Here is a 144,179-nt window from a genome sequence, read left to right as displayed (position 1 = left end):
GTGCGGCCCGATTTTACGCAGAGAAGTTATCGCTGTTGGGTATTGCTGGTATGGTCAGAGCATCTTTCATGGTACTGGCAGGACAGGCCCATCTCAGATGCCGCTGGCAGACTGGCACATCTCAGGCGGTGCAGGCAGGATCGGCGCTGGTAATTTCAGAGTATCTCATGCGGTGCTGGAAAGGTCGTTGCTGGTAAGCGCGGCGTGTCGCAGGTGGCGTAAATAGGATCTGAGCATTCCAGGCAGAGGGGCAGATATCAGGTTCATTGTGATCTTGTCAGTAGTTGTTTTGTTAGCAAATACACACAATGATGAGTCTGACACGATCGTAGGGAGCAACCTTTCTTCCTCCTCTCAGTACCTCCTATTCTATCTGTCCTCCCGTCGTTTGTTCGTCCCTTTCCGCCTTTCTTGTAGGCGTAAATCAACAGGCAAAATATGTCCTTTCAATTCCATAGATGATTATAATCCAGTGTAAGATCAAAAGTGCTGCTTCTGGGGTATGTACATGAACATCAGGGCATCAGGAAAAGCAGTCAAAGGAATGGGAGGAGGATGAGTCAATACAATAGAGAAGAGATCCAGCACTGCGGGAAATATTGGTGAAAGATTGCGCAACACGGTGTGAATATCCTGATCAGGTGGAGTGTGGGGGTGGGTGGGGCAGGGGGGGAATATCTACTTGTTTTTACCAACTTTTTTTAAAAAAGTTTGCCCTTTGTGTACTTTTGTTCGACTTGAATTCAAGCCTTTTTAAAAAAAAAAATGGCGGGTCCCCCATTTACCCTTGGTCCACACCCAAACACTCTCACTCCCCACACTCCCACATACACATTTATATGTAATTTCTCGATTTTGACAAAAAGTGCACAAAGAAACTGGAAGCTGGGATAAGGAAAATTAAGGACTGTGCTCAGGGGCCAGGGGCTGGGGGGGGGAGGGGGTCTAGTGTGGTATAATGGAGAGGAAAGGTGTTCCCATATAGCACAGCAGTGAAGCAGTGGGAGCATGGCGGGAGACTGCACTGTGTGGTGAACTGTGCTAAGTTGCCCTCGATTAAGAAGAGCATGTGAGTTGAAAGAAGCCTGATGGGGGCACCAGGTACAGATACGCTACCTGCTAATTATCTACTGACCATGTTATGTTATTTCTCTTTCACCATGCGCATATCTCCTCTCAAAGTGACTATGCCTGTCCATGTAGAGTCGTATTGTGACCCTGGTCATGATGGCAGCCAGACCGTCATCTGTGGAATCAAAAGGTAACAGCGGCAAGGAGAGTGGGAGAGAGGATGAGTGGAAAAAGCCAGGGAGACAAAAACCTACAGATTTAACTCACAGCATGTTGCAAAAATAAAACATAAAGGTGAGTGATAGTGATTGTTGGGATGAATTAATAAATGTTAGTGCTTTGACCAGGAGGCAATCTAATGAAAAGAAGGGACGAGAGCTGCACATATTGGCTGCCAGAACTTTAATAGAGGAAGTTCAGAGTGTGGTGGGGATATTAGGTTAACTCAAGTCGTGGAGTGTACGATGGCCCTGGGATGTGCTCAATAGTACGTGGGAGTTGTAGGGGCTACTTACCAGATAATAATATTCAATTGCATCCTGTTGACAGACAGACAAGTTTCTGGTAAAGCCAAGCCCACTGATGGGAATTTCAGAGCCAGGAAATAGCTGTGTGTAGAATGAGTGCTGGGGAAAACAAAAGGAGAGTTTGGCAGAGGATCCCCCCACCACGAGCCATACCATATTGGCCTCGATGGGAGAAGAGCGGGTCCACCTTGTATGTAGTGAATTGGTAAATAAGCTACTGGAATGCAATATGAGAACATTTCATTAGAGTTAAGGTTGTAAAATAACTCACTGATGGCTGGCTCAGCCAAAGGAGACATCCGCATTAAGGACAACTGTTTAGAAGGGTCACTGTCCATTTTAAAGCCTGCATGGAGAGGCTTCTTTGCACCTAAGGCACAGGCTTTGAGGCCTTCCTCCACTGCCTTGGTGTGTTCAGGCAATGTCCTTGAGAACATGAGAGCACACACTCCAATCGTATTCCCTTGACCAAGAAGGGACAGGTCTCAGAACGTTTGGGAGGAACTACAGACACTCTTAAATGAGGACAGGTTTTGATCTGAGGTTCCTCTGGGAGAAAGACCCAGGAACATGCTTCCAGGAACCCCTTGTGTCTGCTAGGAATGTTATGGTAATGGCGTTGTAGGGGGTTGGATTCCCCTTGGCCTGAGGCTGGACTCTTCTGGCAGTTAGTCTGCATAATATAACATTGTCTAACCTTCTGAACTTGGGCTGTAGTTACCTCATCCTTTTCATAGAGGGCAGTCTGCTTTTTCCGGTATTTTGTATTCATGTATCATTTCAGTCTGTGTGGAGTGCTACAAGTCACATTCTGGCGGCTTTGCAGCCCTTGTTGGCCTTGTACAAAGCAACATTGCATTGCAAATAATATGTAACAAAACAAGAAATAATGTATCATGACATAATACAAAGTAACTTGTATAACAAAACAGCTGGTATGTCTAAAGAAATTAAGGGGTAGGTATAAGTAAATATAGACATAGATAAAATGGTTAACTAGTAAATATCTCTAAGTAAAATGTGATGCCAATGGGTATAAGAATACCCTCTGCCTGTGAGACTTTATTCAGAAAGCAAAAGATGGAATGGTTTGATTCACATGTCTATCATGGCATTACCTTCTTAAGCATGTTGTCCAAAAAAATTAGATCACGAAAGTATATAGTTCCATGAAAAAACTGAATTCTTCTCTTTTTCGTATCGTCAACAGCACTGGAAGGCTCCATCTGTAATGTATGGTAATGGCCTACCATGCAAAACAGTGCAAAGAGCAGCATTGGAGGAAGGTGTATGGGCAATGGCAATGTGGAATCGTTGAATATAATTGTAAACACATTTCTAAGGAGATTGGGGGTTCACACAGTAGCGCCAACCTTTTCTGCACATGTAGAATGGGTATTGATTTACCCAGAGTCCTCTATGTCCTACAAAACACCTCAGTGAAGGTACCACCATCAATCTTTGATCAAAAAGAGGCTCTGGTGAGAAAAGTGATCTGGGTGGAAGGGACGTCTAGGGTGACGCTAAAGACCCTACATTGAGCGACATGGGAAGTGGGAATAGGACCTCCGGATGTCCGCAAATACTATTGGGCCATCCAGCTCATAACTGCTAATGAGTGGCTATTCAATGGGCATTCCAAGCACACGTGAGGCTGGAAAAGTCTGTGATGCGAGGGTCACTATTGTGGCAGATCCTATGTGGTTCATCTCAAATAACTGACCTACCGCAAGCTACTAACCGGGTACATCAAGCAAGGAAGTAGGTTACAAAGTCCATAGGGTCGAAGGGAAAGGTCATGCTGCAGGCCCCCATTTTGGTGCAACCAGGATATATTGGAGGTTTAAAAGTTGGGTTTTTCTCATGGGTGGCCAAGGAAATACGTAAAGTGGGTAGTGTATTATCCCAAAGTGGGTGATAGCCTTGGAAGAATTGCAGACCAAACATCAACTGAGATAGTGAAGTCTATGAGTACATCAGACTCAAGTGCACAGTGCCCAGGCATCTGCAGGACTTTGCGTTATCAGAATATTCCCCTCTGGAGGCTAATCTACTGAGGAAAGAATGTTGTGCAGACCCATCTCAACAATGTACAAGGCAATCATGAGATTTAATTCTCCCCCTTTGACAAAGTTATGACTCAAATGACAAGAGAACCGAGGTCAATTGGAGGAGGAGGAGCTGACCGAAGCTTTAATATCGGCCCAGGAGGAGGGGGCCAGGCTAACACGCACGGCGTGAAGTCACTCAGAGTGAGCTCCGTTTAGGGACCCGGCTGATCCTTCAATGATCCCGTTCTGAGAGCGGCGCCTCCATGCAGAAAATGAAGGAGATCCGATATGAGGCACTCAGCCTGAACATAAATGCAGGAACGAGGGCAGAAGACGGTATATCCGGATCAATTGGACATAAAGGGAATGCACAAGAAGGCGCCCGCGACGCAGCATTGACCTCAAAACCAGAAAGAGCAGTGAGCTGCGACCGCGGGTGCCGGCCCTGGGAGAGAACTGCAGATCCACAAGCTCTCGGCACCCTGCACCTCTGCTCTACTACAGATGGCCTGTGGAGGCGCCTGGGACAAATCTAAAGGGCGAGATGAGTGGAAGAGAAGCCTGCCTGACGAGATGACAGAAGGCACTGGGACCTGCAGCAAGGACACAGCCTGTGGCACACTGAGCTGATCAGAAGGGAGCCCAGCCTGGCACTGTAACACCACAAAGGAGAGACCACTGAGGTGCAGGTTAGCTGGGGAGGGAGAACAGATGGCTATACCCTGGGACTGGCATTGGAGATTCCCCCCTTATTAAACATAGACACTTGGGGACAGCTGTTCAGGATCGGAGAGGAGAGGGGGAAATTAATCAGCGCAGTAAGCAAAGGGCCCTGCTGCTCCCTCAGTGAACAGACAGAGATCTTTAAAGCCCTCATTTCAAGCCATGGATCTCACCCTCGGGCTAAACAAGCCAAAATCGATGTGTTTACCCATAAGATGCAGGCTTAACCATGGGGAAGCCCAGGTGGGGAAGCTAAGGAAAGGCTTGGAAATACACCGGCCGACCCAACCTCTGGACAACACTCATTCCGGCAAAGACAGCGGCACTCAGGTCTTGGCCTGGGGGCATAATTGGGGAGGTGAGAGTAGATGTCCCTCTGCTGCAACAAGATGTTCGGGCATTGTTGGAACAAGTGAGTGCTATGGTGGGCACTTTGGAAGAAACAGTGGCACAAACGGAGGACCTATAAAAGCAAGTGGTGATCTTGATGCAGAAGACTGTGACGCTAGAGGATAGGGTGGTGGAAGCCGAGGAGAGAGCCAGGAGGAACGATATCCAGATACTTGGCTTGCCGGAGGCAGAGGAGTAGGCAGAACCAACTATCTATGTAAAAAATATACTGCTTCATAAATAGGACCTGATAAGCTATCACAAGGCTTCACAATGGAAAGAGCACATAGGGCACTGACCAAGACAGCACCTCTGGGCGCACCATCAAGACCGATAATAGCCATGATCCTTAACTACAGAGACAAGGAAAGCATAATGCAATTCTCACGACAAGGAGGGAATATTTGCAGGAACAACGTCACTTTGGCAATATACCTGGATACACTATCTTGGTGCAAAGAAAGAGGAAACAGTTCGAGGCAGCTATGCTCAGGCTCCGGCATACTCAGGGGCAATACATACTGCTGTATCTGGCTAATCTTAGGGTAATACAAAATGGGAAATCCTGGCTCTTCAACTCGCCGGAGACTCTAACCCACTGAATGGACCTGCAGGGTCTACAGCTGCACCCTTGCAAAAAGAAAAGTGGGGCAGCTTCAGAAAGCTGACGCTGCTGCTGAAGGCTAGCTTCAGGGAGTGGACGCGCCACTCCCTCTGCTATGATTGAAATCATGAGAGGGTACCACAGAAGCTAAAGGGGAGAAGAAATCGAATGGCCTGAAGGGCATTTTAGGATGTACAGTGGAATGGAAGCACTGCTTGGCCATTGTGGGTAAAGGAGAGTCAGCCGGGGCACACTGGTGCTGAGAGAAAAGACATGGGTACCCACCCCATATGGCAGGAACAAACACCTACACAAGCGTTTGGATCAGAACTGTGATGAGCGGATTGGAGCTTCGACAGGGCATCTCTGCTCTCCAGGGCGGATCCGAGAAGCGCAATAGTCATTTACTGCAACAGCTTAAGCTGTTGAGAACTAATTGGTCAAGTTTGGTAATGTTCTTATTGGGGATGGGATTGTATTTGTCTAGTTTTTCAGTGAAGCTGGGGTGGAAGCCTGAGGGGCCTGAGGGGCCTGTGAGTGAAAGCAGCCACTAGATGACAAACAGGGACCAGTCGAGAGTTTGGGGGAAGATCGTGGGCCATATATGAGGACAAAGCACCTGATGGCAGATCTAAATGTGAAGGTGCTCACAAGGAGCGCCAGAGGGCTACATGGATACATAAAACGTATCTGAATCTATAATTACCTGATGCTGGGCAAGATTACCACACACACTGGAATAAAGACAGAAAGGAGGCGATGCTGAAACGGTGGGCATAGACAGCATATGGGGTGACGTAGTCCACATTCTCTAGAGGGCTGCTCATGTGGACCTCAAGCGAGACCCCTTTCAGGGAGGACAAAACACAGCAGGTGACAGACAATTCTTAGTGCTTAGAGGGACAATGCTTAGGGACTATGCTTAGATGGACTATGGAGGGAAGGGCAATGTGCATAATCCATACCTATGCACCTAACGTAGACGCATCTAGATTATTTGACACTGTACTCCGTATCATGGCAGCCCAAAGGGATGCACTATGGATTTGGGGAGGGGACTTTAATTGCTCCCTGGACCCTACTTTGGACATATCGGATGGTGGGGGAGCCACGGGTGCCAACAGCAATGCTAGCAATGCAGAACATTGTGAAGACACTCGCCCTTGCTGAATGTGGAGGAAGCATAACCTTGACACGAGAGGGTATTCCATCTACTTGTCTCAACACAAGATTCACACAAGAATTGATTTCCTTTTCACAGGTGAGGAACACACACAGGAATTTGCGGATTCTAAATACATGGATCGGACCCTCGTGGACCAAGCCCCACGGACCACAATATTGTTGCGCAGACACCCCACAGCAGTCGTCCCCATGTGGAAACTCAGAGCGGAGCCGCTGACGGATCTAGCATACAGGAAATGTGAGGGGGAGGTAATTGACCAATAGTTTGAGGAAAACGAGTAAAGTGTCTCGGACAGCAGAACAGTTTGGGAGGCATTTAAGGTGGTGATGAGAGCTTGGTTAAACCCATGGGGGTCAAGGCTGCGCTAACGAAACAGCTAGGTTAGGTGGAGAAGAAGCTAAGAAGAAAGGAGACATCAGTGGCAGGTGACAAAAGGAGTGAACTGGAGCTAGCTCCCCTACAATAAGAGTATACTGAACTTTGGGATAGGCTGGGGAAACACGACTGTGCAACATACAATCAAAGGGTGCATGCACAGGAAGATAAGCCTGGCTGACTCCTGGCATGGCTGTTAAAAAGGGAAAACCCTAAAACCAATATCTTCAAAATAACTTATGAGTGCAGTGAACACTGGACGGCTGTAAAGACTGGAGGGGGGTGTCTGTACTCCTGCTCTCTATATGGTAGAGGAGAGGCACAGAGAACCCCAGCCAAGATTCTCTATTGTTGGTAACAATGGACGAGCAATCAAGGCCTAGCTTCTCAGGAGGTGATGCGGGCTGGTTCTTAAGTACAGTGTAGTCCCCAAGCACCCACAAAGGAATGTCCACACACTGTATTAGTGAAAACACAGTCTTTATATAATTAAGGTTCAAGTTATATACACAATCACAATAACTCACTTTGTGCTCAGTTAATCTACAATGGCAAATTTATACAGTTCTAAGTGGTACCACAATTATTATCAGATTTCATTAAAGTGCATCAACTGTACTCTGATCAAATGTCACACACATCAATTAATAAAGGTAACCAACAATATACATAGGAGGAAAGCAGTTGGTTCGAACAATTGGCAGAATACAGGCCCCTACCGCTAGACACAGTTCTATGTGGAGATCCCACCACCTGGTCAACCTGTAAATAAAGATGTACTACAAGCCCAGTCCATATATTGTTCAATTAGTCTTATTTCCTTCTAAAATGTTTCTACCACCCCAATGTACCTGGTATAGCAGAGTTCCTCGAGGAGGTGTCGATGGATCCTTCTTGAGTGACTCCCTTTAAAGCAGGAACCACGGATTGCTGATGGGCCTCGAAGAAGCTGAACTTTACGTCGATGACCCTCAATGAAAAGTCACGATCGCGTTCGGGAATCAAATGTCTTAGGCAAAGGAGCGTTGCGGCTCAAGTCATCGATGACACAGCGTCAATCAGTCCCCGCTTCTGGGCAACTAACTCCGATGGGCCTCCAGCGGTTATAGCAAACCTGCGAACCCTGGTCGACGATGGTGGATGGCTGTCTGGTGCTTCTCTCCGTTTCTCGTCAGTGGTCACCATCTCCGGCTGACAGTCTTTTGTAGGATGACTTCCAGGGTGCTTCGGCAAAGGTTAGCAGTGCACAATGGTCCCTCGTATCTCGGGAAGAGGGAGCCTAACCAGGTCCTCTCTGGATCAGTTCTTGAAGACACAGCAGCTTTCAGATCGACGAGGTAGAGCAGCAGCAATACTTCTCTTCCAGCAGGGCTTTAAGGTTAAGCTTCAGTTTCAATGTCCGTTTCAACTCCAGCTTCTGAACGATTTCTAGCAGTGAGAGGCCCCCAGATATACTGTTGATCTCCCATTCATTCTGCTGGGTCACACTCAGGCAACCAATCACTCAGAAGGGCATTCAGGCAGTCAGTCAGCCAATCAGGCGCACAGTGCATTCAGGCCATTCTTCTCCATCCAGACACTCCCAACACAGAATGTGGATTTGGACAAGTACCACGCCATTCAACACTACACACTGCATTCATACCAGTTTTGGGCAGGGCTGTCTCAGTCATTGTGTCAAACACCAGATACTAGACATCCACAACACAGAATGCGTATTCGTCACACACTCCCTTCACACAGGCCCCACCCGCAGGCGTACCCACAACATACAGTTGTTGGGAAGGCTCCAGTCAGTCTGGTAGGCACTTCCGCACACTACCATATATGAAACTTCCACCCAACAGCCAGTCAGGGAGAAGGGACAGAGTCAGGGCTTCCCGGGACTTCAGGAAAACCAAGGTAACAGGCGATGGAAGGCAAGAGGCCACGGGGGCCATCTTGTTTCCATCAGGAATCTACTGATTCCAATGACAGGGCCTGGGCATCCCAAAATGGAGGAGAGGATACTCAGAGCACCTGTCAAATTCATCATGGAGCTGCCACCCGCCCATACCCTGCTCTGTGGGCCACACATAGGTGCCCAAAAACATACAATAGGGGCACTGGGTTGTACCCCCCACCCATGGGTGCCGTAAGGGTATCCCACGGGTCTGTTCACCAAACCAAAAGAGAGAGCTGCACCGCCAGGAGTCCCACATGAACTCCTGCGTGGAAAACACGACAGAACACACGATAAAAAGCAGTAAAGGACAAGAATACGGAGGCCCTGTCCCTCCGATGCATTTCCAGCATCACAACGGCCAGGTCTGAGATCAATAAAACCTTTGCTGATGTCTATGAAAAACTATATGGGAAGAAAATACAGGTGGAACCGGGTGAAATCGAGTAGATGCTAGACAATATTGAGCTTCCCACATTATTGGTAGACCAGAAAGAGAGGCTAGATGTAGCAATAGATGAGCAGGAAATACTACATGCTAGAACACAGTTCCGAACGAATAAGACCCCAGGAAGTGACAGCTTTCCTGCAGAGTTTTATAAGATGTATAAACTCAAGCTTGCAGGGAGGTTCTTGCATATGTTAAACGCTGCCTACAAGCGCGGGAAACTCCCGGGCCTCGATGAGGGAAGTAATCATAGTCCCAATACTGAAGGTAGACAAAGACCCCACACAATGTGGATCCTATCGACCCCTCTCAGTGCTTAACACAGATATGAAAATCCTTAGTTCTATACTGGCTGGACATCTACAGGCGGTGCTCCCGACAGTGATACATCCTGACCAGATGGGGTTTGGGCCACACATGAACACCACTCACAGTTTGAGGAGGCTACCTTATGTACTCTGTCATACGCAGGGTAGTCAGGAAGAGTATGTGGTGGCCTCCCTTAAAGCAATTAAAGCTTTCAACTCAGTGGACTGGGACTGGATTCTAACTGGAATGCGGAAAATAGGAGTGAGAGACGGCTTCCTACAATGGGTGCGGATCATATACAGGGACCCATCAGCGAGAGTCAAGACTGGACAAATAATTTCTAGAGCTTGGGGAATTGGGTCAGGCACTAGGCAGGAATGCCCGCTCTCCCCCCCATTCACTTTGTACTGACCATGGAACCTCTGGCAATTTACTTTCGGGCTGAATTCCGAGACGCAGAGATCCACATAGGGGAGACTTGTCACCTAATATCGCTATATGCGGACGACGTTCTCCTCTCTGAGCGACCCTGAGGTTAATTTACCGTACATCCTGATGGTAATGGGGACATTTTGGTGAATTATCGAGCCTAAAGATTAATTGGGAAAATCATCCATATTCCCTATAGCAGCCCTGAGAAGTAAAACAGTACTGCACGCAATGAACATGCCACTGAGATGAGCTAAAGACTCTTTTGAATATCTGGGCATAGAGAAAGCAATGACTAGGATGACTCTGATGCTACACCTTTGGAAGAGGCTACCACTCTCCCTTATAGTGTTAACTAATATGGGCCTTCTACCAAGGATTTTATATTTGTATACAAATATTCCCTTCAAGATACATAAGAAACACTTTAAAGTGTTGGATGGACTGCTGTGGGACCTCCTGTGGGCGGGAGCCAGGAATAGGATAGCTTTTAGGACCCTTAGTAGATCCTATGAGAAAGGAGACTTGCAACTCCCTAACTTTGAGCTTTACTACATTGTGGCGTGATTACAATTTGTGGCACTCTGGCTCTCGGACGATGGAAATTTAGAGACAAGACTGCTATCACCTCTGACCCTCATTATACGATGAATGAGATCATTTGGATAAAGCCAGTCAGCTGTGCGGAAACCACGCAATTGCTGACCTTAGGCACGAAACTGTGGAACACATTTGAGAATTGTTGACCGCAGGGATCTGTATTCACCAAACATCCTGATATCTTGTAATTTGTTGGGGCTGCAGCAGAGTGCAGGATCACAGCTGAAGAAATGGCCAGAAAGGGGGTTGTGGTGTGGGGAGATTTATTTGAGAATGAGAAACTATTATCCTTTGCCGAAGCAAGGGATAAATATGACCTACCACTGGGGCAATTCTTGACATACACAGCAGTGGCAAATGGTGCTGCGGAAGAGTTGACCATCTCTCCCAGTGGAATCGAGGTTGGCCCGCTATTGACTAAACTGTATGAGGTGGCTGATGCCGCTGGTATGGTTTCACAGCTATAGAAGAGGCTACTAGCATGTTACATTGGGGGGAGTGAACTCCGGATCAGGGCAGTATGGGAACAATACCTGGGAGCTGACATCGAGGAACAGACATGAACCAGGGCACTGCTGTACCCGCAGAAGGTTTTGTGGAACGCTAGGTACAAGCTGACACAATACAACCTGCTACACAGGCTTTATCTAACTCTGGCATGAATGACTAGGATGTTTACAAACCATCCCTCTGCCTGCTTTAAGTGCACCCAGGACAATGCCAGACTGCTACATGTATTTTGGGGATGCCCTATCATACATGGATGCTGGAGGGTCCTGTATGACAAAGTGGCTGATTTCCATGTGACTGGGTGCCCTTACACCCCAGAGGTTTACCTGCTTGGCATGTATCCCAGAGGAGGGCACAGAACGGTGAAGCATGGACTGAGGCTTGTCAATCTGGCATTTGTGCTAGCGAAACACAGAATTGCAATGTTGTAGAAGGATAGGGACGGTCCCAAATTTGGCAAGTGGATGGAGGACCTTAAGAGATGGGCTCAGGCGGAAACTGAAGTGTGGCTGAAAACCGTAGATAAGGAAGATGAGACGGGAGATGACACGCTCACGCTACTATACCTATCAAACGATAAGCTGTTTTGGAGAGAACTCCTGTTGACCTAATATTCTTAGTAGAGAAGGGCAGGAAGACAGGAAGAACAGTGATTGGCTGAGACAAAACCCACTCAGGATATGGGCATGAAGAAACCAGACCTGTGGGGGAGTTGAGGAGGAATGGGGGGAGTGGTTGGGCATGGGAATTAGCTTGTAGGAAGATAGTGGGTGGGAGGGTTAGACAGGAGGGAAGGGTGGGGGGGAGTTGAATTTATAGGGCCAGTATAATAACACATGTGAAAGAATTGTATTGTACTGGATGTTTGACCACAGATATTGCTTTGAAACAATAAAATATGATTGAATAAATAAATACACATTTTGGCCCAGGAGGTCGGTCATTAGTAGATTCCAAATGATCCAAATCAAGATATTGCACAGAGCTTATTACTTTAGATTCTGCATTAGATTGCCCATAACCCGATCCATTATGACTCCAAGGTTCAGTTAAAAATTGATCATTCTTCCATTCATTATAGAGCTGTCCCAGAATTGAAGAATATTGGGAAGGGATATTTGCATATATCACAATAGTTCTGCCAATTTAATAGTAGACAAATGTCAAAAATTGGTGCTGCTGGACATGTGGAGTGACACAGAGGTAAGCAAATGCGAAAATATATTTGTGAATTGCAGAGTTTGAGAGGGCAGTCATGCAATCATGGTAGCCAAGAGAAATATCATAATCCATCCAAGTGCAACACATTTCCCATCCCCTACAATCCATCTAATTGCATCACAATTCCAGATGTCAAAAATCCATCTAAGTTCAACACGTTTCCTACCCCCAAAATCCATCTAAGTGCATCCCATTTCCTACCCCCAAAATCCATCTAAGAGCAACACATTTTCTACCCCCAAGAATCCATCTAAGTGCATCAGATTTCCGACCCCCAAAATACAGCTAAGTGTGTCACATTTCCTACCCCAATATACAGCTGATTGAGTCATATTTCCTACCCCCAAAGTCCATCCAAGTGAAATACATTTCCTACCCCCAAAATCCATCTAAGTGCATCACATTTCCTACCCCCAAAATCCATCTTAGTGCATCCCATTTCCTACCCCCAAAATCCATCTAAGAGCAACACATTTCCTATCCCCCAACAATCCATCTAAGTACATCAGATTTCCTACCCTCAAAATCCATCTAAGTATGTCACATTTCCTACCCTCAAAATACAACTATGTGCAGTACAGAGATAATTCCCAATACATCTAACTGACTATCTGGGGGGTACAGCAGGTAATCTACACAGTGGTATAATATAATGGATGTAATGTAGAACTGGCACGGTTTTAATTGAGCACAGTAATGGATGTGTTCACTGTCAGCACCACCTTACCTTAGTGGTAGCTGCAGGCTGCATCATTGGTTGTCATGGGTGAACAGGGGCAAACAAGGATTGTAGCTGCCCTATGAGGATCTGCCGTTTGCCGAGGGCCCTTCGCCTCAGGTCACGTGGGGTGGCAGACCATCCAATTCACTTTGGGTGGATGTTAGGAGGGCTGTTTTAGGATGGAGAGAGCCATGGAGTCCTAGCCAGGCACGGGCGAGGTGAGAGGGCAAAAGTATTTAACATAACTCCAAACTGGAGTGTTTAACCCACAGAGTGTCAACACGCTCAGGAGAGCCGTGTGTAAAGTGGAAGACTGATATCCGTGCATGGAAAAACCAGAAAGCTACCACGAGACCTTCCCGTTATATGAGGTGGCAGGCTGTCCAATACGCTTCGGGTGTGTGTGAGAAGGGCTGTCTTAGGGTGGAGGGAGCATTTGGGCCTAGCCAAGCACAGTGAGAGTGCAAAAGTATTTAAAACGACTCCAAAGTTGAGCGTTTAGCCTTGGAGCGTCTAGACGCCTAGGAGAGCCGTGCGCAAGGTGGAAGACTGATCCCCATTCATTCAGGGAAACCCCAGAAAGCTACCAGAGACCTTTCGGTCATGTGCAGTGGCAGGCCATCCAATTCGCTTCCGGTGGGTATGAGGAGGGCTGTTTTAGGATTGAAGGAGCAGTGAGGCCTAGCAAGACGCAGTGAGAGCGCAAAAGTATTTAAAATAACTCCAAGGTGGAGCGCTTACCCACTGAGAGTTTACATGCTCAGGAGAGGTGGGCGCATGGTATTAGTGGATGGCTTTATGGGGACCTTGGCTCCATGAAATGGTTAAAAGGGAGGTGAGCGGATGGAGCCTTGGGGAACTCAACAGGAGACTGGGTGTCAGTTAAAACGGAAGGTGTTCATCTCAACCGCCTAGTGTCTGCCTGAGAGGTAGGAGGTAAAGCAATTCAGGACAGTTCCAGAGAAACCCATCCTGTCAATGAGGAGGGAGAGAAGGATGTGGTGGTCAACTTTGTCCAATGCAGCCGAGAGGTCAAGGAGGATTAGGAGACATGAGTCACCCTTATTAATGATTTGGAGAGCATCATCCACCACCCGGATGGTGGCTGTCTCAATGCTGCACCTAAGACAGAACCCTGACTGGTAGTCATTTATGAGGTTTAGTTGTTCGATTCTGGTGAGTAGTTGTGTAGGTCAGTTTTTTCAAATGATGTCCTATGAGACCAGTCTTCAGGGTGTCCAGGAATGACACTTTGGTGAGAGAGGCATTAATGGTGCTGAAGAACGCATTGAGTGCCTGGCTTGTCAATTGTTTAATGATGGGATGATATCATTAGATTAGGAAGTAGGTTCAAGGGAAGAATTTGTTTATACTACGTCTGAGGGATAGAGAGTAGAGAATTCCGTAAAGAGGGGCAGTGTGCATGCTGGGTTTGGTGGGGATGCTAATGCTGCGGGAGGTTTATTCGATGATCTGTTGAATTTTGTCTATTTTTTCAATCAAAAAAGTTGTTGAGTCTGTCTCATTTTTCCTGAATTGCTGGAACCTCAGGGTCGGGTGAGGGTTTGGGACAATGCTTTATTACTTCAAAGCTGGCTTTGCTCTGTTAGAGGCTGCTGCAATGGTGGGAGAGAAGTAAGCCAGTTTGCCCTCTCTAATCACCACCCTTGCCCTCCTCCACTGGAATGCCCTCAGGCCACTCATCAAAGCCTGCCCATCAGTGGACCTGTAAAGACCAGACACATGGTCCACTTATTAGCCAAGGCAAGGGTGTCTTCCATCACGTCACCACCATTTGCTAATTGACTCCAGCCTTTCCCCCCTGAAATAAGACACACATATGTACGTAATGTAACTATATATACATTGTTCACATGTTCTGGCACTAATCCCTTATTGTCCTTTTTATTTATGTCGGTCCTTAGTATCTGTGACATGTTGATATTTCAATATACCACCCCGACATCGAGTGGTTCACTCTCATTTAGACCTCCATCCTCTATTTTAAAAGTACCCTACAGAGGGATTGTTTCTTTCATCTGCATTACTTCCTATGTGCACCATTGTTCTTTGAAATGTCATCCCTGATGTTCAATAAATACAAATAATACAATATTGAGACTGTGGTCCGGGATTTCAATGATAAATTGCTGCATATGAGTGCTCCTTGCTGACGGCCGAAGAGGCGGCGTTGAAGGAACAGAGAGGCCCCGTCTCTCAATGTTGGGCATCACGTGCAAGCGTTGCATTATAGATGGCTCTTGTCACACCTGCACATGACGCAGTTGGAATGGAGGCACTCTTATCTTATCTTGTATTGTGATTTGTGGTGTGCTCCCTTGAGTAATGAAAGAGGGCAGGGAACTGACAGGTAAGGGAGGGGCGTGTAAGTGCAGAAGGAGGGACTAGCAGAACGGTCCTGTGAGGGAGAAGGCCTTCAGACTGCAGATGGTGGTTGTGGTAGTGGTCCTTTCTGTCAGTGGAACGCTTGCCTAAAGAGTGATGGTTAGGTGGCTTCTGGCAACTGAAGAGACTTTGCAGGTGCCTGGATCTGTTGGAGGTTCTTCTACTAGATAGCATGTTGGTTGGAGAGAAGTCCCATTCAATTCGTTTTATTGACAGGTGTACGATGGAGACTCTAGGGTGTTGGAGACCTTAGTATGCTTGGTGGTTGGCAGAAAGTCACATGATTTGATAAACACCTTGGGGCTATTTTTCAGAATTCTCTGTTGGTCAGGCATTATGCTTTGGACTTCAGGGAGTGTAGATGTGACATGGTTGCTGCTGAGAGCGACGACATGACTCTGAAGCGGACTCAGCATTACTCACATCGCATCAGCCTGTTAGTGTGCGACAAGGCCATCATAGAGACCTTCTGCATGGAGGGGCCCCGATGTGGTGTACAGGTGGTTTGGGCATAGAGGCTTTAGAGTTCCAGAAGTGTCCTGGCTCGTCAAGCTTGATGGAAATGTCAGCAGTGCCTTAGAGCTCTCCTTTGACATCGCAGGTAGGTTTCCATTGCCATGATATCAGCTATTTTAATGCCTTCACTCATTTTTTAAGTCTGGGGTGAATTCGAATCAAACATGGCTTAGTATGCATCCTTCCTTTCAGGTGACCTCATTGCAATATGTGAGGGTGCCACTCTCCAAGGAAGTCATATCATAACTCGTCCTGTCACCACTTCTCCATGATTGATGTACTATGATATACCAGCATTCAGCTAGACTGGCACCACTTCTCCATGATTTCTCGGGAGGATAACTCAGGGGCAATGTGCTCACCTTGGAAGCAAGAAGACATGGAGCAACACAGGTTCGATCCCCGGGTCAGCGCTTAGAAACCTCTGGGTATTAAGCATGTTATAAGTAACCAATCATATAAGTATGATTGGTGTACTATGATATACCAGCATTCAGCTAGGCTGGCACCACATCTCCATGATTGATGTACTATGATATACCAGCATTCAGCTAGGCTGGCACCACATCTCCAAGATTGATGTACTAGGATATACCAGCATTCAGCTAGGCTGGCACCACATCTCCAAGATTGATGTACTAGGATATACCAGCATTCAGCTAGGCTGGCACCACATCTCCAAGATTGATGTACTAGGATATACCAGCATTCAGCTAGACTGGCACCACTTCTCCATGATTGATGTACTATGATATACCAGCATTCAGCTAGATTGCTACCCTGATTGTCGATAAAAAGGAGCAAAGGTTTTCTACGCTCTGGACGTTTTTTTCTGCTCAGTTCTTTTTAATCGAAGTATGGATCTCACCCCTGGGTCTTTCAACATTCCTCTGTATGTTATTCAGGTGTAGGGAGGCCGCACTGGAAAAGCATCAATCATTTCTCCATGCCAGGAGGGACCGAGGAGGGTCATGCTCCCTTAATTTGCCTATCGCAAGGGAAAAGGCAGAATCCACTGGAACCTTTCCTACAATCAGTGCAGGTGTACTGCTGCTTACAAAGTGGAGAACAGTAAAGGAGCACAGAGAAGGAGTGTGGGAGACAGCATGAGAAGTAGCATAGGGAGTGTGAGTGGCTCAATAGGGAAATCCCAGGTCGCAAAGCAAATGTTATGCTTTGCCCACCAATATTTTTATTTATTTATTTAACATTTGTAGGAGCGCCCTCAACCCAGGGGCATCTAGGAACTAGTTACAGGCAGCACAAGTTACTGTATATAGTGTTTCCAGTTTCAATCGTTGCTTGATGGGAAGTGTGAGGAATAGTTATAACCCAAAGGGCACTAAGAGCACAGTGAACAGGGTGAAGCCCTAACAGGCTAGTATTGTAACACAGTAAAGGGGGGCATCACACAATTGTATGTCATTAAAAGAGGCAGTGTAGGAATCCCATTTGGAACCAACCCGGGGCGCTGCACAAATGGTGACCAAGGAGGTGCAGGGTCAGTTTTGAAAGACAGCAGGATAGAAGGAAAATAACTGTCTGTCCCTGTCCTAACCCTCAGACTAGGGAAACACTTTCCTTAGGAAGCGCTGGTGTGCCGCTTACAAAAACGGGGACAGTAGAAGAAGTCAAAGAGAATTCATTTTTGAAAAACAATAACAACATCAAGGTTGTTAGACTCCTGCATGTCCTTGGTCACTTTAAGACCTCTAAGAGGAATAAAGGCAAAAATGTGTAAAAGTAAAGTTTACACCTTGGACTGAAAACACATATAAAAAAAGGTATACAAGTCCGGACTGTCTATTATGGGTACATACTATTTTTACTATCCCATAGACAATACAAGACTTCCCAGGGTAACTCTATGAGTTAAAAAAAAAATTGGAAAAGAAAAGGCTCGAAATAGTGATGTTGTACTGCTGTAATGTGGGTTTTTTAATACAGCAAATACCCCCAGATGGGGATGAGCCAGCTTTTCAGAGAAGACACTTGAAAACTAACATGTAGACCACATGGCCCTGTCAAGCAAAATGTTAGATAACAGGACGGGGCGTGAGGCTACAATAAACAACATATAAAAGACATATAAAGGGTTGTTCATGATAAGGTAGAAGGTGTTCTAGTTCTCCATCATGTGACAACCACTGTCTACCGGTTTCAGTGGTGTATTTTGTGTGTAACCACTTTCATCAGGACAGTCTTCTAAAACAAAGGGGGGGGGAGGGTACTATGGTGCTACTCAATGTTCAGTCACCATATTTCTGCCACAGGGTTTATATTTTACCCTGTTTTCTAGATCCAGTGCAGGATGGTTCAAGAGAGGAACCTTTTCCTCTACAATGGGTGTATACCGTTTAAATTGTGCTGGAGGCAGAAAAAAACATAGTAGTCCGAAACGGAGCCACTGTTCAAAGTGATGTGTTGTGCTTCCAGGCTCCGACCGACGGCTATCACCCCCAAAGATCCCTGGGAAGTGTGAGGAACCTGGGGGTGTTCTCACTTCTCCCTCGGTTTGCTCTTCTCAGGTGGCCAGGGAAAGGCCATTGCTTTTGGATCCTGACCCTGTGGCTGGATATGCGAGGGAGGATCGCCTGGATGGAGGAGACTTGGGGAGTGGGGAGAGGATGTCCTTAGGTGAAATATGGTATCCCCCATTTCCCTTTCAACACAAACCCTCCATCCGCAAGCCTTCATAGGCTTTTGTCAGCCCTTTTATGTGACTCCCCTAAAGTATTCCTCAAATTGCATCAGTTTGTTACTGGGACAAAGAAGAGGACAACTAGACCAAAACATCCTCATTTCATGACAACAAACAAACATCAGCTCCAACCAAGTACTGGGACGAGGAGGGGGACAACAAGAGCAACAAAGGACAGCTGCTTTGTTAGTGAGTGGTCTAGACTTTTCTGTAATAGAAATGGAGGCGCTGGAGCTTTCAAAACTGGAAGCCAGACAGTTATGGAGTCAGATGTGGCATGATCAGCTGTGGAAGCATGGACAGCTGCATGCAGGGAGACCTCTCTGGTGTGGCAGTGTGGCATGAGGAGCGCTGGAGGCCCGGTAAGCACTGCAGACTGTATGCAACAGGAAACGGTAGCTGAGGAAGCTCGAGGCCGGTGGCAATTAGGCAGAAGGAGTCTGGCCGGACCGAAAGAAGCGGTCCAAAGTATCCTGCTTCACCGTTTAAGCATTGCTGGGTGTTCGCGAGCCACACGGAAACATCCGGGAGAAGACGTGAGTGACCGCGCAGAGAAACAGGAACCTATGGTGGCAGAAGGACTTGCGAGGACCCGTAAGACCAACTGGTGAGTGAAACCAGCCAGAGGGGGCACACCGGACTGGCAGGCAGTGATGGTGAATGAAGTTAAAGTGCATTTTGAATACCAAACGACTTGAAAGCAAGTTGAAGTGCATTTTGAATACCAAATTAATTGAAAACAAGTTAAGCGCATTTTTGAATATGGAACAAATTGAAAACAAGTTGAAAATACTTGGGCATATTGAAAGAAGTGAAAGAAAGAATTTTGAACTTTACTAAAAGGAAACTTTTGAATCACATGAATATAATGAACTGCATTAACTGAAACAAGTGATAGAAAAGCCAATAAAGCACCAGGAGTTGAATGCAGAGCATGAGAAAACCAAAACTGGTTACAGCAAAGAGAGTGCAAAGAACTGTATAGACAAGCATTGGCAGGAGCCAAGGAAATATCAGGAGGTGTGGCTAGTGCAAGGTGGTTAACCATGACACAAGACAGCATCAGGAGATTGTGACACATGTGGCTGAGGTAAACCTCCCTGCTGAGGAGAAGCATTGAAGGTGTCAAAGAAAAACAGTCAAGGAAGGGTACCATAGAGTGCCTAGAATGGGGGAACATGAATGGAAAAGCCACTGAAAACACCTGTAATGAAGCTTGTGTTGGACAAATACTTTGTGTTATTGAAGTCAAGTGTCATTTTGGAAGCTGGAAGATTTGAACTTTTGTAGAAGGGAATCCTTGCATTTAATGAACTACCTTGAAGTTGGGAAAGGGGAGCTGTTTACAAACCAGAGAGCTAGACGAAGCCCTGAACTTTGCTTTGAACACTATTCCTTTTTGATACTGACATCCCTACACATTGGATACAGTTAGTTGTGAGGGCAACTATAGGTTTTGGACACAGACAGATGTTTTACATTGGACTTCCTGACGTAGTCTATCCTTAGTTTTCTTTCGATAGGGGAATCCCACCTTAGCATAGGGCAAGTTAGGCATTCATCCACCCTGCCTTTATAGTTGAATAAAGGTTTTGATAAGAAAACTTGAACCTGTTGTCTGTGTCTGACTCATGATGCCTTCACAGAAGCCAGCTTACTTCAAAGCAAGGGAACGTGGTCTAGAGATGATATGTGGGTCCTTTTCTTTATAGAGCTTATGCAATGTATTTGATCAGGCAGAGAGTGATGATCAAATTGCCATTGTCTCCGGCTCCTGGGTAATGTTAACAACGTCTCTCTATCTGGGCTTCCTTGGAGATAGGGCTAATCATGATTTAGGATATGCCCCAAAACGTATTCTTCTGTTTTAGGTATATCTAGGGGCAACTAAATGTATCTTGCAGTGTTAAAGATATAGGCGTGCTGCTTCTGTAAAGAATAAGAAATAAACAGTAATGTTTTTCAGTTTTGGTTTTCAGTTGTGCGATGGGATAATAATATGTTGGATTGCTATTAGGGTTTATGTTACGTTTCTGGGATTTATACCCCACTCTGCTGACATCTGCATGTCCTCCAGGTGTGCCGGCAAAGGGAGGAGATGAGTTTACTTAGTGGGGAGAAAGGGAAAATGTTAGAGAGTATTTCTGTTGTGTTGATGCATGCAGACTGGAAGTACCATGAGCACTGTGCGCAGGTCTGTTTCTACATGTTCTAGGTGTTCTGTGTTTTGTGTACTTGTGTTACCTATGTCAATAGGGGAGCCTCATGTGCCCATAGTGCGATGATGTGTTGGCCTTGACTTTGATACAAATACGTTGGTTGTAGAACTATTAGCATTCTGAGGTTTGATTTTTATTAGGAGTGGTGTTTGGTTGTCTCATGTGGGTGGTTTAGTTGGTATATGCATCCAGTGTTGCTGTGCCAATATCCTGTCAGTGGTGCACCTCTGGTAGAGTATTCCTAGCAATAGACAGTGGGCCGGTCTTGGTCCCAATTCACGTCTGGGAAAGGCATACAGGAACAGGCAGCAGTGGGCATCAAGTCAACAGTGCAGATAAACTGTGGAGGGAACATCTCCATAGGGATAGCTAGAGCAGAATTCCAGTGTTGCAGCTGGCAGCAAAATCAAAGTGGGGCAAAATGACAGTGCCCAGTCTCACAGGAGCAAAATGACGGGGGAAACACAGGCACAACGTTATAGTGGAGAGCATGGGAGCAAACCCCAGTGGGCAGAATGACAGTGGGACACTTGGGAGCTGTATAGTATAAGGTAGAAAGTGGAAGGACTGTAGTTATGGGCGCAAAAGGAATAGGAAGACTTAGCCTGGATTCATTAAGGTATAACAAGGCATGAAAGGCATAACAGAGCATCAACCACTATAGCAAAGCATGAAAAGGCCTTAAAAACCTCCCCGCCCAATATTCCTATTATCACTGCGTTCTGCAGATAGCTCCCATATCACTATCTCCCTTTGTCACTGTCAAATGACATATCTCTCTCTCTCCCTCCCTCCACCTCTCTCTCTCTCTCTCAACCTCTCCAATAGATACATTTTACATCATGTGCAGCAGGGTGTGCCTTTGTGGCGGCAAAACAAAAATGTGGCGCCCTTCCCCCCCCATGCGCCGGAGGTCATGCAGCAGTGGCGGGGGGCTTTACATTTGTCAATAGGCAGCAACACTTTCAGCGTCCTATTGTTATTTAAATGTGCACATTGTATTCCAATAGGGCGCCTACCGCCCCTTCTCCCACCACACCAGCTCGGGGGAGACCTTCAAAGACTCCCCCAAGCTGGCATGGCTGGGGGCTAATGGCACCGCGGGCGGTTGCCTGAACGGCCCTGCACGAAGGTCGGCTGGGGTCCGCAGTGAAGAAGTGTAGATTAAGAGAATAGCAGATGAGGGGAGGGTGTAGACTCGGTACTGCACACATTCCCCTATGTACATGCCAGGGGCTTTGGGAGGCATTTGCTTTTTCCTTTAGAGAAAGTGCTGCCTGAGATATGAAATCCTGAGGCACCCATTTCACCTTCCTTGGCATATTGTAGGAAGGCTAAGAGCAGAACCTCACTCTGACTTGCTCCAGTACTATGCTCAGGGGGCCCGACTGGCACTTATGCCCTTAAGGGCAATGAACCATCAGCCAACAAATGATGTCCGTCAGGGACTCCGGTAAAGGGCCAGAATCCCTAATCTTTGTTTTACCAGAGGTCAATCCCAATGTCTCCAGAAAGCCTCAAGCCCCCTACCACACAGCTCATACAGCCACTGGCAAAATATTGAATTTCTGGATTAAGCATCATCAGAGGAGCTCTTTGGTATTCTTTGGTAGTGTTTCTTAGCCTGGTGGACCTGCGTTGTTCTCCAGGCACTTAGTTAAGTATGTCCTCTTTCCATGCATTTTGTCAGCCAGGGTGAGTTCTTTTTGTACAGGACTGGACTAGCAGGCTGGTTGCAGCAATAGCAGTGAGGCTGCTTGCTTGTTGGCCTCTAGGAGGCAGAACTGCTTTGTATCATAAACGCCCCAACAGTGCTTAATTTGTGGGGGTGTTTGCCAGGGCTCAGGCCTGGCACTTATTTTTGAGCCACAGCACTTATTTTCTCAGACTCTGATTATGATGTAGTGTTATTGCTGCTTTATTTTAAATCTCATTCTGTAGTTGCCACACAACAAGCAACAACAATGTGAACTGAGCACAGTCTCTTCATCCTGGGCTGACTCATTGTTATTCATGAATTTTCTGACCCAAGTGGGCATGATATTGCTAGTTATCTATTTCCATGGATAACTATGAGTGGGAAAGTAACATTGCTGGGTGTTTGTGCTGGCCATGCCCACACACTGCTGGGGTCATCCAGCAATTGGTGTAGCTCAGATGCTGTAATTAGCAGTAACACTATCACAGTAGTGTGGGTTGACAACAAGAAGATAGTCACTAGCCAGCAACACCCACAAAAAGAATTTGCTGCAGTGTTTGGCAGGCAAGTGCATCAGTACAGGAATGATTTTTCCTGCATTTTTAATCAATTTTCCAAAGGAGGAAAGCAAGTTTGTTTATTTTATTCTTTTGATAGATGGTCAACATGCTCCACTTGCCACCTATTGAATCCGAGCAAAATGTTAACAATGATGATGTGTAAAATGAAGCACTCAAACATTTGCCTTAAACTAGCGTGAACCTCATTACAAGTGTGGCGGTGTGGAAATAAGGGTGCCGGTCGCACCGTACTGATGAATCAAAAACCGGAATTAAGGCATCCAATCATGTACTAATGACTCACCAGCCACGAAGATTTGAAGTCAAATATATTTATTCAACAAACAGCATTTGATCAAATTGATCTCAGTGCCCCACGGTGTAAAAGGCTGACACCGTGAGGTTAGAGAGAGAGCGAGCACTAGTACGACACACACATATATAGCAAACTTCACAGCATTAGAAGGCATTGCCTGGCCCCCTTTGTTCAGACATCATCAGGCTAGGGTTGAAGGGTTTATTGCGTAATTCATTACAATAAGACCTCATACATTCTTGCCCTCACTGCCAAGACAATTTACTATCTGAGAACCGGGTGCATCTGGTCAGAGAAAAATATGTCATGTTCCCCATAACGAGGTGGCATTCCTTGCTCTACCAGCTAATGTTATTTTACAGTGCTATGGTCAGACAGTTCTGAAGCAGAAATGAATAACAACTCCCATTGAGGAGCACATACAGCCATGTATAATTCTTTCTAGCTGCCTGCTATAATGGCCTCACTAGACAGGACGTCACCTGCTTTTGCTGATTACTCATGCTTATGTACAGCTTCAAGGTTCTCTCATTGTAAGACAAAACAATTCATGTGGCAGCCTGGCATTCCAAGCTATGTAAGGAACTCAAAGTTCAAGCAGCGGTCGGTTACTGTGCTCAAGCTGAAAATCCAGAATATATATGTATGTGATGAGCAAAGAGCAGAATAAAAACTCAAAATGGCCTCCTTACACAAAATGGCTTCTCCAGCAATGGTTTCAGGTTCACATGTTGCAACATTGTTTCATGATGCGAAAGTGATACGAGTGCGCTTAGGCCAATACATAATCAGACGGCATAGTTGCATTTATATTTCTACAAAGCCACCTTTTGGCCTAAGCCAAGAGAATCACCCAAAAACTGCATCTTCCTCAGACCAAGTGTCTGAGGTATTATCGTCAGAACAACCCGAGTCATTCTCTTCAAAAATGTCAATGGACATGAATTCTTTAACTGTGGCATCTTGTGCTATCATTGCATTGTTGGTGATTTTGGACAGTACGTGTTTCAGCTTGACTTTTGTGACAGACTGTGCACAGCTACCCCTTATCATGGTGCAAATGGCAGGTAGACACTGTACACAGCAACAAGAGAATAGTACAATACTGAGTATTATGGCCAGGCATGAGAATCTCTTCCACCCCCCAGGATCTTAGCATGTCCCAGAACCAGCCACCAACGTTCCAATCACCCTTGACAACATGAATTTCTGTACTCAGTAGATGCAACCTTTTTATCGCTTTGAATATTGTGGGGGAGGAGTCAGGTATGAAAACACAACACGCGTATCCCACTAATTTGCATACACCTCCACGTTCTGCCAGGATGACGTCAAGCACCATCCTATTTTGAAGGGCCACCAATCGGATTGCTTTTTGCTCAAATGTCATATTATTCATCATGTCTGTTGGTTCGTTAATTGTTTTCTCCAAGACTGCAGCTAATCTTCTAATGTTGTAAGAGTTGATTACATATCCCCAGAAGGGTACAAAAGATGTTGCCACATCCCCCCAAAAATCTCCCAGGTTGTATCACCATCTACCTGTCGCCTGGGGCATAGTTTGGAAATTTCGGAAGTCTTTGCAAGATATACTCCTGGCAAGAGTATCCCCAAGTAGCAGGTACCTCCCCAATCCCTAGATAACCATGGGTATGCCTCATCCCCGCATACAAAATAAATGGGACCCCCTATGTACAATGGTCTGTCTTCATGCCCTACGATAGCAGTATTTGCGCACCTATCAAATTTACCCATTTGGCGAGTGCCATTTTTTCGCATACAAAACGGAATAGAGTGTTGGCTATGGTTGACTGTGTAGGAGGGTGGTATGGCATCCCTGTTGCCCACGGGAGCCATCTTGAATGTGATCACAGATTGATAGGGTCTGGAAAGCCTATCGACAGGTCTGGTGGATGCAATGTTTGGTTTGCTTTTATCTGCAAATATCGAACAACCCAATAGTGTCAATACAAATCTCTCAAAATCATTAAAGTTGGTACCATCAAAGTTCCCAGTAGCACTATCATTCCATCTTCCAAATAATAGCGCCCTGAGAGAGGCATAACAGGCAGTAGTCAGAGGGAGAGGATGTATGTACCAACCCAGCCCCCTTTCCCCGTGCTGTGGCAGATGGGAACATACCCAGCAGTCGGTTTTGTTCAGGATGGCATGTGTAACGTTCATTATCAGCAAGAGGGTGTTGTTGTCATAACCCCCTCTATGTTTAGTTAACATCACGAGGATGGAGAGTATGACAAAGGACACGTGGGGTAACCATTGTAGTAGTGTTCGTAGTCGGTAGCATAGCATCAAGCGAATGTAAGTGCTCTAAATACCATAACAAGATTATCAAACATATTGCAATACATGTGAATATTGAGATCTGTACACATTTGGCCTTGAAGGACCATTGTTTCATCTGTATATGTCTAACTTCATCAAACTGGTCATCAGCATTGCTGGTACGAGCGGACCCAAACACAGGCATAGTTCTCTAAAAGTTTCTCAGCATCCGTTATAAACCCTTTCAAGCTTTTCAGTTTTATCCGTAGGCAGTACCTGATCGCACAACTATTCTTGTCTGTAAGCAGCTTGTCTGTCCTTTCCAACCCCTGCCCTCTTTCGAGCTCTCTCGAGCTTTTGAGCTTTCGAGCTCTTTCGAGCTTCCTGCAGAGGACTGAGGGGGGGCTGGCATAACACAAATGTCCTCCAATCTGTTGATTCAGAAAGAACGTAGAAAAAGCACAGAGGTGTTGGAACAATGACCTTGCTTGTCCCCACAAGGACCGAAGGCCGTTCCCTCACAAAAACACCAGGAAAGCCCATGTCAGTGCCTCATCTCGGCTTCATATGCTCCCTTTACCTAACACCTCCCCCCGGCCCTTCAAGTGGCAGGGCCGAAGGTAAAGGCTACTGTAAATTTGTAGTGTTCCTCTTGTCACGTGGTCGCAGATTGTACCTGGTTGCACCAGGCAGAGAGTGGTCAGGAAACAAAACGCTGCTGTCTCCGAGAACAGGTGCAGATGCGCAGACAGTGCTGGCAGAAGATGATGCAAGAAATGGAGAGGGCAGCAAAGATGGCACTGCAAGCTCCCCAGGCCCTTCAGGATCAGTAAGTAGATTCAACTCAGGCTTGGCATTCTGCATATCGATTGGTGCTGATGCATTCTGGGAGATGGAGTCATCAATGTCTTTGTCGTCCCGTTTGTCGTAGGAAGGCAAAGTGGGATCGCTTAACACGCGTGGCATGGATCCAGTGCTTTCGGCCTTCAAACCGTACTGTAGTCTGCGTGTCCAGGAGGACCTAGAAAGGGCCATTCCACCGGGGTCCAAGGCAGTTTCTTCGATCAGAGTTTTTCGTGAGGACCCAGTCCCACGGCCGCAGACGATGACCCGGCCCTTTGTATTTGGCTGGAAGAGCCTCTCATACCTGCTGATGAATCAAACGCAAGTTTTGGGTCAACTGGTAACAGTAATCGGCTAACAGAGGATATTCTATCTCGCTCACTTTCCTAGGTCTAGGTACATTCCACACATTCGCTGGCCTCCCCATGACGATCTCATACGGGGAGAGCCCTGTTCTTGACTGTGCGGTTGTCCGCATTGAGAGTAAGGCCAAGGGCAAGGCATCTGGCCATTTGAATTTGCTGTGGGCACACATTTTTGCTAGCTTATTTTTCAGAATTCTGTTGTGATGTTCCACAAGTCCGGCACTTTGAGCATGCCTCGCTGGGTGAAAACACTTGTCAATTTGCAGGCCTGCGCATATTTGCAGTATCACTGCTGCAAAAAAATGCGGGCCATTGTCGGACCATTTACTCTTGGCAACCCAAACCTAGGGAAATACTCTTTCGACGTGGATTTGGCCGTAGACATAGCTGTACAATCTTTCAGTGGGTAGGCCTCAACCCATTTACTAAAAGCACATATTACCACTAGGACATATTTGTAGTTCTGGCAACGGTCCATCTCAATGAAGTCAAAGTGTATTACTTCAAATGGCATGGAGGGTGAGCCAAAACTACCCTTTGGTGTCGGTGTTCCCTTTCCTGTGTTATGTTGCAGACAGACCATACAGTTTTGGACAAGCCGTTCAGCAACATTTGGGATACTCTCATTATACCAGACAGGGTCTAGAAGCTGACAGATCTTTTTTGCACATATATGTGTCGGACCATGTGCCATGGTGACTATGGCGGTAACATATGCATTGGGTAACATCCATCTTTGTTTGCCATGATCAACCCCACAACCCTCATTGTCTAATCCTGCGGGACCCTCTGACCATTGTTTGATTTCTTCGAGAGTAGCCTCTGTCTGAATTTCCTTTACGCTACCAATCCCTTCCTCCTTCACACAAGTGTCAGTGACCCATTTTGCTGAATCTAAAATGGACATTTTGGAGTGTACGCCGTTTGCAGTTTGCTTAGCAATTCTGTCAGCAAAAGCATTTCCTTTTCCCACATCGTCCGTCACTTTTTGCTGTGCAGCGCATTTCATTATTGCTAGTTTAGTTGGGAGTGCAAGTGCCAACAACAACTGCACTATCAAAGTGCCATGCTGGATCTTCGTACCATGTGATGTCAAGAAACCCCTCTAAGCCCACGGACGTCCAAAGTTATGAACTACCCCGAATGCATATTGGCTATCGGTAAATATGTTTACTCTAAGACCTTCAGATATTTTACAGGCTCCAATCAAGACGATTATTTCTGCGGCTTGGGCTGAGTTATGTGGGATTCGTTTACTCTCTGCAATAGTAGTCAAGGTGGTGATTGCATAGGCAGCAGTGGATGTGCCTTCTGGCAATTTGAAACAGGAGCCATCACAAAATAGCTCTCCATCAGGTTCTCTCAAGGGTGTGTCAGTGGGGTCAACCCTTCCCTTAGTATCTTGTTCAATTACAAAAAGGAAATCATGTGATACAATGCCACAGTTTCCTGTCTCCTGTGGAGAAGGTAGCAATTCATCCGGATTCAAAGCACATCTCTTAATTTGGAAATGCGGAGCAAAGAGAATAAGCTCGTACCTTGTTAGCCAAGCCGATGTGAGATGTCATGTCTGCGTTCTATTCAACAGAACATCTACTGAGTGAGGTACCATGATGGTTAGAGTGACCCAGAACCATCCCCTCACTTTGCTTTACTGACACAGCAGCAGCTCTCAGACAACAGGGCAAAGCACATGCAACAGGATCCAGTGTGGAGGAAAAATAACTGCATGGTCTATTCTTCCCCCCATGGTTTTGTGTCAATACAGCCAAAGCGCAACCATCCCTTTCATGCACGTACAGGACAAAACATGTTTCATAATTCGGTGTGCCCAAAACTGGAGCTGAACACAATGCAGCTTTGAGCGAATCGAATGCTCTCTGGCAGTCCATGTTCCATGGTAAGGGTGAAGGAATATCATTCTTCGTCAATGCCAACATAGGCTTAATCATTAAAGAAAAGTTTGGAATCCACTGTCTACAATATGAGGCCATGGCAATTAAAGCTCTGACCTCTTTCTGCGTATTTGGGACAGAAATATCAGATATGCTCTGAATTTGTTCTGGCATCAAGCGTCTGCCCTCTTTCGACAGGAGGTAACCAAAATAGGCCACCTCCTGGCAACAATATTGGAATTTCTTAAGTGATGCTTTATGGCCATGCTCTGCTAAATGTGTCAATAACAATACAGTGCCCTCCTTGCAAGCGTCCTCTGAATCTGCTGCTATCAGTAGGTCATCAATGTATTGTAATAGTGTGCAGGAAGAGGGTAGTTCTAACATGTCCAATTGTTCTTTTAAGGCCCTGCTGTAGATGCTCGGCGTTTCTGTATAGCCTTGTGGTGCTTGTGTAAAGGTGAAGGAGTGCCCACCTAATGTGAAGGCAAACACATTTCTGCTATCAGCATGCACTGGAATGTTAAACAAAGCATTCTTCAAATCAATCACGCTAAAATGAGTGGCGGTAGCCGGGATCATAGTTAGAATCGTAGTAACATCTGGGACAATCAGGATCTGTGGAGCAACTATCTTGTTAATTGCACGCAAATCAACAATAAAACGGAACGGGATCGCATTATCCCCTTTCTTGTACACCGGAAGAATCGGACTATTACACACACTCCCTGCAATTTCTTCAATTACTCCTCTATGAACCAAATCAGAGACAATGCTTTTCAAGTCCTGCTCACCCTCAACCGAGATTCTATATTGCGGAATACGTGGCAAGGCAACACCTGGTTTCAAGGTAATGTGGACTGGCTCTACTTGCAAAACACCAACATCATTATCATTCACGGCCCATAGACATGCTGGGACTGTAATTAATTCAGTTGGCAATGGCATAGATACAAACTGCGAAACTGGATTTTGTTGTGGCGAAATTGTCAAATACACTCCATCCGGAGAACAGTAAATCACAGCATTCAATTTCTTCAACAAATTTAATCCCAACAAATTCTCACCACAATTTTTGGTCAGTAGGAATGGACACTGCTCAGTGATGGACCCAATGTAATGGGTGACCGGCTTTGAAAACGGGCAAATTACTGGTGTACCTGAGAACTCTACAGAGAAATTGATTTGCCCTGACAGTGGTATATCTGGAACCCGCTGATGGTTGATTGACCATTTCTGCGCACCGGTGTCTACTAAGAATACATGCTCCCTAGTCCCAACTCTCATCACTACGTAGGGCCCTTTTTGGTCAATGGGAATAGGTACTGGTTCCAGACCCTGTTTTGGGCTGTCCTATGGGAAAAGTACATCATTAGATGTAAAGTCTTCAATGTAATTTGCATTGGAGGGATTATCAAATATGTTCCTGCCACCTGTATTTTGTTGTTGGTCCCCTTGGCTGTCTTGGGGCTGTGCCTGTAGCTGTGATTGTAAATTATTTGCATAATTATTCCTCCCAGGGCCCCCTAGACCTGGCGTCCCCTCGATCGTCTAGATAGGGTACCATTTGATCTCTGCTGGGGAAGTGGGCATTGTGCACGCCAATGGCCTTCTTGTCTATGGTATGCACATTGGTTAATTGATGGGGGACCCAATTGGGCCTAGCCTTGTGGTGCGTATTGACCCCTAGACTGTGTGTTACCAACTCCAGATCCCCTTGCCACTTGCTGAAGCAAAACCCTCGTTTTCAATTCACCTTTCTTTTTCTCCACCTTATCCTTCTCTGCATTCACTCTATTCTCATAATACTGAGCCATGTGTAGAACCTCAGATTGCGACTTTGCTTGCCATGCGCTTTCAGACATCATAATCAGTGTCTGTATTTCGGGCAACAAACCTTGCACAAACTTGTCGACAAACAATCTTTTGCCTGGTTGCGTACTCAGATCTTGTCCACTAAAATCCGAAAACACTCCTCAAACCTTTTAAAATATTCTGTAGCACCTTCCGACTTGTTTTGCATGCAAGCAGTGAGTTTGTCCCAAACAATCCTTTTCTCTGGGACAATCGTTTTCAATTTAGTGACAATGTTCATAGGCAATGTTGAGATAATCTGCGGGGGTCGCTCACCGGCCTTCCTATCCCTGTCTGCTAGTGCCATGTTAGCCCATGTGTCGCCTAATCCTGGCCCGTCATCCACAGACCTAATCTGTTTCCATATATCAGCAGGCAGAATCACAGGAAATAACAAATCAAAATCACCCAATGTAAACACCGATGAATGTAGGACAGATTCAATTTCCTTATAGAATCCAGAAGGATTCTTTATAATATCTGGAATCGATTGTTTAAGCGTATTTACTTCTTGGTGGGAAAATGGGACATGGACAAACTAGGAAATGTAATGCGCTTCAATTGTGCGTGCAGCACCTCCATCAACGGCTGGGACTTCTACCTTGGGGACAAATGTTGGTGGAAACTCTCTCATCGGTAACTGCATAGTGGGCGGGTCAATCAGGGGAAGATCTAAACGTCTATTCAACAATAGGGCCAAATCAAGAGATAATGTGGTCAATGCAGTTTCTAGTGAAAAGCTCTTTTGTAAATAAACATTAAATCAGCCGGACAACATGCGTTTCGTTTCATACAATCGTCCTGTAAATACTTAACCATCACCTGCAACACCTTTTTCTGCATCGCAGCTGTGTATTGGCAAAACGTATCATGAATTTCAATCGTGGAAATAGTGGCATCTGAAATCCACCTAAGGGCATCTCTTATGCAAATACGCATCTCTTCACTAACCGGTTTCGAAGGAGGGAAATACCGCTTCTGGACATACCATGCTTGCGTCTTATGCTTATCTACAAGTAATTTCTACAAACGGTCAAGTTCTCTCTTGAACACAAATATTCAACTCAGATATTCTCGCATATTTGCACCATTACTACAAGTCCGGGCAAGGACCACCTGCTCACACAAATCTTGCGGCGCAACTTCATCTGTTAAATCACTGCATATCTCAACCAAATATGAAGCCATTCTTTCAATCAGAACCTTTTGGTCGGTGAAATCCCCATGATCGGATAAAGAGGACAAGGTGGCATATTCATCACCCCCTTCAACATATGTTTCAGCCCAGCAGTGCAATTCCATCTTCCTTTCTTTGCTAACTGTACTACGGGTTTCCCTATAATCATTATAAATCTCTGGCAACGAAGCAGAACCACTCGGGCGAGACTCAGCATGCAAATCTGCCTCGCTAGGCGGCCGAGGAAATGATGCCGGCGGCGCAGATGGGAGAGAGGGAGTAGCAATCGCAACAGTTGGCACGGGTGCCAATACAGGAGGGGGTGCAAGTGGAGGAGCAGGCAGAAACGGTACATAGGGAGGCGGTGCAGTGGAATCATCAACTGGGTCAGACCTTCTCTCATTCAATATTTTGTTTATCAACTCATCTGATGCATGCATATTCTGAGAGGGATATATCTTCTCTATCTCTAGCTGGAATGTCCTGCCCAAACCCCTAATTATATCTTCCTGTGTCTGTTGGACATTTTCTAGTGCTTTTTCAGCATTAGCCTTGTGTTTGCGTGCATGTTTCTCTGTACTTCGCAAGCGCTGTGTCGCTTCCTTCCTCCAGTCCCTGATAGTGTCAAATGCAGCGGGCCTGCCCTTTTTGCGTAACAATACAGTTTCTAAGGGCCTCATTCCGAGTTGGACGGTAGGGGATACCGGGCACCGGTAAGGAGATCGGTGCCGGTAATCCCCTACCGCCCAATTCCGAGGTCCCTTAGCGGGAACCGTAAGGGACGTGCAGTCGCACCACATGTCCTTTACGGGTCCCGCTAAGGGACCAGGGCGCAAATAACGGGCTTGCCATTCGCGAGCCCGTTATTTGCGCCCTCTCCATTCACATTGAGCCCTATGGGGGCTCAAATGGTAATGGGGAATGGTTTGTGCAATGGGGTCTTACCGGTCCCACCAGGGTCGGACTAGAAGGGTAAGTCCCCATTGCACAACACCGGGCACGGTATTGGAGGCAGCCATGGATCTAATAGCTCCATGGCTACCTCCAATCTCGTAATGACCCCCTAAGTGTGCTATGCGGGCTAGCTCAAAACTGCCCTAATCTGGCCATTGAAGTTTGGGTTCATGTCTAGTTTGTCTGTGCCAAATCGTATTAAAAACTATTGCTCCCAGTCTGTATTTTACGTACATTTCATATGCCGGCGACCCTTCGGGTGGCTCCGGTTGGCCATTTTCCAAAGATCAACTTCTGTAATGCAAGAATCTGGCAAAGCAGGATGTCAATTTCCCAGGCATAGTAACAACCCGTACTCTCTTTACCTGGGCATTTGCTCTTGCAAGGCAACTCTCAACAACAAATATCAGGGATATCGGGTATCGGGGCACGACTCACCTGATTTCCACAATCGTCCTGAAAGACGCAGTCTTCGTGTCTGGAGAGTCTGGCTTAAAACGGCCTTGTTTCGGGGACCCTCGCTGCCGTGTTCGCAATATGCGGTCTGCCGGCCAGAGAAGGGCTGTGCGCAGATCTGCGGAGGAATCACTTCTCACTTTGCACAGGGGTGCCCCTAAGGCACACGCCAATCTCGTTCTGGTCACCTCGTCCTCGCTCATCTCCATGATGGGGCATCAGTGGGAGGGTCCCTATTCGGGCGCCATCATGATGAATCAAAAACTGGAATTAAGGCATCCAATCATGTACTAATGACTCGCCAGCCATGAAGATTCGAAGTCAAATATATTTATTCAACAAACAGCATTTGATCAAATGGATCTCAGCGCCCCACAATGTATAAGGCGGACACTGTGAGGTGAGAGAGAGAGAGAGAGCATAAGTACAACACACACATATATAGCTAACTTCAGAGCATTAGAAAGTATTGCCCGGCTCCCTTTGTTCAGACATCATCAGGCTAGGGTACAAGGAGGGGTTACTACATAATTCATTACAATAAGACATCATACATTCTTGCCGCAAGTGCCAAAACAGTTTACTATCTGAGAACCGGGTCAGAGAAAAACATATCATTTTCCCCATAACGAGGTGGCACTCCATGCTCTACCAGCTAATGTTATCTTACAGTGCTACGGTCAGACAGTTCTGAAGCAGAAATGAATAACAACTCCCGTGGAAGAGCACATACAGCCATGTATAATTCTTTCTAGCTGCCTGCTATAATGGCCTCACTAGACAGGATGGCACCTGGGTTTGCTGATTACTCATGCTTATGTAGCTTCAAGGTTCTCTCATTATAAGACAAAACAATTCATGTGGCAGCCTTGCATTCCGAGCTATGTAAGCAACTCAAAGTTCAAGCAGCGGTCGGTTACTGTGCTCAAGCTGAAAAACCAGAATATATATATATATATATATATATATATATATATATATATATATATATATATATATATATATATGCGATGAGCAAAGAGCAGAACAAAAACTCAACATGGCCTCCTTACACAAAATGGCTTCTCAAACAATGGTTTCAGGTTCACATGTTGTAATATTGTTTCATGATGCGAAAGTGATACGAGTGCGCTTAGGCCAATACATAATCAGACGGCATAGTTGCATTTATATTTCTACAGAACGGTTACTCTTTCTGGACCGCCACACTACAACTCTGTGGGCAGAGGCCGTTGCGCCTGACAGGTCTGACCTGCTGGGCGTAATGGAACCCACCTACAGAGCTTTCACAGAAGCACTGGCACCGTTAGTAACAGTGCCAGTGCTTCTGTGTCCCCATTCGCATGGAGTTCTATGGGACTCTATGGGAGTGGGGACTTACATTTTCTGCAGCCTGATATCACTGGCCACCGGGACTTGTATGTCCCTGTGGCACCCAGATCTCAGGTGGCGTAAATGGTGTTAAGAGTCCGGAAGCAACACACCGGTAGCACTGTCAGGGTTATCGGCGGACTTGTAATGAGGCCCTATGTGATGGTATTTATGTCAATTGGTATCTGAAAATTTCACATCTGCTGTGGGTAGTGCAACCATCCCCCACAATAGGCAGTGGGAGTTGCAACTTTAACCATAAACATGCTTACTCTGTGGGTCACGGCTGTGGGTGGTGGCAACAGTGGGCTGGTTGTTTCCCACCCCGATATGTCCCAGGTGTGCTAGAAAATATTTGGGCCCTGCCACTTTTTTGCGTGCAAATTAAGCACTGCCCACACCCACTGACAAATGCAGAGAAGAAGAAGGCACAGGAGCTATTAGGAACTGCTGCAATAACCTGTAGCTGAAGAGCCGGACGATGAGAGATCACACCCAGCCTGTGGACTGCTAGCGAGGGATGCTGCAAGTAAGTCAAAGAGGCCTTTACTTTGTGCTGTGCACTGCGGTAGTCACCAGACCCATCGTCAGGCACAGGCTGGGGTCCACAGTGAAGGGATCCAGTGTAGTTCGGTGGGTGCATCACATTACAGCGATTGCAGTTAACACAAGCCCTTCATTATGAACCAAATAGACCATTGTTTCTTCTTGCTGCTGTTGGGAGGCATTGCCTCTGGAATTGTTATAAGAGTGCACCTCATGCTCCAATTCCAGTGCAGCAAAAGCCAAGGCATAGATCCATGGATGCGCCATTATCTGCTATATCAAGAGACGCCACCAGGGATGGCGTCAGGGCCTTCCAATCTTTTGAAATGAAAGGGCCCTCGAGCCGCTGGCAACCATCTTGTTGAAATGGGACCCCACACATCTTCACCTGGGCCTGGACGCCACACGGCAGTATTCTGCTGCTGCCAGGTCCGTTTGTTCTGTAGGTGCTTGTGTTTTGTGGTGGCCCTCTGAGGCTGGGGTGAGTGAGAGGTTAATGTCTTTAAATGTGTTTCAATGGGTAATTGGAGGATAGCTCAGGTACTCAGTGTGCCTCCTTCAGAGACAGACACCTAGCAGGGCGATCAAATGTATTTCCGTATGAACACATTGCACAAACTCTATTTCTTATGTGCCCCCAAATTGCTAGTATATAGCACTGTCTAGAATGATGTAAAAGAAAGCCCTTGGCCCCAGCAGCAAAAAATAGAAGGCTACGTCGTGTGCTGCATGGGAAGAACCTAAAATAAGCCTGCTGCGTCTGTGCATATCGTTCAACCTGCTCAGTCATCAACAAGGATTATGTCATTTGTCTTTTTGTTGTGGTGTTTTCATTAAATTGTGTGTGTGCATGCCTGTCTGTCTATCTATCTGTCTCTCTCTCTCTCTCTCCATCTGTAAGAAGGCTTCACCGAGGCTGCAATGCCCAGAAGGGTGGACATGATATATGCTGCACGGAATGACTCCACATCTGACTGTCTGGATGCAGCTGTTTCAGTAATAACAACTCCTCCTAGCACCTTATGCTTAAATCCTATTTATTAGTTTGGGCTATTGAGTGGTGCTTAGCGCCACCTATAGACCGAAACGATACCATTAGAGTACATATAGGGAAAAATGGCATATGAGGAGGGACACACAGCTTGTAGGGGTTGTTTGATTATTTGCCCAAACATTGGGCCTCATCATGTCTTTGCCGGTGTCCCGATGGTAAATCCGGCAGGATACTGGCAAACGGTAATACCACTAAGGGAGCCTGAACTGCCGGTATTACTGGCAGATAACAGGTGCTGGCAACAGTATCCCTTGATATCAGCAAAAACACATTCAGAGAGGGAATTTTTAACAAAACAAAAACAGCAGAAAAAATACTGACATTTTTGGAAAATATAGATGGGGTGGGGTAAGAGGCTAAAAGGGATAGACAGAGATTGGAGTGGGCTTAAACTCATAGGGAAATGGGGTCTTGGGGAGGGGACCCCCCAAATAGAAAAAGAAATGGGTTTTTTTTCGCTGTTTTTGTTTTCAGTAAATCATCCCTCTCTGAAATGTTTTCGTTAAAATCACATAGAACCACTGGCAAAGGTATGTTAATCCCCATTCCATGGAATCCATAGGACTCCATGGGGAGCTTGCCCGTATTACCGTCACCAGTAATACCGGCGCCGGTAATACCAGTGTGTTTTTCCGGTGGGGTGCCAGACTTATCTCCAACACTTAACTGGAAGAAAATCAGGCCACCCCACCGGCAAACTTGTACTCTGCCGGTCCAGGAGCATGCCAGTAAATAAATTACTGGAACATTAATTCCAGACCGGCAGGATTATGGCCAATCCCACCCAGTTCCTGCCCCTCCCCACCCAAAGCAGCTCCTCATGGCAACTCAAACTTTGCACGCAAAGTGCCTGACACTGTTTTTTTAAAGCAGTCTTCTGACAGTTAATGACTTAATTGGAGTTGTAAACGTACAACTTATGTAATAATGTGTACCCAGGACTGCCTTTAGCCACTTGATTTATAAGCACTTTGCATGTCCTTCATTGAAGTCCTGTTAAAAAGCATTGGCAAACCCAACGGTTTTGGCTTGTGCATAAGTACTAGGCATTTGCCAGTCACTGTAATTAGATGCCCAGGTGCTCAAACCATTTTGCACCTAATATCATCAATGACCACTTAATACCAGTATGCCAGTGCCTGGCAAGTGCCTTTCCCTTGCCTACACACAATCCCAAACTGTTAGCATTGCCAATGCGTGTCTATACTCGGCGCTTAGTTATTTATTTAAATTCCATTCAGGTTTCAGCCAATGTCTAACCTCCCCCATTAATGGGAGAGGCTGTTTAGATTCCTTGAAGACAGAAAGGCAAGTAGTGTGCATCCATCTTCTTTATACTATTCACCAGCAACGAAATTCACTTTTTGAAACAGTAACACATTTCTTAAAAAGAGACATCTTTCTAAACGTAACAGTAAATGAGGGGAGGTCATGACCCTGGCTCCACCAGTTAGCACATGTCCAACAAAATAAAGGTGGATGAGGGTAACAATGAGGGGCTGCCCCAAGTGTCATGCTTTCGTTGATCACACACAATTTGCAAACATGTGCTCAGTTTGATATACTTTTTCTCCAAGTTTTAATTAAATAGTTCAATGTTTTAAAATATATTTTTAAAAAACAAACTATTTTCATAGCATTTTTCTCTAGAGGAAATGAACATGATTTATCTTCTATATCTTTAGGGGATATTCACCTTCATCAGAAGGTAAGTAATCAGCAACAAAGTGAATAATAACATACATTCAAATATTCTTTTCAACAACAATCACCAGTTTATTTGGAAAAACTATAAAACAAATCCACCAAGTCTTCATTAAGCCTCGATTAAAACGTATGCAAATGGTCTGCACCATCTTTATGAATAGACTTCATGTCCATCATTCGTGTCTTTTTATGGGCATGAATCAAGTATTATACAGAACCAAAGCAGCATTTTTGCTACTATCAAAGGGCACACTGGCATACATTAGTAACATGTTGTCTTCTTTCTCAGCTGTTTCTATACCTCTAAAATTAACAACGAACGAGGAAGGTAGCCCATCTTGTGCCCATCTTGTAAGATAACAGATGGACCAGAACCGATGTTCCCCATCAAGGCAGTTGTCTTGTGGACTCATGCACCTCTGATTGTTAGACAACCACTGAAACAGAAAGAAATGATGGTGGAAGGGATACAACGTGCATCCTTGTCTTTAATACAATGCAAACCTGGGGCATGGCCTGGCGAGTCTCAGTGCAAGAAGGCTTGTTAAAAGCCTCTGGCTCCAAGGGAGGAGGGGGGGGGACAAACCAAAAATTATTTTTTATTGGGGGACCTCCAAAGGCAGGTAACGATGGGAAACCAAAGTAATCCAAGAAGGAGCATACACCAAGCACGAGGTAACACAATTTATTTAGGTACTCATCAGTGGTTGGGCGGTATCCCGGCGCTGATTGCGCCGGGATACCACCCAACGCTATTAGCGTTACCTCAACTCGGTCCGGAGCAATTTGCGCCAGATCCTGAGTTGCAGTGTGAAGGCAAATCCCCATTCCCATTGGACCCAATGGGGGTTGCTTGGCGCTATTAGCGCCGGGGCAATTAGCGCCACTCTAACAGCGCTGAAATTGGGTGGAAAGGGGAGGTTTTTACCTCCAACAAAAAAAGAAAAGGTATTTCGGAAATTTAAAATTCAAAAATTAAAAAATCACTGTTTTCAGCCCTGTTAATTTTTATTCGGTATTTCAACGTAGAACCAGATTGGATGTCTCATTTTCTGCCTCACTAATTTTATACCTGGAGTCATCGGGGAGCTCTCGTGACTCTTCAATTTGGTTGTACCGCCGCCTAGGAGGCTTTGTGGCATGCGTCATTCCGCTTTACCAACAATGGATTCTGACACTTCTACTTTAGACTTCTCGCTGGCGCCCTTGATGAAATTGTATGAGTCTCTGAACGCAAAAATAAATGACCAAGTTGCTTTGTTGACACTATTGCATAAAAAGATTTCCTTTGTGGAGTCTTTCTAACAGCACCCCAGTGGAACTCTGCGCACACTTTGGACAAGCAAATGGTGAGCAAGCAAGTGGATACAGAGCCAATTGATGAAATCCATGAGTGTTTGGGGTTATCCTCAGTATTGCATGCTACTTCTCCAGTTCTTTTAGAAACTATTTCACCTACATGTTCTTTTGTTCATGATTCATCAGTGGTGCCAGGGACGTCATTTCACCAAAATGCCAGGGGTAGCGAAAGTGACATCACATGACCCTTGACCCCTGATGACATCACAGGCAGTGATGTAATTTGACCCCACCCCAAAGTGATATCGCGGGAAGCGATGGAACACAACCTTTCACCCATTGACAAAACAGGAAGTGGCATCACATAGCATTGTAGACTAGGAAAAATATGGTTACAATATCACTATAATGTGATGTACATTTCATACAAGAATGGATCGCCATATGTATCGTTAAGATCAGTGGGTATAGGCCCATATTACCAAATTACTGTGAATGCAAGCAGACGTCCATGACCAAATGGTACCGATGTGTTATTATATAGCACTTACGCTTAAGCGCTTTATATACAAAAAATATACACCCAACATCACCCGACCTGTATTGGTATTCATTTATCGACCTCTGAAGGATGAAAGGCTGATGTCAGGCGTTTAAGAACAGACTAAATCAGTGACTCACCCCCTGAAGTGTGCCTGAAATAAACCTTTAATGAGTCTAGCAATTTTTGTATAGAATTCCAGAAAGACACATTATTTGGTATTCCTATTCTTTCTTATTTAGGGTCACTCCGGTTCTTATTTTTCTTATTTTTTTAAGGGGCCTGGACAAGAAAGCCAGTCACTCCAGAAGTAAAGAGCCACATGGTGCTGGCCACAGCCCGGAGCATGCACTAAAAAATAATTTTTTTTTAGAGGTCGCAAGGGAGACAACAGAGGTCGCATGGGAGACCTCAGAGGTCGTAGTTGCGACCTTTGCCGAACCCTAAATGACGTCCCTAAGTGGTGCTACTAGAAAACGTATTGGGTTTCAAATACCTTTTGCCCCCATTGTTGACACCTTTGATCAACGCTGACACACTTCAACATGTTAATTACCTGAAGAAAACGTGACACGTTGTTCAGCCTAAAAAATCCCAAAATCAAAAAGCTATGCCCAAATCATCGACGAGCGGCTTGCGAACATGTGTGCGGTCTCCACCTACATCATTGGTGGATTGTACATGATCGGGGGTGGGGGGGTCAGAAAAAAAAAGCTTACTAAAAAGCAGAGGAAGAATCTTTGGCTGACCCAACTGGCAGCCTCTTAAAGACCTATTCAAGAGTCACCACAGAGAGCCTGTCAGAATAATTTGCCTATTCCGGATTAATAATCCAATATATCCACGTATTCTACAGAGTTGGAGGACTCTTTGGCACCAGTGTCTCGAGTCTTCCAGTCTGCCTCTCAAGAGCTCCCCCCCTCCCCCCCTGCACAGCTGCCCAAATTGAACTTCAAGCCTGTATTTAATGGAGCCCATGACACAAACCAGAGGGTGGGGAATGTTCCCCCACAAGTTTTGATCGTTCTCACAATGGAACAGAAAAGATTGTGTGATTTTGCATGTTCCCTCTAAGATTGTTAGAAACACCATATTAGAAGCAGTCCACTATCTCCGCCCCATGGGCTATGATATTTATGAAGTTACTAGGGGTGACGCCTAACAAGTTGTAAAGGGTGATACAGAGAGTTCGAATGGGAGGGCCTTTTTTACACCTCATACCCCCTTAGGGTCACATGCTCCCTAACAAACCCTGGACACTTTAGAACTACAGAAATACTAGTTCACCCTGGTTCTAGAATAGAGCCAGAAAACTGGGCATGGCTGCTGGCAGCATCAGTGAATGCGAATGGAGGCAACTAACTAGAACAAAAACTTGGTCCCGGGAGTTTCAAGATGGGTTCCTGGCAAACATGGGGATATGGGCATTTACTGCAGTCTGGCGATAATATGCTCATGACCTTGGATGTGTTCCTGCTGCAAGAAACTTGGTACACTTCTGCGCCTGTTATGGATGGTTATTCAATTATTACATCTTTAGCTCTGAAGGGCCCAAAGGACTGGGATTATGCACCCCGTCAGCTCAGGAGCACCAGGGGCTATTAGTGAATTTGGCGAGCTATACCCCGACCCCTCCAGAGGTTAAATTGTTAAACAAGGGCTTGGGGTTCGTACCTACTACAAGCTATGATGGTTTTAGGATGAGAACAGAAATTCACCAACTTTTCCGAAAAATCCATCTTAAACAATTTTTCACAGACAAAAACTACGATGGCGAGATAAACAGCAGTGGATTAAAGAATCCCTCGGATTTCCATCCACCTTTTTCTAGTCTGACACCTGAAGCAATAGTGTCTGAAAAACGAGTTTTATCTGAAATAAAACTGCTTGAAAAAAAAAACGCAAATACCTATTTCTTTCAAAAATGGACACGGGATGAACGCCTAGCCTTGCAACAATTGAAAAACAATGATCAAATTGTAATAAGAAAGGCAGATAAAGGAGGAGCGATAGTGTTACTCAACTGCGACTTCTATATTTCAGAGTGCACTAAACAGCTAGCAGATACGTCATTCTACAAAAAAATACATGAAGATCCTACACCACGCCTGAAAGCTATGATCGAAGAAAAAACTAGGAAAGCTCTGGAAAGAGGATGGATCTGTCATCAAGAATATGAATATTTAAATGCCAAAAAACCATCAATACCTACATTTTATATCTTGCCAAAGATCCACAAGTCATTAACAAACCCTCCAGGCCGCCCAATCGTGTCTGGGTCAGGATCATTGCTAGGACCGCTTTCAAAATTTGCAGACAAGTACTTGAAATCGTTTGTGTTAGAGATGTACTCATATATACAGGACACTACTGAAGTTATTACTCTAATCGAAGACTACCCCTTTGACAATAAACATCAGATCTTGGTCAGTCTCGATATAGTATCTCTGTATACTTGTATTCCTCAGGATACCACTCTCGAAGTTTTAGAAGAGGTACTCCTTACTAAAAGAACGGAGGGAAATTGTCCCAACAGCTTTATACTTTGGTGTGCTACCATGTCCCTCAAAGAAAACTATTTTAGTTTTAATCAGCAACTTTTCCAACAAGTACACGGTGCAATGGGATCATCCGTAGCCCCTTCTGCAGCCAATTTCTTCGTAGAATTCTTTGAAAAAAGTATCATCTATAACCCCTCTAATCCGTTTTTGAGTCATTTACAGATTGGGAGGCGCTTTATAGATGACATCCTAATCATTTGGGATGGCGACACAGCCTCTTTTGATGAATTCAAAGCATGGTTAAACGAACAAAATCAATTTCTCAAATTTACAGCTACTACAAGCACCGTAGAAATCAACTTCCTTGACATCACAATATGGGTTGACAGTACCGACAACTTACTCAAAGTTAAACCCTACCATAAACCAACGGATCGGAATTCCCTGTTACAATTTAACAGTTGCCACCCTAGCCACATTGGAAACAATTTACCAGTGGGCCAATTTCTTCGTCTCAAGAGAAATAGTTCCAGTACAACTATCTTTGAAGAAGAAGCAGCAAATTTAAGTTCCAAGTTATTGTCAAGAGGGTATCCTCACAAGATCGTAAAGAGAGCTCATAAACGAGCAAAGAATAACAATAGAGAATCTCTTCTTGAATACCGGAATAAATCAAAAAACAACGATCAAATAGTATTTGTGAGCACATTTAATACACTTTCAAATAAAGTGAACGCTATCATCAAACGCAATTGGCATATCCTAGACTCGGGGGGGATGTCCTGTGAGCAGACAATTATGTGCTTTCAAGAGAGGCCAGAACATAAAAGAATTTGGTCACTAGAAATGACATTTTGATACGTTCACCTCAGATGACCCTTACTGAGTCCTGGGGGATGCCTAAACCCATTGGACACAAACCTTGTGGACATTGCAGTTGTTGCTCTAACACCAAGCGCACAAAAGAAGTCGATTTGGGTTTAAAGAAACCGTGGCAGCAAAGACAGTTTACTAATTGTAACTCACAGATGGTAGTATATGTGATCTGGTGCCCTTGCCACAAAATATATATTGGCATGACAGAAAGGAAAATAAAAACAAGAATTACGGAACATAAAAGCTGTATTAGTAATAAGAACATCACAGCCCCCCTTGTGGGTCACTTTTTGGCCATGGACCACACACCAGAATCCTTAACTTGGAGCGTCCTGACACAATTGGATAGGAAAGAAAATACAACATCAAACAAGAAAAGACTGTTGGAGAAAGAACAAAGATTAATTTATCTCTGCAACTCAGTTGAGACAGGACTCAACAAACAGATTGACTGGACCAATGTGTGAGAAAGATCTGAGCAGCTAACTGTGTAAAACCCTGCTGTAATGCAGTCATCATTTACTTTAATCCACATAATAGAACATACTGTTTTATAAAACCCAGGAGTCCTAGTTATGTAGAGTTGCATGCCAAAGTACTATCCTTTTATGAGTGATATCCAAATAACAATTCGTCAGGTCAGTACAATGCACAACAGTCAATGAAACATTTAGTTATGAGCATCATTATTCTGTAACTATGTAGTTTTAGTGTAACGAAGCAAAGTTGTTTACACTTTTACTCATAGTGCGATAAGCACAGCAATGCAGAAGCATGTTCTCTTTCAAGATGGCTCCCATTGTTTCCATGTATTCACTGCCTCCTTCACCGTCTTCGATTTCAATGTCCGTCTAGCATGCAGCTACTTTTACTTTCAGTAGCGTTGCAATGCTTAGTGAGGACACGCTATCGGTACAGAAGGACGCTGGAGACGAAACTGCCCAGCGCGAGCACATGCGGATATTAGGCTAAACAAGGTAAGTTCAGAAGGAACTGTTACGAGCGGACCTTGCCGTTCGCCATCACCGTCTATATTTAGATTTCCAACCCGCTCGTAGGGGGCTCCCGCGCGCACTTTTAGTGAAGCTCTCCTTTCCACTTGTTTATAGGCACAGCTCAGTGCTTTAAAAGGTCAATGGCGCGAGAGCATTTGAAGCCGAGGCTTTTCAAGACATTTTCGGCTGCATGACGATTCCAAATTCCTGCTGCCATCTAAATTACAAAGAACCAAGCTCAAGGTCAGTTGCAACCATTATAAAGATATGAGATTGGTGAAGCTCCTTTTGCATGGTACAGTTGTGGTCATACACAGAGAATACCTAGCATATGTAGTTTTTCCATAAAGAACAGTATTTTAAAGCACCCACATATTATGAGCTTGTGTGACATATAAGTGTGCACTTAGTTTATCGTGTGAGACATATGCTAGCATGAGATGAAAGATTTTTACTGCCGCGTGATTAGAGATCAACAGAGTACTTTTATCTCTTTTTGATACCACATGATTGTTATTAGATTTCATGTAGTTGTCTCTGTTCCACCGCTGACGAGATGTTGCCATCCCACTTTCTTGCAGAGAGTAGAGCTTGCGCACACGAAGACTCTTCTGTTACCCCTGCTACTATTAACAAGTTGGCAGTGAGGTAAGCCTTTAAGCTGTTCATAGTCTAAAAGGCCTACAAACTACTATAATTAGTGTTTGTGCTTAGTATATTCAACTGATTTGTCCGGTTGTCTCTCTTTCTCTCCCCTTTTTGTTTAGTGTGGCACTACACAGTGATAAGAGCCTTCCTTAAAGAGCTGCCCCCTCTTCCTTGCATCAAGTCACACTGTTAATACTTGGAATTATCCCAGTAATTGTAATGCCAATTGTTGTTTACAGTACATCCCCCCTGAAGAATTTCCTGCTAACAACCCTCTTGAAGGGTAATGGGAATGAAACATGTCGGGTTTTTTGTCTGTGAGAAAGATGTCACCGTTTTAATAAGGCATTAAGAGCTGCTTTATATCCAGAACTAATAACAGGATCTCATCATTAATTTAAGAGATTCAAAATTAGACATCAGATTTGTGGTTTGACCTAAGATGCTAATGAGTTATATTTTTTACGTTTTATGTTTTGTCTATTACACAATTGGATGCTTTTGGTTTGTAATGTTAATAACAACCACAAAGAGTAACACTTTTTGCATTAACTGTCCTTCCGTTTTCTTGTTTATTAATGGTGTAGGTTTTTTTCTTCACGTTTACACAGAACTTTATTAGTCCTATCGTAAGACCTCTTTTTTCTTATCTGTTCTTTACTAGTTTTTTATTTCATTCATATTTAGTTTCTTTCTGTTGCTCCACACATTAGAATTATTGTGGTTGGTATGCTGTTTTTAAGGTTTTATAATATGAAATGAATTTTGTAATAAAGCATAGCAATATATATATTTTTCAATGATGGTTGTAAGTGTAATTTGTTGCAACTAAGGAGGGCAGGTCGTAAGGTATCCGAACAGTTCAATTTGGATCCCTAAGGGTGAGGTTATGAGAGGAGCTAGGACTCTTTCTTTTTAGACAGTACGAGTTACATTGGGCACTGTCCTAGGCCTCTCCAAACAAAAAAACCCAGTCCTTTGTAAGTTCTATGGGCCCAAAGGGGTGACCTTCTTTTTGTTTACTAATGGCTGCCCACAAAGCGTTTTTTCTCTTATAGAGTGGGCCATGCCCAATCCCTTCTTACAGGCTACTAATATCACAATATATTATGCAGCACCAGCAAGTCAGGGATCTCTTCCCTTGAAAATGAAGGTGGCGCAAAATAAAACACTTTTTATTATTACACAAAATTCTTCTTTAAGGAAGCCTTCAACCCGTCTCGCACCCAACCTCCACCAGCACTCCTTGTCGCAATAGACCAGGAACCAGGCCGGAGTGTTGTCAATGAATAATTTATTAATGTATTATTTTAATATCAAATCAGAACAAATAGATGACAGCAGCCACTAGAGTTGTGGCAACACAAATGCACAGGCTTCTAGAAAGTAACCAGGTTAAGAGATACTATGATTCCACTCCTATTTTGTTTTATGAAAAGCAATACAAAACAATTCCACTCAAATGATTGCAGGAAGGTTAAGCACTCCCCCTGCGACAATGGAAAAATGGGGTTTCAATGATTTAATACTACTGCTATGGGACAGCACACAAGGGTACTTCGGGCTGCTTACACTAGAAGACAAATAGGCTTCAAAACAGACTAGCTAGCACACATAGGAAATTCGATTTTAACACAGGCAACACATGAGAAAGAAAATTCCAAACAATAAAAGGAAATACAATTCAAAATCCATGATCAGGGTACAGTTGGGGAAGAGATATAAAATAGGTTTACGCAGGTGAAATGGAATTTTTAGGAAAATGGAAATCACCCTAATTTTTGCTGAGGCTGGGAATGACAGGCAAGCTCTGAGAAATGGAAAATGAAGGAAATGCAATTCAAAATCCGTGCTCAGAACATGATAGGGGAAGGAGGATAGAGTAGGGAAAACAAGTTTTCAAAGGTCAAAAGACATTTTTTGAAAAACGAAAAGGGAAATCACCCTAATTTTTCTAAGGCTGCAAATGACACACACGCTTTAGGCAAAGGGGAGTTCACATAGGAAAATTGTTTTTTAGTTACAATGACAGGGGCATATAGCAGGGAGACTTTGGGCAAAGGGATTACTCACAATAACAAAGTCGGTTTGGGATCAAAATGACAGAGGCCAATGTGAATTGGTTTTGAAACACCCTTTAACACATGGAAGAATTGGTTTTTAACTGTTAATGAAAGGACATCTTTGGGAATATTTTATACTGATAATGGGCCTCATTACGAGGTGGGCGGTAAGGGATTACCGGTACCAGTAAGGGCACCGGTACCGGTAATCCCTTACTGCTCTATTACGAGTTCCCTTTTTAGGTCCTCCCTTAACGCCTGGTTTTACCAGGCGTTAAGGATCAGACCCGCAAAGGGACTTTGGTGCTATTAATGGTACCGCAATTTGCGGTACCGTTATTAGCGCCTTCCCCATTCCCATTGAGCCGTATGGGGGCTCAAATGGGAATGGGGAAGGACCCTGGTGAATGGGGAATTACCGCCCCCGCCAACCTTGGAATGGGGTGGTAATAACTCCATTCACCAGGGCGGAGTCGGTAAGGATTTGGAGGCAGCCATGGCGCTAATAGCGCCATGGTTACCTCCAAACTCCTAATGAGGCCCAATGACTTGCAAGACACAGGGAAGGGAGAGGTAGTTTTTAATGCTACCTTTCCCTATCCTGTGAAGTAATGTGGAAATTATTTGATTTAATAAGCCAAGTACTAGGGATCTACACAGACACTGGAAATTCTTAAATGGGAAATGGCGAAAATGCACTGACATACAACGGATTCTCACACAGGAAAATGACTTAAATATGCAGGCACACAAAGGGCTTTTCAAGTGGAAAATAACTACAGTCAACAGGCAAATAAGAGATGATTTTATTAAACAGGAAAAATGACTTATATGCACCGGTGAACAAACAATTTGTCAATGGGAGAGTTACCACAATGCACAGACAAATAAAATACTTTTCAATAGGAAAATGACTGACTTTCACAAACAAATAAGATAGGGGATTTTTCCATGAGGAATCTCAATGGTAGTGCTAAAGAAGGTAGGGCTTGTTTAATCTATTGCTGGGAATGTCTATATTTACAAAAGAGAGCTGCATGGGGCACCCAGAAGCATCAGGGTCTCGCTGCTGGGATAGCCAAGGGTCAGTCAAGGATTCTCTCTGTCCGCCAAAGACTCCCAAGTCACCTTACTCCAGCTCCTGGCTTCACTGGAAGATTTAGGCCTCCCTCTGCAAAGGTGGTTACAATTTTCAGCAGCTGCTCATCTCAAGATTTTGAAAGAGAATTCCTCATTTGAGGTGGAGTAACATATTTATAAGGTGATTGACATCACTGATGTGTCTTCCTTCTTGCACAACTGATAGGGCAGTGGTCAAAGGGTTCCCTACCCCTCTGCGAGCCGGTAGGTCCAGAGAATGGGGGATGATTTGAGAATCCTGGGGAGGGTACTCCATCCATCATCTGACTGAGACAGGGGGTTGGATCTGGATTTGGTACATGGAAATCTCACATTTTGGCAAATGCCCTTTGTCAACATATTACGCCACTCATGCCAGCATTTTCAGACACTTTATTTTTTTGTGAATCAGATGATCTGACCTAGATGTTTGTAGGTTATTCTATGACCGAGTTATGGTTTTTACTCATTTCCTCCCCCACTATATTCATGAAAAATCTGCGCTCAGTGTGCAGAATTTTGATCACTTTCTTCATTTCCCTCAATTTTTCATATTTCTCAGTCACACCAAGAATGCGCCATAATATTTTCCTAAATAACTTGGGTTGTGTAGGTGTCATGAAAATCGTTTTGCACTCACCAGAAGCAGCTTGCGTACAGCTTTTCAGAAATTTGCACATGCATATTCTGGGATGGATATTATGGATATTACACAATGAAAAGCATGTCTCCCAATTTTACACGAAGGGAAATCAGCTCCCTCCTTAAACCTGCCCCCACCCTCTGCCATGTGTTGCTGTGACATCAATAGGGGGCCTGTTTGAGATTAGATCACATTCCAAGAGCTTCAGAGGCTAGATGCTAGCTCAAGCATGTTTTTTATTATGGCCTAAGTGCTCTGAGTCATCAACTGCTGGAGAGCACCCATGCTTGAAGGGAAACAGACTTACATTAGCATGACAACGGGCCTTGAAGCCTCAGTTTCCATTTGGGAGAAATGCGACTCGAAACCAGGATTTGCGCCTACCTCTGTTGAAAGCAGTTTTTAACCAACCTTGGCAAATGCACAAAATCTGAACATGGAACTCCTTGCAAAAGTGATTTCCTTCAAACAGTGATCACAGAATTTAAACATAAATATATATATATATATATATATATATATATATATATATATAAAGACTTCAGCTGTGCATTTGGCTACTTAAAGTGTTAATATTAAAACCCCATTGCAATGTTACTGAAGAAAGTTCCAGCTGTGAAAACCTTCCATTATGTTGCAGTTCAAAATCTCCATGTAGATTCTGCCAATTATTCTGTCTTTTAGTGATGGGCTCATGATGAACAAATGCACAGTTCCTTTCTTGTATTCCTTCACACATTTTGAAGAGCATGTCTTTAATACAAAGGGAGGCAAAAACAGATTTTGAAGGCCATGATTTTGGTCAAAGTGAAAGCTCCTATTCTGCTGTGCAAGCTTGCACACATTTTGATCATTTTTATTTGCATGCTGGGTGCTGCCATTTCTGACGACAGTACTTTAGCTATTTGAGACTTTTTGCAACTGTAGTCATGTGTCTTTCCCTTCCGTGAGGCAAAAAACATTTTCAGGCATCTCCCAGCTTTGATGCCTAAATTCGCTCCTTTTTGTTTAGGCATTGCAGGGCCTTATTTCCAGGTGGATTCACAATAGGCCTTTCATTATGGAGAGCCCTCATACTGACTCCGGCCTTTAGCTATGGTATTCAGGGCTATTTCACCCCACACTAAATTAGTAGTGGACAAGCAGACATTTGAGATTTTGCCCTTATTAATGCATATTGGAACCCTGCTGGCATCTTTAATGATGAATTTATTGGATTATTCTGATGCGTTATACGGAGACAGGAATAGGAACGTTGGAGAACCACCACGCCACCTGAAGAGGATCCTTGTTGGATTGGAACATGTGCATGTAGCGACAATAATGCAGTCTACAATTTGAGCCTAAATATGATTTATGGTTCATTGAACATAAGCAAAACATTTTGGATTTGAATGAAGTTGGCGTGGCAGTAATGCGGTGTACAATTGGAGCCTAAATATGATTCATGGTTCATTGAACAAAAGCAAAAAAAATTGGATTTGAGTGACGTTGGCAATACAGAATTTCACTGTGAATATTAAATATAAAAACATACAAGTATTTGGTGAAAAACTATCATGTGGATGACTGATCTATTGAGCAAACCACAGGGGCTGGCCCCAGGAGCATAACAGTGTTCCATTGAGCAGCAGATGGGCCTGCTGTCCATATTTGCATTTTTTATCCCAGACCAGGAGAAACAATTGGGACGCAAAATTAAGATGTTAAATATTGGTGTGCGTTTGTTTTTTCAAGCTGATGAATTTTTTGACACAGTAGCTGATCTACTGGAAGCATGTCTATTGGACCCTGATATAGTGGCTATCATTATAGGAGGTGACTTATCCACACCTGTGTGGATAGGGATAGCCCTCATTTTGTTCAATTTAAGAGATGACCTACGTCAGGAGCCTGTGGTTAGAAATTGCTTGATCTAATGGAGAATAGAGGGCTGGGTATGGTCAATGGTAGTGTTAAAGGCGACATTCCCTAATTTCCCACCTGGCGTAGAAATACTCAGCCTGCTCGTATTTATTTTTGTCACAGGTAATGTATTTCCTCTTATTGTAGAATTTCATTTTTCATTTTTTTCTTTCAGAGGAAAGTGATCATGGGCTATTGCAAGCTATCTGGGATATCGCAACCTGTATACAGCAAAGGAAACCTGTCACTGCTAGATTTAAGATCAATGTAGGGAGGAATCACTTAATTTGGACTCGGGATGCCCTGGTTAAGCTCAATGGAAAGATCAATGGATATCTTTCAGATCCACCAAACTCTACGATCAGTTTGCTCAATATAAATGTGGATGCAAAGAACCTTTTTGTTCAGAAGCAGTCTACTTGTAAAAAACCTCTGTTTATGCATGAACACACTTTTGATCAGATTATTCAGAAAAGGCTGTTGGGGGAAGAGATTAGGAGCTATCGTGCATTTGACGTGGTGGCTAGGTATTTGGAAAAGAAAAAAGTGAGAGCTTACATTTCAAAAGTGGCTTCGCAGTTATAGATGCACATTGTCTCAGAATGATGCTGATTGAATGTTGGCAGCCCTTTGCTACAGGAGTTCGTCTCAGATTTGGATCTTCTGGGGGACGATGGTGCCCTTCAGTCAGCGTTATAGGTGAATGCAATCGCTGAAGAAATTTGGTCTGATTATTTTTCAGTTTTGTTTGCAGCTGCTCATCCTGACGGGCATGTGTCTTTGCCTCTTTTGGACGAAGACTGGCTGCTCTCATTTGACAGGAGAGACATCATCTATCTGATTAAGGGGAGCAGCAAGTCCCGATGGGCTTTCAAATGGTATACTTAAGACCCATCCTGATGCTTGGGCAGAGGTATTATATACACTCTTTGTCCAAGTTATAAGAAACAAAAGAATACCTAAATCCTGGTGCAAATCTATTGTAATTCCAATATTCAAGATGGGCGATCTGACTAATCCTAAAAATTATTGACCGATTGCACTTCTTGACGTGCCGGGAAAACTATTTGCGTCCGTAGTCTTCAAAGTCCTGAAAGATTGAGTGAAGGCCATCTCTTGCTATGATTTCAATCAGTTGTGGTTTGTAGAAGGGATTTGCATCTCCTTAAACTCCTTTATTTTGGGTCTGATTAAAAAAAGGGTATTGTTAAATGGCTCTTCAATTTATCTTCCCTTTATCGACATTCAAATGGCGTTTGACTGTGCATAAAGGTCCCTTCTTCATAAAGAGTTGCATTCTTGGAACTGTCCAAATTACTTGGTAGCTGTCGTAAGGGAACTATACAGTCACATGTCCTTGCAAGTCCAATTGAAAACATCAGTGAAAATTACGGCATCTATTCCCACTTATCAAGACTTGAAGCAGGGGTGCATTTTAGCCCCTGCTTTATTCAATTTATTTATCGCAGATTTGAGCAAGAGCTTGGCGTCTGTCCATGCTTTTTCCCCCCGCCTCAATGGACAGTCAATTCAGTGGTTACTGTACGCTGATGATCTGGTCCTTTTGGACCAGACACTGGTAAAGGCATCTTGCAGCGCTGGATTTATATGCGGCATCTAACGACCTCAAGATCAACGTGGCTAAATCTAACATAATCAGATTAGAGCGCATAAGAAGCTGGCCTATAAATGGTATCTTTACAATACTCCTGTGACTATAGTAGATGAGTATCGCTTCTTGGAGATATGTATAAATTACAACTCTAAAGACGCACCCAACATGCAGCAGTTGCGACGTAAGGCGCAGGCGGCTGGCTGTACAAGGTAAGATACTTCATCGCAGATACGGTTGCTACTCCATTTGTCTTGTGCGGACATTTTACAAACAAAAAGTAGTCCCAATTTTGATCTATAGAGCTAAGAGTAAATTGGTTCTACTTCCTTCAGTCTCGAACATTATTGAGGGGGTATTTTGGAAAAGAGTGTTTTTGCTTCTCCAATATGTTCCCGTTCAAATCGTGCATTTTGAGTTGGGGCTGCTCTCTCTTTTTGCGATGGTCAAGAGGAAGGCCTTAGCTTTCTTGCGGAAATGTCTCCTGGCACTATCAAATTCTTCATGTCCGTTGCTTAAAGAAGGCTTAATGGTGGGATCTGACTGTGCTTTGACCTCCTGGGAAAGCGATTGCCTTAACATCATGGAAGTGTCAGAAATTAGTTTAGAGATGTTGTTTACTAATCCTGGTAAGGCCGAGCAAAAACTATGGTCAAATGGCTGGATGGACACTCAAATGCAGTGCCAGAATTATAGGTCTTTCAATGATTTTAAAAATGAACTAAAGCCACTCAACATTTTGCCATGATACTTTTCTTAGGCTGAGTTTGAATCTGCTGCCCACTAAAGAGGTACAAGCAATTCGCCAGTACGGGAATCAAGTGGCTCTTTGTTGGCTCTTTTGTAAGTGGTAGCTACAGAACCTGAGACTTCAAAGCCTCTCCTGCTACACTGTCCTTTTTTGTTAGATCTCCAAACTCTTTTTGGGGCGGAAATTCTTCAACCAGTTTAAGGTTAGGACTTATGAATTATGGTGGGCCGCCTTGATTAGTGGCCAACATGTAAACCTAACCCTGGCTGTAGTTTGTTTTTTAAAGCATTTCGGACTTGTAACTTTGAAGTAATCTAACTTGAAGCTGGGGAAAAAATGAAAGACCCGCCCCTTTTTATTCTTTTTCTTTTTAACCGTCATTTGAACAAAACAAATTGTTTTAAAATGGATTAACTATTTATCTCAAATGTTTTCTTCATGTCTTTTCGAGTAATAATGACATTTAAATTAATTGACTATAGCGTTGTAATGTATTTTGAAATTTTTCATTTTGCTTAACAATGATATTGATATTGAGAATATGTATTCTATTGTAAAGGTTGAATGAAGTTCAGCAACACACAATAAATAAATAAATAAAAATAAAATGGTGATACTACAGAAGTATTTTAAATCACTGAAGGGGAGGGAAGATGCCTGGGCTAGCACCCAAAAGGAAGAGATGGCCTGCCTAAACAATGAGACTAGGTAAGACTTTGAATCCCCGATATGGGAAGAGGAGGTAGAAAAGGCAATTTCAACCCCTAAAAATAAATCACATGGGCCAGATGGGTTCACCTCTCAGTTTTATTAAACATTAAAAATGCAGATAATCCTACTGATGGCCAGAACGTTTAGCTCCTTTTTACTACTGGTAAAATCACCCTATCTTTGGAGGAGACTACACGATATTCATTGCAAAACCACACAAAGACCCCAATGCGATTCCTATCTGCCCATAACCTTGATGAATAACAATGCCAAAATCTTTGCCAAAATACTGGCCAATAGGCTAATGAGAATACTCCCTTCAATCAATTCCCCAGACCAAACAGACTTTTTAGTGGATTGGAACCCACATGATAACATATGAATAATCCTGCTCCTTTTAGAACTAGGAATAGGAGAGAAATCAGAGCTGGCCATAACATCCCTTGATGCCCACAGGGCATTTTAAAGGGCCGACCAGGGTTCCATCAGGGAAACCCTTTGAGCAATTAACCTTGGACCAGGGTTTTCGAAGTTTACTGATGGCAAACTTCCAAAATCCAACCACAAAATATAAAATATCCTTTTATGCAGATGATGCAATGGTTACACTCACTGGTGTGTGTTAGGACAGTTTTTCTGAAGCTCTACCAAACTTCATCTAAACCATTCAACTGAGACAGTACAAGACTCCACTCTTAGTATAAGGCTGTACCACCTGAGTTCCTGGTAGCGTAGACAGAGCAGCCAGGCTTATCTTAGGAGGGAGAGAGGGCTGTAGACCAGTACAAAGAATCTGTAACACACAAATGAATTAACAGAGATACTGACAACCAGAAGTATTATAAAAAATAAATCAAATTTTTTAATTGAAGTGGTAGAGCTAAAATGAGGCACGGATGATTGATGACCGGGTTGGGGGGAATTGTGAAATGGGGTTGAGGGAAGGGGAGTGGGGAATGATATCCCCATGGAACGGGGTATCAGGAGATGATGTGAGAAGGAACCTACGAACTAAGGTGATAGTCATGATGGTTAACCATACTGTTTTTTTGTTTCTCCTTTTGTTTCTCCTCTTGTATTTTTCTCCCACTTTCTGTCATTTTTAAGGTTTCTTTTTTCTTTTAAGGTTTTTAAAGATTACTTAACGATTGTTGTTCTTCTTTTCTTCGGTGGGAGGAAATGAATCTTGAAAGGTTTCTAATAAACTGTAACATGTTTTATAATAAAAATATATATAAAAAATAAAGGTTGATTTTGATACAATTAGGCTAAGTTAAGTCTTGGGGTAAGTACTGGTCGAAGTCATAAACACATTATAGAAAACACAACACAATGCTTGAAGGTACACACACCAAAGCATATAACCTTATTTGGAACACCTAACAGTAGTTTTAGGCGAGTCAAACCTTTTTAAACACATTCAGTATAGGATACACCTATTCTTGGGGAGTAAAACCAATGGTTACTTTCAGATTACATTCAGTAATACCAGGGTAATAGACCCTAATAGTTGTACCGTGATGCTCAGCAAGAAATCACATAATAAGTCAACTGGACAATATGTGTTTTGGGACTAGTGGAACACTTATTCTAGGTACAGTAAAAACCTATAACTACTTTTGTGGTAGCACACAGTTATAGTAGGTGAGTGAAACCTAAGGATGTAATATTCAATTACAGGTGCTTTTGAGATCAGTGAAACACAGATTGAGATGAGCAGTAACTCTTGTAACTTATTTTAGAATGGCACACAGCTAACTCAAGGTAAGTAAAACCCATATACTTTTTCAAGGAGCTTTCAGCAACTTGGGGCAGATTCAAACCTAAGACTGTTTTTGTTTCTGTCTAATACAGAACAGGGAAAGCAAAACACAGTGTTACGCTTTATAAATGACTCAAGTTTATTCTAGGTAGGTAAAAACGAATGCACACTTATTCTGGACAGGTTAACAGCAAGTCATGGGAAGCAAGACCCAGTTGGGAAACGTACACACTAATTTATTTAAAGATATAGTTAAGTGTAGGCAACAGCATTACTTTTGGGGAAGAGGCACAACCATTTCACAGGTGAATAAAATAACCTTACATCTTCTTTTCAGAATGGCAGAACATTTCCAAGGTAAGTAAGCCAACATTATATATACATTCCAGAAAGGTTAGAACATACTTTCTTATAATGTGAAGACAGTTTGAATCCTCTAATGAAATCTAGGTAAGCCTTCCCCAGCAGTAAAAGTGTTCAACAAATTACAACCTATGAGGGGACAAGCAATGCCAAAGTCAATAGATGCAGAAGGGTTCCTTTAAGGAGCAAAGACAGCCAAAGTCACTTGGACTACATCAATAGTTCTGATGCACTGCTTCTTGGATACATTCTATCACAAAGCCAGATAGTTCAGGAAAATCACTGGAGGAACCCAAGCTGTTAAGCTGGTGCAAAGAGAGTTGAGATAAACTCCAAAAGTTAAGCAAGTGCCCTTTTCAAGTGAGAGAGCATGACTTGTGTCAATAGGCACCCCAAACCCCCACTGTACCTCTGATTTGAAAAAAGTTTTCCAGTTGGATTTCTCATTTCTACAGCCAAGCATACACTTGTTCCTGTGCCTCAGTCGTGGGACAAGAGGGAAGACTTCTGGCACGCTCCTGTGGCAGTACTCAGGAGAGGACTTTGTCAGCTACAGATTTCCTTCGATTCAGTGGCTCTTTGTGTTTCATCGCCTTTTCAAACAGCACTAATGAAGAACGAATAGCGCTGGTCGTGGGGGAAATTGTCTCAGCTGCTTTTCCTTCATCATCCTCTTTGGTTTTGGTTCCAGTGGTCAACTTGTCTTCAGCTTCCAGGTTTGGAGTATTTAACAGGAACTACAACACAACCTCTGCATTCTCTCCCTGCATTCAGGACAGCTAGCCCCCCCACTGGGAGTTGTCCCCATTCATACAACGAGGAAGACAAAGGGCTGTGGAGTTTTGGACTGCCTTTACCGCAGCTGTGCAAACCTTAGTAAAAGTTATCACTGCCACCAGCCATTAAAGGTAAGCTTGTCCCTGTAACAGAATTGATACAGCTTCATTGTGAAAGGGGGATTTTGGTTCTCCCCAGCACTCCAAATAAGGTGGAGGTACTGGTTTCACCTAATGAAATGTAAAAGGGATGAAAAGATCCTTTCTAACCTTGGGAACTGTAGTTCTCACAAGATTAGCCAGAGAAAGTTAAGAGGGGAGCCCAAAGGGCAACCCAGCAAGGATAACATTAAAAAGGCACTATGGGAGAGTCTAAAAAATGACACCCATAAAAAGAGTAAAATACTCTGGGGGTTTGGAAAAATGTTCTCACTCACTGAGGTATAAGGAAAAATAATCCACCAGTAAAGCAAAAGGTTCTGGGGTTGACACAGGTCAGGAAGATGTATCATTAATATGAAAATCTTATCTAACAGTGTAAATGCATCAACCTCAGCCATAATGAACAAACTGCAGTATTTGCAGTATCACTCAGGGTTTGTGATCAATTATCATAAATCCAAGTGGCTAGACATTTCATTTCTACCTAGATCCATGGGGATACTCATCATCTCAAAGTTTATTCGGATATCTCCATTAATACATATAAAACACACAATACATAGTTAAAATCATGTACAATCATTAAATATAAATCCATAAGATATCCATGAACAAATGTTAAGTCAGCACACAATATAGAGTTAAAACATTCCCAATCAGTAAATATAAAAGGAGAAAACTAACCCAATCCCAAACAATTAACATCAGCATAGCATACATTTAAAAGCATACTCAAATTGATCTGTCCCATACAATGGATAAACAAAGCAATTGACTATATAGGGGTACGCATCCCAGTCTCACCTGGAGCCTTACATGAAACCAATTTCCCACCTCTACCAGTGGAATTGGACCCTGACTCAACTAGATGTCGTCTCAGGAAATCTAGATCACTACAATTAAGATTAACCTAATCCCAGGCTCATACATGCCTTTAGGCACTTCCAACTGTAATCCCTAATCACACACTGCTTCCATTGCAACATAAAATTATCAATTACATCTCGTACCCCAAAAGAGCTCACATATCAAAAAAGGTATTACCACAAATGTGATATTGGGCAGTTTGGCGGTGGCAGACATCCTTAGATATCGTTTAGCATCAAAATTAGTTCAATCATTTAATTAGGGTGGTGACCTTACTCATATTAGATGGGGATAGATTGAGCAGGCAGTGATTTATGCCCCTCTGTCTCGCTTGCTTTTCCTAGATATAGCCAAACTCCCCCCAGAAATCTCACTGCTATCAGCGACTAAAGCTTTGCTGACATATTAGAATAAAGCCACCAGGTGATGGGGAAAACCTCTGCGATTGGGTCCAATGTCACCAGTATTGGGGAACCCGTTCTCTCCTGGGATGAACGCAGCTGATTATAAGAACTTGAAGCAATGGGGGCTACACACATTGGATCAACTCTACGCTAATAGTACACTATAACATTGATCGGATGCCAAAGCAACTATGGGGCCAGGGAAGACGACCAATATTGATATGCTCCAATTCAGCATTGGATCACCCATCCTTTGACAAAATGACTAGAAAATAGGCACAAGGGAACTGAACAACTTGGAACTAACGTTCTGTGCTGGTTTGAATAAATACAAATTCTTTATGCTATATACATTATTAGACCACTGGGACCCATTCGAGAAATGACCATGCATGATAGAATGGGAGAAGGATATTGGGTCTGAAATTGGGAAAGATTCTTGGAGAAGAATCTGGTTGCGAATGCACACAGCGTCCAGATGTATCACTAATAAAGAACGCCTATATAAGATATGTTATAGGTGGTACTTACCCCCTTTTAGGCTACTTAAGATACTACCAGTATACCCTGCCCCCAGCTGGAGCTGATGTAGTAAAACAGGAGACCTAATACACATGTGAAGTCGTGTCTCAAATCAAGAATATTCAGGAAGGAAATATTCTCCCAGATTAAATCAATCAGTGGCATAACTGTCCATTTGGATCCCCGGTTAGTGCTGCTTGGGGGATGCGAAAGAAGGGGTATACCCACTACTAGGCTACCCAGCCACACTTATCACCCATCTATTACTTGTAGCTAAAATGATCATGCCAAAAAGCCCAGAGAGCCCTATATTACAGATGTAGTTGGGGAAATATATGACGTCCTGGACTCTGAAACAATTGCTGCACTAATGGAGGAGACATATAACAAATACGTCAGTACATGACTTCCCTTTTTTGAATATGCTACCAATATATATGCCAAACATATATAGTCATTTCCCATTGACCTGATGATCTATGCCCTCCAATGAGGGGACAGTATTCACTGGTAATGAAGAAGAATATAGGGGGAAAGAAGAGGAAGGCGTGTTCTGTATAACACAAGTCTACATATTAGAAATGGTCTGCTTACTGGCGTGAAGTAGTACAGTGGTATATGTACAGAAGTGGATAGGGCCTCAGGCGGCTGGCTTATGTGTGTGGGTTGTGGCCATTGTACATATTTCCGGCTGCATGGCTGTATCATGGTGTTGTGATTGTGGCCAGATACTAGATTGTTGGATGCATGCACCCAAGACTTTGGCCACTGGTTGAAGTAGTGCAATACTATGTGTAGAGAAGTGGACAGGGTGTGTGGCAGCTGGGTTATTGGACTACCCCGAGGATTGTGGCCACTGGGCAGATTCTTGGGTGCATGGCTGTATCATGCTGGTGTAATTGTGGCCAGCTACTAGAGTCTTGGGCCATGCACCCAAGAGTATGGCCACTGGTTGAAGAAGTGCAATAGTATGTATAGAGAAGTGTATAGGGAGCAGGCGGTTTACAGTAGGGGACTGGAATGTGAATGGTTGCAAGTAGTGCAATAGTATGTGTACAGAGGTGGAAAGGGCCTCTGGCGGTTGGCTTATGTGTGTGGGTTGTGCCAGTGTGTAGATTGGTGGGTACATGTCTGTATTATGCTGTGGTGATTGTAGGCAGCTACTAGAATCTTGGGTGCATGGCCGTAGATCATGCACCCAAGAGTCTGACCACTGCATGCAAATACTGTAATAGTATTTGCATATAATTGTACAGGGTGTATGGCAGTTGCCTTATTGGACTGTACTGAGATTTTTGGGTGCATGAGAGTCTGTCCAGTGGGTGCAAGTAATGTAATAGTATGTGAACTGAAGTGGATAGGGCCTGAGGCGGCTTGCTTTTGTGTGTGGGTTGCGGTTAGCCGGCACATTTTTGGGTGCAGGGCTGTATTATGCTGTGGTGGTTGTGGCCAGGACCTAGACTTTTGGGTGCATGGCCAGAGGCCGTAGGCCGCAGGCCATACACCCAAGAGTCTAGGGCCTGGCCACTACCACCGCAGCATAATACAGCCATGCACTCAAGAATGTGAGACTGGCATATGGATTGTAGAAATATGTGTATAGAAATGCATTTAGCTGATTATAAAGAAGCATGACACCAATAATCGTATACTCACTGTGTACATTGTTAAGGCACTGTACACATTTTTTTAAAATTAGTGTAGAATACCGTTGAAGTGCCACTTGCAGATTTCAATATTGTGGCATGCGGAAGTGCAGGAGAAATCTTTGTTTCATTGTCTGTGATAAAAGAAAACAGAACATGCTAGGGTAGGTACTTGATAATGTGGTATTGCATTCCATTTCAGATATATTTCAGTACTTTGTGGACCCTCATAATTAGCACTTTAGAGGTGCTATGCTTTAAACAAGGGTACCGTGCAATGTGCTCAGTTCCTGTGTTTGTTTGCATAACCATTGGGTCTGTGGGGCAAAAAATCCATGCAGGATAAAAAAAAAACTCCTACATTCATTTGTTGTTATGTGGCACACCTACGTACAGGAATGTTTAAGGTGCATATCTGTGTGGTGTTGCTGTTATAAGCACTGTTGCAGTAGGAGGAATTGAAATGGTATATGATATTCCTTTTGGAAGTAGTGGTACTATGGTTGCAGTTAGATACTAGTTGGTGTATTCTAACTGTTTTATCTGTTTCCTTTTTTAGCAGTAAGTCTCTATTGATGTGTTTGATTGATGTTGATGCTTTCTAAGTAGTGTAGTATTGGAAACTAATATTGCAGGATTGTGAGGGCAGTTAGATACCTGTTGGTGTATTCTAACTGTTGGTAGTTTGAAAGTTGTTGAGTGTAGGTTTGTAGGACTGTGATTGCTGAAGGTTGATTTTGGCAGTATGCCTGCTGGAAGTAATATTGTAGTACTGCGGGTGCAGTTAGATACCACTTGGTGTATTCTAGTTGTTTATACTTAATAAGTGTTGAAGGGTTTCCTCAGAAGAACTTTCATTTTTGCTGGTGGATTTGAAATTGTTTAATACTGGAATGTAATATTGCAGTATTATGGTTGCAGTTACATAGCAGTTGGCGTATTGTAACTGTTTTCAGTTTTACAGTTTTGCAGGGTATGTCTTGAAGCACCTTCATTCTTGTTGGCGGAGTTCCATTGTCCGCTATTGTGAAGTGCCTTTGCAGTATTATGGTGTAGTTACATGCAGTTGCGTATTGATTGCAGTGGTTGGACGTTTCACAGGTGATTGAGGACAGTTTGTAGACCCTCATACTTAGTACTTTTCTTTTGAAATAATATGAGTGAAACAATATTACTCTACAGCAGCGCAACTGATGTCCTCATGGGCAATTGGTGTATGCTAAGTTGTTCTAGTTTCACAGCGCAGAAGGTTATTTTTCGTTTGTAGTTACATATCTGTTGGTGAGTATTGGGAAGTAGGCTATGCTACTTTTGTAGATAAGCGAGTACATTTTGGTTTCAACAATATTAAGTAGGCATTTGGAAGATTTGCTGGCAATCTCTGCTTCAGAGTAATGGAAGTATCATTGCATTCAAACCACCAACATTTCTTTTTAATGTATGCAGCATAGTGACCTGCAGTCATTGTGGCACCCGTCTGGTAGATTATGCCTACTGTTGTGAAGGTTTTCTTGCCAAGTGATACTTGTCCGTGTGTGAAGCCAGTAAGCTTTCAGTTGTTTTTGGTGCCATATGCCTTGTATCGTAAGAGCATTACTATTATGTATTGGCTATGTGATTGTATCTGTAAGGTGAAACAAGTGTCTGCAATTAGTACATAATATGCCATGGTTTGCATTTGGTACCAGCTGTTGAAATAGAATGGATTCACAGTTTGGTATAGATATATAAAGAAAGCGCTCGTTAGGGACTTGTTCCTGGTCCACATGGCTACACAGAGTGCATGCATGTTTCCACATGTATGAAATCTGGAGGATTTCATTTATAGGATTGTTTTTGTTTTCCAGTACTTGCAGTAAGTAAATTAGAAATTCTTGTGGATTTTCCTGTGTGTTTATAGAGAATCTGAGCATTCCTGCACAGTAGTCCAATTCCTGCCTTATTCCTGAGACACTGTAAATGGTGTCAGGATTGTTTGTTGCATTCCTATGAAGGAGTAGCATTTGAAAACACAACTGGTCTACGCCGTTTAAGTAAATATTTTCAACAATTGGTTGCAATGGGAATAGAACATGGATTGCTACATTTGCATAGCAATTTACACCAGTTGTGTTGGAAAATCTGAATGGACCAGATAGTTCTGTGGCCACATGATTTGTGGAAGTCCACATGCTTATTCTGAAGAGGTACTTTTCTTTCTCTCTGTAGTTGTGTATGCATTTGCCTTTTCAGTACATACTTCTGTTGTTGTGGGAATTGATGGAGTAGCAGCTGTTTTCAATTTCTTTGGTTGTACGGTTTGGCGATCACCTATAACTTGTGTTTGGACTAGTTTTCTTTGACAAAGTTTGCCTTTTTGAGGAACAGGGTACATTTTGAGATGCAGTTTGTTGAGGGCACGCAGTCTGTTGTACTCTGCGATGCAAGGAATGTCAGTTTTGACTTTGCTTGCATTAATACATTGAGTAGAAATAGTCCTTCAAGTGTACATAGGCATGAAAGTGCTACATAACTCATGCCTTCTTTAAAGACTGTGCTGCTAATATCAATCAATGCTTGATCTAGGGTTAGATCATGCGATTTAAGAATAGTGATGGCGTATGCTAGAGGCATAGAAATCTGTTCTCTGCATACTTGCATGTCTTTGAAAAGAAGGAATCGGGCTGATGAGCGTCATATCCTTTTAACTTCTGAAAGTTTGTCAAAGTGGATTTTGACAACCTGAATGTTGTTGTCACATGGTGTTACGCTCACCTGATCTCAGCGGAGGCTTTGGGGCACAGTTGCAGCCCTCCCAGGAGTTAAATCACCCCCGTCGAATCTTTCCCTTTGCGCATAAGCCGTGAGCGGCGGCAATTGGTGATACTGCTCCTGTGTGGATATGAGAAAACGTGAGTGCGCTGATCGGTGACTATTGTACCTCTCAATCCCTTCTACCCAAGGTGCGATTTCTGTGGGCATGTACCGGCCCATAGGGCTCACCGGTTAATTATTGATGGTAAGCTCTCCGTCCTGCTACTTCTGGCAGGGGCGCTTGTCGATGGGATCTAGTTCCTTCACTGATCCCTCGTAAGTAATAGTCCAGTCCAGCTGCGACTATGCTTCTCTTGTCTCTTTCCCTTTCTGTTTTCTCTTTGCCTCTTCTCTTTTTCTGTCTTGGTATTATTGCTCTCAATGTTGCTGTTAATTCCTGAATAACGTTTTCTCTTCTGCTTTCTTCCCAATAGATGGAAATGCGGCCCAAAAGCAGCTGTGGAAGCGCGGAGCGCTGCCAGGAGGAAGATGGATGAAACTGCAATGTCCGACAACAGGTGAGTGATGATTTAAGGCAAAGCGCGAGGTTTGTTGGTAGCACAACCTTAAACTGAATCTCTTTTAAGTGTCTAACCTTGCCTTTAGTTTTATTTGCAGGTGCTGCTGTCACTGACGAAGCGCGTCGTGCTGCGGTGCCAAGATGAAGATTTCAGCGTCCCAGAAGATTTGAAGATGAGCTGCGGTGCCAGGATGAAGATGTCAGCGTTCCGGAAGATTTGAAGAAGAATGTCAGGATCAACGAAGACGCGCACAGGTGAGAGCAGATTCCTCAGGTGGTAAGTATGAAAGCTGGAAGCAGGATTTCTAAAGGTAAGTTAATCCCAGGCAGCGGTGAGCGCTACGCTGCATGGAAGTGCAGAATAATGCGAAGCGTCTGCCTCGTGGATCGGAGCAGCTTATATAGCTGTGATCGTGGGCACGCCCACTATGCCTGGCTTGCCTGCCACACCCTGCCACTCTTAGAGAGTCAACACGTGAATGCAACCCAGTAGCATCAGCAGCCACACCCAAGAGTACACGTGGGCTGCTTTAGTGATGGAAGTTCCCATGTTAAATGCACCGTGCACCCGAAATGAGGTGGTATGGACCAAATAAAAGCATTCTTGTCCCAAATAAAATGTTCTTGCTTACTTTTATTCATGAGCCTGGCACCAAAGGCACCAGGACTGTGTCCATCCAGGCCCCCTGTGTATGTGGCCCTTTAATGTTTGCGTCCTTGGCCCGATGACCATGACAGCACTTCCCCTCAAGGCCCCTCTCAAGGGTGGTCCTCCTCCCAGTCATGGTTTGGTGGGATTATTGCAATGAAACTGCCTGATTAATCGTGGAGCATGAACGTGTTCACATTGTTCCCATGTTCGGTCTTGAGGGCTGTAACCTTTCCAGTCTATAAGGTAGTACAATTTGGATCGAACCACCTTGGAGTCCAGGATGGATTTAACTTCATACTCTGGTTCCCTATCTAGTAATTTGGGCTCTGGTGGAGGGCTAATCCGTGTTATTGGTTTCATTGGTTTGAGGAGAGAGACATGAAATACTGGGGGAATCTTCATGTGCAAAGGTAACTCCAATTTCATGGCGGCAGGATTGATTATTGGTTTGATAGTGTAGGGGCCCAAATATCTGGGGCGGAAGGCCCTTGGTCCTTTCAACAGTATGTATCTTGATGCTAACCAGACTTTATCCCCAATCTGGTAATCGGTAGCTTTTTTTCGGTGTCGATCAGCAAACAGTTTTTGACTTTCTTTGGCCTTAGTCAAATGCTCAGTCGCTTCCTCAAGAACCTGAGTGATGGTTTTATGCAAGGCTTTTACCGCTGGCATTTCCAAAATATCGACTGGATCAAATACTGATGTCCGCGGATGTCTTCCGTGCACAGTATAGAATGGAGTTTGTCCAGTACTCGTGTGAATAGAGTTGTTTTTTGCATACTCGGCTACCCAGAGTATAATTTTCCAGGAGTGCTCGCAGTGCTGTAACAAACACCTTAAATACTGCTCTAACGTCTGATTAGTTCATTCGGTTTGCCCATCAGTTTGAGGGTGATGGCTTGTGGACAACCGTAGATCAGTTTTGGCAATTATACAACACCTTCTCCAAAAGGCAGAAACAAACTGAGTTCCACAATACGATATCAATATTGATGGGAATCCATGCAACCGGACAATTTGTTCTAAAAACACAATAGCGAGAGTCGAAGCCGTTGAGAGGGATGAAACGGGCCATTTTGGAGAATAAATCCACAATGACTGAGATGGTGTTACACCATTTCACAGGGGAAGATCTGTGATAAAGTCCATTGGCAGAGTATGCCAAGGTGCTGGTGGTACCATCAAGGCACGTAGTAAGCCAGCAGGGTTTTGTTTCTGAGACTTGTGTTGTGCGCAGACACCACAGGTTGCAATAAACTGGGCAATGTCTTTTCTCCAAGTTGGCCACCAGTAGTTTTGCTTTATCTTAGCCCGAGTTTTGGCAATTCCTGGATGTCCCTCCACTAATGAATCATGATAGTTCATGATGATTTGATTTTGCAGTTTCTTGTCCTGGATATATAAGCATCCTTGAAAATATGGCAGATTGTTTTCGATGGTCTACCGGTCTCCCTTTAAAAGCCATTCCTGTTGCGTTGACTGATTCATCTGGGATTGCAAACTAGTTTTTAGGTCATCTGCACACGTGGTGGCGGCGATCTTGGTTTGGATTTGTTCTTCGGGAATGATGGCCACGGGATCGGCTGTTGTAAAAGCTTCTCTTTCTTCACTCATGCGTGATAATGCGTCTGCCTTTCCATTCCTCATTCCAGGTCTATAGGTGATAATAAAGTCAAATCTGTGAAAAAGAGAGCCCAGCGAAGTTGACGCAAGGATTGTGCTTTGGCGGTCTTCACATATTGTAAGTTATCGTGGTCCGTGATGACGGTGACCGTGTGTCTTGCTCCAAGAAGATAATGTCTTCATGCCTTGAATGATGCTTTAATCGCCAGTAATTCCTTATCTGTGATCACGTAGTTCAATTCGGGGGCAGAAAACTTGCGGGACCAGAATGCAATGGGGTGTAACTGTCCAGTTTCCGGATCGCATTGGGACAATACTGCTCCCATGGCTACGTTTGAAGCATCTGTTTCAATCACGTATGACAGGTCTGGTCGAGGATGTTGAAGAACTGGTGCTGTGGTGAATGCTAGTTTCAGCTTCTGAAAGGCTTCTTCAGCTTCTGTGGACCAATGGAATTTCTTGTTCTTTCTCAGCAGGGAAGTAATTGGGTGTACGATTTGTGAGAACCCAGGCATAAATGGACGATAGAAATTAGCGAATCTGAGCATGCTTTGTACTCCTTTCGTGGATGTTGCTGAGGGCCATTGGAGGATAGCGTCCACCTTTCGCGTATCCATATGTACGCCCAGTGGTGTGAGCATGAAACCGAGAAACTCGACCTCGTTCACATGGAAGAAACATTTTTCCACCTTGGCATACAATTGGTGTTGTCGAAGCTTCTCTAGGACTGCCGAGACATGCCCAACATGTTCTTCCTTGGAATTTGAGTAGATGAGAATGTCATCTATGTAGACAAGTGCGCAAACGTCCAATACTTCACAGAGCACGTCATTCATAAAGAATTGGAACGCTGCAGGGGCGTTACATAACCCAAAGGCCATGACCTGGTATTCGAAGAGGCCATACTTCGTGTGAAAGGCCGTCTTCCACTCGTCTCCTTTTTTCACTCTCACAAGATGGTAGGCCCCTTGTAAATCCAGCTTTGTGTAAATCTGAGCGTGTTTCACCTGATCCAGGAGTTGTGGTATAAGTGGTAAGGGGTATCGGTTTTTTACTGTGATCTGATCGATCGCTCTGTAGTCAATACAGGTTCTTAAGTCCCCCTCCTATTTAGGCACGAAGAAGAGGGGCAAGTAAGCAGGGGATTTGAATGGACGGATAAAACCGTTTGCCAGATACTGATCCAGGTAAGTTTTAAGATTTTGGTTTCCTGCTCTGTTAGAGCGTAAATTCGGCTGCATGGAATTTGGGCTCCAGGTACGAGGTCTATTTGGCAATCGTAGGGTCTGTGCAGAGGTAAATCGTTGGCCTGCTCTTTTTGGAAGACATCCTGGTAATCCAAGTATTCAAGTGGTAAAGAGCCAGTGAAGCCGAGCAGGATTCCTTTCTTTGGTTTCAGATTGATGACGTCTTTGTTGTAACAGGTGTCGGCACAGTCTTGAGGAAACGTCAGAACTCGCTTTTGCCAGTCGATCCTAGGATTATAGGTCTCCAGCCAAGGCATTCTCAATATCATCTGGAACTGAGGAGCTCTGATGAGATCGAAGGTAATGTCCTCTTGATGCCTATCCTGCAACAGAAGCTTGACTTTTTCTGTGTATTGTGTCTCTGGGCCGGATGACAGCTGAGAACCATCCACTGCAGTGACGTTTTCCGATTTCTGCTTTTGTTGGAGAGGAAGGCCTATTCACATAGCCAGATCTTGGTCAGTATAGTTTCCCACAGCTCCACTGTCAATGTACGCCTCCAAGGCATGTATCTTTGACGGTTGCTTATGATTCACCAAAAGTACCTGAAGGACTAGATGTGAGGTCTGCACAGATTCCTTTTTCTCGCTCGACAAGTGGACCCCTATGCTTGCCGGGCATTGGAGTTTCCCGAGTCCTGTACTTCTTCTTTGTCGTTTTTATCCGTTGCTCCAACTATTTTCTTGGGTGGTTTTACTGGGCATTCACAAAGGAAGTGACCTGCTTTACCACAATATAAGCAGAGCTGTTGCTGCCTTCTTTTCTCTCTTTCGCCTTGGTAAGAGGACTCCGTAAACCACTGATTTGCATTGGTTCTGACTGTTCGTGTGATTTAGCCTGGTTCCCACAGGGTTGCACATAAACTGACCTTCCCTCTGTTCTGACCCGATCCATTTTCCTATTCTGCAACCTATGATCGAGTTGCGCTGTCAGGTCTATGTAGTCCGCACACCCCTCAGGTGTGTTCACAACTTAAGCCAACAAATCCTTAAGTTCTCCACGTAGCCCTCGATAAAAGAGCATAGTTCTCTTTTCTTCTGGCCAGTTGGTCTGGGCTATGAGACGATTGAAGGTTGCAATGTAGGTTAATAGATCTTGGCCTTGAGTATGGCGGGCAAACAATTTCTCCATCTCATGCTGAAAATCCCCAAAGTTCCGAAGCAAAGGATCATCTTGCGTTACCAATGGTATTGACCAGGCCATTTCCACCTTGGCTGAGCGGGTGGTCGGGCAGCAAAATCCATCCTGGTGAGAGCCTCTATCAGGCATTTATTTTTTAATTGTTATTTGCTTCTTTTGTGTTTCGGCCTGTGGGCCCTGTTCCCTGCTCCCCTTCCCTTCCTCTCTCTCTCTCTCTCTCTCTCTCTTTACCCACCTCCCGCCCGCCTCCAATCACGCCCACCCCCCCGATTGGCTTCTCCACCGTGAGCTCGAGCACTCCACTACTGCCCTGGACACAGACCACGCTCGCCATTTCCACCTTGGCTGAGCGGGTGGTCGGGCAGCAGAATCCATCCTGGTGAGAGCCTCTCTGCAGCTTTTTTAAAATGGTTATTTGCTTCGTTTGTGTTTCGGCCAGTGGGCCCTGTTCCCTGTTCCCCTTCCCTTCCACTCTCTCTCTCTCTCTCTCTCTCTTTCCCGACCTCCCGCCCACCTCCCATCACGCCACCCCGCCCTGATTGGTTTCCTCCTCCCTTATCCCTGCCCTCCCCAGGGCAGCTCCTGCCCGGCAGCCCCACAGGGCTAAGGACCCCTAGGCAAAAGCCGGCTCCCCCTAGGCGGCTCCCAGCTGTGTCTGCAGGTGACACCTTGCCAGCCACCACCCCTCTGACGTCCTTCTCACCCCTGTCCTGCTATCGATCAATTCCTCCCCCATCTTGTTTAATATGCACTGTTTCAGTATTTTAAAAAAATTGCATTGTGAAACCTAGGCCTTTTCTCCCCTTTCTAGGATTCTCAAACTTAGCTGACTTTTTCCCCCATCTTGTTTAATATGCACTGTTTCAGTATTTAAAAAATTGCATTGTGAAACCTAGGCCTTTTCTCCCCTATCTAGGATTCTCAAACTTAGCTGTCTTTTTCCCCCATCTTGTTTAATATGCACTGTTTCAGTATTTAAAAATTGCATTGTGTAACCTAGGCCTTTTCTCCTCTATCTAGGATTCTCAAACTTAGGTGTGCCCTCCTACCTGGCGCAAACCGGCATATTTTTGTAAACTCTCATCCTGAGTGTTGTTCTGTCTTATTGCGCAACCTGCTTGCCTCTCGCTGTCTTGTCTGCCTTCGCCAGTGACCTTCGCTTGTGGCTTCCCCTCTCCCTTCCACCTATTCTATGGTGCTCTCAGTCTCTCCTATCTTTTCTAACTGCTTCTCTATTGACTATCCTGCTCTCCTCACTAAATCTGGTAGGAAGATGTTTAAAAAGGACATCCTGGTCTCCAACCAAGGCCTCCCTATCGCCGATACCTACACTAGTGCCTCCTCCAAGGAAACTCTCACTGACATCCTCTTTGTCGTGCCTTCGCCAGACCTATGGACCCTTCATATGGTCTCTGTGCTCTCTCCTTTCTCCTCCTCTCCCATTAATGGTGGCACCCGCTGGGACGCCCCCCTGTCATCCTTCCATTCCTCTAAAGTCATCATTAATGTCTACTCCAATGGGACCGTCCTGGTCCACGGCCCCCGGGCAAACCTTCACCTCTTTGATAAATGCTTCCCGCGCCTCATCAACTTCCTTCCTTCTCCTGCTGTCCCCTCTTCCCTTTCCTTTAGTACCTCGCCTCCCCGTTCTGCATTCTCCTTGGCTTCCTTGCCTCCCCCTTCCCTCTCTGGCCCCTCTCGGGCTCCTCCTACACCTTCGCAGGGCGCACCTCTATCTGTATCCCACCCCAGAAGTCCTTCAAGGATGGCAACCTTCTCCACATTGCCACTCTATACTCTCGCTCTGCTGTCAAACACTCCTCTGATATCTGCTGCCTTCTGGAAGAACTTGACCTTGATGTCCTCGGTCTCAATGAGACATGGTTCACGGCCAGCTCTGTCACAAGCTTTGATACACTCCTACCTGACGGCTACAAGATCCTCTCTGCTCCTCTCCGCTCCCAGGGCCAACCGCGCTGGGGGTGGTGTAGCCCTGATCTTCCCCAAGTGGATTCCTGCCACTGTGCTTCCTGGATGCCTCCTGTCCTCCCTCTGGCCTCTTTCGTGACCTGTGCGACTCTCTCTCACTCACTATTCTCCCCTCTGGCCCGACTCATTCTGCAGGGCACACTCTTGATGTTCTGATCTCCTCAGACCTTCCCCTCTCTGTCCCTTTCACCACTCCTCTCTCCTGGAGTGATCACTTTCTCCTCTCCTCCCACCTCACCCTCCATACCCCTCAGGCCAAGCCACTTCCATCACTGCCACCCACCTTCTCGGTCATCCGACCCATGAAGGGAGTGTCAGTTGAGGCCTTCGCCGCCACCTTCTCACCCCCCTCTCTCCCTTTGGCTGACTCTCATCCTGACACAGCCCTTTCCACGCTCCACTCTGCTATATCTGATACTCTTGATATCCTTGCCCCTGTCATGAGAATCCGCCTGAAGCCCAAAGCCCAAAGCCAAGTGCAACTCCTGGTACGACTCTGACCTCGTCACCCTAAAACGCAAGTGTAGGGTGGCCAAGAGGAAATGGCGTGCTTCATGTGCATCCTCTGACAAACTGGCCTGCGGCCTGCTGCAAAGGCAAAACCGGCTCTCTGTCCTAACGAAGAAGAGAGCGCATATCCAAGCATGCATCTCTGCGGCGTTTAACGACTTCTTTAAAATCTGCAAAGAACTGGTCAATCCTGCTGCAGTCTCTACCTCTCCTGTCCCCTCTCTGGCCCTCTGTACGGCACTGGCTTCTCACTTCATCTCTAAAACTCAGGACATACTGTCCTCTCTCGCCCCTTTCCCCTCCATCCCCCCACTCCATGGTCTTCCTATAGCCTCTCTGAAGCCACCCTTCCTTCTCTGCCTTTCCCCTGTTTTCCGCAGATGGGGTTGCTAGACAAGTCCGATCTATGAAAGTCTCGTTGAAACAGGTTCACCCCTGTTCCACCAAAACTATCAAAGACCACATAGACTCCCTGGCTCCTGCCCGGGCTGATTTCTGCAATTACTCCTTCGCCACTGGAGTCTTCCCATCCCCCCTGAAGCACTCCCTCGTGCACCCCCTTCTTAAGAAACCCACTGCCGACCCCTCCTGCCCTGCCAACTACCGCCCAATCTCCATCACTCCCTTCTTGGGCAAGCTCCTCAAGAAACTGGCCATCTCCCAGCTTAATCTCCACACTGAATCTGTTGGCTGTCTTCATGACCATCAGTCTGGCTTCAGAGCTGCCAGAAGCACGGAAACTGCTCTCCTGAACATCCGTGAAGACCTGCTCTCCAACCTTGACTCTAACACCCCCTGCGTCCTCATCCTGCTTGATCTCTCTTCTGCCTTTGACACTGTCAACCCTGCCATCCTGCTCAACCATCTCCGTGATAACCTGGGTATCACTGGTCAGGCTCTGGCATGGCTGACTTCTTTCCTCTCCGACCGACACTCCCAGGTCCAACTTGGGTCCTTCCTCTCTGCTATCTTTTTTTCTACCTGTGGTGTCCCCCAGGGGTCTAACCTCTCTCCCCCGCTGTTCAACCAATACCTGGCACTCCTGGCCTATCGCATCGCCGCTCTCTGACCCAACTTTCAGTGCTATGCGGACGACACCCAGCTCATATTCAGGCTACCCTTGCCCTTCTCCTCCACTTCCCTCATCTCCGACTGTCTGACTGCTATCGAGGAGTGGTGTGCCGCCAATGACCTCTGCCTTAATGCCAGTAAGACTGAGAGCCTCCTCATCGGCACACCCGCTCCCTCCTTTCCTGTAGCTCTCTGGCCGGCCTCCCTTGGCCCTCTTCCTGCTTCCACCTGTAAGGCTAAAAACCTCAGGGGCATCTTCAACTCGACACTCTCCTTCTATCCTCACATCTCTGACATCTCTAAGAAGTCACACTACCAGCTGCACTTCCTCTCCTTCCCCCAGAAGCTCACGGTCTCCAGCGCTCTGGTTCTCTCTAGGCTGGACTATTGCAATAGCCTCTTTCTAAATCTGCCTGCTTCTACTCTCCGCCCCCTGCAACTTATCCAGAACCGGACCGCAAGACTTATCCTTGGCCTCAAACCCAGGGATTGTATCTCTCCAGGACTGAAATCTCTGCACTGGCTCCCAGTGGCTGTGAGGATTAAGTTCAAAACCCTCTGCATCGTCCACAAGGCCTTCTGGGGCCTGGGGCCTCAATACCTTCAACTCTCTCTCTCCAAATACCTTCCTTCTCGAGCTCTTCGCTCATCTACCTAAAACTCCCTCAGGGACAGTCGCTTCTCCAAGCAATGAGTTGGTGGCAGATCTCTTTCTTCGGCCGGGGCCTCCCTCTGGAACAGCCTCCCTGCCTCCCTGAAACTTGAGGAGAAACATCTTCGGTTCCGGAAGCACCTCAAAACCTTTCTCTTTGCTTCTGCTTTTTCTCCTCCTCTCCCTTGCTGACTTCCTGGCTGACACTGAATTTGCACTGGTTACCTGGTCACCCTCTGATCTCGGGCCCACATCCCCTCCCCTGCCAGTCGCACTACTGCACTGCCCTCCTGGCAACCCCCGCACTTGGGGACTGTTTCTGTATCCCTACAGTGCCACTACCAGCACTTGACACCTGGTGTCTGCACTTATCGTTGCACTTGCCACCTGCTGGCTGTACTTTTACTTACTGTTTAATTTAGTTTTTTTTCTTACCCCATATACTGCACTGTCCTCTCCCCTTTCTCCCTTGCACTTCTCCTCCTTTCCCTTCCAATGCACTTGTGCGATCTGAATGACACCTGGCCTAGTAGGATCGTTGTCTGTCCTCCCTCTGTTCCCCGTTCCTTGCCTCGTCGCGCCTTGAAACACTTGTGTATAGGCGCGTTATAAATGCCATATCATATCATATCATATCAGTCCGCTGCGTTGCCTCCTAGATATGAGAGTACCAATGCAACTTTGGCTTGATCATAGGAAAGTCTCCTGGTCTGCATAGGAAATGAAGGCGACGTTGGTTCATGAATATGGCAAACTTGTTTGGATCGCCGGCGAAGCGTTCGGGCGGGGCTAGAGGCACTGCTCCTGGAAGGACCACCTGATTGCTGTGGTATGGAAGAATGGGCTATTCCCAGCAAGGGAAACTGCCCTGCTTGTGCCTGTAGCAGCTGTCTTGCCAAGTCGTCGGTTCTTTCTTGAGTTACAATAAGATCCCTCCTTAATGCATTAGTTTCCTGCCTTGAAGCATTTCCCCTAGCAATTGGGCCAATTGGTCTGCCTCTGAAGTTTCCATAACGCCCAGGCAGAGAGTCATAGAGGCTTTGCGTTCTGTTACGCTCACTTGGTCTCTGCGGAGGCGTTGGGGCATGGTTGCAGCCCTCCCAGGAGTTAAATCACCCCTGTCAAGTCTTTCCCTCTGTGCATAAACCTTGAGCAGTGGCAATTGGTGATACTGCGTGGATATGAGAAAACGTGAGTGCGCTGATCAGTGACTATTGTACCTCTCAAACCCTTCTATCCAAGGTGAGATTTCTGTGGGCATGTACCGGCCCATGGGGCTCACCTGTTAATTATTGATGGTAAGCTCTCCGTCCTGCTACTTCTGGCAGGGGCTCTTGTCGATGGGATCTAGTTCCTTCACTGATCCCTGGTAAGTAATAGTCCATTCCAGCTACGACTATGCTTCTCCTCTTGTCTCTTTCCCTTTCTATTTTCTCTTTACCTCTTTTCTTTTTCTGTCTTGGTATTATTGTTCTCAATGTTGCTGTTAATTCCTGAATAATGTTTTCTCTTCTACTTTCTTCCCAATAGATAGAATGCGGCCCAAAAGTAGCCGTGGAGGTGCGGAGCGCGGCCAGGAGGAAGATGGATGAAACCGATATGTCCGACAACAGATGAGTGATGATTTAAGGCAAAGCACGAAGTTCGGTGGTAGCGCAACCTTAAACTGAATGTCTTTTAAGTGTCTACCCTTGCCTTTCATTTTATTTGTAGGTGCTGCTGTCGCTGATGAAGCACGTCGTGCTGCGGTGCCAAGATGAAGATTTCAGCGTCCCAGATGATTTGAAGATGAGCTGCGATGCCAGGATGAAGATGTCAGCGTACCGGAAGATTTGAAGAAGAATGTCCCAATCAACAAAGACGCGCACAGGGAGAGCACGTTCCCCAGGTGGTACGTATGAAAGCTGGAAGCAGGATTTCCAAAGGTAAGTTAATTCCAGGCGGCAGTGAGCATTACACTGCATGGAAGTACAGAATAACACGAAGCGTCTGCCTCGTGGATCGGAGCAGCTTATATAGCTGTGATTGTGGGCACGCCCACTAGGCCTGACTTGCCTGCCACACCCTGCCACTCCTAGAGAGTTAGCACATGCAAGGCAACTCAGTAGCATGAGCAGCCACACCCAAGAGTACACATGGAGCTGCTTTAGTGATGGAAGTTCCCATGTTAAATGCACCGTGCACCCGAAATGAGGTGGTATGGACCAAATAAAAGCATTCTTGTCCCAAATAAAATGTTCTTGCTTACTTTTATTCATGAGCCTGGCACCAAAGGCACCAGGACTGTGTCCATCCAGGCCCCCTGTGTATGTGGCTCTTTAAAGTTTGCGTCCTTGGCCTGATGACCATGACACGTGGGTATGTCTGGAAGCCAACAACTGTACCAAGTTCTCCATTAACTAAACCTTGCTCCATGTCAGGGTTACGCTTCAGCATTACTCTACAGTTTAAACAGAATGTTAAGATTTTCTCCAAACCAGCTGTTTTGGAGATAGTGGAGATAGAATTTTCTAAACTATTTAATCGTGCTGTGGCTTGTTGACTCATAGATACTGTCATACCGTGCACATCTAGTTTGTCTGTGGAGTAAATTTGCACTATTGGTTGCATTTTTTTTTCAACTTTGTTTCATTGAATTGTGCACAGCTTGCTAGGGTTGGCATTAAGAACATACATTTTACATTTCTGTGTGCTAATTGTTCCATGACATCAGTAGCAGATGTGTTATGCCCATATAGCCCATGGATGTGTCTGTTACTTAAGATAGAATGTACTTCCTTAGAAAGCACACCAATCTGAATACTTTTCAAAATGTTGGCATAGGTGAGGTCTGGTGACTGACGTATGTTTTCAGTTAGTTTTCTGTATTGTAAATGTTGCCAGAGATATACATTCCCTATGCTGCCGAGTGTGTTACGGCACAGTTTGTATCCTAAGGTTTTAAAAATAGGTTCACCTTTGCCTGGTGTTAATTGAAGAAGATCTCCGAAAACAATAACGTGTTTTCCTCCAAAGAGTTCTTCGTAGTCCGTTTTGAGGACCTTTTGCAGTCTGAGGTGAATAAAAGGCAACATTAGGTTGGAGACCATGCTCACCTCATATATTAGGAGCATTTTCATTTGTTTCAAAACTCTGCGTAGCTCCATAGCAGCTTCTGCTGAAAGTTTGTAGTAGTCCAATTTATTTTGGTGTTCTACTGGAAGGAGTAGCAATTGGTGTAAAGTAACACCACCTATGTTGTAGGCAGCTAAACCCGTGGGGCAGTAACAACAGCTGAAAACCTGGTGTTTGTCAATTGCTGGAGGAACTTGCTGATGATTTTTATTAGGAATGTTTTGCCTGAACCAGCTTGACCACTTACATACAGGAGTACAGGTTTATAGTTTTGACAGGTACAAGTTTATATTTCGTGCTGCACACAATGTTCATTTACTTTAGTTAAGTCTAGGAAAATGTTATGCTGCTCATTATTGAGTTAAGATTGCAGTACAGATTGTTCATGTACAGATTGTTCATACTAACACATGGTGTTTTCTTCTTCAGTCATGGTGAATTCTGCCTCATTTACTATGAGTGGGTCTCCAAGTGGTTCATGACATCCTGTAAGAGAAGGTTGACAGCTCCCAGGAGTCTGTACATTTAGTTGTGCTTGAAGTTCTTCTTCTTGTTGGCGTTCATTGTCCAACATGTTTTTGTACTGTGCAAAGTTTTTATCTGTAACAGTGCTTTCAGTTGCATTGAAAGCATCTTCATAGGTGGAATGAGTGTCCAATAAATCTTCTTTTCTCCATGGTTTAAAAAGTTTCAGTAGGGACATATAGTAAAGTTCTTTATGTTGAGTAGTTTTTAATGATAGCTTTATATGATTAATGTGGCTGCTTTTGGTAAGTTCAACCACACTGCCCTCACAACTTTCGACTGTGTATTTACGTTTTTTCTCATCTGGTTTAGTAATATTTTTGAATGAGAAGTGTTGGGCTATGTGGTATAGACACATGGTTTCCAAAGTAGTACTTCTGTTTGGGTAGTATGTGTCCAATACATTGTTTTTTAAAATGTCCTGACTGTTGGGATCGTTTTTGGCTATTGTTTCTATATCTTGGTATGATTTCAGAACTCTTTTTCTGGATAAAGCAGGACCCAGGCTTAGCCAGACTATGTTTTCAGATTCCCCATACAAGACTGTGCCGGTTAAAGGGCTGGTGGCTTCATAGCAGCCACATTCTCTATGAGAGAATTTGTATGCCAAAGCTGTATAATTTTTGTGACAGTGTTTTGTCAGATGATCTGTCATCCCAGGGGTCTTTCAGCTCTGTTTTCTTAGCATTGGTTAAGTAGGCTGTGACATATCGTGCAACTGCAGTGGAATTGCCTGCAATGTACTGCACTTCTACGTTTGCATTCCACAGGAGGGTAATGATCGCACTGTAATCATTGATGTACTTTGATGCTTCAGCTCTTTTTATGCAGTATGTGTTCTTAGGTGATTTGCCTTTCACACTGTGTCTAACAGAAGACATGAAGCTGTTTACTTGTCCTTTTGCTGAAACTGGTCTAGTGAAACCAAAGCGTCATTTGGTGTAGTATTTGCCTTTCTTTTTATATTTGCGCTGACAGTACTTGCCACACTTGTGTCTTTGAAACTGCAAAATGTGTGCATGTAGGTCACTATGTGTGCTTTCTGAAGGGATTTTGCAAGTCACATATTTGTGAATGAACTGCAAAACAGTGGCATTACTGTCCTGCCCAAATTTAGGGGCATCTTTAATCCACAAAAGCATGTGAATGTGTGGTGCTCCTCTGGATTGATATTCTTTCCTCCAAAAGAAGTGTTGCTCTTCTCCGTGGAGAGGAATTGTTTTATTACAGATGAAGTGCAGCATGGCAAGAAAGGGGTGATGGAAGTATCTTGAAACATTTACAGGATCAAGAGAGCACAGTTCCCCTGGTATTTTCATGTCTATCCCAGCTTTGTTTTTGTTTGCTATGCATAGGAAATTCGTGCAAGTCTTCCCATGCATACTCTGCACAACTTAAAGTGACAAACCATGTGAGTGGGCCAAGGTTGCGTAGCATACACCGTACAGCTGCGTGACATCAGAACCGGTATTCTTTCATACGACGCATGCTTGCCAAGAGAGTTGTAATACTTGACTGTAAAACTTCATTGTTCTCTTGCACCTTTTGAAGTAGCTGCGTAGCAATCTTTCTCTTGCACCTTTTGAAGTAGCTAAGTAGCAGACATGTTTAAAAAATTGGAACCTGTTTTCAATGTGTGTGCAACGCCGTAACATAGAGTTGCTAGTTCACTTTCAAATAGGAGGTGGGATATGTATTCAACGTTTTGTCTGAATCTGGGGTCTTCAGAATACATTCGTAAAGAGCGGTATTCTGATACTGTTATTTATGTATATCTTTCATCATACCTTCCACCTTTAACAGTAGGAAAGAGTAGAGCAAAGGCTTTTGCTTCCACACTTTTTTCCCATATGCTGATTGGAGATCCTTTGGCTTGCCGCATTTTATATGTTTCTAGTGCATCGTCTATGGTTTCTTTGGAGTGCAGTGGGTGAATTGTATATTGGTCTAAAATATTGGAGGCTGTAGTAGGATCTAGAAGTTCAAATTGGCCAGTTGATGAGGTATCCTGAATTATTTCTGTGGTTTCTCTCAGGTTTTCTTCAATGTTTATTTCGTTGTATTATTCATTGTTCTCTGTAAGATAATGCAGGGCTTCTCTAACTTTGTTTAAGACTACTAGTTGCTGCCAATTTATGTTGTCTTTTGTAGGTACACCATTCACTAGGACAATTAGAGATTGATCGTTTGGCTGTTGCACTCCCAGAGTGTCTACATTTTCTTTAAGATATAATGACAAATAAACTACTTTGCCACTAATGCCTTTCAGTAATTCAGAAGGAGGCAACTTGGCTGTTTTCAGTTGAAGGCATATTATTGCTTGAAATGGGTGCACTGTTTGGATTATAATGCTCTCATACAAATTAAGCTGTTGGAGTGGTTTTGGAAGTGGGAAAAGTTCCAAGTTATTACTGATAGCCGGTGAAGGCATTTGTTTATTATCAATGTTTCCAGTGCAATATGTGCAAAGTATTGAGGGGTTAGTAATGTTGTACTTGTTTTCTGCTATAAGATAGAGAGCTAATTGGAACCATTCAGATTCGTCATTGTCTTCTATTTTGTATGTTATATCTATAGTTTTGGTGCTCTTTGTATAAAAAGTTCTGTGACAACAGACACATACTTGGTTGGTACTTCGGCAGATGTGCTTTTAAACTTCGCTATTTCTTGTTTGTACGTGTGTAACAGAAGGTTGGTATCTGCAAGGTTGTTGCTACTCTGTTCTACAGTTACTGGATTTTGTAAGTGCTGTTCACTTGCAAAATATCTGTTTTGGATGTGGTCTATTTCTTCGAGCAGTTGTTTGGCTGTACCATGTAGGAGAATAGGATTTAAAGGCTCCAGTGCTAAAGCAGGATTTTTTGTATAGTAGAGTCTCTGAACAAGATTTCGTATAGTAGAATGGTGCATGGCTAACATTTTGATGTGGTGGAAGGTGCTTTTGCAAGCAGGCCTGGAAATGCAGGCTAATGAATGTCCTCGCAGTCCTGCGTATTTGCGCACTGGACAGGAGTCCATGGTTTGTAATATTTTAATTTTTCATTTGTCTTTGGCTTTTACATAATGATTAAGGAACTGCTGCAAAGATTTGAAGGATTGTTTTTGTGTGTTACACATTGAGGTGCAAGGCCATTTGTAGACAGGACGGATTGGTTCGGTGGAATGGAGAGTTGATTGTAAGTTTGCTGGGGATATTCTTTCAATTAGCGTTTCTACTGGCATAATAGTATTGTCTACCTTTTCATACCCTCGGCCCCTGCTATGTATGGCAACTGGGTTTGTTTGCTCTCGTTTGTATGCCTCTTCATTGAAATATGGTTCTGTTTTGGTTGAGTGAATCCACTCACCTGCACAGAGGTTTGCAATGGTATCTATGTTGATATTGCGTATGTTGCGAAGTTCTTTTTGTAGTTTACTAATTAATTTTGTTAGTGCTTTAATTCTGTTTAAAATTAATATAAATAATTTCCTTTTGAGGAACATTGCACTGTCCATGCGAGCTTCAGTTTTCTGTGGTAAGTTTGAAGGGCTGAGCGTGATTTTTCTCCTGTTTTTATAAGGTTCTGAAAGATTCTATAGTGGAACATTTTAGGTAAAATAAATGTGTTGGATTGCTTACTTGTGGCTATGTTAATGTTGGTAGATTGAGTGGTAGCACTACTGGTAGTTGCATTCTTCTTAATACATTTAGGGCCTCATTACACGGATGGCGGTGGACCAAGGTGCTATTAGCAAATCCCGGCACCGCCTTGGTGGAAAGGGGAATTACTGCCCTATTCCAAGGTTGGTGGGGCGGTAATTCCTCCTTCCCCCATTGCCCTTCCCCATTCCCATTTTTACCCCATAGGGCTCTATGGGAATGGGGAAGGCGCTAATTACGGTGCTGCAAATTGCGGTACCGTAATTAGCTCCCTGGTCCCTTTGCGGGTTGGTTTTTAACGCCTGCAAAAAGCAGGCGTTAAATTCCCCAACCCGCAAAGGGACCTCGTAGTAAGGCGGTAAGGATTTACTGGTACCTGTAAAATACCGGTACCGGTAAACCCTTACCGCCTACCGTGTAATGAGGGCCTTAGTTTTACTTTTAGATTTTGGAAGAGAGGTCAAACTTTTTTTCCTGCTACATGTTTCCGTGTTGCTCAGTGACTGTATTAGCTGTTTTGTTAGAACTTTTTGTACAAAGTCTGCTAGAGGTGGGTGGCCATTTTGCATGGTTTGAGTTTGTTTTCTCTATTTCTGAGTTGTTTTCTGCTGAGTTACTTTTTTGTAGGCATTGTTTTGTGTCTGTTGGCAAAAAAAGGAAAGTGTTGGTTTGGAAGTTGTGCAATGTATTTGGGTGTACTGTGAATGAGTGTTTGAATATAAAGGTAGGTAAACGCAGAGGAATGTGATTGTGCAAAGGACTGTTACTTTTGTTTGGGAAGGTTGTACTTGTATGTGTGTGTGTTGCTGTGGGAAAGGTTTGCTTCAGTGTGTATGACAGTGTAATGTGGTTGAAGAAATAAGGACATTATAATGTTTTCATAAAACTAGTGGGTAGTAACATACCAGTGTTATGGTGAGAATAGAAACAGTGGACCTGGCAAGGTGCCATGAGTAAGGATGAAGCAAATTCTCTGAGGTTGGATAACATTGTCTAGGCTACACTGGAACAACACTACACTGTCTGAGTAACAGGCAGAGCACTAAAACAGTACTGCCCTTACTTTGTTGGATGTGAAGAGTTGGTTTCTTCTGTGTTTTATCTTCCAGCAGAGATATCACTGCCTTTTGGCAGGCGGTTCTTTACTGCAATTACAAAAGAAGGAAGTTAGTGGGTATGTGTGTCAATGGTACAGTAATAGTAGTAGGAGAACGTAAAGTTTTAGAATCGAGGATGATTTGTTGAAGAGTTAGTGTGTGTGTGTGTGTGTGTGTGTGTGTGTGTGTGCATGCAATTGTACAGTACTGCATATGAGTGGGTACTTGGGAGTGTTAGCATTGTTGGAATGGGGGCAGTGCTGCAGTGATAACTGTGGTGTATGGGGCTGCATTTTTGAAGGGTGTGAGATGTTTTTGCACTATTTGTTTTGGAAATTGATTAGCGGAAGTCATAGTATAGTGAAAAAAAGGGCAGGAAGATGTACAGACTGGGAAGGAGAATGTTACTGTGTGTGGAATTTTGTTAACTTTTTGACACATGGACGTTCGCTATGTGAGTATAGAAGTTGTTTTGTGTTGTTTTATTTATTTATCCAAATTTATAGATAGCACTGTTTCCAATGCAGACATGCATTGCTTTGCTTTCCTCCCAGTGGTGGATATGGTGAATTGTGCAATGCATATGATTGCTGTGCTTTGCTAACATACATGCAGTTTCCATTTTTCTGTGTGCATTGTGGGCATTTTACATAGGATCTTGCATTTGAATGTGCAGTGCAAATGTTCCCAATGTCGTTATTCATTAAAAAAAAATCACAGGCAGAGGTGCTTGAATTGAAATTTGTGATTTGTAGGTGTCATGCAAGTGGGCAGTACAAGAGAACTGTGAAAGCAAACAGCAGTGTAAGTAATTGTCAGTTGATTTGAGGAGATGGTTTCAATGACAGTATAATTATTGAGTAGGTTATGCAGGGCAAGTGGCAGGCACCCTGTTCATATGCATGCAATCTATGTACTTGCAATGCTTTAGTAACATACACAAACATGCCAACCGTCCTTAGGCGGGAGACTCACGATTTTTAGATAAAAAAGATTGCAATTCTTTTTTTTACTCCCATCTGAAATAAGTAAATCCCCAAAGCATTCCTATGGGGAAATTCTTTTCTCCCACTTTCTGGAGTCAAATGTCCCTCCTAGGTAGTCGAGAACGTTGGCATGTATGCATATATGTAGTTTTTATTTTCTTTGTACATTACAAAACATATGCATACCTGTAGTTTGTGTTGATGGATATAGATGTGGATGAATCTGGAAGAAGAAATCGGGGATACTTTCACAGTACTTTTGGATTCAGGTGCTTGGGAATCATGCACGACCTGTGCTCTAAGTGTTGAACAGTAGATCTGCAGTGTTGTAGTGAGTTGATAGAATTAGATGCAGAGATCTTCGGTGTGATTGGTGGATGGCTGTGGGACTGTTTACCAGTAGCCAATGAGGGGAGCTGCAAAGTGTGAAGTGGAAAGGAAAGAATGGCTGCCCCTGTGTTACGGGATCTGCAAGCACCGCGATAGTTCGAGAATCGCATGTGCCACATCCGGGCCTTCTTAGCATGCCTGGTACGGAAAAATGGGACTGTGGGGATTATCCAATCAGGTGTTCAGGGTGTGCTTAACAGGAAGGGAAGGTAATACTTATTATCATTGCTGTGCTGGTTGTGTAGTGAAGATGGCTGGAGTTATTGTATGGATAGTGGTAGATTTATATATATGTGATCTGGAGAGCTATGCAAAGGCAAGAGGGTTTTCTGCAGATCTTGGTTTTCAAGGCCTGGAGGCGCTATGGTGCATTGTGCCTGGCCGCAATTTGCAGGCACTGCTTGCTGTTTGCAGAAACATGGCTACTTTTGGTAGTCCTGATGTTTTGGCGGTGCACTGTGGAGGAAAGCATTTGGGCTACATCAGTCCCCCAAGTTTGGTTCCTGTATTGAAGTTGTTCATGGAAGACCTAATGGTGCTTTTCCCTAATGCAAAGATGTTTTTTTCTGAAATAATACCAAGAACACAATGGAACAATCCCAATTCAATCCCCAGCAAAATGTCAGAAGGTGCTTTGCTAATAGAGGCATGGGTGTATTTTTGCAACTTGCTGAGATGTTTGTTTTCTCCAATGAGAACATTGATTCCCTTAGTGTGCACTACTTTACTGGAGATGGCGTTTTGTTGTCCTTTCTTGGAAATGCTCTTTTATTTGGGAATCTAAGGAATGCTTTTCAGGGGTTGATGTAAGGCAGTAAGGAGGAAAAGTAGAGAAAAATAGAAAACAAAAGGTGTTTCTTCAGTAGCACCTAAAAAAATAATAATAAAGAAATAAAAAAATTCTCTTTTCAGAGCCAACACAATAGGAATAATCTCCTACCCTGGGTTAAATTTCTCTCCCCACCCCCTTGAATTGGCCAATCTATCCGCAAACCCTGCGGTAGGTCACGGATTGCACGTGCCACATCTGAGACTTTTGAGGATGGTAGGTGTGGAAATGGGACTAGGAGGCCAGGCGATTGGTCAATAAGGTTTCCTGGGTGTGGTGTGAAAGGAGGGACTGTGGCAGAAGGTCTGTTTGCTGAGAGAACTGCAGATTTCTATGGCTATGGCTGTGTCTTTCAGGAGACAGTGTGTGGATTTTGGGGGACCTGTGGATACATTGGTTGCAAGTGTATGCAGAGCAGTGTGGAGTGGGTGCACATCTTGGATTTCCTCATGTGGATGTGCACTGGTATGGAGTGCGTGCCATGAAGGGGCTGGATTTGCTTCCACTTTGCTGATGCAGCATCATCCAGCTGTTATTATTGGTCATTGTGGAGGGAACCGTTTAGGTCATGTTACTGGAAGCTCTCTGCAGTTTGCGATGAAGGGGGCACTTGGGAAAGTCATGGATATGTTCCCAAACTCTCGAGTACTTTTTTCACGCATTGCCCTGAGACAGATGTGGCTGCGCTCTTCATCATTTGGTCCACAAATGGAGAAAACCAGGTGCAATGTCAACAAGACTGTTTGCGCATTTCTGCGAGATGTGGGTATGTCTCCCTTCCACAATGAAAACATTACATTTCGTAGCACTAACATTTTCCACAGAGATGGAGTCCATCTAATTGATGGTGGCAATCATCTTTTTTTGTGCAATATCCAAAATGCTTTGCAGCCATTTTTGGAAGCATAGTAAACATGTGTGCAGTAGGTGTTTGCAGTTCAAAACTTCGAAGATCAGAATTTCTGCGAGATGTTTGTTGCGGACTTCGCGGACTGACTGCACAGGGGCTTGCACCATTTAATTGGCACTTTTATTGTCAAACCGTGAAAGGTGGCTCTGATGTTTTAGTTTTGTGAATTCTTTAGATTTTTTAAACATGACACACAAGGGAGAGGAGGGTAGGGAGGGTATGGAAGGGGCATCAACCACAGGGGTATGAAAGGGCAGATAGAGAGAGGAAGATGTTGGGTGTGCCTCATTGAGGTAGGGGGCAGTTTCCTTCATGGTCCCAGACCACAGCCTCAAAACCACTCCGCAACTGCTCACCCCTGCAGAGTACTGTGTCGCAGTAAACACACAAAACAGTGACCTTTGAAAGGTAAGCATCTACTGCATTGCGTATGGCCTGTGAGGCTGTTTGAGGGATCTGCTGGCCCACAGGAGTGTCCCTTCTGGTGACAGGAGCAGATTTTGAGGATGCTGTGGTGGAAGTCAACCTACTATCCTGTTTGAAGGGGACAACCCTCCGAACTGCTGCTTTGTGGCTGGATCTCAGGTGTCACCGCATGGAGGTAGTCTCATACCTGTACAGCCCAGGTTTGCACGACTGAGTACCATGTCGCACTCCTTGCAACAAACCGTGGCTGCACTACCCATGGGTTTATTTCCAATGGTGATAAAAGCTTCCACACCCAAGACCCACGCTGCTAATGGGGACTTCCACTACCTCATTCTCTTCGTCCTCTTTTTCCTCCTCTGCATCGTCATGCCCGTTCCCCTTTCTATGCTCTTGGAGAGGTGGTGTTGGTGGGGGTGGGGTTGGTGCTGAGGCAGACGCAGCAGCAGAGATAGACATGGATGCCATTATCCAAGTAAAAGTAGCCTGGAAGCAGGAACAGAGCAATCTGCAAAACAGCAGGAACACAGCAATATGCCAAACAGCAACCTGCAGGAATACTCCTGCAAATGTATCATCAACACCAATGCCAATTGCAGCCAAGTGCTTTGAGCATCAATCCAGCAGTTGAAATGCAGCAGCAATCCAGAAGTAGTAATGGCAATGACACCAAGTGCTCTGTCATGGAAATCCAAAAATGTTATGCGGAGCAGCACTGCGGTGTGGCCTTTTATAGGGGTGCTGGGGAGCGCTTTGCAGACAGTCGCTAGCTTCAGGGACACTTCGAACCCCAAGCTGGGTTCGAAAAGTTACAGAAAGTGTGCAGATGGCTAGGGGCATAGTCTGGGAAGTCTGCAAGGGTGAAGTTCAACAATAAATCACCTTGGAGTGGCCCAAAAAGCAGTTTTTGGGTGTTCAGGGAGCCGGGACCGTGTTCGTGAATAAGGGCCTATGCTCAGCGTGGGTGCGGTTACATGATGAAGTCATGAACGTTTGCGAATGGGACGGCTTCTCCGTAGGAGATCTATTGCGCGGGCTCCATTGTGCGCATGTGCATAGGTGTCCTACGGACAGGGTTGGGGTCCTCGAACTAATTAAAATTGTGACATACGTGCGACAGACAGTTCCGAACAGGCGTGGTGTTTGTAGGACCTAGGGGATGAGATGCGCATGAGCTCAGGTGTTTACCGGACAAGGGTGGGGTCCCCGAAGTAATTGAAGCACATCACTGCTTTGCGGACATGCCGGACAGGCCCGTTGTTCGTAGGACCCAGGGGAAGAGATAAGCATGCGCCCAGGTGGTCCCGGGCCTGGGTGGGGTCCTCAACATAATTAAAATATGTCACCGCTTTGCGGATATGCCGGAGAGACCTGTTGTTCATAGGACTCGGCCGAAGTGATGCGCATGCCACCAAGTGTCTGCCGGGCAGGGGTCATCAAACTAATTAAAAGTACGCCACAACTTTGCGGACATGATGGACAGGAGCGTTGTGCGTAGGTCACAGGAAATGTGATGCGCGTGCGCCCCGGTGTCCATAGGACAGGGGTAAGGTCTCTGAACTAATTAAAGATACATCGCAGGTTTGCGGTCCTGGGGATAGGCAGGGAGTCCTATGGACACCTCAATTTTGAATGCAGACTTCGTGGACAGGCAATGTGTCCGTAGCACACCTCCATTTTGATTAATTGCGGACATCCCGGGCAGTCGCGCGCTCCGCGGACTGAAAATGGGGCTTTAAAAAAGAAAACACAGACGCACAGCAACAATGTACATATGGAACTTTATTTACACACATAAATACACAGAATTAGAAAAGGGAAGGGGTAGCAGAAATGGAAACATATATAGGGGAATTCAGGTTTTCCACAGGTGGGACTTCAGGGGAGGAAGGGATTAAGGTCTCATCGTAACGTATTTGTTTACAGGGAATTTGTGGGGATGGTTGGCTGGGATAGGGGGAAAGGGTACAGGTGCACGTAGGGGCAGTGGTATTTAATTTTCTCCATGATATGTCCCTGTACAAAATCCTTTAAGTCGGCAAAAGTGTTCAGCAATTTCTCAATTTTTGCCAGGCTCTCTAGTTTATTTTGTATAGTGTTTGTTTCATTTTATATGTGCCCATGTACTTGTTGAGTAGTTGCTGTTTCTGGGCCATTGTCTTCATTTGTCTTATGTACTGTTAAAGAAAAATATATGTTTCAGGTGCATGTGAAGCAATGTGTGTTAATTGTCTTACTTTTCAAACTGCACTGTGTACAATTGGAGTAACTGTCTTCACTCATTTCATCACAAGGAACATTTTCTTCCAGCCACTCCAGGGTGTTTGCCATTTCTGCACATTTATAGGAAAAATATTGTGTACTTACCACTTTGTAGTACAGTTGTGATATCAGTACTTTCCACTTGTCCCACCGACACTTGTTTCTCAGTTTGTATGTAATGCAGCATTGAGGTAATATTGTTGAAAGTACAGGTTATTTTTGTGATGAGTGCATTCCATTATGTTGCACACTTTATGCAATTGCATTGCTGCTTTTGTAAATACAGAGTTTGTAGATCTATTTAATTTTTCGTTAGAATTCACTTATTTGTTGGTCTTTAAAGATGTTCTGTTTCTTTGCTGTATGCTACCATAATGTGGAAGAACCCCTGCGCTATTGGGGAGTGTGGATGCTGCCCGATACCCGCAAACAGGTGCATGGTCCGCAGGCCCTGCGGTTATTAGCGTTGGAGCAGGGGGTTCAGTATGTTGTATGGTACATGTATACACATTGAGGGTATCCTGGTAAAAACCCATGAAATTCAGTGAAAAAACTTTGTTGAAGGTACGTTATAGTTAGTTTGCAGTAATAACAACCTATGCATGTTATGGTTACAAGTAAAACCGAAAAACCCCAGAAATTCACCAGATAAGGTAAGCTAAGCAACCATAACTTGCGCCACCACTGTGCACGGCTAAGACTAAAACCGATGACATCAAAGATGACATCACAAATGTCATTGATGACATCACATGTGCAGTTAGTTTTCATGAAAAGTGCCTACAAGGGATTGCGAGTATCATGTTGACAAAAAAGTATGAGGGGTGGTTGGGAGACTTATGAAGTATGTATGTCAAAAAGGAATGTACTGATATAAACAACATTCCAGTCCAGTGTTCTTTCTAGTACAGCAAGCTACTCATACAGAAACATAGGCATTGGCTGCAGCATGCACCATAGAGGTGCAATATTTATAATGTTACAATTTTGGATAATAAAATGGTGAATGCTTCCCTATCAGGCTTTTGCATACTGTGAAACATGTCATAACAGCGCCTTGGTGTAAAGCGCTCTATAAATCAATAAATCAAATCAAATCAATCAAATAACTTGCTAATAAAGCATCACTTACTACACACTTGTACTGCTACAAACAAAACATAAAGAGACCACAATGCATACAAATCTGCTGCATATAGAGGGAATATAAAGTAACCCAAAGAGAAGCAGTATCATCAGAAAGTGTTCATAACGTAAATGGTTATTTTGATGTACAGAAATAATAGCTGTGTTTCAGGCCTGCTTCTTACCCTCAGAGGCGTAGCCAGGATTGTCTAAAAGTTTGGCCCTGAAGCTAATATAGTTACACCCGACACAGTGACCTTAACATATGCAAATGCCCAGACAGTGCTGTTGATTGGGCATTTATATATTTTGCGTGAGTCTTGCCCGCTCAGTTCCTACCCCGTCTACGTCTCTGGTTCCCCTATGTGTATGCATCACAAGATGCGACTGAAGCCTAAGGAAAGTACTGTAAGAAAATATGAGAAGAGTAACGTCTGCAAATTCTGTACCTTTTGAATTTTCCCTTTCGAACTGTCAGTGAAGAAAACCACCTAGCCTAGATATGTCAGTGAACAAAAACAACTGGCCCATATATGTGATGTCATCAGTAATGTCATCAATGACATTTGTGATGTCATCTTTGATGTCATTGGTGTTAGTCTTAGCACTGCACGGTGGTAGCGCAAGTTATGGTTGCTTAGCTTACCTTATTTGGTGAATTTCTGGGGTTTTTCGGTTTTACTTGTAACCATAATATGCATAGGTTGTTATTACTGCAAACTAACTATAACGTACCTTCAACAAAGTTTTTTCACAGAATTGTATAGGTTTTTATTGGCACAGCTGAGCCATAAAATGAACAAAGTGTTTTCACTGATATATATGTATATGTGCGCGTAGTTTGTATTGTTTTGTGGGTGCTAGGATTAAGGGCAGGTTATTTATTTAAGCTAGTTAGATGGGTACGTATAAAAGGTTTAGGAGGTTGGTGCCCTGACATGTGAGGGTAAAATTAGATGGTGGCCTGCAAGAGGCTGTCTTTAGCGAGGGGCCGCCCACTGGGGCCATACTTCCAATCACCCACCATTCCCACCTCTTAAGAGACATGCCTAGGGCTATAGCCACACACAGCCCGGCCTATAACCTGTACAAACACTGTGTCTTCAGAAATCCATGACTAATTGCAGAAGGCACATATCAGTGCCGAGAACAGGGCTTTAGGACTGCTTGGCACTTAAGTGTTACTACTCGGTCCGGTGGGCTGGATCGGGGGTATAGGCCCAGGACCCGAGTTAAAGGCCCAAGCGTAGTGAGGGCGTTTAATGAGGGTCCCTGTGCCGATACCACTTGATCCGGCATGCTGAAAGGGCTAGTAACACTTTTAGCACCCCGGGTTGCCTATTCGATAACCCAGGGTGCTGAGAGCAAAGTATTTAGTTTGAATGAACAGGACCCCTCATCTCACTAAATATGGCCACCATGGATCTAAAACCCTCTTCCATTTCCATTGCAGCCACAGAGGACACCAGGAGGAAGCAGCTGCGCTAAGCAGGTAAGTGGGGGGAAGGTTTAAAATAAAGAAAGGAAGGGAGGGTGGGGGAAGATGGCAGGCGGGGGAAGCAGCCATCAGGTGGCTCGGAATGCAGGCTCGCATCGGTAGATACAGCCCATGTTCTGAGCCACCTGATCGGTTGTACACCCGTGGTTACACACCCGTTCCCGGGTGTTAATAAGCGTCATGTCCTAGGCAGCCAATACAAATAAACAACAACCCAGCACCTGCACGAAAGCTCAGCATGGTGTGCCACTGCAGTGGTACTCACACCACTAAGGTTCAAATCCCTAGTAAGGACGAAGTTATAAAACATGTCCATCAGTGCCATTCTGGAAGTGTGCACCGTGTTAAATGAGAAATCACTGATTTCCTTAAAAAGTAAGGGAACATCGTACCCTTTAGTTCCGGACCTCTGATTTGAGGCAGTATATGAAAGTTGGGATTGTTTAAGTTCATAAAAAAATGAGGTCCCACCTGGGGCCCAAAAAAGCCCCCCTGGTTTATGTCCTTAGTGAAAGCTAACAATAGTGTATGGTAAGGAACTCAGGGGGTAGTCCATCTCATGTTCACATAGTGTATGGCATTTACATCTTTTAGTTGCAGGTTGCTTAGCGCCCCGTTCTTTGCCATTGGTCTGTGAGGAGAGGGGGTGTACAGAGGTGCCTCCCTTGTCTGGGGGCAGGAGTGGGCACAAGCCCCAGGCCAGGGCAAGAAACACCAGGTCTATAGAAAGGTATCTTTGAGGTCTCCTATTGGACTCCTGGCCTTCAGTATAGAATTTCAAGTGGCTGTGCAGCGCTGCAGCCAGCAGAGGGCTGCAGGACCAGCAGTGAACTCTGCAGTGGTAGTTGAGTGGACATGATGTACCAAGGTAGTAAAGGGAAACAGGACCTTGTCTTTTTTCATTGTGCGTAACTTGGAAATACTCCAAGGCATCCGTTTTCTGACACCAGATTATACTATTTGCTCAGTCTGAACACACAGGCTCATAACGCTACTCGTCTGCACAGGCTGACATCATTGTAAGACTTTCGTAGCCATGAAACAATGTGTTTCTTTAAAAACCTGTTCTTTAACCTGCGTCGCATCGAGATAGGATTGTGAATGTTAGCATGTGCCCAACTTAGATGGAATTATGAAGGCTATCAAGCGCCACACTTAGATAGAACTGTGAACTTCAGGCTGCGTCGCTTCTAGACTGGATTGTGAATGTTAGCAAGTGCCACACTTATATGGAATTATGAAGATTACCAAGTGCAACACTTAAATGGAAATGTGAATGTTGACATGTGCCACACTTGAATGGAATTGTGAACATTGGCCTGCGCGCATCTAGATAGGATTGTGAAGGCTAGCAAGTGCCACACTTAGACAGAATTGTGAATGTTAGCATGCTAAATGCCATATAACCCACTAACCAAAAAGCTCAAAGTTTCTGCATACTTACCTCACTCAAAAAACTCACACAACCATCTCTCACACAACAAGCTGCACGCACTTCACCACACTGCAACAACACATTAGCCGCACCAACAGCACACAAGGACTGACATTGATCTGATACTTGCACCAAAGTTCAGCACCCGGTGTATACCGAGTTGAAGCTACCAACAGAACATCACCTCTCTCATTATCCTACTCCCTCTTCACCTTATTAACCCATCCCACCTTCTCGTTTACAGATCCGCCAGAGCCCCTGGGGACCAACTCCGTTGGTTACGGTGCGCAGTACAAATACCTTTAACATTTAACATTTACGTGTTATCTTTTGTGCAGTAGTCTCGAGAATGACTCAAGCATAGTGATAGCCCTCCCTCGGTCCTGCATACAGGCTGTTGTCCTCCCTTACACTCTCGGCTGCTTTCCCGCCTAGCAGCGTTGCGGAACTGCTGAAGTCAGAAGGTCTACCTTAGGAGTACTACATTGAAATAAAGAAAAGTGAAGAAGAGGGAGAAAAGGAGTCCTGCTTGAAGAAATATTGAGTGTCAATCGCTTGAGGGATGGTGCAGCCACAGCCAATCCCAGCCCTTTTGTTGCACGAAGGTCAGCAGCATGACTGTCTCCTCTCACACCCAAGTGGCATATCTGTTTCATCATTTTCATTGAATAATCTTCATTGATTGTGATGATGTGACTGTGTGTGCCCAGAGCAGGCTCGAACTGGCCTACAGGGCAATGCCCAAAGGACCGGCATAGCAAGCGAGTGCGGGCCATTACTTTTGCCCAAAGTGGACTCGTTTTTTGGCCAAAGCAAGCCAGACTGATGAGTTACTTCAATGCGTAGTTTGTAGTTTTGACCAATGCTACTAAGCAAATGTGTTTTAAAGGCACAATTGGCAACAACACTTTCCAGCAACTCCCCATTGGGTAGTAGTCTGTCATGAAAAGTGATACATTTATATTAGCAATTGTGGGCCACGTTTTTATTGGTGCCCGGGTCAAACTCATGTCTCAGTCTGACCCTGGTCTCTGTGGAGACAAGAACATGGGCACCGGGTTATATTGGCCCTTGGAGCTCAAGCCCTACAAATAATTAATGACCTAGAGAACAATGTGATGGCAAGCCATCCCAAAGCCCCCCTGGGTGGAAATGACTACACTGTGTGTGTCACAAATCAGCTTCCAGTGGTCCAGGGGTGAATATCGGTTGTCAACAGGGAGAATCAAGGGCGGGGGAGTGGCAATTATCTTTAAGAACAATTTGGATCCATGGAACGTAGACGTTCAAGGCCCTAGTGGTTGTGAGACACTGTGTTTTAAAGTCAGAAGAGACGCATTCCACCACGTGGAACATGCTACTGATCTATCGTCCTCCATCTATCATGCCCGAGTTCCTTTCATATCTGAACAGCCTGGATTTGGCTCAATTTAAGGGTGCTGCCAAATGGCTTATAATGGGTGACTTAAATCTTTGGAAGGACGACGCCAAGGACCTAGCAGTGGGGGAACTTGTTAGGTTCATAAATGTATTGGGTTTTCAACAACATATAGATCAGCCCACGCATAGCAAGGGTCACATGTTGGACTGGGTTTTTCACTTAATACTAAGATAAACAAACCAGCCATCTCCTTGTGCCCCTGGTCTGATCACTCTTTTATTGAATTCAGCATAAGCATAGACCTCGCTGGCAAAAAAAGCATAGCTAGACAAAACTGGATGATGTCCAGAAATCTGAAGAGGATCAATCCGGTGTCTATGAGGGAGTGGATCCTCCCCCTGTCCCAGAAGGACCTGTTGTCCCCCGTGAATGTCGGAAGCATGACCGACTCCCTCCTGGACGCACTTGATAAAGCTATTAACCATGAGCTCCTTTAAAAAATAGGAAGGTGATCAGCCACCCTAAAAATATGTGGTTTTCAGACGACTTCAAAATGTTAAGTGTGCCTAAAATGTGTTCCAGTGGAATAAATCCAAAATTGAGGAGGACAAGATATCTTACCAGCAGTCTTCCAGGAAATTTAAACTGGCTGTCATAAAAGTCAAAAAAGACTTGTGAAGCACGTACCATCCTCAAAGAATTAGAGAAACCCGACATTAAATTCCAGGAACCTATTTGTAAATATCAGGAGTGGTGTGTACACATTCAAAAAGCTATGGTGAATAAATCAGAAAAGATTACTATCTGGGACCTCTTCTATAAAACAGCTACCATTTCTCTATTTAGCAGTTTCCATCAGTTTTTACCATATTTACCAGATACTGTTGAATGAGTTGAACATTGTATCAGAAGTCATTACCACATAGGAGTTGCTTACTATGAATATTCAAGTACTGTATTTATACGGATGTGTATATCATGTATCAGATTGTGAATCCATAGATGGAACAGCAACAGAGAGAACATTTTATCATTTGAGGTTAACATTAATTTTGGACAATAACAATAGATCATATTATATGTCCATGACCATCTTTTGTAGGATATAGATCCCACTCCTTCACTTTCTACTACTTCTGAGTTATTCTTCCCATTTGTGTAAGTAACACCAACTATGATTACACTAACAGATTTTGTTGAACCGTATCCCTACATTTCTGTTTGGCTAAATTTATTTGGGCACTCGATCTCGACCGGTTTCGGAGTGCATTTGTATGCGTTCCACTTCTCTTTACAATCGTATATGAGAACTTTAGCTGTCATCATGCTCATGTACTTATGACACATCTAATTCTAACGCGGCCGCGTCTTTTATTTCAATCATGCTAATTACCAGACAATAGCACGACGCATGCGCACGATGACGTCAGCTCCCGTTGATGGGATCACACTATGACGCGTGTGACGTAGGACGCACAATTGTCACCCTAATGAGGCTATATTAAGTGGACAATGATAAAAATCTTAACATCCAGCAGCGGCGGTGCCTGCTCCTGTGATTCTTTGCGTGTTCTGCGGAGCGACTTCTTTTTCCTGTAAATAAGTAAGTCTTTAATTGATTTATATTCTGGGTTACTGTAGACCCGGTCCATTACACCATGAGACTAAGTACTTTTTGTACACTCTTTCTTCCCTCCCATGCAGTTTGCTGATGTGGAGTCTTTTTGATCACTCATAGAAATAGAGTACGGGCTTGATATACAGTCCTTTTGGAAACTACTGAGGTGGCTGGAGTGTCATCATGTGGCATATACACCTAATAAGGTAAGCACCTTCTTCTTTTTTTAACATAGATTTCTTTTTGTTAATTGTGCGTATTCAGCCCTTAATATCCCCGATTACTATGTTTTACAGGTAGTATCCTGTATTCCCTGGGTGATAGCCCCTCCCACATATGACGCCAGATGTTTCTCATCCTTTTTAAGAAAACGTTCTATTCCAGTTTGAAAAATACATCCTAAACACAAGGTCAGCAGAATTCACTTCTCTTTACATCTCTTTATCATACACCTATCTACAGGTTTGGTTCAAATAAATAGTCCTTAGTTTTCTGGACTGATTGGAGTGTTGAATTCACTAATTTTAACTAAAATGTACATCATTAGGTTGACAACAATGTTGATGTCAATATTGAAGCACTACATAGATGTTACCCATATCATGTATTTGTCATGCTTGGTTTGAAGATGTATATTGTTTTGATTGCCACAAACTGCTGTTGCACAGTAGATTTGTTTAAGTTTTATAATATTATTCATTAATACTTTCTTCCGTAATTTGTTTTTGCTTTTGTAGAAACTTTGAAAATTGTGAATTTTGCCCCTGATGAAGAGTGAATACTCGAAACGCGTTGGGCCATCAAATGATGAATTAAATTGAAGCTCTTGTGTTAATCATGAAAGATTTGGTTTATTAATACTTATGAAAGAATTCCATTTCAATTATTTTTGATGAACAGTATATAAATACATTTGAAGAGCATTAACTACATATGGTGTTTTGTATATCAGACACCATATGGTTAAAAATTATTGGTCTGTTCTGACAGATCTTAGACAGTGTGCAGGGGACGGGAGTTCCCCACTTTGGGAACATCCACTTCTTGTTTTGTTATTGTACCAACCCAGATCCCAAGGTTGAGATTATCTCCTCCGCACCTCAAAATATTTGTAAACATTTTTCTCATAACCATTTGAGGATTTATTTCAAACTATTCACAAATATTGTTACTATTAGGTGCGCATAGTGTTGTATTTCTTTTCAGCGCCCTATAAATAACCTAAAGTAAACCATCAATAAGCCCCACACCTCTAGTACACCAGAAAGGATCTGAAAAGATTGGAACAACAAGCAAATTATAAACCTCCTTGTCCAATTTTGGTAATGTGGCTAGAACAGCAGGCTTATCTCCGCAAGGTCATGGATCGTTGCTTAGTTGCAACACAGTGAAAATACTACCCAATGTTATTACCCAATGATAAAAGGGACTGTCCAGTCAGGTTGTATCAACAATATCTACTTTATTTATATGACTACAGACAGTTCTAACAGCACCTCGAAATACAACCCGCTCTGTAAAGGAATGCAGAGGACAGACAGTTTAAAAGACGGAAAATGGATGCACTCTGGATACTGACAGGAGGGTAGTCGGTATGGTAAAAAACCATAACATTTTAAGGTTTCTCGGCTTCAGCACCAAGGGAGCAATGGGTCTTAAAGGGTCTCTATGGGCCTTCTTGGAAGGACCAGGGGGACAGAACCACAATGTACTTTATGCTTTAGGTGTTCTTGGTGCTCAACACGGTTCAGTCGGCTTCAGGGTGCTTTGCAAGCTTCTGTGACAGAATTAAAAACAGGAATCCGCTGCGAGTATCAGGTGGCGAGACGGTTCGGCGAGCAAAGTTGGACGAACGGCTACAGGCTGACCTTCACGTTGGCTCGGGGTCAGAAATTGTTGTCTCAGTGCTCATCAGTGGTTCTGAAGCACTGGTTGAGATGTCTCGGATCTTTAAGTGACTGCAGCTTGACAACGGTCAGCATTGTAGTCGGCTGCAGCTCGAGGAACTCGACTAGCTCAAAAATGTCCTTTAAGGCGGGCGTCGGTAGGTGCATGTCAAGGAACTTCTCCCAGCTTCTTCATGGGCTGAAGTCTTCTTTTAAGGCAGATGGTCTAAAGCTGTGGAGTGTGTTGCACGTAGCTGCCTTGTCCTTGGTTGTAGGCTGAAAGACCTTCTGGCACTCCCTGTCCAGGGAGCTTGCTGCAGAGCCTAGCAGGGCACACTGTGTGCTGTACTGGTTCTGGAGCGGATGGAGAGTTTGCTGGGTTCTTGATCTCCCTCTGTTCTCTGGGAGAAGTTAAGGAGAGGGATCTTGCTTCCCTCTTTGGATTTCCTGGCCTTCCTTCACTGGCAGAAGATGTAAGGCAGAATGTACCTGCAGTCAGGGTCCAAGGATAAGTTCTTCTTTCCTACTTCCTGTGAAGTCATCAGATCTGCCAAAAGAGGGGATCTAGTCCTCTTTTAAAGCCAAATGGGCCACAGTGATTGGTGCAGGCTAAGCCTACCTTAATGAACCAATCCTGGGGTCCCAACCAATAATCCTCTGTATGTGTGAGGTCATAACTAGAGTGGTTTGCAACAGGAAAGGTAAGGGGGTGGAACAGAAACCAGGTGTGCCGCAGAACTAAAATTGCAGAAACCTTCTCTCAGCAGAAAGATCTCTGGCCATACTCTCTTGTGATACTAAGTCCCACCCTTCTTCCTCTCTGTTTTTAATCAAAGAGTCTCTCTCTGGTTAATGGTCCTCTCTATGTGGTCACTATTAAAGCGGCAGGTCTGCCTTGAAACTGCAGCAAGACCAGACGCTCTGGCTCCTGCAAACTACATTCTCGTACCTTATGAATAGGGTCACCCTAGCGGTGTGGTTTACTGTAAACACACAGTCCCGCCCATGACAGCACAATGTCATTGATACTGACCACGCGATCTGGCTTCAGGTTGACACAGTTAAATATGAAAGGTTGTTGGGTTTCCTGTCTCATTTGTTAACCTATGCAGCCAGGCACTATGTGATCCTGTTTGAAGAACCGTCTATTGATATGTTAGTCACTGCCACCAGCTGCTGAGCCTAACAAAGGAGCAGGGCGGATGCAGGGAGCCTTTGTTAATTGATCAGGCTGGCCATGGCAGGGGGAAGGTTGGCCCTGTCACTTCCTGGAGATGACATGGTCCACTCCTGGTTGTCACCTTTCAACTAAATATGACAGAGGGGACTGTGCTTGTAGACTGTGTCCACCCAGAGTACACAGGTCTATGTGTTTGTCATGGTGTGAGCATGTGTGTGGATTAGCCCTACGTATTTTCTGAGGTTGGTCTACCATCATTGCATTTAATTAAACATTTCAAAAAGCCCAGGCAAGCGTGCGCCCACCATGTAGATGGTCGAATTCCTCACAGTTTACTCAACCATGTCTTAAAAACACAGAAAATGTGGTTTTCTAAAGTGAAAGTCATTGAGATCTGCCTGCATGATTATCTGATTATGGGTTGCTTTTTTGTGCTAGGGCTGGGCTTATCAAGGGATCTCACAGTATGTTAAGGCCATGACCCAGCAGGTGCTCACAGGCTGCAGGTAATTCCCCCCTGCCCTAAAAATCTCTTTTCATGTATTTTATTGTAGTCTGCAGCAGACACAAGTGTGAAACTTATGGTGGAAAAAGACATTTTTTTTAGTTTTGTCAGATTTGTGTGGCGCGTGCACCACAAAATTGCTGAAACCATTTTTACTGAAGAGAGAGTGGGGATGGGGGATTCTGAACTGAGAATATCTGGTTGACTAAGCAATGCCACAGCATGAAATTGCCAAATCACTTAACCCTCTTTTACCATCTCTTCCACCATACTACCCAATGAGAAGTTCCCCAACAATTTTTGCTTCAATCAGCAGCTTTGCAAGAAGCTGCATAGTGATTTCACATTGGGCTGTTTTGCGCTATTTCACAGACAATTTAGTAATTTGGGGCTACTTTTGATGACAGATATTTTTGTGTTTTCCTGAGGTTGCCTTTCTACATCCACCTACCCCATGCCCACTCTCTCTACCCCCACCCACCCCACTCTCTCTACCCCCACCAACCCCACTCTCTCTACCCCCACCCACCTCACTCTCTATACACCCACCCACCCCACTCTCTCTACCCCCACCCACCCCACTCTCTCTACCCCACCAACCCCACTCTCTCTACCCCCACCCACCTCACTCTCTCTACACCCACCCACCCCACTCTCTCTACCCCCACCCACCCCACTCTCTCTACCCCCACCCACCCCACTCTCTCTACCCCCACCCCCCCACTCTCTCTACCCCCACCCACCTCACTCTCTCTACACCTACCCACTCCACTCTCTCTACCCCCACCCCCCCACTCTCTCTACCCCCACCCACTCCACTCTCTCTACCCCCACCCACCTCACTCTCTCTACACCTACCCACTCCACTCTCTCTACCCCCACCCCCCCACTCTCTCTACCCCACCCACCTCACTCTCTCTACACCTACCCACCCCACTCTCTCTACCCGACCCACCTCACTCTCTCTACACCCACCCACCTCACTCTCTCTACCCCCACCCCCCCACTCTCTCTACCCCCACCCACACACTGGTTGGGTTTTGTTTGGGCTATTTTGGGATACTTTTGACAAGTCTTCCCGAGGCTACTTTGTTCTTCATGTTTTTTGCCCCAACCAACTACCATCTGCTTCGATGTATTTGAGAAAAAAGGGTGTGACTGAAATAATTACATCAGGTGAGGAAAGTGTGCGGCGGGTTATCTGCATTACTAGAATTACTAGCTGCAGAATCCTTTAAAAGGTTGACAGAAAGGCCCTCTGTGCACTTTTTCTTTCCCTAGTAGTGCCCAGAGCTCTTAGTTCACAGACAGTGAGAGAGCAGGCCATCGAGGCACAGCACAAAGGTTAGTTTCCAATTAAAGGAATAATGGGAAGGAAACGCCTATATTCCTAAGTCAAACTCTTTTGTATGAAAGCAGACGGAATCATGGAGACTGTGTGCCTGATCCTGAGCTCTGTGTGGAAGTGCTGTTCTGGCAGGAGCAGCACTTTTCTAATGCAACTCTGATTCTGACCTTCAAAGAAAGTGTAGTTCTTTCATGTCCTCGTGGTGGGGGCTTTTGGAGGCAGGATAACTGTCCTTCTGGAATTTGAAATGTGCATTCTCCACAGGCATCAATCCTGCATGGGCATCATTTTGGGGGTGGGGGACAAGGGTATTTGCCCCCCCACCCCCAACTTTCATGGCACAGCTTTTTGTCCCCTCCTCATTCGGCCGGTTCCCCTTTCCTTTAGATGCGTGCGCTCCGTCTTTCTTGGTGCAAGAGGCTGGGTCATTTCAACTTTCATACCGGTCGTGCTACTTTGCTGCACTGCACGCGTCTCACACACAGCACGGGCAGCATCGGTTTAGTCTGCAATACCATTTAAACGTTCGCGGACTCAGAAGAGTCGCGAGAGCCTTACACTGGCTCCCTGTTTGCGGCAGGATCACCTTTCGCCTACAATGTATTACTCATAGATGCCTTTATGGAAAAGCGCCCAGGCGTTTGACCAACTGTCTCACGCTTCTGCCAGTGCGCAGGGCTTTGAGGTGGAACAATACCTGCCTTTTGGAGACACCTAGGACTCGACTCTTATGCGGCCCAGGGGTCCTTTCCCCATGCAGCCCCTCGGGTCAGGAATGCTCTTCCACTGGACCTGAGAGCACGTCTTTAAGCGCAGGCTGAAAACCACCCTATTCTTCCAGTTTCCTCTGATACCCCCACACTGTACTGCCCGTCTGTGGTTCTCTGTTGTTATGTCCTGTTTTAGCGACTCCCTGCCTCAGGGCCAGCGTTTCACACTTTACAAAAAAATTAAATAAATAAATGAGAGGCAGTCTATTTTCAGATCTAGGTGTGTGCCCACACCCCCTAGGAATGGATTCTACAATAGCCCAATTGCACGGCAAGTGGAGTGTAAAGTGGTTTGCTGTGGTGTTACTCTGACACTGCAGAGAGGATTTCTACCCTTTCTACTGTTGGAGGCAGCTCTTCTGTACTCCAGACTGCTGGCTGCAGACATATAACCACCAACATTCAATGATGTATTACTTACCGAGTGCTAGTTTACGCGACGACCGGTGTGCCATCGAAATGGATTGTGTTACCGGCCCGAGAAGGGAACGGAGAGTCTAGTACAAACTGTGTGGGACAGGGGTGTTGCTAGGTCTGGAAAAGATCTGGGACTACACTAATGTTGGGATTGTCAGGACTCGGGGCTAGCTGTAGCCTTTTGATTGTAGACCCTGAGATTCTATCTGGGGCTACAGCCAAAAGACCAAGGGCTATAGCCCCCTAAGCCCCCCCTAGCAACACCTCTGATGGGGGACTTTCAACAGTACTTAATTTGTCTACTGCTCCAGTGGTATACCGTGGGCAATTGTCTACTCTTGCGTCTAGCCCCGCTGATCTTGTGAACATGTGCATAAGTCCCCTGCTTCAAAGATTATAGATTATCATCCACCTCAATTAAAAGGAAGATTAGAGACTTTTCTTTTAAAGGTTGAAGAGTTAGCTTAGAAGATGTGTGTACTGCTGACGCACTGCTAACCTGTTTGGTTCACTTTAAGGAAAATCATATATGTACTTTTTACCCAGCCTCTGTGCAGCAGATTCCCTTAATATTAACTAGGGAACTCGTGAGTGACCTCACGATGAGTGCTACACCAGTAATGTGTGAAACCCAAGAATGAAGCACTAAAGAACTAGGTATGGACGTTGGAGAAGTGCATCAACTTGACCAAGCTGAGCAAAGGCAAACAACAGAGGTGTCAAATGAGGCCAGCCTTGTTGCTTTACATTTTGGCCAAAATTCACTCATCAAAGCGTTCGAAATACTAAAAGGGGAGGTACACGTTCATTTTTCCGAAATCTAGGTTGAAATGACAAAAAAAACGTGGAAGTTGCTACTCTTAGTATCATTGAAGGAAGTGGTTCATAACAACGTCCTTGGGGCAATGGAAGGGATCAAAGTGGAGCTGGTCCAACATTCGATTCTTTTTGCTGATTTAGAAGGATCAGGTCAAAGAGCAAGCAGGAAATGTTAATATCCTGTCTTCCGAGGTGGTGGCTGATCAGCAGGATATCGAGGTATTACTCTGGGACTGAGAAAGAGAACTTCACGTGTTTGATAAGCCATTGTCCCAGTCAATTTTAGAAGCACTTGTGCGGCTGGTGCACCTTCCTTGTGAACTTGATGACAACAGAGTTTTATCTGAATTAGGCAATTAATACCATTAAAAAAAGAAAAGGAAGACAAAAGGTGGGAAAACAACCAATGAAAATGTTCAGCAAGTGAAAAAATCGAAAACTATTAAGAGCCGAAGAACAAAGAAGGGCTCTAATTCAAACTTTTTGCGAGTAATAGAATCACCTGGTAACAATTATGGTGAAGTTGCTGGGCAAGATTTTTTAGGAAGATTGCAAAAGATCCACAATTAGGAATGCAGACTGTTGGAAGTAATTGTGAACATGGTTTTGTGGAATTGGAAGGGGCTTGTCAAACTGAGGCTATCTTAAACGGTTTATAGTCATAATGTCGACAGTCAAAATGTCGAAAAATAAAATGTCGACTTTTTTTTTCAATGCATTTTTTTTTTATATGGGGGGGTTCCCCCCCCAGCCCCCCTTTTTTAATTTTTTTTTTAATTTTTCCCCTTTTTTTTTAGCTCCCAAACCCCTAAAATAAATATATAATTAAAAAAAGAGAAAGTCGACATTTTTTTTTTCGACATTTTTTTGTCGACATTTTTGTCTGTCGACATTTCTTTTTCGACATTATGACTGTCCACCATCTTAAACAACCTAAAACATATGCAGGCCAGCTCCCTTTGCATTAATCAATCAGTGAAGTCCCCCATAAAAAGTCAAAGTGTTAGTGTTGAGGACCCTTCGGTCTTAGTTAATACAACCCCAGGATTATTAGGGGAGTGCACTGAGGTTTTGAAAGTAAAAAAGTGTGTGATGGCTCAATGTGGATCAATGTGGAGATTTGCTTGAGGTTCCTGTAAGGAGAAGCGTCCGGCCTAGAGATCATTACGAGGTTGGCAGTACAACACGCAGGTAGCTGGTGGGTTGCCGCCAACCCTGCAACACTGTTTCTGCCGCCTGACATCCCAGTGCTACTGGGATATCGTAGGCGGCGGCGGACCGGTTATTTCCAGTTCCCATGGTGTCCCGTAGGACTCCATAAGAATGGGAAACTTGAAGCACCGGCACCGTCAGTAGCCAGGAGTGCCTTGCCCCTACCGGCAAACTTACACTTTGCCTGTCCAGAAAGGGTGCTGGTACGTTGCTGCCGGTACCGTCATTTTCGGACAGCCAAACTCGTAATGAGGGAGTGTCCCGGTAAAGAATTAATGTTACCATTGGGGAGAAACCCATGGAACAGGATGGTGTGAAGGATGTTTCACGGAGGGGTTGTTCATTTGTCATGGAATGTGTTTTTCCTGGTGAGTATCATTTCATAATGAATGAAAGTACAATCCTGCCCTTGACATTTCGAGGGTGGAAGTTATTTCAGAGAATAGACTGGACATTGCTGTTATTGCTATAGCTTCTTATTTGGTGCAAAACCATCTGTTAGCTGATGTAGATAAGCTGCCCCAAAGAGGAATTGATATAAGCGCTTAAGGAGAATGTCAGGTTTCCTCTTCAAATGTTTTGTCCTGTCCATGTTTAGGGAGAAACATTGATGCACGAAATGAAAAGTCAAATTATAATCCACTGAGCTCTATGGCGACACACAATTTCACTTGGGCATCAGAAGGACTGGCAGTTAAAACACAGACATATATACAAATAGTCAAAAGAGAAGGTCTAGGAGTACCTCTACTGCAAAAACACAGCCCATTGACCTGTTCTTGGATGGATGGCCCCCGAGAGAGTCTCAACCACACTTTAGCTCACTGTGCGTTTGACAGAGGAGAAATTTCCATATGCATATCAGTCTTTGTCCCACCCAAAGGCAGTCCAGCACCGAATTGCTAGGCAAATCTCCTCTGAAGAGAGAGGCACAGCTCCACCTCAATGATGAGGCCCGACTAGACCGAAACACATCTCTGGGGTTGCTGTTGATAGTCTTGTTTAAAGGAGGATTGCCTAGCATTTCGGTGCTGAACTGCTCAAGAGGGCAGGACAAAGACAGATATGCAAATTGATATTCCTCCTTTGTGGACAGTACAGTGAGCTAAAATGCGGCTTTGGACTCTCGACTGGTCACCTTCCCATAGAACAGGTCATTAGGCTGTCTTTGGTCGCGCAGAGGGGCGCCCATAACTCTTTTTGTATGGAAAAAGGAACTTGAGGTTGGTCACCCTAAATTACCTAGTGTTATCCAGAAGTGGATCCCTTGCTCACTGTGCTTAGAGAGGCACAGCTTCACCTCACTGATGAGGCCCGAGTGAGCCAAAACAAGTGTCTGGGGTTGCTGTTGGTACTCTTGTTTAAAGGAGGATTGTCTAGCATTTCGATGCTGGACTGCTCAAGTGGGAGGGAAAAATAATGATATGCAAATGAATATTTCTCCTTTGTAAAAGGTACAGTGAGCTAAAATGTGGCTGCAGACTCTCGAGTGGGCACCTTCCCATAGAACAGGTCATTAGGCTGTGTTCGTTCTTGCAGAGGGTCACCCATATCTCTTTTTCTATATATGCAAATAGGTTAGGTTTTAAGAATTGCTTGTTGGAATTCTCGAGTTTCAAGCATTTAACCTATGAAGAAATTGCCATTTCAAGACTGGGGGAATGTGAATGAATTATAATTCAAGAAGCATTTTTGATCGACAGGGTGACCTTGGACGAGTACTTGGTCTGTCAACAGATGGCATTGGTTAATCAGAAGCGAAGGCCTCGTGGAGGCATGTTGATAGCGCCTAAACTAGTTTGTTTCGTGTCTCGAGCGCGATATAAATAAAATATCATTATCATTATCAGATAAATGTATCCTTTATTTGACAAATCCTCGTGTATTCAAGTTGTTTAAGTCAAGACCAAATGTGATTTGGGATCTATGCTGGTAATAAACCGTTACTGTTATTATCGAGAGATGAGTCATGAAGAGCTGATTGAGTGTTTAGAACCAATCCTTTTGCGACATAAATGCACTAATGAGATTTCAATGCAGATTTTTTAATTACATTTCATATTGAGGAAAACAGCCCTGCATGGAACCACACACACATAGTGATAAAGGTTTGAAATGGGCAATGTTTCTAAGGCAATGGGATCATGCTCCTTTAAATGGTGGTGTGCTGGGTTTTTTTAATAGAAAACAGATGTGAAGACGTGGGGAAAAGTCTTCAAGGATTGACTTTGTTTTTGTATCGGCTAAATTGTTTCAGAGATGTGAGTATTGTTGTATTAGAAATACCTTTAGGGGTCATTGCTTAGAACATAATGATGTGAAAGAAAGTGTGAGTAATTAGCATATAAGGTTCTCTGAAATTCTGCAATATAATATTTCCTGCACTAAATTTGCAGGTCTCAGGGGAATCCCTGTCAGAAGGTGTAATGGTTTGTCTGAGATCCAGGAAATTAAGGCAGAGATGCGGAGGAACATGAGAAGGCTTCAAAAGAATTTCTCCCCAAACATCCTTGATAATGATATCTGAAAAAGGAAGGAAAAAGTAATGTACAAGAATAAAATAAAAGAGTTGCACATTATGGAACATCAAATGGCAGATGAAAGTATGCTGTCTAGCATCCTGCAGAATTCAGATTGGAGTTTCTGGAACTTAATAAACGAGAAGTATAATCCACAATCGAAATTGGAGGAAATTGCAATTGAAGAGGAAGTCTGGATAGCTCACTTTACCGATATATACAAGCCTCAAACCACAACCTGTGTACATGGGAGTGCTGAAGTATGGGATTTTGAATTTCACAGTATAGACATTGAAGTGATAATCCATAGCGTTATCGTAGATTTCTTCGAATACCATTTCACCTAATGAGATTTCACCAAAAATGATAGAGGAAATGGTATATGTGTAATGCATGATAGGTGGGCTGTGGGATAAGGGTATAAGTAAGGGTAGGGAGGGGTGAGAGGAGGGTGCGGGGGTTTCTCCCGCATTAAAAAAAAGTAGAAAAAGTAAAAGGAGATTTCGTTTTTCGGTGAAATGGAAAATGGATTCGGTGAAATCTCCATTAGGTGAAATATTTTCTAATAAATCACATACATTCAATCCATAGTGCCGGCGAGTCTAGGGCGGCGGGGCAAAATGGTCTCTGTAATGGGATTCTTAAATTGGATCCCACTTTTTGGGCTTCCGTATTATACAGGTTATTTAAGTCGGTTCTGAGTCAGCAGAGGTTTCCTCCAACTTGGCATACAGCTATAATAGTACCGTTCTTTAAAAAAGAAGGCAAATGTAATCCGCAGAACTACAGGCCGATAACCTTTCTGGATACAGATCCAGCGATATTTACATTGCTTGTACTGGTCGAGCTCTCTGCCTGGGCGAGCCGCAGACGTGTGCTAAAACCAAATCAATTTTCGGTCAGACAGGGAGTTCGGACTGCTACGGCTGGTCTTGTTATAGACCATCTGCAACAGATTGCCTGCCAAAAGTGCACTGCTGAAATCTATGTTGCATCGATTGATTTAAAAATGTCTTGACAAAATCAATAGGAATCCGCTGTTGACTAAATAAAAAAATGGGGGAATACTGATTAACTTGTTGTCCATCCTGGTTCATTTGCACTCAAACACAGTGCTGAGAGTGAGACTGAGTTGGCGAGGTAACACGACCAGGGCTATACCTACGTGTAATAGATTGCGCCAGGGCTGTGTCCTGCCGCCACTTTTATTCAATCTTTACCTATCAGATATTGGGGAAGAACTTACTGACTCTGTGTTTGCCTCTCCTGCTGTTTTTGGGTGCAGATTATTCTGGCTAACCTATGCAGATGAGGGTTCGCTTTTGGATTATTGTAGAGTGGGTACTGTCCGCCTTTTAGAGGCCTTTCGATAGTATGCACTTATACATGTTTTAGTTATAAACCCTACAAAGTCCAAGATATTGGTTCTTAAGGTGAGCCGTAGAAAAGTTAGTACAAGTTGCAGACTGGGCACCCTGAGTATAGAGGAGGTTTGCACTACAAAATATCTGGGTCTTAACATATCTGCAAATAGAATGAAGATGCAATTGATTGATCAATTTCTTGTTAAGGCAGAACACATGCTATGCCAAATGGAGGCCCCTCACTGTCGCTACAGACGGTTCTCACTTAAACTGCTGGTGAAATTCTATGAATCCAAAGGGATTCCAGTAATTTACTATGGATTGGAAGTGCACCAACAGTTGAAGGAGTATGATTTTGATTTTATTGAAGCCTTTTTGTGGAAGAGTACCTTGGGTCTTGCCAAAGCTATACCAATGGCCATCATAAGATATTAACTGGGCATTGTCTCTTTGAATACAAAGGTATCATGGAAGAAAATCCAATTATGTTTGAAGGTCTATAAACGACCATCATATTCCATGAGCATATGGATAGAGACAAGTGCTGGGTTGAGAATTCTTTCATTCAATCTTGCAGGACACTTCTTAATAACTGTTTGTGGACTATGGAAGAAGCTGTAAACAACATCGCCATTGCTATTTGCACGCTGAATCTCTTAAACATTTATTGCTTGATTGCACAAAGTTAGAAATTCAATTTGTAGACGTTTTACTTTAGGATTAGGTTAAACCCAGGGGAATTTTTATGGGAGCGATTTTACTTGGATCATTGGTCTAGATCCTCATTAATGGCTCCATATCTCTATTTGAAGTTGTCAGGTTTTTGTTAAATCGTGATGAATGTATTTTATAATTGTTGTGATGCCGATGATGTCTGGAGGTGATGCATTATTGTTATGTGTTGTCTGTGTATGGTTTTGTGTTAAGGTCTACTTATTTAGGCAATAGAACACAATACAAAAATAAAATAAAAATAACGATACAGACAGAAGAGGGAGCCAGCACCCCCTTAGTAGCCCTGGGTATTGGCTGGTTGGGTGGTGCAGCTCAGATGAAATGGGATATTGCCAGAGGGCCAGGTGAAATCCCAGGAGCTCAGGGAGGCCCTCAGTTTGATAAGCAGGGCGGGTAGGGATCAGCTGGCAGAGGCAGTGGCAAACATCATGGAAGGAGGAGGGGGAGAGAAAGGGGAGGGAGACCGCAGTGATGGGCACCCTCTGATGGGGCCCTCGCTGCCATTGTAGCATTCAACCCCAAGATGGGTAGAGAGAAGGGGAAGGGGAAGTAGGGGGATATGCCTCAGAGGGCAGTAAAGGGTCAAGGCTGGGGGAGGTTGCTGGGTGCAGTAACAAGAGAGGGCACAGTTAAGAGGAAAAAGAGGGCAGAGAGGAAGTGGAGAAGTGGTGTCAGGGAAAGGATGGGCAATCAAAGAAATTAAGGGATGGGTATAGCTCACGCCAACCGACGGCAGAAAGGAAGTCACAGGGGAAAAAAGGCATTGCAGAAAATCTATAGGGGGAGAGAGGGGATGAGCGGGATGCTAACCCTGTCAACAAGTTGCAGTGCAGGAGGAGCTGGAGCACTCCCCCGAGGGCAGCAGAGGGTCGGCAGATAGGGATATGTACAACCCCGGAACTAGCAGCTGGGGTCGAGGGAAGGACATCCGTACCTGCAAGGAGCTATGGGGAGGTAGCTTGAATGGCTTCCCCCAGCAGAAGACTGAGCAGCGTAGAGATGGACGCCCCACACTGAGATGAAGAGGAGCAACCAAGCACAACCGGTTTGGATGAGCACGGCTGCTATAGGGCAAGGGAGGGGGGAGGAGGAATGGATGGTGTAGGAAGAGAGACCAGGACAGCTGTGGGATGAGGGAGAGAGAATAGAAGAGGAATAATTAGTGGAACAATGGGTAGGTGGGAGTAATGACAGGTGCCGGGTTGAGACCAGGGAGAAAAGGAGATAGGGGGGCTATGGCAAGAGCTAACAAGTAGAGTAGGTTGGCAGATGTGTTTTCTTCCCACAGCAGGAGTCCTATAACAGGAAGAGAATGGAGACAAGGAGGTGGTGGGTTCAGGATGGTGCAGATGGACGGGACGTCCCGCTTACAAAGAGGTGAGCAGGGAAGAGTATGGGAGGCAGCGTGTTAGAGAATGGGAGCGAGGTGGGGAACGCAAGAGAGAATAGGGGAGTTACAGGGGAAGGGCAAGAAGATCTGCAGGGGGAAGAAGCAGCACTGTTGCGGTGGGGAATAGAGGACGGGAGACTGTGGAGATGCAGACTGAACAGGTGGTCCAAGAGTTGGAGGAGCAAAAGAAGAAGGGGGATCTTCTCAAGGAGGGGAGAAGTGGGAGGATACGTATCCCTTAACTAAACCACTAAGCTCACATCCAATGGCATTGACAAAAGAAGAAATATGGATTTTGTGGATGTTTTTAACCTGCAGCATACAGAGGTGAGGGCTAAAGAGGGGTCCAAGAAGGAGGAGTGAGCTGGCATTGAGACACAGGGTACCAGTGACTATGAGACTTGGACATTGGCATTTATTATATATGTGCAAGCGTATTCTGTGAAAAGCACCTGTAGAGAAGTGCAAGCCTCTTTAAATACATAGATGTAATTAGGAAGGCATTTGGGCGCTTTGGGGGCTTTGCTTGGGTGAGATATGACGAGGAGTTTATGGCAAGATTAGTAGAAGACCAGAGCGCTGTTTGGGGGCAGATAGATATGGATTTATGGTTGCAATGGATTGCTCCAACATGCCCAGCCCCAGTGCTGCATACAGCTAGTGGACTGTCCTTGCCTTACCAGCCCTTTCTTTGTCGACCAACCTGGATGGGCTGGGGACAGGAGGCAAGGGTCTGCCATCAACAGCCTGCTGGGCGTTGTTTCAGGGTAGTTTGCAAATTGCTGCATGAGTGTAGCAGGTGCATGGGACGATACTCAGTGTTTTCCATGGAGAGGAAGAGGTGCTGGGAGAGGGGTTAAGGGAAAGTGCCCTGTTAGGCAAGATTGTATGACAGTAACCCTGTGGGAGACTGAACCAGCCTTGTCCTCTTGGCAATAGGTAACCCAACCTTTTGTATAGGCCTGTACTACAAAAGTTGGTAGAGTGACTGAGCAGCCAGGCTTATCTCAAGAGGGGTCAATGTGATCTGTAGGGTTGCAACATAGAGTTTCACAGTGACAAGTATCCAAATAACACTTATACTCAAGGTTTCTTGATTAAACAATTATTTATTAATTTAACAGTCAGTTTTAAAATAAGCCTTTTTTAGAAGGGAGCAAATATTCAACACTTAAATGTACTTCAACATACAAAGGGCCTCATTACGACCCTGGCGCTAAGTGAAAAACGATGGCGGTAAATGGTTACCGCCATCGTTTTCCGCCAGGTCCGATCATGACTCGTGACCGTAAACTACGATGCCAATAGCGGCATCGTAGTTAACGCTGCCGCTAACTGCGCTAAGGGTGCGCGCACGCGACCGCCCACACCGTACTTAGCGCCATGGCGGAAAGGTACGCAAATGCCGACCCAAGCGGACATGCACCTAACGCCATCACCGAGGCCACTAAGTACCTTACCGCCATGGTGCAAATAACGCCATCGCGAACCAACCGTAAAGGGCCATGTCAAGTGAATGCAGCTGCCACAGGTGCACAGAAACAGCACAGGTGAAGGCAATACAGACTCAGGGGAGTACAAAAAGAGCACACCCCACCCCTACCCACACCCAGTCACACTCCACAATGATGCCAATACGACTAGCAATGTTGGGGCTGGAGGACCTGATAGCAATGCATGTGCTACTACAACAGCAACAACAACAACAGGCAGCACAGAGGAGACGCAGGAGGAGAAGGAGGGCAAGGCAGGCCCAGCAAGCCCCACCAGCACAGCCAGTGCCACCACGCAGGCAGCCCCCAATCCCACGCATCAGAGCCAATCCAAACAACCTCACTGCTGAGCAGATCCACACCCTGTACCGTTTGGACCGGGACACCATCAGCGCCATCGTAGACATGACACACAACGACATCGTCAGCATGATAGAAAGTCCAACCGCCATCCCCCCCTTACTGAAGGTAGTGGCTGTACTCCACTTCCTGGCCACAGGCACCTACCAGCACACAGTGGGGCACCTGCATGGCCTTTCACAACCATTATTCTCACAAACACTCATCCAAGTGCTCGATGCCCTCCTCAAGCACACAGACGACCACATCTCATTACCACGGACTGCCCAGGAGATTGCAAACACCAAAGTGGGTTTCCATGCACTAGCCAGCATACCCGGTTGCATTGGTGCCATCGACTGCACCCATGTGGAATTGGTGGTTCCACGTGCCATGGAGGTACCGTACCGCAACCGGAAACAGTTCCACTCTATCAACGTGCAAATGGTCTGTGACTCCAACAAGATCATCACACATTGTTGTGCCCGATTCCCCGGATCAACCCATGATTCACTGGTCCTGAGGAACTCCACAATACCACGCTACATGGAGCGACATGCAGGCCCAAGATCCTGGCTACTCGGTGAGTGCAATGTCATGGAAGTGGGCATGGGAATGACGTACCAGTGCATACTCCACCTGGCAGAAAGGGGGGGGGGGATGATGCATACTCCACCTGGCAGAAAGGGTGGGGGGATGATGCATACTCCACCTGGCTGTGAGTAACACAGAGAACGGAGACAGAGGAAGGGCACTCACAATGCACACAACCCCTCTGCATACATAGGGTGATGGCATGCAAAACAGGCCATGGCAGCAATGAGCATATACTGGTTGCATTGTGTGAATCAATTAGTGCATGTAGAAGTGAGCCAAGGTAACAGTTCCATGCCAGCCATGGTGGAACATCATGTTCCTGATCAGACAACATGACTGACACATACATTCTCGCCTACATACAGGTGATGCAGCCTATCCCCTGAAGAGGTGGCTCCTCACACCAGTCCGGAACCCGCAGAACCAGCACGAGGAGGACTTCAACCGTGCACATACACGTACTCGTGTGGTCATAGAGCAGACATTCGGCCTCCTGAAGGCACGGTTCCGAAGCCTCAGCAGGTCTGGTGGGGCACTCCTGTATGGCCATGAGAAGGTGGCAAAGATCGTCATGGCATGTGTCATGCTGCACAATATGTGCGTCAGACGGAATGTGCCCCTGCCCCCTGACGCAGAACTGCAACCACCTGACGATGAGGATGAGGAGGGTGCAGATGGGGCGCCACCACATGGAGGAGGCGATGCACAGGAGGGGCGTGCCATGCGCCAAAGTATCATCGACCACTGCTTCTAGCACACACGGCTGGTGTTTATCGCATGGAGACTGCACTTGGGGCACTGTGTGTCTCTGGGACATGCACACTGTGGACTGTACACCAATAAAGCACACATACGCAATGAAAATGTCCACACATTTCTTTTTTTGAAAGAAAAAAGTGTATTGGAACTATGAACTGTCGTGTCACACCCCCTCCCACCTCCCCCCTGCACACCCCAAGACACCCCCTCCCACCTCCCACCTCCCCCCTGCACACCCCAACACACCCCCTCCCACCTCCCACCTCCCCCCTGCACACCCCAACACACCCCCTCCCACCTCCCACCTCCCCCCTGCACACCCCAACACACCCCCTCCCACCTCCCACCTCCCCCCTGCACACCCCAACACACCCCCTCCCACCTCCCACCTCCCCCCTGCACACCCCAACACACCCCCTCCCACCTCCCACCTCCCCCCTGCACACCCCAACACACCCCATGTAGGTGTCAACAGATGCCTGTGACAGTGTCCACAGGCCGTCACAAGCCCCCTCTCCCGGCCCCCGGGGCACCCCTGGCTGTGGAGCGCAGGTTGCGTCCGGAACGTCGCACGGGGCTGCTCTGCGCAGAACTGGCAGTGGAGGATGTCCCTGGCTGCCCCTGTGCATGCAGCTCCTGTACTGTGTGGGTGAGGTCAGTGACCGCACGACGCAAGCCCGCAAGTTCGGCACAGATGTCCCTGGACATGGCCTGCATGGCATCCCTCAGGGTGGCAGTGCTCTGCGCCACTTCGGCCCTTAGTGTCTCCGTGGCCTGTTCAATGCTAAACCTAGCCCCCACACATTCCGCGGCATGCTCATCCAGCATTGCGGACAGTTGATGCTGCCGTTGAGTGATGTCCTCGAGGGACTGCTGGCCGTGCTGGCCCATGGCCAGTGCAGGTGGAGTGATGGAGGGGCTGCTCCCCTCCTGTGGAGTGTGGACAGGGCATGGGGTGGAAGGCCACTCCTCTGCCTCAGTGTGCCCCTGTGTGTCACCCTCATGGGGGCTGGCGTCTGAGAAACAGGGGGAATGTAGTTGGTCAGTGGGGCTTCTGACCTCCTGCTCCATGTCCGAGTCAGAACATGCAGCTGTTGCAGCTGTCTCCCCGATGTTGCTGCTGGCCGCTGACCCCCTGCCTTCTGTGGCAGGCAATGTCGGTGGAGGTGGAGCAGCTGCTGCTGGCCTGCTGCCAACAGGGGTGCTTGCCGGTGGGACCTCCGGTATGACTGCAGTGGGACCTGCTTGTCGTGGGGTCTGCCTCACTGCAGCTGAGGTTGAGGGTGCAGGGACGTTGTTGTTGGACTTCGCTCTCTTCGGCGCAGGGGTGTCCTGGTCCTCTGGGTGTGATTCTGTGCCTGTGGTGGAGCAAAGGTGGGAGGGCGTTATTGATGGGTCTACGGACTTTGGAATGACAATGGTTGACATTATTTTGGCCAGTGGATGAGGCAGATTTCAGGCAGTGCCATGCAGGTTGTCTCCTTTTAGTGTGGTATGTGGATGCAGGTATGCCGGTGCCAGCAGTGTATGCAGGGTGGTGCTCGCATGTGGCTATGGGCAGTATTGATTTGTGTTGCATTTACACTCTAGGGCAACCTTGTGCTACACATGATTGGACTGCTGTGACTATGGCATGTCTTGTATGAGGCACCTACCTTCATCGCCTGATGTCGGGGCTCCCCTTTCCATCCCTCCAACGCCTTCGATGGATTCCATGCCGATGGTGGTTGCACAGATCTCCTCCCACGGTTGGAGTTTCAGGGGGGATTCCGACCCTCCACCGGTTCCCTGGGCAAGGTTGCGGTTTGCTGAGATGACGGCTCTGACCCGTATGCGCAGGTCATCCCAGCGCTTCCGGCACTGCTGTGGGGTGCGGGGTACGGTCCCCACCGCGCTGACGCGCTCAGCCACCAGGGCCCAGATGGCCTTCTTCTTCCCGATTGCTGTCCTGGTCATTTCAGGGGAGAAAACAACACCTGCGTTGTCCTGCAGGGTCTCCGCTAGCATGCAGAGTTCCTCCCGGCTGAATCGCTCCTGGCGCTGGCGGTCACATGCCTTTTTCACGGATTTTGGCATTTTCGGGAACTTGGATGGGTGGGTGTTTGGTTGGGACAGGTGTCAGGGTTGGGTCTGGTGTTGTTTGGTAGGATGGCGATGGATTGTGTTTTTAAAGATGGCCGACGGGCTGCTTCCCGTTCCGGCGCGATGACGCTATTTCCGGTTTGGCCTTTTACGGCCGCCGCTAATTACGGTGGCCGTAAATTACGGTGGCCGCTACTTACGCTGGCGGAAGGGCACCTTGCTCGCTTAGCGATGCCGGTAGGGGCCTTTTCCGCCATGGCGTTAATTGCATTACCGCCATGGCGTAATGCTCGTGCGCGATGGGTCGTGATGTGGCGCTCTTTACGCCATCGTCCCACGGCGTAAACGCTCATTACGCCATGGCGGTAATGACGGGCGATTACCGCCAGGGTCGTAATGAGGCCCAAACTCTCTGTTTCAATAAATCAGTAGATACCCTTTGGGGATGGCACACAGACACTTCCTGCACCCTGAGGTGACATCAATAGTTAGGACACTATGGACATTGATATTTCACTGGTACATTTACAGCAATACTGAGTTTGATGTCAAAAGGAAAAGATGTTAGGGAAGAAAACAATGGTTAACAAGTTCCTCAAACTGGTGAGCACTTTTGAAACCCACAATGCAATATAGATTAACCCTTTCCCAGCTATACAAGTAAAGAATGTATGACTTTTTGGAGGGATAGTTCAACACAAAGTCAGAGGTTAGAAGAGTCTTCAGGGTGCCAGGACAGCCAATGTCAATTGAGCAAAGTCTAGGGGAGCTGAGGTAAGTAAAAAATCTTGCACAATGTTATAGAGAGTTTTGTAGAAAAAGAAATCACTGTTGGCCCACAAGCTGGGAGGTTTGTGAAGGGAAAAGCTGCAAGCAACTCTGCAAAAGGCATTAAATGCAAGTCTCCACTTAGAGCGAGCAAGCTACACAACAAGAGGTAAGTACCCCTTAGTTCATAGTACCTTAGATCTGACGAAATTGGTTCCAGCTGGCTTCTGTTCCTGCTGTATTATGGCAAATCCTGTTGTTCCTGTGCCTCAGTCATGGGGACAAGAGGGAGGACGTCTGGGCACTCCTGCACTACGATTCGAAGGTCTGCGGCAGCAATGGGCAAATTTCAGATCAGCGGTACTTCGCGGTTTCAGATTCTCACGAATAGCACCACCGCAGTTCTTGGACACCTTGTGAGCTTTCCTTGCTTCTGGGGTCCAGCACTCTGTTGAGGTGGCTCAGGCTTGGTCAGCCCTGCTTCGAGGGAGTCCGGAGGATCTTCCTGGAGCTCAGGTCTGGCTTAAAAATGATGCACTAGATTCTGGTGTTCCTGTCCCCTGGCACTCGGTTCCTGCAGCAGAAATGGAAGTACAGCCAGCAGAGAGAGGATTTCCAGTCGAGTTCATCTTGGGGTCGATTGGCCCCACCAACCCAAGGGGAGAAGTTACCCTTTTCAGGGCTTCTCTAGTCGAGATGAATTCAAAGCTTCAGCACTGCAGCAGGGCTTCACTGGGCAAACCAACGGTCCAGGAGTTGCAGCAAGCTTCTCTTCCAAGTTCTTCTTTGGATTCCTTGGTCCAGTGGTCGACTGCCCTACTTGCAAAAGTCCTTGCCTTTTATGCAAGTCTCTCCCATTCATTTGCAGCCTAGCTGCCATTCACACAGCAGGGTGGATGTCGTCCAAGGACAGCCAGCCGGCCAATCACCTTTGGGTGCATTCCTGTAACCAAGGAGACGAAGCACAGGGAGTTTCAGGAACCTTCCTCGCTTCCTGCCCTGCCAGGCACGCTGGAACCAGAGGCAGGATTTAGCAGTGAACCCTGCAAAAGACGAAGGGACCAAACCTGGTTTGGCGCGCAGAGTAAATCTCAAGAAGGACCTTTTCAACAAGGCATGCCAAAAAAAGAAGACCGGGCCATTTTGACAAAATGGGCACCCATTGGTGCTATACTGCAGCTGCAAACGCAGCCCGCAGTAAAAACACACAGGTAGGAAAAAGTAAACCACCACCAGCAGCCATTAATTGTAGAAAGGGTAACATAAAAATGTTACACGAGAAAGTAGACAAAGGGGATACTAAGTAACTCCTCCAGCACTCTATGTAAGATAGGGTGTGCTGGGTCTACAAAGTTAGAAAAGGTAAGTAAAGTCAATGTCACTTTACTGTTCTTGGAAACAGCAGTTTATCCAAGAGAAGGTATTTAAACCTTTGGGAAATCTATAGGACTTTCCTGTGCCACTGCACTGAAAGTGCTGCGTGTCACAATGTAAAACGATTATGCCTATGGAGTTTGTCAGACTCCAAAACCAAAAGAAACAAAGTGTTCAAATCAAATCAAAATCATGAGAGAATGGGAAAAAGGTCTCACTCTCTCCAGGATACAAATAAGTCCAGCAAAAGAGCTGGGGGACTCTGAGGTAGAAGGGAATTAGCACTTTTCTGAGAATTCTCCCTAACAGTTAACCTGGAACAGTTAGTTGAATGGCTGAAGTTTTATCCAGATAGAGTAATTTCTTGGGGATGATTGTCGGGAGGGGTTTAGTTTGGGGTATCGTGGTCCAAGGGGGAGAAGGTGGGCAGAGAATTTGAGGTCAGCAAAGGAACAACCTGAGATAGTGGAGAGGAAATTGACTAAGAAAGTTATGGAATGGAGAGTGGCTGGTCCATTTACGCAGTGGGAGGGTGATTAAGTAGTGTCTCCACTGGGGGTAGTACCCAAAACGACAGAAGGGGAGTGTTGGTTTATACATCATCTGTCATGGCCAAAGGGGATGTCGATCAATGACTTCATTGCGGAAGAAGATTGTGCAGTGTCAGACGACAGTGTGGATCAAGCGATTTAGCTAGTTAGGAAGTGTGGCCCCTCTGCCTTCATGGCAAAGAGGGATATTAAATCTGCCTTTAGGCTTTTGCCGGTGCACCCGATGACTTTGGATACTGGGTATGCAGTTTAAATATCAGATACAAGTCATTACCCGTGGGGTGTGCAATATCATGTGCACTGTTTGAGCGACTTACCTCCTTTTGCAATGGTTTTTCTCGTTCTGGTCTGGGTCCCAACAGGTGTTGCATTACTTGGGAGATTTTCTTTTTGTGGGAGGAGCTGGGCAGGAGGAGGAGTACAGGGGGATGCTGGCGGTGTTTGAGGGGTTAATGGAGGAGCTGAGAGTTCCCCTAGCAGAGGAGAAAACGGAGGGGTCAGGCATGGTACAAACATTTTTGAGGACTGAGTTGGATTTGGTGAAAATGTCATCAAGATTTTCAGAGGACAAGGTTAACAACCTGGTAGGGATGCGCCTGGTCGCGGTAGGGCGTTGGACGATGTGTTTGAGGGAAATGCAGAAGTTGCTAGGCCATTTGAATTTTGAATGCCGAGTTGTAGCCCTGGGGTGCACGTTCTGCAGGAATATGGCTCGAACCATGTTAGAAGCTTGGCTGTCACACCGCAGAGCAAGGTTGCCAGGCACCCTGAAGGAGGATTTTAAGATCTGGTTGCAGTTCTTAGAAAGGTACAAAGGTGGGTCTATGTGGCTTTCAGGTGGCCCGGTGTGCTGGGATATTAAAGTATTTTCAGACGCATCAGGTGTGGGACGTTTTAGAGTGTACTCGGGGGAGGGGAATGATGCACGGAAAAATGGTCAGATCATTGGAAGAAAGTGGATAGGACTAAAGCCTTCTTGGAATGTTTCCCGTTGTTGGTAGCACTGTCACTGTAGGGGAGTGAGCTGGCAAACAAGAAGGTTAATTTTAATGTGGACAACAAAGCATTGGTGGAGGTGGTAAACAGGATGTCTGCCAGGGCCAAAAAGGTGTCCAGGCTGTTAAGAGTGTTTGTGCTGCGGTGCCTTGATAATAATATTTTGCTTAAAGCGAGGCATGTCCCAAGGAAGGATAATGGCATTGCTGATGACTTGCCCCATTCACAGGTCAGAGGTTCTGTTGGTTGGCACTGGAAGCTGACCTGGAGGGGCAGCAGATCCCAATGGACTTGTGGAAGTTAGGCGATTTAGAGCCCTGGCACAAGAAGAGAAGTCTTTGGCTGCAGGTTCGAAGGAGGTTTACAGGAGAGCATGGTTGGAATTTGTGGGGGAGGCCTGGAGTTAGGCGGGGGAGGGAAGCTGTGGGGGAGAAAAGGAGAGAGGACGTGGTTAGTTATATTATGAGATTGATCAAAAAGGATTTGTCAAGGGTGACGATAGCATGGAAATGAACAATTATCACATTTTAGGGGTTTTGTGCCAAACTGGAGTGAGATGACATTGAGGATACTAGAGGGGTGGGCAAGAGAAAGGGGGTAGAGGAGTGTCACAAGGAAGGCAGGCTATTTATGAGGCTTTGCAAGGTGCCTGAGGAGGTTTGCTGGTCAGTGTGGGAAGAAGGAATGTTAAGGACATGTTTCACAGAGAATATCACTACTGGTGGGGGGTGCACAGGGGTATGGGTTTGGTTGGGTAGATGGGGCAGATTTATTTCCAGTGAATGTCGGGAAAGCAGTGTGGTCAAAAGTCAGCCAGTTTTTCAGCACAAGGATGGGGAGGGAGCGCTGGCAGGCCAGGTATTGGGGGTGTTGGGTGTTGAAAGCCTTATCAGTGCTGGGCGCGGACAGGGGATCAATTGGGACTCATCCATTTAGAATAGGGGTGGCATCAGAAGGGAAGAGAATGGTGATGGGTGGGCAGGACATTAGGAGGTTGTGGAAATGGAAATATGGGATTTACAAGGGTCTTATGGAAGGGGAGGAGATGAGGAAAGGAAGAGGAAAAAAGGGGTGTGGGAAAATGACACGTCTCATGGTTTCTTTCACAGATGTGCTGCTATTAAAAGGAGCAGTGCCCAAGATATGGATATGTAGTCAACCGTTGGAGAAGTGGGGTAGGAGATCAAGCAGGGAGGAGGGTTCTTGGGACGTAGCTGGGCTGCAGTTATGAGGAGGGTTTGGTGAGATGTCAGGAGTGGGGTGCAAAGGTGGAATTAATTATTGCCAGTGCTGGTGGCGCTGCAGGGGTGAATGGCATTCTGGCAGCAATAGTGTTACACGGGGGGGGGGGGAGAACAACCTCATAAAGGAGCCTGGGGTGGCACTTATAAAGGAAATGAAAAGGGATATCATCGTATTGAGGAAGTTCCGGCTGGAAGTGTAGTTATATCAACAGAGTTGCTTCCAAGAAGGGTATGTAGGGTATCTTATAATTAAGGAAGGAGCCGTGGAGAGAACGAGGAGGAAAGTTAACAAGGAGATGGAGAAATTGTGCGTGATGTGAGGGTGGGGGGTGTATGTTGAGGCACCCTTACATTAGATTTGAGGCTATCAATTTGTTTAGAGAGAATGTAATTCACCTGTCTATGATGTGGAATGAATATTATACTCTGGACATTAGGATGGCAGTAGAGGAGGTAGTGCAAGGATTGAAGTACAGTGATGGGGCAGCAAAATCACACCTGGGGAGGTTTTTTGTGTACTGCAGACACGTGCGTTTGAAGGATGGTTGGTGGAAGCCGTCAGAGTTATTAGCGCGGTAACGGAGGGGATTAGCGTTGTTTGGACGGACAGGCTAGTCCAGGGGTACAAGAATGGAGAAGAGGTAGGGTCGATGGACCGGCCTTGGCTCAGGGGGACGATTGAGGGGAGTAGGAAAGATGTTGGGGAAGTTGAAGGGGGAAGAAAGATGGAAGGGAGGGAATCGGGGGCAAAGGGAGGATTCATTATATATTTATTTATTAAACATTTGAATGGCGCCTATACGGCAAAAGTGTTTCCAGGTGACCAGGTAACTATGGTTTGGTTACTCTGTAAGGCTGAGGAGCCATGTTACCAATGTTTGTAAACTGTGGCCTGTCACATTAAAACGACCTTTTCCACTTATAGCGAATCTGGGTGTTTTTATGCAGTTTAGCAGTTTAGCCCAAATCAGAAAGAAGTGAAGAAGTGTCGCAAGGTCCAGAGGCAGGCCTACTAATGGGGCAGTGGGGGAGGGAGGCATGGTAAAAGTGGGTTTGTATCTGTAATGAAGCCCAGTGTTCATGCGAAGTTGATTAACTCAAGCCAATTCAGTGGGTGCTTATAACACATGAATGCTACCGGCTCCTGCCTCTGCACCACCAATACATGTGCGATGTTGGCACGCATGATACAGATTGGTTCAGTGGAGCAGAGTCCTAAGTCCCTTCCCTCCCCTGCTTCTTCCATACAAGAAAGGAAACTGGCTGCTGCCGCTTTCCCACAACAGGAGGGATACCACTGGCACTGTTTGGAGATGCCGGCAGCGCACCGTTTGGGGATGCCGGCAGCGCACTGTTTGGGGATGCTGGCAGCACTCGCTAAAATTGCGGGGAAATGGTCGCACACGCCCATTTCTCGGTCACCAGAAGTAAAGCTGGATGCTTTCTATAACCCTGTAGGGCTGTCAGCTGCCACCACATGTTACCAGTGATCACTGCAATGTCCCAGAGGGCATTTTGAAATGGATCCAGGGTGGCGGCGGTGGCCAGGGATTTCACTGTCAGGGGATCCTTCTTCAAAACCCTGTTTTGCAGCAAATCTAGAAAAGATGTTTTGAGTATATTTCCCCTGGGGTGACTTGGGTTCAGGAACAATGTTTTCAAGGCCCTCCCATGGGAGTTCATCAGGATATTGGATTTCACATTGCAACACTGCGTGAGGAAATGCAGTGTGCCTGACTATCAACCTCTGGTTGGTCTGTCGTGATTATTATGTACAAATAAATGCCAGTGACTCACCACCATCCACACGTATAGCAGGTGCTGGAAACAAAAACTGCAGGTTGCGATCTGCCCGGAGCCCGTATTTTCATCGGTTCTTGGCATGTTGTGAAACATTAACTGAGTGTAACACGGCAGGGCAAGGCTGCTACAAAGGCTGCTTTTGAGAGGCTAAAATGGACATGGAAATTGGGTTCATGGCGTGTGCTGTCTTTAAACAGCGTAAACTGTGAAATCCCAGAACTGCTTCAAGCGCGAGCCACTCATGTTGGCAGTCGAGCCCCGGCTGTGAGCGCTTTTATTAAAGCTATTCTGGTAAGCCGAAATGAAGGGCAGCCCGGCAAGGTGGAGGCTGCATCTGGTATAGACCCAGTCGCTCCAGATTGACTCGGAATCTGAATGTCTTTTACCTTTAAAATCTGCACAGATTTGCACAATGCTCTGCTAAGCTCTAACAGATGTGGAGTATTATCAGCACCGGTACTACCAGTGCCGGCAATACCGGAACATACCCCATAGAGTCCTATGGGACTCCTTGAATGGAGATTTACACTGTCAACCCGGCACCCGTGATCCTGCGGTAATACCGCCGGACCGAGTGCCGGAAACGGTATTACCATTTGCCAGTATCCTGGCGGAATTACAAGTCGTAATGAGGCCCAAAGTGGCTGTGATGCGATATCAAGGTTTCTTTATATCCCTCATAAGCAGATCACGAAGCATTCATCTTACCGCTTCCAAATGTTCACATGCAAGCAGATACATTTGAGGATAAGAGATATTAGAAGTCAGGAAATGTAGAGAGGTAGTGAGCTTTTAGACAAGTTTGGGAAATGGGGTACGAAGAAGAGGGTACAGACAAGGGACGGGCCTCCCAGAGTTTGGGTGATAAAAGAGAGAGAGCGGAACTGGGAGGAGGAACATGGGGGTTTTGGGACAGTAAGAAGAGAAACTGAGCGGATAGCGAGGGAAGGTGAATGGAATGAAAGTAAAGATGAGAAATAGAGGGGATCCAGACCATGAAGACCTCTGTAGACTATACAGAGGAAATGGAAGGATAGCTGTGAGTCGAAAAGAAGGGTGAATAGAAAGAATGGAGGGTGGAAATGAAGTGTGAGGGGTCGATTGGGAGATAAAGCTAATGGCTGAGCTGTACATACAATGAAGAGGGGTAAAATGGGATTGTGGAAGCCCCACTAGGAGGGAAGAACAATAATGAGACTTGGAGCATATTATAGAAGTTATAGGAAGCTTAGTTGCATGAAAAGAAAGGAATTGGTGAGCTCTACGAAGATTGAATAAGTAGACGCGACAGCTGTGGGCAGTGTTAGAGATAAAGAGAGAGAATGAGAGAGATGAGTCAAAGATAACCCCGAGATTGAGGGCTGAAGCCGAGAAGGGGGAAATAGAAGGCCAGTGGGAGGAGAAGAGAAAGGAGATGTGAAAGGGAAGAAGAGAACCTCTGTTTTGGAGGAATATAGGTGGAGAAAGTGAGAGCTTATCCAGGATTGTATAGCAGCAAAGCAGAGGAGGCAGAGATGTGAAGGGAGTCAGGAAACAACAAGCAAGAGAGGAAGATGTGAGTTATCAGCATGGAACTGATGATGTGAGAGGTTGAAGGAGTTAATTAAGGACAAAAGGGGCATAGTGTAGAGAGAGAAATATAAGGGACCACAAAGCCATCCATAGGTACTCCATAGGGAAGGGGGTGAGAAGAAGAAGTGTGGTCAGCCCATGAAACAGAATAGGAATGGCTGGAGAGGTAAGAATGAAACCATTGAAGCACATCCTTACCTGCAAGGAGCAGTGGTAGAGGGGGGGGGCACTTGCTCCCCTAGAGCCACACTGGTGTTGGTGGCCCCCCCTTGGCTCCCACTAGGCCTGGCGCTGTGCAATACATTAATTTGATGGCCACACAGCACACACAGTGCACGCACACACCCACACACCATCCATCGACATGTGCCACCTGCGGCAAGCCCACATGGCTCAGTCTCATCTCAGCCTGCCCTGCCTGGGATGATGGATGATGCCGCGTCCATTTGGCAAACGGGACGGTATAATCATCCAATGCAGGCAGGCTCTCTAGCATTTGGTGGTAGGTTCCGGCGGCGACCTGAGTCAGGAGGACAGTGCTGAAATCGAATGAATCAAAATCGCACTATGGTGTAAACATGACACTCTGCAATGCTGCAGTTTGGATTTCCCCAATGAATCCCCGGGCCCACCCCGCCCAGATTATCTGGAGCTGTGACACATACAGGCAGAGCAGGCACCAGACATCCAGACTCATTTGCTATAACAGGCCAACCCCACCAGGAACTAATCGTGTGTGCAGTGATCTATCTAGTCAGAGTCAAGTCATTGGGCCTCATTAGGACCCTGGCATGCGGCACCATTCATACCGCCCCGCCGCATTACGAGTTCTGCTCACAGGTTCCTAACAGCCCGCCAGGTAAAAATAGAACTCGTAATGCCGCCGGCACCGTTATCAACGGTGCCGGCGCATCGATGCTCCCAACCCCCATTCTGCCCTCTGGGGCAGAATGGGGATCGGGAGCCCGGCAATACTGCCTCCCGCAAATGGGCAATTACCGGACCATTCATCGCGTAAATGGCCGGTCATTGCCCAATCTCTGGAGGCAGTGTCGGCAGCGAGAATGGCGGGAGCCGTGCCTGCCATACAGGCACCGCTATCGCCATGCTCTTAATGAGGCCCACTGTCTTTCTCAGAAAGCCTGAGTGAGTGAGAGAGCCGGCCCATACCACACCTGTCCTGACCTCCAGTCCACTCCATGCCGGCCACAGAGTGAGTGACAGCGGAAGCAGGCCCTGCTGCTCTGGCCCACAACGTAAACACAGCGCCTTTCTGGCTCAACACTGCACGACAGGTAAAAGAGTGAGCATGGCCTGGAATTCAGTGAGCTGAAGACTCAGCCTGCTAAAAGCTGGGCGACACCCTCTGTGGCCAGACAAACATGAATGGACAATTGAGAGGCTCGCGTGCACAATCAGTGAAACAATTGCGATGCAATTCAACCCCCACCTCATTTCCTAAAGAAAGGAACCGGATGCCAGACTGGGGGAGGGAGCACAGGGTCCAGGAGCTGGATTACTCAGCGCTGCACTGAGTACTTTCCATGTGCACCAATGTCCTTCTTGGTCAACTCGCCACTTGACACAGCTGGCTGGTCCCCAGGGCTGGAGTGGCCTGTTTTCTGCATCCTTATTACTATTTCCAGGTCGGCTGCGTTAGAGGGCAAAAGGTCTGCTGACGCTGCATCCTTTTCTGTACCCCCTCAGTGTACTTTGTAGCGCCCTTTTGCCAAGTCTATTGTTGTGAGGTCTTAACTATTGGAAACTAGTGGCAGGTGATTTCACGGTACTAGTGCATCATTATCAGGGGTTATTAAAGTGTGTCCCTGGGCTGGGGCTGTTAAATTGTAACCCGTCTAACCCCCCCTTCTCCAAAGACGTTTTTTGGGGCTGGGGGGTCGGGGTAAAGGATCCTCCCACCGCTGTGGGATGAAGGAGAGAAAATAGAATAGGAAGAAATAATGGAACGATGGGTTCGTGGGAGTAATGACAGGAACTGGGTTGAGACCAGGGAGAAAAGGAGATAGGGGGGCTATGGCAAGAGCTAACAAGTAGAGTAGGTCGGCAATGTGTTTTCTTCCCACAGCAGGAGTCCTATAACAGAAGAGAAAGGAGGCAAGAAGGTGGTGGGTTCAGGAGGGTGCGGATGGATGGGACTTCCCGCTTACAACAAGGTGATCAGGGAAGAATACGAGCAGCAGCGTGGCAGAGGATGGGAGCGAGGTGTGGGTTGCAAGAGAGAATCGGGGAGATACAGGGGAGGGGTAAACATATCTGCAGGGGGAAGAAGCAGGACTGTCACAGGTGGGAAATAGAGGATGGAATACTGTAGAGGTGCAGACTGAACCAGTGGTCCAAGAGTTGTAGGAGCAAAAGATGAAGCGGGAGCTTCTCAAGGAGGGGAGAAGTGGGAGGATAAGTATCCCTTAAAAGGGCTAAACTAAACCACTAAGCTCACATCCAATGGCATTGACAAAAGAAGAAATATGGAAGGAGGAGTTTGCGGATGTTTTCAAGCTGATGCATACAGAGGTTAGGGCTAAAGAGGGGTCCAAGAAAGAGGAGAGTGCGCTGGCGTCGACACTCTGGGTACCGGTGACTATAGAAAATTGGACATTGGCATTTATTATATATGCAAGCGTATACTGTGAAAAGCACCTGTAGAGGAGCGTAGCACTCTTTAATACACATGGATGTAATTTGGAAGGCATTTGTGAGCTTTGTGGGTTTTGCTTGGGTGGGATATGACGAGGAGTTTGGGGCAAGGGTAGGAGAAGACCAGAGTGCTGTTTGGGGGCAGTTAGATATGGACATATGGTTGCCAGGGAAGGCTCCAATGTGCCCAGCTCCGGTGCTGCATACAGCTAGCAGACTGTCCTTGCCTTACCAACCCTTTCTTGGTCGCCCCTCCCCAGATAAGATGGTGGCAGGGGGCAGCCATCAACAGTCTGCTGGGCTTTCAATAAAGAGGCTTGTTTCAGGGCAGTTTGCAAATTGCTGCGTGACTGTAGCAGGTACATAGGATGATGCCCAATGTTTTGCAGCCGGTGACAGAGGGAGGGGAAGAGGTGCTGGGAGAGAGGTTATGGGAAAGAGACCGTATGCCAGTTAAGCTGGAACTGTTAGTTGAATGTACTGAAGTCTTATTCCGATAAGAGTAAGTGCGCAAGTTCTTGGGGATGATTTTCGGGAGGGAATTAGTTTGGGGTATCGAGGTCCAAGAGTGAGAAGTTGGAAAGAGAATTGAAGGTCAGCAAAGGAACAACCTGAGATAGGGGAGAGGAAATGTTCCTGTTGTTGGTAGCACTGTCACTGTGGGGGAGTGAGCTGGCAAACAAGAAAGTGAATTTTAAAGTGGACAACATAGCAGTGGTGGGTGTGGTAAACAGGCAGTCAGCGAGGGACAAGAGAGTGTCCAGGCTGCTAAGAGTGTTTGTGCTGTGGTGCCTTGATAATAATATTTTGTTTAGAGCGAGGCATGTCCCAGGGAAGGATAATGGCATTTCTGATGCATTGCCCATTCAGAGGCCAGAGGTTCCGTGGGTTGGCACTGGAAGCAGACCTAGATGGGCAGCAGAACCCAATGGACTTGTGGAAGTTAGGAGATTGAGAGCCCTGGCACAAGAAGAAAAGTCTTTGGCTGCAGGTTCGAGGGAGGCTTGCAGGAGAGCAGGGAGGGAAGATGCAGGGGAAAAAGGAGGGAGGACATGGTTCGCTATATTATGAGATTGATCAAAAAGGATTTGTCAAGGGTGACCATAGCAGGGAAATTAGCAGGCATTGCGTTTTACAGGTTTTTATCCAAGCTGGAGTGAGATGGCTGTGAGAATACCAGAGAGGATGGATGAGAGAGAGGGTGCAGAAGGGTGTCGCGGGGAAGATGGGGTTATTGGTGAGGCTATACAAGGTGCTGGAAGAGGTGTGCTGGTGTATTGCTCTTCCCCAAAAAGTGCACGGAACAACCATAAATCACCAATGCAATTATAGAGCAAATACTTCAACCCATAAACAGACAGACACAATACCTCACAGCCACGCACTCTTTAGAAGATAATCAGCTCTTTACGGCTATTTATTCAAAGGTTACAAGTACATAGAAATAACTCATAAAAATACTAAGGACATAGATCACAGAAAAAGCAAAGAAGTCAAAAAGAAATACATCACCGTGAGCGTAACAGAATTCCTCATCACGTCCAGAAGCGGCTGGAAGACCCCGGGAACAGCCAGGCCGAGAGTACCACAGCTCACAGGAAGGCCAGATGTAAGTGTCCTTTTCTGGCTGAAGTTTCACCTGACCCCCTCCGGGCTTCCGCATATATACACACTCCACAAAGGGGAGTTCATTCTCGAACATTCTGGAAATTGCACTTGCGCAGTTGAGGAACAGCCGTCGGTTGCCAGCTGGGTCAATCAAGAGCTCCCCCCAAGAAGCGCAGTGCCTCCCTTCTCTAAAAACACGCTCCACGGAGAACAGTAGCAAGCCATAACAACGTTAGCTTTCCCAGCAGAAACGGCCTTGACCGCATACCAGGTTTGGAAAAGCATGTTTGTCTCAGCACTGTGAATCTAACACTCAGCAAAAGGTGTGCAGCGTTTCACTGCGGTATGAAGTAAATATCCATTTTGGATCAAGCATAAAGCAAGCATAACAATTCCACCCTTCGGATATTTATCTTCCATATTCCGGTGGCACAGGAACCGGTCTCTGAAACCTACGAAATGCTAAGACTAAATTGGGAATACATTGAATGCAACAGGTATCCATGAAAATAACCAATCCCACCAGTTTCTGTTACGATCTTGAGACACTTGAGAAATGAGATCCCTCAAACCTCGAATGTGACTTTCAATAGATCGTGAGTGGTCACTTAAATTGAAACAACACATACCTTCAAAGGCATTACACCCTAAATTATGTTTTAGCAATAGGTAATCAACAGCAGCTCTGTTCTGCAAAGTTGCTTTTCTGATAACTTGACTAACAAGGAGTAATTCTTCTAAAGCCTGCGAAGTATGATTAAGACTTTTAACTACTAAACACGCTAATTTCATCAAAGATTTGTAACCTCCAGCAGCTAAACCCCAAACACCTACTAATGAAAGGGTTAATGCTAGAACCTCAGCTTCTGATAACAAATGCACATGTGAATCACAGTCAGGAGATAGCCCTACAGATTCGAAAGTTTACCTTTTACCTCGAGGTATCGCTGAGTGTAAAGGAAACATCATTAGTCCTAATCGAGTTAAAGCACATGGACCTCCAGAAATGTTAGCTGGAATATAAGTATATGTAATGTTACCACATGAAAAGAGCCATCCTGTTGGAAGTTTCACATGATTCAAATGACTAGCAGTTATCACTGTATGATTGCAAGACATAGTGTTATTTAGACTGGTGCATTTGCATGACATTCGCGAACATAGTCGCCTTCGAACATGGTGTTATTGTACTGATTGGTCAACTCTATTTGTCGGCATTTGCCAATTTCTTGTGCTTTGCATGTCATAATATAACACACATCACCCTGAGTTATATTGTACGTGATAACACTTGTCAAATTTCTCCATTTTATGTCAGTCTCTTGGCAGAACCGACAATATTCGTAAACTGAAAAAGATTGTCTAATGTCTGAGTCTTGAACTAAAGAATCGTTGTGTGTAACGCCGAAGATATGCTTTAAAACTGGAACAGGCGTCGGCACCGCTACTAAACACGTAGTCAATAAAGCTTCAGCATTGGGCACATCAGTAAGACAAAAGTGTGATATGTTCAGTACTTGCTGTGCCAGATAAATCCACATATTCTCCTCTTGGGTAATCATAGGAGAGTGTTTCCGTCTTCCTACAATCGCGTCTGGCACGACTGGCATCAAGGTTGTTTTCACTTGCTCCTGATGTGTTTGTCGCATTTCACGAATCCATGTCTTCGGTCTGGCGGGCTTTTCGGCACTGGCATAGGGCTGCTTGGGGACAACATTATTCATCACTATCAGTAGTATCCCCTTGATCACTGGCACAGATGTGACATTTTTCTGTTGTAACAGTAGATCGTTTAATTCACCCAAATGGAGACCATTTAGTGCCACATTTACAACAACCAGACCCAGAATCTACAAAGCAAACCCAGAAAAGAGATATCAGTGGTACACATCACTCTCTCAGGTAACATTTGTCTGCGGGTACATATTGCCATTTCTTTCTACCAGGCTCCATAACTAAAACAACTTGATCTTTGCCTGATGCAATGACATCTGCGGGCACTGGTGGGCCACTTGGCTTTTCCACACACACCTTTGCACCCGGTACCATACTATCTGAAGAGCCAAAACCGCAATCCCCACGGGTAGATAACACTGTAGGAGGCTCCCCTTTCTTAATCATGGACAATTTAATGGGAATGACTATCAATTGGGCCACTCGATCACCCTTGTGTGTTGATAACAATTGATCCCCACTATTCATTAGGATGACTTTAATCTCGCCTTGGTAATCAGCATCAATTACCCCTCCCAACTCTTGAACTCCCTTCAATGCTAGGCCAGATCTAGGGGAAATCCATCCCATATGCTCTGGGGTAATCTGTACTCCAATCCCTGTTTCAATTACAACTATTCCTCTTCGATCTAATCTGATTTCTTCATTGGAATGCAAGTCTACCCCTGCTGACTCTGGAGTTGCTTGATAGGGAGCTAAAGAACCTGGAGTGATTTCCCAGTATAATAGTGTTTCTCTGACTGAATTGGGTTGAACCTGCAAAGTAGGAGTCATTAATCGCATCAAAGGAGTTTCATGTTCATACACAAGCCTATTGTTTAACACTTGCACCACATCAAACACACGATCACGCCAGCCTGCCAAACTGCCGTCTCCAGATTTGCGCAACTGTTCTTTCAGTAATCCATTCATTCGTTCAATTAGCCCTGCCGCAGCTGAATGGTAGGGCACGTGGTAGATCCACTCAATGCTCTTTTCCTGACAAAATTCTTGAATTAATTTGCCTTTGAAATGTGACCCATTGTCACTTTGAATCTGCAAAGGCACTCCATAATGTAATATGATCTGATCTACAACCTCATGGTGTTCAATTGGGTTGCACGTTTGCACGGCAAAACCATCAAATATCCCGTGTAGGTATCCACAATAGTGCATGCATACTGACAACCTCTGCTGATTGGCATAGGACTGATATAATCAATCTGCCAAATTTGACCTGGTAATTTTCCTCTTCTCAATGTGCCTCAAACAATTTGAGGTATCGGTCTATGTAATTGGTGTTGGCACACGGAACATTGCAAAATAATGGTTTTCACTACTTCTAAAGGAAGACTGATGCCTCGAGCTTGTGCCCACCTAATAGTAGCCTTATCTCCAAGGTGCCCACATTTCTGATGGGCCCATTTGGCCAAACCCTCCATATCGTCTTCCCGAGCCTCTGCATCCACTGATGAAATCTTGGTGTGTTCATCTGCAACAGAATTAAACCAACGTTCTAATGAATCTGTGGCACAATGCGCGTCCACATGATATACAGTGACTTCACTTTGTAACAACATTTCTGCAATATCTTGCCACAGTTCTTTTCCCCACAACTCTTTTGAATAAATCTTCCATCCATTCTTTTGCCAAGTTGGCAACCACACTGCCAATCCATTCGCCACTGACCATGAACCTGTGTACACATAACATTGACCAGGGGTCTCTTGTTTTAACGCTTGGTAAACTGCGTAAAGTTCTGCGAACTGACTACTCTTCCCTTTCCCTGTCGTTGTCAACATCTTTTTTGTTTTGGGATTGTACGACACTGCTTTCCAGTACCGCTCAGTTCCCACGTATCGCGCGGAACCCTCCGTGAACCAAGCAAGCTCTGTTTGCTCCACGGTCAGATCGCTGTAAGGGACTTCCCATTTCACGGGAGACTCACGTTTTTCAGGCACCTCCGGTGGTATGTAATCTGAGGGCAATATGTTGGCTACTTGCTCATGTAATTTTGCCACTCCACTCTTTCCTGATTTGGCTCTGTCTTGAATATACCATTTCCACTTAATTATTTTGGCTTCTTGAGCATGTCCTATCCTATGCATTTTAGGAGAACTCAGTACCCACTGCATGATTGGTATTTCAGGTCTCATAAATACATCATGACCCACCGTCATCTGCTTGGTATCAATTAGAGCCCAATAACATGCCAGAAATTGCTTCTCAAACGGAGTATATGAGTTACCAGCATCGGGCAACTTACGACTCCAAAACCCTAATAGCACACGTTTCCTGTCTTGTTTCTGCCACATGCTCCAGTTAGCATAATTGTCTTGCACAGACACATTTAATTCCACTTCGCCTTCCTTCAAGGGCCATAAATCAAGCACCTGCTGCTCTGTGTCTTTCGCATCTCAAAGGCTCTCTGCTGCTCTTCCCCCCACTGAAACTCATATTTCTTTCGTGTCACTTTATAGAGGGGGGCCAATATATGCCCTAAATGCGGAATGTGCTGTCTCCAAAAGCCAAACAGTCCTATAAACTGCTGAGCTTGCTTTTTGTTCGTTCGAGTGGTGAATTCAAGTATTTTCTGGCAAGCTTTTGGCACCATTTCTCGATGCCCATGATGCCACTGAATCCCTAGAAATATCACTGTTTCAGCTGGACCTTGAATTTTACTAGGATTAATCTCCCACCCTTCCTTTTTTAATCCTTCCATAAGGACATCTAGCGGACTTTGCACACTGTGCTCATCCTTGCCTTGGATCAAAATATCATCAATGTAATGAGAGATTTGTATGTCAGGTTTGCACGGTATCTTGTCTAAGTGCTCTGCCAACAGCCGGTGACAGATAGTCAGGCTGTGCATGTACCCCTTGGGTAGTCTTGTGAAAGTGTACTGGCGTCCACCCCACGTAAATGCAAACTGTTCTTGACACTGATCAGCAATTGGCATGGAGAAAAATGCATTAGCTAAATCGATCACTACATACCAAGTCCCCTCAAACTTTTGGACATTTTCGATCAATGTAATAGCATCTGGGACTGCGGGTACTAAGGGAGGAGTATGTTTATTCAACTCCCTGTAATCCACTGTCATCCTCCACGACCCATCTCCCTTTTTAATAGGCCAGAGCGGATTGTTCCATGAGGTGGTAATAGGGCGTAATACGCCCGCCTCCACGTACTCTTTAATGGTGTCTGAGATTTCCTTTTGCCCCCCAGGAATGCGGTATTGTTTCATTGCTACCCGCTTGGTTGCCACTGGCACTTGCATGGGGGCATCTTCAATTTGCCTACGGTAATGGGTGTACAAATTAATGCACTCACTCCAAACTGGCCCGTTTTACCGCCAAGTCCCAAGGTTAGCCCTTCCAAAATATCAAAGCCAATTATATATTCAGGTATTGGGACAATCAACACTTGGTATTTCTGCCTCTTTAAACTGCCTATTTTCATCTCCACTCGCGTTTGCACTGCCGGGGTCTCCTTTCCCCCTAAACCTGTAATCGTAAACTGTTTGCCTTTAAATCATGTCGGATTATCATGAATCAAAGAGGCCTCCGCCCCAGTGTCTATCAATGCTCGCACCCCTTGTGTATTTCCTGGCCCCCAAAAAATCTTAACATCAACATGTGGCCGCCTATCCACTTTTATGCGGGCAGACGCTGCCGGAGCTTGGCCGAAGCCCTAGTCAAACTTCGAATGAGTGTGACTCGACTCCGCCTCTAACATCGCACTCACCACCTTTCTCAAATCAGCGTATGTCGGCTGGTACGGGGAAGGTGTCCCCATAGACCCTTCGTCTTGTTCTTCCGCAGGGGGAGCAGAAGGTAAGGTGTCCCCCTGTGGCGTGGTGACTACTTGTTTCTTAACCTGTTTATAGCGCTCCTTGGCTGCAAGTCCTCGTTTTTTGTATAATTCATACATTACTCTGGTTTCAATGCCATCAATTTCTTCGTGTGGCACGCCATCTTTTAGCAACGCCAAAAACATGTCTTTTTGGGACACTCAGGAGTCTCTGCTGTCCTGCCGCCTGCCTTCAGTTCTTCTCTCACTACGCCCCTCTCTCTCCCGCGGCTTGTTATCGCTCTTATCCCATTCTCCCAAATCTGCAAGTTGCCGAATGGCATCTGCTACCTCATCAGTAGCATTGCCCGTCATACCTACGAGCAAAGTCATAATGACACTTTTGTATGCGGGTGGCGCAGTTCTAATCAAGATGTTTCGAGTTGAAACCGAGAGCGGCACGGCTCCCATGTGATCATGCACATCTATGTGAATCGCCTCTTTCATAGCATGCTCTCTGACCTTTTGAATTGCTTCTCTCAACATATACCACTTTGTTTCTTCACTGGGCCAATCTGTGGTAATAGGGTATTTACGGTTACATGCTTGGGCTACCAGGTGCAACAAAGACACATGCGTATCTTGGCCATTTGCATCAGGGGGCGGTCCTGCTCTTAAGACCTCCTGTACATTGGTTTCAATTGACAGGGGGAAAAAACGCGGTGAATCAGTAGAATCTACCAACAACCCTGCAGCACCCCCATCTAGCAATCTCACCATCCATGTCAATAAAGCTTCCCCTGATTTTTGCCTCAAACGGGTAATAATTTCCCCAACCTCCTGTTGTGTGTAATCCTCCAGCGTGGTTAAATCCACAATTCCGCCAGCAGGATTCTGCGGGTGTGGTCCGGCTCGCCGTCTTCTAACAGGCTTCGCCGCCACTGTTTTCTGTTTCGCCTCTGGTTTGGGGTCAGACTCATCTACAGAACTACTTTCTAGACTGGTCGAATCATAAATATCACCATCCCACTTGTCCGGATCCCAGTCTACTCCAGCGGTAGCGAATACAGTTGCCACCTTTCTTTTGTTGACCCCTCCCCATCGTTTCCTATACTTATACTGGGCTACTCATACTGCTGCCCTCTCGGCCACCGCCTGATATGTGTCGGCCTTATCTTTAAACAGTCTCATTTGCATCTGCTGCATCAACGCAGTCTGCCGTTCTGCAGCTAGCTCTCTCTCTAACCGCAAAACCTCATTTTTCATTTCCACATTCATTTGATGTATTTTCCTATAAGCATGCAAAAGAACCCAACCTCGCCTACCTAATGACGCACATTCTTTGCCACGTTCTACTGTAACTTGTTGCAAGCATGCAATTACATCAGTCGGATCGGCATCTCCCAATCCTTGATCCCAAGTTTCACTTAAACCGGCACCACATGCCCATGACTGAGCCAATTTATCATATGGACTCTTAGTCCAACCTGGGATAACAACATCAGAACAGTCACCGCCAGCGGTAACGTTCTTCTTCTTGAACAAACTACTCATTATCGCAAACAAAGCAAAACCTTGTTGAATCTATATATTTTCTTCTTCACACTGCAATCACTCCCACAGGCACTCAAACACTTACAAAAGAGAAAAAAAACTTCACTATTCAAAAACTTCACTTACACGACAACCAAATCCTATCTACGTTTCAACAGATTCTTGGACACTCGGAACAATTCATCACAAGCAATCCTGTTAGTGATGCCAAAAATGTATTGCTCTTCCCCAAAAAGTGCACGGAACAACCATAAATCACCAATGCAATTATAGAGCAAATACTTCAACCCATAAACAGACAGACACAATGGGCCTCATTACAAGCCTGGCGTTAAGGGGTTAACGGCGCCGTAAAAGGCTGCGGCGCCGTTAAACCCTTAACGCCCGATTCACACTTTAACGCCTGCTTTTTGCAGGCGTTAAAGTCCAACCCGCTAAGGGACCTTGGTGCTAATTACGGCACCGTAATTTACGGTGGCGTAATTAGCGCCTTCCCCATTCCCATTGAGCCCTATGGGCCAAAAATGGGAATGGGGAAGGGGCCATGGTGAATGGGGATTTACCGCCCCGCCAACCTTGGAATGGGGCGGTAAATCCGCCATCCACCATGGCGGAATCCGGCATGGACCATGGTGCTAATAGCAACATGGTCCAACGCCAGGGTTGTAATGAGGTCTAATAACTCACATCCACCCACTCTTTAGAAGATAATTAGCTCTTTAAGGCTATTTATTCAAAGGTTACAAGTACTTAGAAATAACTCATAAAAATACTAAGGACATAGATCACAGAAAAAGCAAAGAAGTCAAAAAGAAATACATCACCGTGAGCGTAACAGAATTCCTCATCTCGTCCAGAAGCGGCTAGAAGACCCCGGGAACAGCAAGTCCGAGAGTACCACAGCTCACAGGAAGGCCAGACGTAAGTGTCCTTTTCTGGCTGAAGTCTCACCTGACCCCCTCCGGGCTTCCGCATATATACACACTCCACAAAGGGGAGTTAATTCTCGAACATTCTGGAAATTGCACTTGCGCAGTTGAGGAACAGCCGTCGGTTGCCAGCTGGGTCGATCAAGAGCTCCCCCCAAGAAGCGCAGTGCCTCCCTTCTCTAAAAACACGCTCCACGGAGAACAGTAGCAAGCCATAACAACATTAGCTTTCCCAGCAGAAATGGCCTTGACCGCATACCAGGTTTGGAAAAGCATGTTTGTCTCAGCACTGTGAATCTAACACTCAGCAAAAGGTGTGCAGAGTTTCACTGCGGTATGAAGTAAATATCCATTTTGGATCAAGCATAAAGCAAGCATAACAATTCCACCCTTTGGATATTTATCTTCCATATTCCGGTGGCACAGGAACCGGTCTCTGAAACCTACGAAATGTTAAGACTAAATTGGGAATACATTGAATGCAACAACAAGCAATTATAATAGACAATATAATAAAAATGCAAGCAAAAATGTAACGTAGTGTACCCCCAATATCAGGTATCCATGAAAATAACCAATCCCACCAATTTCTATTACGATCTTGAGACACTTGAGAAATGAGATCCCTCAAACCTCGAATATGACTTTCAACAGATCGTGAGTGGTCACTTAAATTGAAACAACACATACCTTCAAAGGCATTACACCCTAAATCATGTTTTAGCAATAGGTAATCAACAGCAGCTCTGTTCTGCAAAGTTGCTTTTCTAATAACTTGACTATCAAGGAGTAATTCTTCTAAAGCCTGCGAAGTATGATTAAGACTTTTAACTACTAAACACGCTAATTTCATCAAAGATTTGTAACGTCCAGCAGCTAAACCCCAAACACCTACTAATGAAAGGGTTAATGCTAGAACCTCAGCTTCTGATAACAAATGTACATGTGAATCACAGTCAGGAGATAGCCCTACAGATTTGAAAGTTGATCTTTTACCTCGAGTTATCGCTGAGTGTAAAGGAAACATCATTAGTCCTAATCGAGTTAAAGCACATGGAGCTCCAGAAATGTTAGCTGGAATATAAATATATGTAATGTTACCACATGAAAAGAGCCATCCTGTTGGAAGTTTCACATGATTCAAATGACTAGCAGTTATCACTGTATGATTGCAGGACATAGTGTTATTAACACTGGTGCATTTGCATGACATTTGCGAACATAGTCGCCTTCGAACATGGTGTTATTGTACTGATTGGTCAACTCTATTTGTCGGCATATGCCAATTTCTTGTGCTTTGCACGTCATAATATAACACACATCACCTTGAGTTATATTGTACGTGATAACACTTGTCAAATTTCTCCATTTTCTGTCAGTCTCTTGGCAGAACCGACAATATTCGTAAACTGAAAAAGATTGTCTAATGTCTGAGTCTTGAACTAAAGAATCGTTGTGTGTGACGCCGAAGATATGCTTTAAAACTGGAACAGGCGTCGGCACCGCTACTAAACACTTAGGCAATAAAGCTTCAGCATTGGGCACATCAGTAAGACAAAAGTGTGATATGTTCAGTACTTGCGGTGCCAGATAAATCCACATATTCTCCTCTTGGGTAATAATAGCAGAGTGTTTCCGTCTTCCTACGATCGCGTCTGGCACGACTGGCATCAAGGTTTTTTTCACTTGCTCCTGATGTGTTTGTCGCATTTCACGAATCCATGTCTTCGGTCTGACGGGCTTTTCGGCATTGGCATAGGGCTGCTTGGGGACAACATTATTCATCACTATCAGTAGTATCCCCTTGATCACTGGCACAGATGTGACATTTTTCGGTTGTAACAGTAGATCGTTTAATTCACCCAAATGGAGTCCATTTAGTGCCACAGTTACACCAACAAGACCCAGAATCTACAAAGCAAACCCAGAAAAGAGATATCAGTGTTGCACATCACTCTCTCAGGTAACATTTGTCTGCGGGTACATATTGCCATTTCTTTCTACCAGGCTCCATAACTAAAACAACTTGATCTTTGCATGATGAAATGACATCTGCGGGCACTGGTGGGCCACTTGGCTTTTCCACCCGCACCCGGTACCATATTGTCTGAAGAGCCAAAACCGCGATCCCCATGGGTAGTTAACACTGTAGGAGGCGCCCCTTTCTTAATCATGGACAATTTAATGGGAATGACTATCAATTGGGCCACTCGATCACCCTTGTGTGTTGATAACAATTGATCCCCACTATTCATTAGGGTGACTTTAATCTCGCCTTGGTAATCAGCATCAATTACCCCTCCCAACACTTGAACTCCCTTCAATGCTAGGCCAGATCTAGGGGAAATACATCCCATATGCTCTGGGGGAATCTGTACTCCAATCCCTGTTTCAATTACAACTATTCCTCTTGGATCTAATCTGATTTCTTCATTGGAATGCAAGTCTACCCCTGCTGACTCTGGAGTTGCTTGATAGGGAGCTAAATAACCTGGAGTGATTTCCCAGTATAATAGTGTTTCTCTGACTGAATTCGGTTGAACCTGCAAAATAGGAGTCATTAATCGCATCAAAGGAGTTTCATGTTCATACACAGGCCTATTGTTTAACACTTGCACCACATCAAACACACGATCACGCCAGCCTGCCAAACTGCCGTCTCCAAATTTGCGCAACCGTTCTTTCAGTAACCCATTCATTTGTTCAATTAGCCCTGCCGCAGCTGAATGGTAGGGCACGTGGTAGATCCACTCAATGCTCTTTTCCTGACAAAAGTCTTGAATTACTTTGCCTTTGAAATGTGACCCATTGTCACTTTGAATCTGCAAAGGCACTCCATAATGTAATATGATCTGATCTAACAACCTGATGGTGTTCAATTGGGTTGCACGTTTGCACGGCAAAACCATCAAATATCCCGAGAAGGTATCCACAAAAGTGCATGCATACTGACAACCTCTGCTGATTGGCATGGGACCGATATAATCAATCTGCCAAATTTGACCTTGTAATTTTCCTCTTCTCAATGTGCCTCGAACAATTTGAGGTATCGGTCTATGTAATTGGTGTTGGCACACGGGACATTGCAAAATAATGGTTTTCACTACTTCTAAAGGAAGACTGATGCCTCGAGCTTGTGCCCACCTAATAGTAGCCTTGTCTCCAAGGTGCCCACATTTCTGATGGGCCCATTTGGCCAAACCCTCCATATAGTCTTCCCGAGCCTCTGCATCCACTGAGGAAATCTTGGTGTGTTCATCTGCAACAGAATTAAACCAACGTTCTAATGAATCTGTGGCACAATGCGCGTCCACATGATATACAGTGACTTCACTTTGTAACAACATTTCTGCAATATCTTGCCACAGTTCTTTTCCCCATAACTCTTTTGAATGAATCTTCCATCCATTCTTTTGCCAAGTTGGCAACCACACTGCCAATCCATTCGCCACTGACCATGAACCTGTGTACACATAACATTGACCAGGGGTCTCTTGTTTTAACGCTTGGTAAACTGCGTAAAGTTCTGCGAACTGACTACTCTTCCCTTTCCCTGTCGTTGTCAACATCTTTTTTGTTTTGGGATTGTACGACACTGCTTTCCAGTATCGCTCAGTTCCCACGTATCGCGCGGAACCATTCGTGAACCAAGCATGCTCTGTTTGCTCCACGGTCAGATCGCTGTAAGGGACTCCCCATTTCACGGAAGACTCACAATTTTCAGGCACCTCCGGTGGTATGTAATCTGAGGGCAGTTTGTTGGCTACTTGCTCATGTAATTTTGCCACTCCACTCTTTCCTGATTTGGCTCTGTCTTGAATATACCATTTCCACTTAATTATGCTGGCTTCTTGAGCATGTCCTATACTATGCGTTTTAGGAGAACTCAGTACCCACTGCATGATTGGTATTTCAGGTCTCATAAATACATCATGACCCACCGTCATCTGCTTGGTATCAATTAGAGCCCAATAACATGCCAGAAATTGCTTCTCAAACGGAGTATATAAGTTACCAGCATCGGGCAACTTACGACTCCAAAACCCTAATGGCACACGTTTCCTGTCTTGTTTCTGCCACATGCTCCAGTTAGCGTAATTGTCTTGCACAGCCACATTTAATTCCACTTCGCCTTCCTTCAAGGGCCATAAATCAAGCACCTGCTGCACGGTGTCTTTCGCCATCTCAAAGGCTCTCTGCTGCTCTTCCCCCCACTGAAACTCATATTTCTTTCGTGTCACTTTATAGAGGGGGTCCAATATCTGCCCTAAATACGGAATGTGCTGTCTCCAAAAGCCAAACAGTCCTATAAACTGCTGAGCTTGCTTTTTGTTTGTTAGAGTGGTGAATTCAAGTATTTTCTGTCGAGCTTTTGGCACCATTTCTCGATGCCCATCATGTTACTGAATCCCTAGAAATATCACTGTTTCAGCTGGACCTTGAATTTTACTCGGATTAATCTCCCACCCTTCCTTTTTTAATCCTTCCATAAGGACATCTAGCTGACTTTGCACACTGTGCTCATCCTTGCCTTGGATCAAAATATCATCAATGTAATGAGAGATTTGTATGTCAGGTTTGCACAGTATCTTGTCTAAGTGCTCTGCCAACAGCCGGTGACAGATAGTCAGGCTGTGCATGTACCCCATGGGTAGTCTTGTGAAAGTGTACTGGCGTCCACCCCACGTAAATGCAAACTGTTCTTGACACTCATCAGCAATTGGCATGGAGAAAAATGCATTAGCTAAATCGATCACTGCATACCAAGTCCCCTCAAACTTTTGGACATTTTCGATCAATGTAATAGCATCTGGGACTGCGGGTACTAAGGGAGGAGTATGTTTATTCAACTCCCTGTAATCCACTGTCATCCTCCACGACCCATCTCCCTTTTTAATAGGCCAGAGCGGATTGTTCCATGAGGTGGTAATAGGGCGTAATACACCCACCTCCACGTACTCTTTAATGGTGTCTGAGATTTCCTTGTGCCCCCCAGGAATGCGGTATTGTTTCATTGCTACCCGCTTGGTTGCCACTGGCACTTGCACTGGGGGCATCTTCAATTTGCCTACGGTAATGGGTGTACAAATTAATGCACTCACTCCAAACTGGCACGTTTTACCGCCAAGTCCCAAGGTTAGCCCTTCCAAAATATCAAAGCCAATTATATATTCAGGTATTGGGACAATCAACACTTGGTATTTCTGCCTCTTTAAATTGCCTATTTTCATCTCCACTCGCGTTTGCACTGCGGGGGTCTCCTTTCCCCCTAAACCTGTAATCGTAAACTGTTTGCCTTTAAATCGTGTCGGATTACCATGAATCAAATAGGCCTCCGCCCCGGTGTCTATCAATGCTCGCACCCCTTGTGTATTTCCTGGCCCCCAAAAAATCTTAACATCAACATGAGGCCGCCTATCCACTTTTATGCGGGCAGACGCTGCTGGAGCTTGGCCGAAGCCCTAGTCAAACTTCGAATGAGTGTGACTCGACTCCGCCTCTAACATCGCACTCACCACCTTTCTCAAATCAGCGTATGTCGGCTGGTACGGGGAAGGTGTCCGCATAGACCCTTCATCTTGTTCTTCTGCAGGGGGAGCAGAAGGTGAGGTGTCCCCCTGCGGTGTGGTGACTACTTGTTTCTTAACCTGTTTATAGCGCTCCTTGGCTGCAAGTCCTCGTTTTTTGTATAATTCATACATTACTCTGTTTTCAATGCCATCAATTTCTTCGTGTGGCACGCCATCTTTTAGCAACGCCAAAAACATGTCTTTTCGGGACACTCAGGAGTCTCTGCTGTCCTGCCGCCTGCCTTCAGTTCTTCTCTCACTACGCCCCTCTCTCTCCCGCGGCTTGTTATCGCTCTTATCCCATTCTCCCAAATCTGCAAGTTGCCGAATGGCATCTGCAACCTCATCAGTAGCCTTGCCCGTCATACCTACGAGCAAAGTCATAATGACACTTTTGTATGCGGGTGGCGCAGTTCTAATCACCATGTTTCGAGTTGAAACCGAGAGCGGCACGGCTCCCATGTGATCAGGCACATCTATGTGAATCGCCTCTTTCATAGCATGCTCTCTGACCTTTTGAATTGCTTCTCTCAACGTATACCACTTTGTTTTATCACTGGGCCAATCTGGGGTAATAGGGTATTTACGGTTACATGCTTGGTCTACCAGGTGCAACAAAGACACCTGCGTATCTTAGCCATTTGCATCAGGGGGCGGTCCTGCTCTTAAGACCTCCTGTACATTGGTGTCAATTGACAGGGGTAAAAAACGTGGTGAATCAGTAGAATCTACCAACAACCCTGCAGCACCCCCATCTAGCAAACTCACCATCCATGTCAATAAAGCTTCCTCTGATTTTTGCCTCAAACGGGTAATAATTTCCCCAACCTCCTGTTGTGTGTAATCCTCCAGCGTGGTTAAATCCACCATTCCGCCAGCAGGATTCTGCGGGCGTGGTCCGGCTCGCCGTCTTCTAACAGGCTTCGCCGCCACTGTTTTCTGTTTCGCCTCTGGTTTGGGGTCAGACTCATCTGCGGAACTACTTTCTAGACTGGTCGAATCAAAAATATCACCATCCCACTTGTCCGGATCCCAGTCTACTCCATCGGTAGCGATTACAATTGCCACCTTTCTTTTGTTGACCCCTCCCCGTATTTTCCTAGAATTATACCGGTCTACTCGTACTGCTGCCCTCTCGGCCACCGCCTGATATGTGTCGGCCTTATCTTTAAACAGTTTCATTTGAATCTGCTGCATTAACGCAGTCTGCCGTTCTGCAGCTAGCTCTCTCTCTAATCGCAAAACCTCATTTTTCATTTCCACTTTCATTTGATGTATTTTCCTATAAGCATGCAAAAGAATCCAACCTTGCCTACCTAATGACGCACATTCTTTGCCACGTTCTACTGTAACTTGTTGCAAGCATGCAATTACATCAGTCGGATCGGCATCTCCGAATCCTTGATCCCAAGTTTCACTTAAACTGGCACCACATGCCCATGACTGAGCCAATTTATCATATGGACTCTTAGTCCAACCTGGGATAACAACATCAGAACAGTCACCGCCAGCGGTAACGTTCTTCTTCTTGAACAAACTACTCATTATCGCAAACAAAGCAAAACCTCGTTGAATCTATATATTTTCTTCTTCACACTGCAATCACTCCCACAGGCACTCAAACACTTACAAAAGAGAAAAAAAACTTCACTATTCAAAAACTTCACTTACACGACAACCAAATCCTATCTACGTTTCAACAGATTCTTGGACACTCTGAACAATTCATCACTAGCAATCCTGTACGTGATGCCAAAAATGTATTGCTCTTCCCCAAAAAGTGCACGGAACAACCATAAATCACCAATGCAATTATAGAGCAAATACTTCAACCCATAAACAGACAGACACAATGGGCCTCATTACAACCCTGGCGTTAAGGGGTTAACGGCGCCGTAAAAGGCTGCGGCGCCGTGAAACCCTTAACGCCCGATTCACACTTTAATGTCTGCTTTTTTCATGCGTTAAAGTCCAACCCGCTAAGGGACCTTGGTGCTAATTACGGCACCGTAATTTACGGTGCCGTAATTAGCGCCTTCCCCATTCCCATTGAGCCCTATGGGCCAAAAATGGGAATGGGGAAGGGGCCATGGTGAACGGGGATTTACCGCCCCGCCAACCTTGGAATGGGGCGGTAAATCCGGCATGGACCATGGTGCTAATAGCACCATGGTCCAACGCCAGGGTTGTAATGAGGCCCAATAACTCACATCCACGCACTCTTTAGAAGATAATCAGCTCTTTGCGGCTATTTATTCAAAGGTTACAAGTACATAGAAATAACTCATAAAAATACTAAGGACATAGATCACAGAAAAAGCAAAGAAGTCAAAAAGAAATACATCACCGTGAGCGTAACAGAATTCCTCATCTCGTCCAGAAGTGGCTGGAAGACCCCGGGAACAGCCAGGCCGAGAGTACCACAGCTCACAGGAAGGCCAGAAGTAAGCGTCCTTCTCTGGCTGAAATCTCATCTGACCCCCTCCGGGCTTCCGCATATATACACACTCCACAAAGGGGAGTTCATTCTCGAACATTCTGGAAATTGCACTTGCGCAGTTGAGGAAAAGCCGTTCGTTGCCAGCTGGGTCAATTGAGAGCTCCCCCCAAGAAGCGCAGTGCGTCCCTTCTCTAAAAACACGCTCCACGGAGACCAGTAGCAAGCCATAACAACGTTAGCTTTCCCAGCAGAAATGGCCATGACCGCATACCAGGTTTGGAAAAGCATGTTTGTCTCAGCACTGTGAATCTAACACTCAGCAAAATGTGTGCAGCGTTTCACTGTGGTATGAAGTAAATATCCAACATGGCTCCGAGCGCTCCCAGAATGCATTGCGCACCCGCGCCATTTTGGATCAAGCATAAAGCAAGCATAACAGCTGGTCAGCGTGGGAAGTAGGAATGTTCAGGACATGTTTCACACGGCTGCTCTTTGGGGCTTTTGGAATATCAGAATTGCTGTCGGAAAAGGGGGAAGATGTGGTTTTGATGGGGAAAGCGTTGGATTTCAGGATTCATAGGTTGAAAACAGATCAGCAGCGCACAGGGGTAGGCGTTTGGTTGGACAGATATTGATATTCATATTTTATTTCTATCGCGCTCATACACAAGTGTTTCAGAGCGCAACAAGGCAAGGGAAGGGGAACAGGGGAGAACAAAAACAACAATCTTACTAGGCCCAGTGACATTGAGAACGTGCAAGTGCAGGGTAGAGGGAGAAGGGGGAGAAGTGCATGGAAGGGGGAACAAAAGGGGAGTGTGGAGCGAGAAGGAAAAAACAAAAATAATAATAAAATAATAAATAAAAAGGCAACAAACAATGGGAGTGCAGCCAGCAAGTGGCAAGTGCTGGGTTTATGGCAGCAGGCCATGTAGGTCTGAAAGTGCAGGAAGAAAAGGGGAGGGCTCTATGGGTACAGATACAGACCCCAGTGCAGGGGGTGGCCCGTAGGCAGTGCGTGAGGGTGGCAAGATGAGTAGGTACCTGGGCCCGGAGGACAGAGGGTGGCCAGGTACATGGTGTGGAGGGAGAGTAGAATCAACAGGGGAGAGGGGAGGAGAAGGCAGAAGCAAAGATGAAGGTTTTGAGGTGCTTCCGGAACCGGAGATGGTTCTCAGATGGGGCCAGATTTATTCCCAGTGAGGGTAGGGAGAGCATGGCATGAGCAGTGTGACCAAAGGTCTGCCAGTTCTTCAGCATAAGGATGGGGAGGAAGTGCTGGCAGGCCAGGTATTGGGGGTGTTGGGGAAAGCCTTGGAAGTGCTGTGCATGGACAGGGGAGCATTTGGGACTCATTCATTTAGAATAGGGGTGACACCCAGAGGGAAGAGTATGGCGATGGCTGAGCAGGACATTAGAAGGTCGGGAAATGGAAATCTGGGATGTACAAGGACTACATAAGGGACATGTGGAAGGGGAGGAGATGAGGAAATGACGAGGATAAAAGGGGTGGGAGAACATGACATGTCTCATGGTTTCTTTCTTGCACAGATGTGGGACAATTGAAAAGAGCAGTGCCCGAGATATGGATATGTAGTCAACCGTTGGAGAAGTGGGTAGGAAATCAAGCAGGGAGGAGGGTTCTTGGGACACAGCTGGGCTGCAGTTATGAGGAGGGTTTGGTGAGATGTCAGGGGTGGGGTGCTCAGGTGGAATTAATTATTGCCAGTGCTGGTGGCGCTGCAGGGGTGAATGGCATTCTGGCAGCAATAGTGTTACACGCGGTGGAGAACAACCTCATCAAGGAGCCTGGGGTGGCACTTATAAAGGAAATGAAAAGGGATATCATCATATTGAGGAGGTTCCGGCCGGAAGTGCAGTTATATCTAACAGAGTTGCTTCCGAGAAGGGCCTCTAGAGAGGAAGTTGCTGTTAAGGAGGGAGCCGTGGACAGAACGAGGAGATGGAGAAATTGTGAGCACTGTGGGGGGTGTGTATGTTTAGGCACCCTGACATTAGATATGAGGCTATCAATTTGTTTAGAGAGAATGTAGTTCAACTGTTTATGATGGGAAATTAATATTATACTCTGCACATTAGGATGGCAGTAGAGGAGGCAGTGAAAGGATTGAAGCAAAGGGATGGGCCAGAAAAATCACATCTGGGGAGTGTTTTATTGTGTGCTGCGGCCACATGGCGTATGAAGGGTGGTTAGTCAAAGCCGACAGGGCTATTAGTGTGATAAAGGAGGGGATTAGCTCTGTTTGGACGGACAGGCTAGTCTAGGGGTCCAAGAATGGGGAAGAAGGATGGGTGTTGGCTCAGGGAGAGGATGGGGGAGAAAGATAGAAAAGATGTTGGGGGCAGTGGGGGAGGGAGGTACGGTAAGCAGCTTCAAAAGTGGGTTTGTATCTGTAATGAAGCCCAGTGTTCATGCGAAGTTGATTAACTCAAGCCAATTCAGTGGGTGCTTAAAACACACGAGTGCTACCGGCTCCTGCCCCTGCACCACCAATACATGTGTGATGTTGGCACACATGATACAGAAAGGTTTGGTGAAAAAGAGT

Source organism: Ambystoma mexicanum, chromosome 14 (assembly GCF_040938575.1).
Source record: "Ambystoma mexicanum isolate Mex_15411 chromosome 14, UKY_AmexF1_1, whole genome shotgun sequence".
In the NCBI taxonomy this organism is placed as follows: Eukaryota; Metazoa; Chordata; class Amphibia; order Caudata; family Ambystomatidae; genus Ambystoma; species Ambystoma mexicanum.
This window is presented reverse-complemented; position numbering follows the sequence as displayed.